This window comes from Saccoglossus kowalevskii, chromosome 16 (assembly GCF_978046115.1).
Source record: "Saccoglossus kowalevskii chromosome 16, keSacKowa6.1, whole genome shotgun sequence".
NCBI lineage: Eukaryota > Metazoa > Hemichordata > Enteropneusta > Harrimaniidae > Saccoglossus > Saccoglossus kowalevskii.
The window spans coordinates 19,608,089-19,752,267 of NC_140656.1; the positions used below are offsets into that span (position 1 = coordinate 19,608,089).

General features: G+C 35.0%; 4 protein-coding genes and 1 long non-coding RNA gene across 5 annotated transcripts; 3 read left to right on the plus strand and 2 right to left on the minus strand.

Moving 5' to 3' along the window:
• Positions 1–1,295: 1,295 nt before the first annotated feature.
• Positions 1,296–11,630, minus strand: LOC100375030 (ubiquitin recognition factor in ER-associated degradation protein 1-like). The gene is made up of 12 exons (XM_006817998.3): positions 11,501–11,630; positions 10,583–10,697; positions 9,900–9,932; positions 9,434–9,555; positions 8,968–9,098; positions 8,358–8,430; positions 7,743–7,811; positions 7,103–7,174; positions 6,437–6,481; positions 3,632–3,720; positions 2,565–2,643; positions 1,296–2,011 (listed from the first exon to the last, which is right to left on the minus strand). The coding sequence occupies exons 1-12, from the start codon at positions 11,501–11,503 to the stop codon at positions 1,925–1,927; spliced, it is 918 nt and encodes a 305-aa protein (XP_006818061.1). The 5' UTR covers positions 11,504–11,630; the 3' UTR covers positions 1,296–1,924.
• A 215-nt stretch (positions 11,631–11,845) lies between these two features.
• LOC100374877 (cell division control protein 45 homolog) lies at positions 11,846–36,175 on the plus strand. The gene is made up of 18 exons (XM_002735955.3): positions 11,846–12,087; positions 18,276–18,428; positions 20,957–21,094; positions 22,259–22,333; positions 23,166–23,243; positions 23,483–23,590; positions 25,940–26,004; positions 26,486–26,536; positions 27,099–27,218; positions 28,441–28,512; positions 30,187–30,345; positions 31,051–31,105; positions 31,524–31,574; positions 31,926–31,981; positions 32,257–32,479; positions 33,046–33,167; positions 34,350–34,426; positions 34,960–36,175. The coding sequence occupies exons 1-18, from the start codon at positions 12,037–12,039 to the stop codon at positions 35,022–35,024; spliced, it is 1,719 nt and encodes a 572-aa protein (XP_002736001.2). The 5' UTR covers positions 11,846–12,036; the 3' UTR covers positions 35,025–36,175.
• Positions 36,176–38,452: 2,277 nt separating this feature from the next.
• On the plus strand, positions 38,453–108,569 carry LOC102805469 (MLX-interacting protein-like). The gene is made up of 19 exons (XM_085490927.1): positions 38,453–38,862; positions 68,329–68,435; positions 69,499–69,572; positions 82,577–82,633; positions 90,063–90,197; positions 90,313–90,508; positions 91,548–91,643; positions 93,242–93,417; positions 94,117–95,221; positions 95,341–95,507; positions 97,743–97,902; positions 98,994–99,079; positions 99,215–99,241; positions 100,396–100,458; positions 101,072–101,159; positions 101,948–102,047; positions 103,001–103,124; positions 103,824–103,953; positions 104,719–108,569. The coding sequence occupies exons 1-19, from the start codon at positions 38,453–38,455 to the stop codon at positions 104,829–104,831; spliced, it is 3,414 nt and encodes a 1,137-aa protein (XP_085347053.1). The 3' UTR covers positions 104,832–108,569.
• Positions 108,570–114,625: 6,056 nt separating this feature from the next.
• Positions 114,626–120,207, minus strand: LOC144354649 (uncharacterized). The gene is made up of 2 exons (XR_013420983.1): positions 120,076–120,207; positions 114,626–114,850 (listed from the first exon to the last, which is right to left on the minus strand). It is a non-coding gene; the product is annotated as an uncharacterized LOC144354649 (long non-coding RNA).
• A 4,200-nt stretch (positions 120,208–124,407) lies between these two features.
• LOC144354660 (substance-P receptor-like) lies at positions 124,408–139,270 on the plus strand. Its single transcript, XM_078010316.2, has 3 exons — positions 124,408–124,755; positions 128,313–128,714; positions 139,040–139,270. The coding sequence occupies exons 1-3, from the start codon at positions 124,408–124,410 to the stop codon at positions 139,268–139,270; spliced, it is 981 nt and encodes a 326-aa protein (XP_077866442.1).
• The last annotated feature ends 4,909 nt before the right edge of the window (positions 139,271–144,179 follow it).

Consider the following 144,179-nt stretch of genomic DNA (forward strand, 5'->3'; position numbering starts at 1 on the left):
TCAAAGTTGCTCATTATATATTCAAAAACTATTTGAGGTAAACACTAAGACATTCAGTTACTTGTAACTCCCCTGATTCTTGGTCGATTCTTAAAATTCTTACACAGCTGCAAAGGTCAAAATGTCCAGAACGCATCTCCCGTTTTTTTTAAATATATCCGGATCCGTTTTACGAAGAAATACGCAATTTCCGAAGGAGCGCGAAGTGTGCAGAATATTCAGTGCTCGGTAAACTTCGACGGTGTCTATGCCAATGCTTCAGAGCGCGGCACGCATAGCATATACAATTAAGCCGATTAACACCTTAAACAATAGGCGTTGCGAGTCTGTTGTATTACTAGTCCGAGATTATACATTACTTTGCTATTTTGTTCTTGCCATTCACCCTATACAAACTTGTCCCTTGGCTTAGTTTTCAAAACAGGAATCTTTTTGTCTCTGAAAACTCCTTGAAGCCATGCCGAAATAGAAGATTACAATTAACAATAACAATCAAATCATTTGAAGATAAAGATAAGTAGAAATTTGAACCAACTGCTGTTCTGTGACGTATCTGACATACCTGGTATTTTGTAAACCTATTACACATGAATATTACACATGACGAGTTACTGTTGCAATGCAACTTTAATTCATTCCTAATGGTGACCATTTTGTGGTATTGTTCCATATTCTGAGATACTCATTTAAAATCTTGATATCAAAGACTTTGTATTTATTTTTTTGTTGGAATGTTGTGATTGCAACAAAATTAACTCAAAACTCGCATGTGACTCAAAGTTGTTTATAATAGTTGTTTATAATAGGGGCAATACACCTTTCCTATCTAGTGACAAAGCACTTCCATGATGTAAATGAGACACAAAGTTCATTTAAACACTGATATCGTTTTGGTCTGTTGTCGTCCTAAATTCTAGATGACTGACGACATGACCAAACACATTTGTTGAATTGATTGACATTGCCTCAACCTAATATATTTTGACGTCTCAAGGGGGGGATGTCACCAGAGAGTGTCATGAAGAGTAAGGCAATCTCAATTCAATGGGTGTCACAACTATCAGTCATTATAGAGTAGGAGGGGAAACATGTCATTCATTGTTCACAAAATTAGAATTATGCAAATTAGTGGCATGCTATATTTAGCATCCAATCAACATGACAGTCACCCGTGGACTGTAGAGTCTAAATATTAACAGACATAGAAGACAACCGTGAAGAGTCAGGTATCCAGGCACTGAACATCATCTCAGAGCAAAGAAAATATTTCACAACAAAAATACCAACAAAAACAATTCAGGTAAAATATTGTCTCTTTAATTGTATTTTTCCTTAACTTTTTGTCCAGGTTACAATTATCAAATACAGAAATAATTTAATCAATTCACAATTTGAGAGCTAGCTGGACCAACAAATGATGGATTCATAAAGTGTACATACTCAAAATGCTGGTGACATATAAAAATATGCAAACACACTAAATAAGTTCTGAGCCGTGATGGGTGGGATATCTATCATACTGCAGTGAAAGGCAATGATCCAGAGCAATCCAATACAAAGAAAACAAATGAAGTGAAACCACAACTATTTATTGCATATTCTCATTCTCTTTCAGTCATCACACAGCCCACATTCAAATTTGTGTGTAAACAATGTACAAATGTATTTTACATGTTGCATGGGACTCACATTGAACATAAGATGACTGTAGAGCTGTCACTGTCACATTAGTGAAACTGCTATAAATACGGTCTTGAAGCAATAAATCATCTAGCTGCATGGTATTCATATGAAATTATCACAGTTTAGTTGATATATTTACTAACAGGATTTCTGAGTCTGTTTAGAAACGATAAATTCATGTGATACAATGATACCCAGTAATCAATAAATAAATATATAAAATATATTGGATGTTTCTGGTTTATTTTTGTAATCCCTTGTGTCCTTTTCGCCTCAGTGGCTGACCCGCTCCAGAAAAGGCCTCAAACTGAGGTTCTGAGTTTTCTCCCTGCAAAAACAATGAATGCACAAATAATATTTGATTAAAAAGCTGTATTATTAAAGCTGTATAGACCAAAATGACCAAAGATTTCCACAGATTAATTCATGTACAAGACGTTTTTATTTGAATCCCATATCTGATAAACTCAATCAAGCATCAAAATTCAGTGCAGCAATTGCTATTAGAATTGGTCAGCAATGCACAGCCCCCATCATTTTGTAATTTTTGAACAGTCTTTAAGTGTTTACCGGTAGTCCCTACCCCTTACAAATTTAAAAAGAACTGTTAGAATTTAATTGAACTATTTTTGAGTGAACTTCAAACAAAAATGTTCTGTACTTTTTAGCTTAGTTGCTTTTAGTACACACCCAAATTCAAAACAGCGTGATTGGATTTTAGGTTGCCCAGATAAAGATAAAAAACGAGTGGAAAATGCATTAGGATCTGAGGCAGATAATAACTAACAAATGTGCATATATTAGAGCTATTGAACAAAATATAACAGACAATACAACTTAAAAGAAAGCATGAAAATACAAGTAAATTATAAATCACTTACTTCTTGTGTTTTATCAACTGGTTTTGGTGCTCTTATAAAAGTGATTTTGCCTTTTTTATATTCATAATTAGGAATACCTCTGAAAGAAAAAATATTTTTGTAATTTCTTATGTTATTAATAATAGCAATGTGTGGACAATGACGTTACAAGATTTTTATTTATTATCGATAATCTAAAATTTAAATAAAAATATGGTAATCCCATTTGCATATGTCTACAAAGTATGTACAATGGCAAAACATTGATTATATGGGAACACAGCATAGACAAGAATGATGCCAAACTGCCAGAATGCCAAATTTACAGTTTTCTCACAACAACTTTATACAGGTCAATAGACTATGGGATGTCCAATAGGCTTTGATAAGTAAAATTACTATTAATATATATAATAATAGCACACATATTTATATAGCACCCAAATTGTTATCAATGACACATTCGAGGGCGATGTACTGAGGCAACCTTGTTTGCCATCTCAACTTACAGGGAGTATACAACCCTGGTTGCTACATGCAGGCCCACATGGGTTAGGTTTACATTATTCTTGGGTAGAGAAAAGCAGTATGAGTAAAGTACCTTGCCAAAGATACAGCACCATGACACAGCTATTCTTACTCAAACTTACAACCTTGTGATTGCCAGTTCCTTTAAATTCTGCTAACTGAATAGAAACTCACTTATCTTAAAGGGGCACCTTCCAGTTAAGATTAATTTTACAACAAATTTACTTTCTGGATTAAAATAACAATGGATAACAAAAGATAGATTAACATTGTAAACAACATAAACAATAGTGTCCCATGATTCTTTGGTGCAATCCAAGGGATTGAGCGGTTCCCCTTTAATAGACTATATTGTTATATATAGGCAACATACATTTTTGAAGTATGTGTATGTGTTTTAAAGTAAACATCAAATCCTGTTGTGCCAAAATTTATGCACGTTTTTTTTATTATTTATGAAGGATCACCGGCTTGTGAGATATGAATTGAGCAGATTTGAATAATGATAGAAAATATTAACTGTGTAGTTGATGTAATTAATAGACTTAAACACAATATACCTAGTATAAGTTGACTGAAGTATGTTTGATGATTTTGTTTCTGTTCTTTTTTTCTTACCATCCAATCGATGACCAGAGCCTTGAAATGCCTGTGATAAATAGGAAGACAACATTATCAACGAGAAACTTTTTTTTTTATGTTGTACATTTTGATTGGCAGTTTGTGACAATTGTCTGAAAATAGTAGATTGTTTGAATTTGAATGAACTGCAGCAAATATTCTACTAAACGTTCATGATTCACTAAGATGACATTCCTGAGCACAGATTGAAGTACAAATCCCTAGTGAGTTGGGAAGATGCTCGACAAGCGTGACTAAAAATCATTTGAAATTTATTATATTCTCCAATAAGATCAGTAAAATACATGGCGATTTGCTGCAAGTTATTGGCTTAAGGATGCTGTACACCTTTTTTTGCTTTGAAACACAAAATTCTACTTTTTTGTATTTTTCAATGCTGGACTACAAGGAGCAAACACTCAGTAGGAAAAAAAGTGAATTGAATGTTTTTATAGGGTGTAAAAATCAATTTTTGTTAATTAAAAACAAAAGCACATGTCATTGTTTTGAAAGCTATGTTTTAATTAATCAGCCAAAGACATAATAGACAGATAATTTGCATAATAGTCACCACCCATAGCAAATATAAACAGTCTCTTGCATTCAGTACAAGCTCAGACTAGTAATACCATAGACCTTAGAAAACAAGGTCTATGGTAATACGAGTACATTTTTGTATTAGTAGTCCGAGGTACAAGTTACACGCACTCCATTTACGATCGTCCACAAATTTAATTTCGTTGAAATTCTCGCTCTTCAAGCAGTCGACTATGAAACCGTCTTGGGGTCGACTATGACAGTGACGAAAGAAAACGAATGCAAGGAAATTTTGAGAAGAACGTCGACAGTATGTAAAGCGATTATTATAAAAATTTAATCATGGAAGGTACCTTCCACAATTTAATTGATCAGACCATGGAGGTTTAAGCAGAAGGTAGAAAATTTGAGCACATGGCAGACTTAGTTTTCGTGACCAAATTACGTGTCATGGACTCCGACCACAATGAGTCAGAAGTGAAACACTTGGGCCCGGACTTGGCTACACCATGGCTACACGTAAAGCCCGAGACAAGCAGCTGTAAAAGCGTGTGTGTGAGCATCCTTGTTTTACCTGTTTTATTTTTCTTTATCTTCACATTCTCAATAAATAATTTGACGGATCCAATGAAGTTAGATTTGTTATACATGATATAGAAAGTGAACTGAATGTTAGATACCGGCAGTAGTCCCCGCCAGCAGTTGTTCCGGTACTATGTATTACGCATTGAAGATGGAAAAGAATCATCACACTAATTTTGTCAACAGTTTTGGGAACTAAAAAATGGAAAACACGATTTATAGCGAACAGGTTATTTTACAAATCAACAAAATAATAACGGAGCAAACAAACTGAAAATTCACCGCCCGATCGACAGACAACTTTAAACCTAAGCGATCGCATCTCCCGATTCAGTTCAGCACTCGCTGTGACTTCTATCCCCCTCATTGCCACTCAAATCAGATAATACAGATCTTCGTCGAGACATCTCGCAAAACAAAAATCTTGGAAAGAAAACTACATGTAGTTGACTCTGGTGGTGCGTTCAGCCACGGTTATTAGTTCAGCAGCTGAGCAAGAGAATGACCTTCCATGGAGGGCAATGTATGGTAATGAGTCTTCCAGAAAAGAAGTGTCTCCTCCCACAACGTATTAATGAATATGTAAATCATGACGTCATTTTGGCGCGGCTTTGTCACGCCGTGAAACAGTGTTTCCTATTGGATTCGGGAGCATAATTTCGTACTTTATAACCAATTGCGACCATGCATATCCACACATCTGCGTGATTATGACAGACAGATACCATGACTATTCGTTATGAGTTTGTTTTGATCCATGGGACAATCGGATTTTGAGTTAGCCGACGATACGTTGCTGCTAAGTTGTTTTTGCCGTTTTCTCGGTGAAACAAAACAGCGATTCACGGCAACTGCAGGCCTTTGATCTCGAGTTTTAGTGGACGCATTATACTAATTTTTCGCACAGACACTCTTCGATATGTTCCCTCTCAAGCCGCGCTGGGATTTTTCTATTTTCCTATTTGTTTCGAAATTACGTTCTAATTTCTGAATACCGGAAAGAACCAGATCGCATTGTTTTTTCAAGATAGCTAAATTATTATTTATTCTCCAACTATCATGTCGATATATATCTCAATTAACGCGGAATGGTGGTGAGCGTCGTCTGAAAAACTGTTTTGTTGCCAATGTTCCACTAAATTTGTTTATTCATTGGTTCATTGTGGGAACAAGGTTGACATGCAAATTTGTCACAGAAGGTAAACATAGAAACATGTCTATCTGTAATGCGTGAATCAGATTGGCTGTCATGGTCATAAGGTATAAAAATAGCGTTTTTTTTCAATAATTGCACATATTGTATACTAGTCTATTAAAATATTAATTACTTTATTTGTTTTGCATGTGGTTATGTAAATGACAGAAATATTTGTATTTTAATGATCCAGTATACACTGGATGAAACTGTTAGTTTACATGTATTTCCATTGGAAATATGCTTCAAATAAAGCAAATACAGTAATTATGATTATTGTCACACCTCTGTATTTACATAATCACTACTCAGGAAGTAAATATAGTAATGTGAACACTGGTGGCCATGTGACACTGTATTTGCATATATATATGCCAGCAACAAACATTAAATACCAGCATCACTTTTGATACAGGTAGTTTGTACTTACCACAAATCTATCCACAGCTAAGTCAGCTGAATCTATAGACATATCCTGGTAAAGAAAAAACACTAATGCTATTAATACGCAATCAAGCAGTTTAGTTAAATTATCTGGAATTATATAGACATTATTAAAGACACCACATCCAGATTCTGGGCCAACATGTAGTCACATGATGAACTATTCTCAATGGGATATCATTTTGGGAATAGTTCAGTAGACTACATGCAAAGGAATGGTACTCTTCTGAAAAGTGTCAAACACGGAAGCATAACCGGAATACAAATTACAGAAACAAATATTTTTGTTATTATAAATTGAAAATGTTGTCGACTGCTAATTTAAGATTACATTCTAAATAGTGTGTCAGCAGACCTTTGTATACAATCTAGATGTATTGACATTATTTCAATGTGTGAATAAGTCAGAACTGCAGACAAATTCTGCATATGCTCTGCAAACAAACAATGGAATCAGTTATTCTATTAGTACAACATCCAGAGCAATCTCATTGACTAAATCTCAGTGCTTTTCACTGTAATTGTATGCTAAATCAAAAGACATTGACTTTCAAAAAATACAAACAGACACAACAATGCATGATATATCATAGAAAACTGTAATGTTCAATAACAAATGTTGTTTATTAATTTAAATTTATTTGAACATTACCTCTGACTCCAGTGGTTGATGAGGTAATTGTCTTTCTGGTTCTTTATATCCGACTGGTGCATCAAACTCCACCTTAAAATAAAATAAAATCATTATTCTATTTATTTATTTTTTATTTGTTTATTGATTTTATTAACAAGTAATGATATCTAGGTTTAAGGCTTTCAAACAAATGTAATAATGTAGTAAGCAAGAACAGACACGCAATATGACTAAAAATATATATATGAATTATAGCGTGAAAAACACTATACAAATTTAGAAAGACACTTGTATACTATTTAGCATATGTACGTATCATTCTACCAATTTTTGAATTTACTAGTGTGTATCTTTCAGTTCTATGATTATTTTATAATTTTTTAGATTAGTGTTACCTTTTAATTTTTTGTGTGTGTTTTGTTGCTTTGGTTGTTAGGTGATGAAATAAATAAATACATAGATGGGACACCCTACAAGTCGGCGGGACACCTTGCTGAATTTTAAAGGGCAGAGGTGGTTGCTCAGCGCGTGTCTGAATTTCAAGTAAACAAATAATGTATTAATTATACACACAATAAGTACGTATATGGTCCTATATAAAACAGGATGCGGCACATGGACCATCACCTTTTAAAGGGTAATAGTGGAGGATACTTACGCTCATGTCACACTCAATAATAGAGACGGCTTTCCCAGGCTTGGTTTCCATAACCAATAACTCATAGTCCTGTCATAATAAAATCATACAAAAGAATAAATTTCATCGTGCAGCAAATGTTAAAATTTTGTGTAAACAATTTCTCTTACATGGGACCCATAGAAAACATGTCATGACGATCGCGTAAATAAAACTTCCATTTATATTAATAAACCCAACGTATAAACAACATTAATCCTGCTGCCACAGTGTCTTCATTACTATTTTATGATGAGAACAATCAAGACTAGAATACTTTATTTTCGCTGAAGGGATGATTTTTTTCCTATATTTCACATTCAACTCATCAAAAATCAGTGAAAATAAATTCTATACAAAACACCCAAAATGCCTTTTCAGAGAAAATTAATTCCAGCTAAAATAAAGTATTTCACAGTATACTAAATTTATTAGAATACTGCTGTGCAGCACTGTCAATCATTCCAACTTGAATTGCATTTCCCTGAATAGAATTCACTAACACCTTCCCTTCTTCTGCTACTCAGTTTATACTATTCAAAAACAATGTGAACAATACATAATAAAGCACTGAAGCTGCATTACTGGTATACACACCTTTTTGTTATACTTAATAGCAACAATATCACCTGTGGTTAGACAGGCAAAACTACGCAAGGCATTTTCCAATCTGTAGGTGTGTATTAATGAAAACAACAAGCAGCAATCAACAATACAAAAATAATATTATCACTCGAGCAAATCCATACAGTTTTGCATGATATATTGTCTAACATGATATTTCCCTAAAGAGACATGAGATGAATTTTTCATGAAGATTTTAATCAACAGGGCCAACGTTGTTTTTTCACCACATGGCATATATTTTGGTGGTCGACCCAAAATTGTCCATGTGTCTCTAGGTGCTGTTTGCATATACGTAGTAAGAACGTTAAAACATTTTCCCCTATGAGTACCACAAAGGTCATAACACGGATTAGGAATAATGAAACAATTGCCAAAAACAACCTGCTCTCTGGAAATATCTACCAGAATAGGAAATATCAGTACATAACAATCTCAGGTTGCCATAGTGATACTAAAATGAATACATTTGGAGGTTTCGTTAATTTCTTTTCACACATTTCAGGTTTTGCTGTTTATAACTGCAATATACATGTAATGAAATCTAAGCAATGTGACATTAGCAATATTCTGAAGAGGATACACAGCTTTGGGATTGGTTATATCTAAAAAGTCTGATGCTTGTGGTTGAAATTTGGAATACGTTGCAACAGGTAGACTAGCACTTTCAACTTGAACTAATCCACCTTCTTCCAATAATAAATTACGCATCAACTGAAAAAAACAAATCGCAAAAGTATTATTTCCTGCACATCAGTAAAAGTATTGTTGGAACATTCCCTTCATAAAAAATTACCCATAACATAAATATGTTCCTAAAGATTCAAATAGTACCATCATAATTCAAAATAGAAAAACTAATATATATGCAGAGAATTATTCATTTCAGATGCAACCACACTAGCTTGCAATACAACGAATTATACAAATTTGAAATGGGGTAAAGTTACCATAGTGCTTCAGTTTTTAGCAGTAAAAATGAGAGGAAAAAGAAACTGTGCTACTAGGAAGAAGAAAAAAATGTCTGAATTATTCAATCTGTTTCTTACCCAGTATGGAAGATAGATTTTGCCTTCATCCGCAACAAATTCTAAAACACCACTGTGAGTCATTCTGTCTGTTTTCTTATTGGTTAGTTTAAACAACATTGGATAGACAATATTAAGCCTGGCTGTAATGTAATATGTAATTGTTAGAGAAGTGTTATCATAATTATAAGTACAAACACAACCTCAATACAACTGTCTAAACATTCAATGCAACATTTACACTATGTTAAGATCATTGATATTCTTCTTACGGGAGTGTACATGCCCATAATTGGGCTGTAGTATTTTTCCTTCAGGCTTTTTTGTCGAGATACAAAAAGTATACAGCAGTGTTTATTGAAATCCACTCAAACTTTGGTTATCACTGAATTATGACACAGTGTAGCAGCCATCTGTAAATCTGTCAATGGTCTGCATGTAATAAATAAATAAGTAAATAAATAAGTAAATAAATAAATAAACTTACACAGTTGATCCAATGCTGATGGTGGCATAATTACTGTTGACAAAAATACACCGGACACATGAATATTCATATTCATATAAATATAAATACATAAATATAAATTGCGTTTGGACAATGCCCCTCTTACTCGTATTCAGCTCACCCTTTAAGCCGATATGATGGGTCACAGATGCACAGAGGTTTTCTGTGATGCAACTAGTTGTGCTAATTCACTGGCACAATATTATCATGTTGCTATAGTTACAGAATTCGTAACTTGATAAAATGAAATATTTGTAAAAAGAATAGAAATCAAGGACCACAACATTTAAAAATTTTTCTTGAAAACATTTCTCTCAAGCAGTCCACAAACTGACTCCATTTTGACTCAGGATCTCTACAAAATCAGTCCTGTTAGAAGGCACACTGCTCATGTTTGAATCTACATATGTAATAACCAGAAAAGATCAGTGTTTCACTTCCAGACCTTTTAAGTACAGCATTTTTAGCATGCTTAGGCACATATCTATAATATTTTGTTGTAGTTTTGTTGACCTAACGGGATATGAGCACAAGAGAAACATTGATGGTGACCAGAGAGAAAATCATTGACACATCAACAGTGATAGTCATCACGAGAAAACTACAATGTGCCAAACGGGGAGCCACATCATCTGCATGAAACCAGACCAGAGTACACTTACTTTTTCCTCCTTTTTCTACATCTTGTCTTTCATTACCAGGTAACATGGACACTGAATAACAACGATACTGGGTTTTAAATGGACGCCCAACATTCTCAAACATATTAAAACCAAACTGTGAATAAAAAATACATTACAACAATGTATTTATCACCATTTATTGTCAGTTACAGGAAAATAATGAAAGTAAACAACACCTCATAGAACAGAATATCTCCACATGTCAGTGTGTTACATTTGTTAAGTTAGAGAGGTTTAATTAAAATAATATTCCTTCACGTTTTAGGATAACACTAAAAGCATGATCACTTGATGGCTGAAAAATTCAAATAAACAGTTCCTTTTGTGTTCCCTCCCATAACACCAAAATTAACCCAACCCCTACCCACCAGCGCTCCTCAATTTAATCGTATATATAACCCTCTTAAGGAAACGTATAGTAATCTAGAGGGGGCATATACATTTATTTTGTGGCTTAGAATGAGAGTTAGTGTTAGGCTTAGGGGTGGGGTACAAAAGGAACCTTTTCCAATACTTAACTGGTAAATTATTTGGATTTTCAGCCATAACATCAACTGTGAGTAAAATCAGGTTATTTGTAGTGTGTTCTCCAGTTTTAGAATTTGTAAACACAGTGTTGATTTATTAAAGACAATGACCACAATTAAGTGGATTGTCGTTCTGAAATATGCTGATAGTGATACAAATTGTCACTGGTTCTGGAAACATTCATGTTACTATGTACACATGTACATGTACACCCTGTGCAGAGATACAGTCTGTACAGATTCTACAGACGTCCAGCTGATCCGACAACGTCCACAGGAACTAAGCGTGTGTCCAATGCACACGATTTGTACGTATCACATTTACTGATTATGCGAAGTGTAGTTAAATATTACTGTCAATGCGACTTACCATTTTGTTCAGTAGATGTGAATTCTGCGAATAAAAACACAAGAAACCGTGACTTCGCACAGTGCTGGTACGGATACGGAAGTCGTCTAGGACCCCCTATGCTCACGGTTAAATGGCGTGTTTTTGTTTTCAATTTTCAGTATTTGAGGGTATTAGTCAATATTCTTCTCTTTATTGAATTTTTTATTTCTGAAATAAAACGAAAATATAACTGAAATGGTTAATATAATAATATACTGCGAGTGTAGAATGATAAAAATAAGTTTGATTGGCTACAGACAGGAAGCCAAATTGGCAGTGAAATATATCACTGGAGAAATACACTTACCCAACAAACGAATGCTTTCACTGCGATTCTATAACACATTATTTGATTGGTCCAAGACACTAATTCTCAGAATTTTGCCCAATCGCCGATCGTTTCGCAAAATAGCAAGGAACAGAAATAAGCGACCCGCCAAAGACAAACTTGTTTTCCTGAGATTTACTGTGTTTGTGAATATATATAGTTCTAGTTAGTACTCTGACAAGTCATAATGTTTATAACGGATTTCAAAAAAGAATTTTATGATGTCGTTCTACATCAGGTAAGAAAAATGTGTAGTATGCAGTTATTTATCAATATCACTGAGTTTAAAACCGAATACGGAAATTTATACTAGTAATGAGTGGATTTCTAAATATTAGGGATGAACCATTAGAAATTCTGGGAGGGGAGATCTGTTGGTGGTAGTGGGGGTGGGGCTGTGGTAAAATGTTGAGCACACTACTTTTTCTCTTTACTTTTGAGCTAGATTCTTATCAAAACAATATTGCTGTAACTTGTCCGGGCACAGATCTAGAAGCAGTACCTACACACGAATTGGTGACGTCATAAAATACATGACCTTCAATCGGGGTCGTTTCCTCGGTATATACGAATTGGTATATACAAATTACAATAAAGATACTTAAGACATTACACATAAGGTAAAACAAATCACGTGACAATATAATGATAATAACGGTAATAAATCCTAGCTTAACAGTTGAACAGAACGCTCATACAGTCAGTCGGGTGACGCCGAGGGTCACGAACTGTGTTGCAAAATGGCCGTGTGGTTGAAACTGGGTCATGGCGTTACGGGTGAGGAAGACATCATTAAACACTCAAAATCACAATAAAACGGGGAACTGGTTGCATATTACGGCGTAGCCAACATGGGAAATAAAAAAACGCCCAATACAAACGACATGGGTTTGAATCACACTAGATACACACTCACCAGAACCGAAGCAATCAGAAACCAGCAATCGTTTTGGCTTTTCCGTTCAACTCATCGGAACACTGGAGTAGTTAGAAAAATGAACACCACTTAACGACCAATGTCGTGGCGTGGTACACAAGCGTGCCATCAAAATAAAACAAAATTAGCTTGAAAAGACAGTGGGTTCGAGTCCCGCTCAGAGCTACCGTAAAAACGTAAATCAAATAAACTGAAATCTCTCAAATCGTAAACAAGTAAACAAAGAACGTCGCAAAAAAATAATAAACCTCACAAAACTCCACCATACAAAACTGAATGAATAAATAATAAAATAACTAACGTCTTAAACTGGACGACGCGCAATTTGTTCAACAGTTTCCAGATTGTGACAAGAGATAAACAAGACCCAAGTCAAGGTAAGTTTTGTTAAAGTGTCGATGGCGTTCCCTATATTACGAAAACAATTCAGGCAACAGACGAATATCTTCTGTGGTGTTGTGGAATTTATACCGTGTCTGCGGAATTGTTGATTGAGGGTTCGAAGCCAGCAGTTAACATTTTGTTAGAAAGTTTCACAATTAAATCAAATATCCAATGATACCAGTATATTTATTTCATTATTTTAACAACTTGCAATGGTGGAAGTTGGTCAAACACGAGTTCTTACACCTAAATAAGTATCAAATATTTGTCGACACATTTATTCTCTCAACCTTGTAGAGGTGGAAATTAATTAAACAACAGGTATTTACTCACAAATATAATGGTCAATATTTGTCCATACATTCATTCTGTCAATTTAAGAACTTGTAATTGTTGGAATTAATCAAATGAGAGTTGTCTACACCAAAATAAGTTTCAAATACTTGTCCACACATTTATTCTCTCAATTTAACAACTTGTAATGGTGTAAAATAATTAAACGAGAGTTGTCTACACCAAAATAAGTCTAAAATATTTGTCCGCACATTTATTCTCTCAATTTAACAACTTGTAATGGTGTAAAATAATTAAACAAGAGCTGTCTACACCAAAATAAGTCTAAAATATTTGTCCGCACATTTATTCTCTCAATTTAACAACTTGTAATGGTGTAAAATAATTAAACGAGAGCTGTAGACACCAAAATAAGTCTAAAATATTTGTCCATACATTTATTGATTAATAATTCTCTCACGTTAACAACTTGTAATGGTGTAAAATAATTAAACGAGAGTTGTCTACACCAAAATAAGTCTAAAATATTTGTCCGCACATTTATTCTCTCAATTTAACAACTTGTAATGGTGTAAAATAATTAAACGATAGCTGTCTACACCAAAATAAGTCTAAAATATTTGTCCGTACATTTATTCTCTCAATTTAACAACTTGTAATTGTGGGAATTAATCAAACGAGAGCTGTCTACACCAAAATAAGTCTAAAATATTTGTCCGCACACTTATTCTCTCAATTTAACAACTTGTAATGGTGTAAAATAATTAAACGAGAGCTGTCTACACCAAAATAAGTCTAAAATATTTGTCCATACATTTATTCTCTCAATTTAACAACTTGGAATTGTGTAAAATAATTAAACGAGAGCTGTCTACACCAAAATAAGTCTAAAATATTTGTCCGCACATTTATTCTTTCAATTTAACAACCTGTAATTGTGGGAATTAATCAAACGTGAGTTGTTTACATCAAACTAAGTATTTAATATTTGTTGAGACATTTATTGTCACAATTTAACCACTTGTTAATAGTGGAAATTACTTAAATGCGACTTGTTTAATCAGTTGACATCAATGCAACTTACTGTAAATGGGGTAATTATTCACTGGGTTTTAATTTAGCTTATTTCGCTGACTGGAAAATGCGCTAAATTAAAACACAGTGAATATGTACAATTTAGCATAGAACACATTATCTAAATGACGAAACCGTGAATTTAAAACCCACTTAATATGCCTGAAATGGTAAATCAGTGAAAATTAAACCCAATGAAAATTAGTCATTTTACAGTACCCGCAGACAGTGCACAACAGAGTATCATTATTGAGCAATTATAAACAGGAACGTGTCTTGGTATTAGGGTTAGGGTCGGGTCAGGTATGGGCAACGGAATTATTAACAGGAACGTGTCTTGACATTCGGGTTAGGGTCGGGTCAGGTATGGGCAACGCAAATGGCAAACACCCAATTGGCAAGATGTACACTAACGGGTTATGGCATGCATATAGTTTACACAAGTAAAAACACAAAATTGGCAATTTTTTTGGACAATTGTAACTCAATAATAGAAATATGTTGTATTTCTATATATATACACACTATATAGTCTTATCAAATGCAAACACATCCAGTTAATCCATTGTGGTCGTGTGGGTCAGTTCTTTACATAGTGATCAGGAGGACCTGGGTTCAATTCCCTTGCCTGCCCATCTTTTTCTCGCAAACACCATTTGGCAATAAAGCTAAATATGACAACAAATTATTTAATTTGCATGACTACCCACATAGCTCAGTTGATTTGTACTATGTCAGCAATGTGAGCGATCGCTGGTTCGAATCCAGTATGTTTAGTTAGATTTTTGAATGCTAGTGAAGACAGTGCTCCTATGAGTAGGACTTAAATCCAAACTCCTGTGTGAAGTCACTCGTGGTACAGTGGACAAGACAGTGCGCTGGGAACTCAAAGATCGCAAGTTCGAATCACGGATTGGACACTCCTACAAAAGACATGAAAGACGTTAAAAACATAAACAGCGGTTTCAAAAACTCAAGTCAGGAAAACAGAACACAAGAATACTACCCCACATGGAAGCCAGTCGAAGTCGTTGAAGAACGAACACAGTCGAAGAACGAACTCTGTTGACAGCTGTAGGTCACGTGCAACAACAGACACGAGGAGCATGGCTGCTCTCCAAATGGGTCCCTTCTTTTGTATTGACCCCCTAAGGATTGCTAATCCCCCTTTCTAACTCTTCCCCCCAAAATAATATATCGCCCCTTTTAAAATGTATTGAGCCACAAATTAATGAATATTCATGAGCACAGAAACTGCTACGTCATGAATAAATTAGCATAATTTTAAAAAATTTGCATAAAGTGTAGGTACTCCTTCTGGAGCTCTGCCCTTGTCCGTAGTTTACCTCTTGGCTCATCAAATGCCTGTTTTTTAAAATATACAAATGTACTTCAGGACTTAGCCTTCTCGGAAGCATCAGCATGAAGTGGGGGCATTTCGCCCAATTACCACTTCGCCCGAACGGTTTCGCCCAATTATCTGTTCGCCCGATTGCCATTTCGCCCGATTGCCATTGCCAGTGGATGCTTACTAATTGGGTGAAGGGGAGTCTAACAACTTTGAAAGTACCATCGATGTACCATCGCCGTTCTCTTGTCAAAAATCCCAATCGCTGCTGAGTGACAAAGATGATATGCCGTTTGTTCGAATTTCTTTTGACAATGTCTTTAACTATTAAATCCTATAACAGTAATGTCGTTGGCAGAAATAATTTCCATTGACGGAACCTTTGTACGACCTCTGGTGTTTGGAACTTGGAACACTATGTTTACCTAAAGCCAACCTCGGCGTTTATCGACTTGACTAATAAAACTCGCGAATCACCGTCGATGTTTTAATAAAATACTGTTACAATAGTTTCATTGTTGTGTACGGTAGAAATAATTTTAATTCGCGCATTTTATATACCAGTGTAATAATTGCATCGGTTAACAGCTAACGACTAAATAAATAGGGGAACATGTAAAAAAAATGTTAATGTACTATGCTAAGTTTCGGGCATATTTCAAAGTAATCATGGTGTAATTGCGTCGATTAACAACTTGTATAACAGGGAAATAGTGTAAACTTACCACACAGTCAGTTGTAAAAGTAAATGTGGAAATACTGTGCGAAGTTGCAAGGTTTTTTCTCTAAAAGAACCAAGTAGCAATGACAATGAATGTACTATTGATATTCGTCGTGCCACAAGCGTGTTCATGCTCTCTGTTAGAGGCTCACTTTCAATTATAAAACCTGTTTTATTATTCAGATAAAATAACTTGGGTTTTCATTCGTACAGTCAATGGCCTCATCGTCATAATTCAAAGTACCAAATGTTGCTTATTATTGAATATTGGTAATTCCCAGTTACATTTAACATTAACCATTTCTCTGACTGTAAAAAAAGAGGAAATAATATATTATTGGTACTATATAAATTGTATTTAAAACTTCAAAAATACGGTAACGACGTCGTGATTTGCGAGTTTTATTAGATTGATAAACGCCGAGGTTGGCTTTAGGTACGGTACTACTTAGTGTTCCAAGTTCCCAACACCGGAGGGCGTACAAAGGTTCCGTCAATGGTCAATCTTTGCATAAAATGCGCGGATTGAAATTATTCTGCCAACGACACCACTGTGAAAGTATTTTATTCAAACACCGATGGTGAAACAAGTGAAAAATCTGTGTATGACGGCCAATGCATACCTGTCCCATTGCCTGTCGGCCACCCCTCTATTGTGAATGGGGATGACTACCCGCAATGGTGGACATCAGTTGCAGTGTTTGCATCGGCAAGAAAACCTTGACTAAAATGCGATCATATGCTGGATTTTATGCATTTTACCAGATGTACATTTTGAATCGAAACCCCCAGTAGGCCTACTGTGTAACATCGGTAAATCGGGCGAAAAGGAAAACTGGCAAACCGGTAATTGGGCGAACTGGTAATCAGGCGAAGGAGTTCGGGCGAAGTGGATTTCGGGCGAAGTGACTGTACCCCCATCAGCATAATCGATAGCAATGGATGATTATTCGTCCACTGCGGGATCCCATGAAAAGCATGGATGGAATGTCTGCAGCAAAAACTGAGTGATTTGATTTTGTACTTGAATTTCTCCTTTTATAGCTCATTGTTGAAATGTTGATATTTCAGATCAATACCTCAAAGCATTAGTACAATGTAATATAATAAACCATGCAGAAAAGTGAAATTATTACCAGCCATTTAACGACAATAAACTCTCCTCTCACCTCTTACATCACAACAACTGATATATTGGTTAAAGTGTCCAGAATGTGCATAGTTTCACCAATCTCACATATCTTGTCTTTTACATCATTAACATACTCAATGTGTACATAGAGGTGAGATGAAAGTTGTTGCCATGCTAGTTTGTGAGTACTCAGTATTGAGCTCAATCACATTATATGTTTGAATTTGAATGAAAAGCTGATGGCCCTTATTTACAAATATTCACTGTGTGTTTAGTCACCAAGTTAGGTTTCTGCCACACAATATTACGGGAAATGTAGGACTGATGTTTATAAAGAGACTTAGAAATGATCAGCGACATTTACACCTGTATATAACTAATCAGCACAAGAAACATTGGCGCTGGAATAATCATATTTCTCTAGGTAGCCAGTATGTTAGTCAGTCAAAGGCAAAATTCACCTGACTGAAGTCAATAATTACCATTGGGAAATGCATCTTGTATTAATAGTCAAATTTGTCTGTTTCATTTTTCAGCGTGTACTTGTCCTGGTGGCACTAGATGTAGATGCAATCTGTGCGTGTCGTATATTGCAGAATATGTTCCAATGTGACCATGTACAGTATACGTTAGTACCAGTGTCCGGTAGACAAGATCTAGAGAAAGCTTATTTAGAGCACTCAGAACAGGTAAACAGATGGTTCTGGCATAAGGTGGCCTTGAATTGTTGTAGTGAATTCCCCCAATCATTTGATTCCAGACAATTGACACATACTACATTTGCCTGCATTTTAATTGTTGTAGTGAATTCCCCCAATCATTTGATTCCAGACAATTGACACATACTACATTTGTCTGCATTTTCAATTATCCATCCAATAAAGCTTTAATGTTTAACCATTTGAATAACGAGCAGCCTCTCGACTGAGATAGCTCTGCTGTTAGCAATGCACATTTCAATTAAAAAACTGAAGATATCATTAGAAAATGAATCTGAGAGGTCTACCCGAGGTACCTAGATGTATATTTTCAAAGCAATCAGACTTGCGGTTTTTAACAAGAAGTCGAAAATATCACTTTTTCCCAAAAATACTCATCAAAGTTTTAAATAGAATTAAATATATCCTCATGAAATGAACAAATCAGAAAGAGGTCTACCTGTAGTACCTAAAAGTATAATATCAAAGCAATCAGACTTGTGGTTTCCACAAAAAGTCAAAAATATCACTTTTTCCCAAAAATGACAAACATATTCATCAAAATCAGAGAATTAAAGATATTATCATGAAATGAACAAATCTGGGAAAGGTCTACCTATATGTATAATATCGCAGCAATCAGACTTGTGGTTTTTAACAAGAAGTCAAAAATATCACTTTTTTATCAAAAATGACAAATGAATGAATGAACAAATCTAAGAGAGGGCTGCCAAAGATACACATACAGCAAGTATCAAAGCAATAAGAATTGTAGTTTTCGAGAAGTCAAAAAAGTATAAATTTGACACGGACGGCAAACAACGACGGTCACCGGACGCTGACAGACAATCACTCATATGATAAGCTTCGCTCAACAAACTTGACAATAATACTACATTAGACTGTATTTATTGTAGTCGCCCCACAACAAATGTGGTTGATGGACAATCTCTAATTTTGACCCCTGTGCTGTACATTCAAGTTACCACAATGATGACCACACCAATTGTTTTGAAATTGTATAACAAGAACACACTAATAATTTCTCAAAATTTTGCAGCTTAACATGTAAAAATTAACTACATTGAGTTTTTCATGAATTATTTTGAAAGAAATTAAAACTAAGCTGATGGATAAAAATGTCTGTATAACCATTAACACTGTTCCAAGTATTGTGACCTTATGGTGCACTTTCACATATTTCTTGAGATCGTGTGCAGCCTCTCCACAAAATATTCACATGACAAATCTGGCTGCTGAATAGATCATGAGTTTTACATTAAATATTCCTCTTTGTTTCTGGAGCAATTGATGATGCAGTATTGCAAAACTAAAAACAATGAGGACAATGTCTAGAAATTTACCAGTAAATTATGAAACCAATTTCCCAAACAGTATGAACATTTAAAATAATATTTTCTTTCAAAGTTATATTACTATGATTGTAAGTATCAATACACAATATGATAATTTTGTGTAAAGCTTGTTCTGTATGCAGTGTATTATCCAACTTTCTATATGTACTGTAAAATCTGTATTAGAAGCCGCAGCTTCTATTAAAATGGTACAATACAATGCAATGGAAGGGATGCGATTATAATAGAGCATCTACACATATGAGAAATGATGAATGTTTGGTTTTCAATTGTACAAAAAGATTGGGTGCGACTTCTATTAGGGATGAGGCTTCTAATTCAGATTTTACGGGTAGTACAATTTTACTGCATTTAAAACAACCAAGGTTTTTTGGCTCAACGGACCATAGGTCCGTCTATCTATCTGTCTGTCTGTCTGTGCACGACTTCTTCTCAAAAACCGCCTAACCTTTCGACTCGATTTTTGGTGTGTCGATGCCTTGATGAGTGTAGATGGTAATTCGTTCATGAGAAGTCGATCTGCCAAAAATTATGCAAATTAGCCTCCCAAAACTCTACTGTGGCGGTCTATAGTGAGAGCGCCATCTATAATATGGTGTTGGAATAACTTTGTTTATGAATAAGACCAATTTCGGACCATCGACCTCAAAATAATTGATGAAATAGTTTCGGGACCCATTGACAGTAGGAAGGTAGAAACTTAAGGCGAAAATAATTAAAAAAAAACGGCTGTTAAGACCCGACCTGATTTCAGTTCAGACTATTTTGAAATGGTCATTTTTGGTCAAAAATTCTATTTTCGAATTCTTCTTCAAAACTGGTAGCCTGAATGCTTTGATACTTGGTGTGTATGTACCTTGTGTTGACATCTACTAGATTTGATCATCCCATGGCCATATATTTAATTCTCTAATTTTGGCAAATATTTTTGTAATTTTTGGTTAAAAATGGAATTTCAACTAACCACTGTTTCCAATCCTTTGGGGTTAGGTATACATGTGTTTATTATTCCATTCACAACTTTGTGTAGTTGTTTCGTTTAAAAGTACAAATTTAAACGAAAAGTTGTGGCATATACAGCACTAATCTTTTGTACAATAGCCGTTGAGCAACAGGCCATTGGCCTATTTTTATCTTTTTCAGATTGAATATGTAGTTTTGATAAATTGTGGAGCTAATATTGATATCTTGGATACCTTACAACCAGAAGAAAATGTACAGTTTTATATATGTGATAGTCATAGGCCAATTGATCTTGTTAACATTTATAATGAAACTCAGGTAGGTGAAAACATGTAATTGCTGGTAGCGTGGTGAAATTAATGCAACACTATGGCGGAGCAGCACATGTCTGAATTGTCTTTGAGGGGTTGTGGATAATTAGGCATACATTTTTCATGCTGTACTAAAGTACGTCAACATGATCTAATGCCAAAAATATCCTGATACAAAACAATTTTTCGATTGTTATATATTATGTAAAATCTGTATTAGAAGCCGCGGCTTCTATTAAAATGGTACAATGCAACAGAGGCAATGCAGCTTCTATTAGAACATCTACACATATGAGAATGATGATTTTTGGTTCTCAATTAATCAAAAAGAATGGGTGGGACTTCTATTAGGGATGCGGCTTTTAATACAGTTTTTACGGTATATCTCAACCTATCTGATCGGAATATATATGCAATTGAAAGAATAGTCCTGTTATTTAGAACTCTATTGAACATGATGTGGCTTGGCATCAAGCGGCTTTAGTTAAGATTCATACTGGGAAAAGTGCAGTACTGTTTGAACACTTGCTAGAAGTATAAATTTATATGACTGGAGAGTATGTTATTATAGTGCTTTTTAACTCTGGAGACTTAACAGTGTTTTAAAAGGTAAATTTCATTGCACAGACATTAGTGGTCTAATATTTGTTTTAAGCTGAAGTTCGAAAAATGTTTGTACACATTACATGCCATGCTGAATGCTGCCAATAATGTGAGGAGTTAATTTGTGTGTCAAAGTGTTCCCATACTGGTTTTTGTTAAGTTGATGAAATAATAATCATTGCCAAAATGAAACATAAGATTAAATATATTGGATGTACCGGTATATGCTGTGTTGATGTTGCCATGGTGCTGTCTCCTTGCATACTTGAAAGATGTTATTGTAATGGAACCTTGTGTTACATTTACATGGCTGCAATATATAATCAGGGGTTGCATGAATGTCAAACATTGTGGACCCACCTTTGAAGAATTGTATGGGACCCATAAAACAATATGGGGACCCAGTGCCTATTCATTTTTCCCCAAAAAAATGTGCACACAGAGGGAATCGTAAGTCGGAAAAAATTCCACATTCAAAAACTATGCTTCTCAGATGCACATTTTTGCGTTAACACAACCCCTGCAATACTGACAATACTGGCATGTACCCCGGTACTTTTTGTTTTAGATAAAATTACTGATGAAGAAAGAAGATGACTTTTCAAATATTCCAGATTATGAAAAGGTTTTTCGTGACGAAGAGGTAAAATTCATTTTCGTATATATATTTTTGACTGTCAACTTTAATTAGAACAAATTCATTGATGTTAATTGACACAATAACTAAAAAACTAATAAGGACAATGTCATTGACATTGACTTGATACACAATAACTTCACTCTAATAAAAGCGATTTCAGCTGTGAAACCTATTTAATCTTCAACATCTCATCTGAAATGATGAATTGTGAATTGTATAGATATTACTGTACTTCCCCAATCATAAGCCCGGGGGCCTCCACATGTAAAATCTGTCAAAGTAATTGATGGGCTTATACTCAAAGACCACCTCAGAAAACGTTTTCAATGAAGAAACAAACATGTTCATTTTTCCTAAAAATTGGTGATTAGCAATTTTTGAAAAATAAACTGAATGTGGAGAACATATTTAACCACTTTTCACGGTCGCCAACATGTCGCATTGAAGAATAGTTTACTCGTTCACACCACATTTACGATAGTCTCAATGGACATGATTATTTAGAAAAGTAAAATGATGTTCAATGGCCATGTTTCATGAACTAAACTAACATCAAAATTTTTTATGCAATAAAACACTCTTTTTACATGCATATTTTAATAAATGTCGTTGATGCCCGGGAAAAACACCCTGGGCTTATAATCGGGGATGCCCTCAACTTGTTAAATGTCTAAAAATAGAGGGGTGGGCCTTTACTTGGGAAGGGGCTTATGATTGGGGAAGTATGGTATAGTAGAAAATGGTAGATAAATTGTTATCTCTGAAACATATTACACCAGATGTGAGTATGATTATAGACCAGTAGCTGATATGAATAACTTACTTTCTTGTGCAGTCTGATGATGAAGACAGGGATTCTGGGAATGAAAGTGATGGATCAGCACCCTCTGGTAAAAGACGTAGACTGGATGAGGTAAGGTTCATTCAGCTCTCAATGTATTTATGGATATTAACAAATACTGTATTTATTCTATTTAACAGCACATGTCTTTATAGCTGCTAATGAAAATGTTAGGTAGTTGTATTGTCAGAATAAATCATATTCAATCAATTCAATCCCCTTTTTCGGATTCTGATAGAGCAAATATTCTTTCTGTTTGTAATATATGGTAATAATGTACCTGTCATTGTGATTATTGTATTTACACATAGGATGCACTGGAGCAACAAATAGAGAAACGTAGAAAACTTCGGATGTGGGAGGAAGAAAGACAAGATATACTATTTAGATATGAAGAATTTAGTTTTCATGGAACATCAGTAAGTAGTCATGTTGCTGAGTGTAATCAGGGATCTCGCCACGCTGGTCGAGGGTGGTTGGCCCCGACCGGCACTCAAAATTAGCGACCACCTCGGAAATGCTTCCGACCAGGACTATTGTCCGATTGTTATTATAATTATGTACCGACCGGCACGCATCCTGCCAGTCGTGGATTATAATTTGTAAACAATAGACCTAGTCGCACGATACGTAGCGGCTAGTCAATTTTGTGAAATTAGCACCTCTTTGTTTGTAAGTAAATACTTTCTGAGATAGATACAGTCTTTAGATTGAAAGCTAAAATTCTTTCAAAATCAATTTCACCTCGATATAACATGGTCAAAGCGGAGTTCAGGATCTGACAGTTTACGCTACGCAAGAATAAAATCAACGTGTTTATTGCGCGATTTAGTAAAATACATTTCAACTGTTATCATCGTGATTCATGCAAAAACTCTTTTTTCAAGACCTATTTTACCTTTTAAAAATTGCTAATCACCTCTTTCGATAACGATCATGCAGTTTTCAACTGAAATCGATGTCAACACATCGTGTTACGACATTGCTTTACTTCCGCAATGTAATTTTCCACCGGCATTACCATGCGGCATTCTGATTGGTTAATGGAAGTATTGACCCATCGGGTCAAAGGACACATGCCGGTCAACTAATACGTCACAAACATCATGGCTGTGTTTTTTACCGAAGCTTGATCAAAAATATCCACTCCCGATAAAACTAAGTCAATTTTTACTTTTATTTCATATCAAAAAAAAAAAAAAAAGTAACTTTTTTTGCTTGGCATCATGACTGAGTAAGAAAAATTATTGGTATAATCGGTGTATAACATTGCAAAGTAAGTTATGTCACGTCGTAACTTTGAAAGTTCAGAAGTTTTATTTGTTCGTTCATTACTGTGAATATATACGTTTTAGAAGTTGATGGTAAGAATAATAAATTACAACAATACTCCAAATAATTACATGGTCGATTTTACGTGGTCAAAGGAGAATGTATTTGGAGTAAATAAGATCGTGAACATAATCCTGGTTGAAACGTTTCAAATGCGTTTTATTTAACTTTTCACAAGAGACATTAATATTGCAACAATAGTTTATTTGTTTCTGTTTTTTAGTCTGCAGCATTTGCATTTCGAATATATTTAATTTTTAAATTCAAACTCTTCTAAATTGTGAAACATAATGTCTTAATTTGCACTGCGACCGAACTCATTACTATTCATATAGCTCATTAATATTCATGACCCACCGGCACTCGCGTTGGGCTGGCGAGATCCCTGGGTAATGTTTTAATATTCTTGTTGAATCTGTTGGCCACACTAGTATTAGTATGTATGTGTACTGTTCTTGATGGATGTTGCTATTCCAGGAAAACCAAAGCACACCCATGGCTCATTGAAGCCTACCAATGTCTTTATGCCCATTCCAGTCAATCACTGACTCACCCAAGCCCACAGCTGATTTGTCCCAGGCTCACTAAGGCCAACCACAGTGTCACTTAAGGTCCACCAATTGCTCACTCAACCCCACCTCTGGTTTGCACCTGCATGGCCCAGCACTGGCTCACCCAAGGTCCACCAATTGCTCACTCAACCCCATATCTGGCATGCACCTGCATGGTCCAGCACTGGCTCACCCAAGGTCCATCAATTGCTCACTCAACCCCATATCTGGTTTGCCCCTGGCCCAGCACTGGCTCACCCAGGATCCACCATATGCTTACTCAATCCCATCTCTGGTTTGCTCCTGGCCCAGCACTAGCTCACCCAAGGTCCATCAATTGCTCACTCAACCCCATCTCTGGTTTGCTCCTGGCCCAGCACTGGCTCACCCAAGGTCCACCAATTGCTCACTCAACCCTATCTCTGGTTTGCTCCTGGCCCAGCACTGGCTCACCCAAGGCTCACCAATTGCTCACTCAACCCCATCTCTAGTTTGCCCCTGGCCCAGCACTGGCTCACCAAAGGTCCACCAATTGCTCGCTCAACCCCACCTCTGGTTTGCTCCTGGCCCAGCACTGGCTCACCCAAGGTCCACCAATTGTTCACTGAACCCCATCTCTGGTTTGCCCCTGGCCCAGCACTGGCTCACCCAAGATACACCATTTGCTCACTCAACCCCATCTCTGGTTTGCTCATGAATACATGAATAACATGCATGTCCAATTAGCACAGGACTCAACTGGCTGAATAACATTAGTACATAATTCTTGTAGGCTACTGGAAAGCCTTTCTGACAATCTCAAAGGATATCCACATTTAGGTACACGTAATATCTGGCAATACAAACATATTGAATTTATAGCTGAAAATGCTTTTTTCTTTTCAGTCTGCATTGGTGTTATTTGAAGAGTTATCATGGAAAATGTCAAAAGACACCAGTGAGCTTCTTTGGTATGTACACAAATTGTATTCTCTTTGGAATTATGAGGGCACTCATTCGGGGGAAAATATTTGTGAGATATCTTGGTTTAATTGGAAGTATGCAGTGAACATTTAAAAGCACCAAGGCAGTCAGATAGTGCATTTAGGCAATTTCCTTCATGGCCTCCATGAATAACTCAAGCTCTCAATTGTTCTTTGTCTCTGGTTTGATAGGTAAACTTGATTTTCATATCATTACTCAGTAAAATAAGATGAGTAAGAGTCATGCATATCATTTAAATTGATAAATTCCCTGAACACATGAAAAAAAGAATATCAAATGGTTGACTAAATTGACATGATTTATTTTGAAATTAACAACACAGGGATTTGAGTTAAAATGTGATTGGTGCAAATGGTATTTATTTATCAAGTTGTACTGACATCAGTTTTGACCAATGTGTATTTGTGTTTTAATTCACTTTCACTGACAACTCTTTCTATTATCCAGGCTGGCTATTGTAGGGCTCTCAAGTCAGATTGTCATTGGTAAAATTGAAAGGTTTGTCATTTTTAATTCTCCAGAATGTTTGGGATAGAACTTATTGTACAATGTCTGAGGATTTATAATAATTATTGCTGTTTTCATAACTATATTAAACATTATTCAAAATCATTTTTGCCAGTGATAAAAAAAAAACTATATTTTGGCTTATATTTGTAAGAACTGTACATTTCTTATATATGGCAAATGTTACGCTTCAAACTAGTCACATAACCAAGGCCTATTTTTAAGAATTGTTTGTTCCATAATAAAGCAGTATATTACTTACAAGTACTGTAAAATGACTAATTTTCACTGGGTTTAAATTTCACTTTAGCATTTCAGGTATATTCAGTGAGTTTTAATTTTATAGATAATGTGTTCTATGCTCAATTTTACATATTCACTGGATTTTAATTTAGCGCATTTTCCACTCAGCGAATAAACAAAATTAAAACCCAGTGAATAATTAACCCTTTTACAGTAATAGTAACAACAGTCTATGCAAGTCTCACTGGTCTATACAATTGGAGGCATATTTAACACAAATAGGTGTAATGCATACTTGTTTAATTTACAGAGATAAATATGTGAGTGATGTTGATGAGTTGAATCGTCATGTATCCCGTCATAATCATCCTTTGAATGACCAAGATATGGCTGTATCTGTTGACTGTCTCAGAATTGCATTCAACAGGGAGTATCCTTTACCTTTACAATGTATATGCATCCGTAGATTAGTTCATACTTGAAGTCCGAAAATGGGGACTTATAATTTGGTCTGCGTCCGTCCGGAGTCATATCTCAGAATCCTTTGGACCGACTCTGTTCATTCTTTGCATGTGCCAAGTACTTTATGTGGGACATATGCACATGCAGTGGTTTAGCGATTCGATTCAAAATGGCCGACTGGCAGCCGTCTTGTTTTTTGAAAATGTTGTATTTTGGACATGCTTTGTCAGTTGTCATTCAAATTTGGTACATAGGTTATACATGTTAGAATACATGTTCCCGACTGTCAGTGAGTTCGTCCGTTTGTCCGTCCGTCCGTCTGTCCGTCCGTGTGTCAGTCCGTGTGTCAGTCCGTCCAGAATCATATTTCAGAATTTCTTTGCATGTTCCTAGTACTTTATGTGGGACATATGCACATGTAGTGGTTTAGCGATGCCAGCCATCTTGTTTTTTGAAAATGTCGTATTTTTTACATGTTTTCATTGAAATTTTTTCGCAATTGGATCAAAGATGACCGACTCGCAGGCATCTTGTTTTGTTTTTTATGTGTGGTATCTTGGACATGCTTTGTCAGTTGTCATTCAAATTTGGCACATACTTTATACATGTTAGGATACATGTCCAGGACAATTTATTTCAAAATCGGATCAAGGATGGTCGATTGACAGCCATCTGACTTTTTGACCTTACTATTATATTTCCAAGATTTGTGTACCATTTTCATTTGTATTTGGAACATACATCATACATGTCAGTTTGTTTCATAATCAGATCAAAGATGGCTAAATAACGGCTGTTTTTATTTTTGGCCATATTACTATATCTCTGTCATAAATGTCATCGTTTCATTGTATTATTAATTTTATTTCTACCATTTATTCAAACGTTCACAGTGCCGATTGATATTTGTGTGCATGATATGGAAAATTGTTACTTGACCCACTGACCTGGTTTCACAAAATGTTAATTTGTGTTGTGTTCCACCATCAGTGGTGATTTTATTTACAGAGCACATGGAGAGAGTTTGAGTTTGAAAATCTAAATTTATTCTTGAGAAAGCTGGTCAACTTGTTTCTTCATAATGACTTTATTTTTTCCTGTATTGTATGGTTGTTTTGCCTTTTTTCAGATTTTGTTTCACCCATTATTGTAGCATTTTCAAGTAGTCATTCCTTAATATGAATGTTTAGATTACGTCTTTCACTCTACAGACACTGGTCTATATTTGATAGTTTATTTCATTCTGTATATACAGCATGTAGGTAAGTACTACCACCTTTCTTTGTTACTCAAAGTATATCTGTACTGAGGATTGTGTTACAAAAACAAGCCCACATTGTGAATAAGAACTTGAATTGTGAACTATAATATATTGTATCACAGGTGAAATTTATTCATATAATCTGTGTCATGCAACACATATCAATTACCAGTAATAGTTTTGTCTTGGAGTTCATTCAAAGTGGCCAGCTGACAGCCATTTTTTGTGTCAATGATCTATCAGATATGATTAAGGTAGCGAGACTATTATTTGCATACTTGTTTTCATCTTCTAATTGTGACTGAATGACTACAAATAGACCTGGGAAAGTATATATTTTTAGAATTGCCAGACTTCAAGCTTTTCACAAGTGTATTTTGCATGCCCGTATCTGCATTCTACGACGCGTTACTCAATCAAAGGTGAAAAATTACTTTTTCTGTAAAAAAAATAATTACGCATTTATGCTGGCGGTAAGAAGTATTTTTTTCACCTTTCCTAGTTGTTCAATAGTCTGGTAAATTGAATGTGTCTGGTCAGTTTTATTCAAGCAACGCGTTTTAAAAAATAGTGTGCTGAATTTCAATTACTGTTTTAGTCGCATTGCCCCCAACTCAAACCACAACTCGTTGGTAAATAATCGATGAAATAGTTTGTCTGGACACATTCAAGTTCCTCTCATTGTCACCTTAAAGCTGTGAAAATTTGGTGTTAATCCGACGACAATAAGTATACGTTATTTTTTGTTAAAGACCTTGTATTTTGAAAAACATAAACTCCTAGAAAACGTCCATGAAGTCACAGCAAAGATTTTCAAGCTTGTTTATCGGCACAATCAATTTGTTTTCCCATCAAGGTCTGTTTTAACATGTGTAGGGACATCCAAATGTGTAAGGCTATTGGAAACCAAAAAAATAAAGGAATGGGATAGCTATATTTGGATAAATTCGGCATATGAAAACACCAAAATCAATGATTTTTTTCAGTGGCTGTGTGACCTTGTGTCTGACACATTCATATGCAAATGACTAATCTGTGAAACAAACAGGGGCGGAGACAAACCACTCAAATGTTTGGAAACACTCATTGTGTGTCAGATAGCTACTGATAACACATCCTAAGATTGCTTTGTCTTGAGTTTATCTTTGAAACTTATAGGCACACAGATTAAACCTGTGTTGTTGATTTTGGAAAACACTACTGAGGCTGCCTTGCTTTCCTTCAGAAAATCTACATTTTAACCAACTTACATGACATTCTATGTTATGTTGACTTTATCATATGAAAGTTTATAGTGCATTTCATCAATTAATAAATAAATGTGAAAATCGTAATTTTCAACACAAATAATAGTCTCGCTACCTTAAACGAAAAAATACTAATATTTACATTTGGGTGTTGGAATTGTTTATGCACATGCTTGGACTGATTTTATATTAAAAATGTCATTTATTTCATATTTCACAATAAAATTGAAAAATGCCCTGACTATCAACAGAGAATTTTGGGGCTGCTGTCTTAAGACAATATTGCTATTACCGGTAATGTGGTTTGGTATGGTAACCATAGGGATACCTCTGCCATTTAAATACATGGCTACTAATAAAGTAAATATGCTATTTGGCCTGTATATACATGTATATAACGTATGACATTTCTTTACATTCTGTTTTAGTTTTAAAGTATGGACAATGAAAGGTAAAAAGAAGTTACATGAATTTTTAGCAGACATGGGTCTTCCTTTGGTTGAAAGTAAACAGAAATACACATCGATGGATATGGCACTCAGAGAGAACCTTACAGACTGGATTAATAAATCAGCTGAGAAGTATGGGTGAGTAAGGACAGTTTGTTTAAAGGTAGATTCATATGACACCATATGATGCATACTGCTTGGCAATTTTGTTAGATCTGGAATGTGAGTACCAGGGGTAACTGAAATATTGAAGTAAGGTGTGACAACAATTAGAAAGTTATTAGATAGAATACCGGCCAACAAGACTGTCGCAAGCAACTTTCTTTTTACCTATGTGTTAGATACTGATAGAGGACACCCTTCCACTTATACATGTGGTTGCAGTAATTCTTGACATATTTTCAAACACAGGTTAAACAGAAATGAGTTTTGTGTTCACAATATTTCGAAAATATAACAAATTTGATTGTGTGTGTAGTGATAAAAATATCAGTAAGGCCCAGAAACAGATATTCTTATTTCTGATAAAAACACAATTTGAATTGTAATTTTGAGTTGAAAATGCCCGAACAATATTTTTCCTCAGACTAATACATTTTTTTATATTTCTAGTTCTTGTATATATGATTATTTTAAACCGCATTTTAGAAGTGACAACATGGAGTCTCGATGACTTTCGCAAGATTGTTGTCTTCATGAAATCCCTAACAATCCGGAAATTGCAGAAATTGTTACCAGTGAAATTTAAAAGGTTTACAGTATATTTTCAATGAGAAGTGAATCCATATATGATATATATCTGGATATTAAAATCTATTAATAATATGAATTTTTTATTTCAAGATTGGATGACATGTTCCACCCATCATTTCAAGCACAGTATGGATTTAAAAATAAGGTAATGCTACCACCATTACATGTCTTTACTTTCAATTTCATTCATGGTTTGGAATAAGAATATCAGGGGTATGGTGCAGAGAAGAGTGCCTGCATTGCTTCACAAAGATTGTTCAAAAAAGTTAGATTTTGTAAACCTGTGATGAGAAAATTCATATACATAATCGGAAATGCCCGTAATAGAAATATTGCAGCCCAACATTTGCCTTTCTAATGTTAAAGAAGTTGATGTCAGTAGCTCTTACAATACATAAGTATTGATTTGAGTCATCCACACATTACTTTGACTTATTCACTATATAGTGTGTGCAGTTTTATTTACCGGTACTTGTATTATTTCCTGTGTTAGCTGCATCTATGAATTTACACTGCATATACATTGATATATTTATTGGTGTTATCCTATTATCATTTTATAGTTTTGTGCCACTGATTTTGTTTATGCAGTTGGAGCTGTTCTGGAATCTGCGGTAAGTCTTCATTTGCATTGGTCTCTAGTAATAACACAAATCAGAACAAATACATTTGATACAATGAAACAAATTTGACACTAGCAACCAATACATATATTTTGTCGATTCTAGATTCCTTTATAAAAATACTGTATTTGTTTTATTAGAAGAGCACATGTACCGGTACTTGTAAATACTTGTAAAGTATGTCTATGGTAAAAAATGACATATTGCAGTGAATTTTCATATAATGAATGCAATTTTTGAAATTTTTTTCTATTTGAAAAGCCCCTCTAATAGGACAAATACAGAATATTTACAAATAACACTGGTTAACTTGTTAAATTATTTTATTCTTTTTCTTTGCAGGATAAAAATAAATCTGATGAGCAAAAGTTTTTGCAAGCATTTGATTGCCTAAAAAGGTAATCCACGGTATATTAAAATGAGTATTGCTAGCATTCAAAGTTTTCAATCCAGAACTGCAATAAATAATTTGGTCTTTAACAAAGAAACTATAAAAATCAAAATACATAGAATTTTGTACTGACTTTTTAGCTGAATAAATTTTGGCCTTCAGAGTTTATCAGAAAGTCAATGTCAGATTATTAGTGTTATTCTCACAGACTGAAATGTTTGTGAAATGCATTAATTCATCAGTAATATATCCAAGTCTATTTTATTTTTTTTTATCTCTTAGGAGTAATTTGGATTTATTAGAGATTGGTTTAGACACTGCTAAAAAGCAAATGACTGCAATATTGGAACAAGTGAGGACATTACTTGATATGAATCAGGTTATCTGCGCTGGACCATTTCTGTATGCGTATGTACAAAGTGGTAGTCCAGATGTTCAGTTCTTCTCTAGACCCATATGTCTTATATTATTAGCCAGGTTCACACTAGAAGCTTACATCAATGTAGTAAGTACGGTTATATACTTGAGAACACTGTATCAATTTGGAAAATAATTGCACTTGATGTGTACAATTGTGAACTACTGTAAAATGATTAATTTTCACTGGGATTAAATTTCGCTGATTTACCATTTCAGGCATATTCAGTGGGTTTTAAATTCACGGTTTTATCATTTAGATAATGTGTTCTATGCTAAATTTTACATATTCACTGGGTTTTAATTTAGTGCATTTTCCAGTCAGCGAAATGAGCAAAATTAAAACCCAGTGAATAATTAACCCTTTTACAGTATTTTTCTTTGATTTGTTTTGACGGACAATAATGCACATCGTGTTTTCAATCCAATTTATGCTTTTTTAATTTTATAAGCATGCCTTGTTTTGGGATGCAGTTCATAGTACAAGGGTCATACAAATTCAAATCTGTTGTGAGTGAGTGAGTGGCAAATGGTATGGGAAATACAATAAAATATATTGTAATGGCTATTGACCTATAATGAAATTTCTTGTTGTAAACATTTGCATAATCACGATTACTAATGTCTACAAAATTGTTTTTTTTTGTTTCACAGTCAAAGAGCAAGAGAGCCAAGACATTGCCACTTGTTATGAGTGCCCCTATGGATTTAGAAAGAGGAACATCAATTGTAGTTGGTATACCACCAAAAAGGGAGCAAGAAATACTGACAAAGAAGTAAGTGACACCAATTACAGGTATTCAGCCTTGGTTGAAATCTCACTGAACATATAAATTTTGATGTGTCTGCAACCATTTTTCATAGATGACAATGCATTGTGTTTACAGATTCATATTATTTTTGTTATTGTTGATTCAATCCAGACTGATGGCCATTTTTGTTGTCCAATCCTAATGCTTGATGTCTGCCTTCAAATGTTTCTTACATGACTGAATATTGAGTTATACAAATTCACATTATACAGTCAACCACTACCACATTTTTTCAGATTTGTCTAAAATGTCAAAATCACTTTAAACTTGGCAGGACTATGCTCTTTTCAGTTAATTGGTGTAAAGACCCATAGTTTACTAGTTAAAATGCATATGGCATCTCTATTGCATAGTCCTGGATTCTATTGAGATGGCACTGGTAATCTACTGTATAACATAGCCAAGATTCTGCTAATTTGTACATTGATCAAAATTTGCTAAAATGTCATGTAGCTTTTTCAAGATATTTGTGATTGTTGGCTCCATCTGGTCTTGTGATTTTGTTAGCTCCATCTGGTCTTGTGATTTTGTTAGCTCCATCTGGTCTTGTGATTTTGTTGGCTCCATCTGGTCTTGTGATTTTGTTAGCTCCATCTGGTCTTGTTATTTTGTTGGCCCCATCTGGTCTTGTGATTTTGTTAGCTCCATCTGGTCTTGCGATTTTATTGGCTCCATCTGGTCTTGTGATTTTGTTAGCTCTGCTAAATATATATAAACTTTATTGCCATACTAGGACACCAGCCCATCACAATCTCAAGTATACATTTCTTGAAAACAATAATAATACATAAATACATAAATTAACTGTAATATAAAATACTGCCATCAAGAGGTTAACCTTAACTTAAAAACTTGATACAGGAATTTGACACATTACAAAGTGTAATGGGTACCTCAGTTGTTATTAATTTTATGAAGGTGTGGTGTCCCTGGTCATGTAATGACCAACGTGATAATAGCTCGTCTATGTATGCCTGGTATATGGGAGGTTCGAAAATTAGGTGTAATTCATCTTCAATTATTCCGCTATTGCATAATACGCATTTCCTTTCAAAACGATTTGCTACTAACAACTCGTGTACATAGTAATATGCAATTCCAGTCTGTTGGTTTCACAATTTATACTGATTTGTCTTTCTCTCATAGTTTCTTTGGTAGAGCATTTGAACAGGCCAGTGAGAAAACTAATTGCAGAACATTGCTGGATAATTTTGACTCCTCAAGTAAGTACATTCTGTGAATACCATATTTGCTTTATTGCAAGCTCATCACATAAAAACACACATAAACCAACATTTATTGTATACTGGATTATTAAACTATGACTAATTACAACCATAGACACACCTCTTGTCATTCACATAAGCGCATGATGCTCTAAGAATATCTAGAAAATTTGGTATTTCCACCATAGACAGACCTTAATCAATGTAATTGGTTCAATAATATGCCCAATTTTAAAAAGAAACTGTCCAGCCCTCAAAGCTCAATATATTTCCTAGTGGCCATTGGCAACCAGGTTCAAAGTGTTGGTCATCACAATTTGTTATGTTTTACAAATACATAATTAACTACAGAAAACAACAAATATGAAACATTCCAGATGTCTATTAAACAAAGATGCCTTGGATCAAATCACTTGAAATGTTCTCCCTCTGCTATCTTGATTGGCAAGTTGTGACAGAAACATGCAGTTGCAGACTTTCCAATCATTTAACATACAAAAACTGAATTTATTTATTTTTATTTTCTTCAGTTATAGAAATAAAGACAGAAGACAGAAGTAAATTCTTTGATGCATTGATATCACTTTTATCATAAATTTCTCTAACATTATCAATATTATAGCATGTGCTTCATATACCATCCTAGCAACAACCATCGTTAAGGACAGAAATCATTATATCAGATTTATAGAGATAGAGACAAACTAAATGCCCCGTTTTTATATTCTTATCTATTTATTCTGTACAAAAGCTTTTTGATCTCGTTGATGTAGTGAACTTAAATGTGCTATTTAGATATAGACAGAGTTTTTCATACTTATATGACCTTCGTTCCGAAAAAGATTTTTAAAAAAATGCGTCTTAAATGTATATAAATGTGTCTTAAGGTATTGCACCATCTACAACTGTTTTATTATTACCGGTATTATTATAATAAATTCAATCTAATATTTACTGCATAAATAACAAATTTCTGTCCCCATATGCTATATATACCTTAAAACTTTTAAGTAGCAATCTAAAACTGAAACGCAAGTTGTATGTACTACAATCAGAACTTTTGATCCAACAAATTGTTTTATTTGTCTTTATCCCATGATATTACAATTAGAATATTTTCTTTGATTATTCATATTTTTGAGGTTTTTATTTCCATAACTATAAGACATGTTTTCTGAGCAGATGTGTCTGTATACATCGTTTTGAAAGTTCAGCTTTATTTAAAATTAATTTCAAAATTATGCTTTTAACTGAATTATGGTAAAGGCCGATTTACATAATCTGCTGCTCAATTTATCTTGATCATATCGAAAACAAAATCTATGTTTGAAGTTTTTTAAAAAATGAATAAAAGCTGATTGTGGTTCAATCTTTGTATGGACTTCTCAAAGTTCAGATTGTAGTTTGACAAACTTGTGTATCATTTGTTCATGAATCTATATTTTGCATACTTTTCATATTTCAAGTGAATTGTTTTGTCATGTTAACACATTTCCGTTGTTCGTTTTTGTATTCTCTTGACAGTTTTCCATGCCCTACCTGTGCATCAAACATCTTCATAGATATGCCCATTGAATGACCATGAATTTTAATTTTTTGTTGAAATCACTGCATAATAATTACCTAATTTGCATAATCAGTAGTATTGATCTGTAATATATTATTTCTGTCAAAGCTCAATAACTGTAAATTGTATCTGTAGAATATTTACTGTTTTTAAATACAAAATAAAATCAAAAAATTTAACATTTTTGTGGAATTATTTTTTTGTTACATTTGAGGAAAGTATCATGTGAATAATACATTACATCAAATCTATAACGTATATTCAGGCAGCAAATTCGCAAACTTGTCTAGTTATTCATTTATGTCTTTGGTTTTAAATAGGCTGTTTGTCTACTAGACTGATCAATGCTGACTAGTGCTGACAATTATTATAATTCATGAGTAATATGCACTCTGAAAACCCCATCAGTATTGATCAAGTAATAGATAACATCATTTTTTCAATTATTCAAAACTGTTGACAGTGGCTATGATTTCTTACTCTACCCCCACAGCCCTTTGCTAGAGAACAAGATGGTGGACTCCATAAAAGAGTAATATGTTGAATATCCGAGTCTAAAGAATGAAAAGTGATATAAAAATATAAATTTCATTATTCTACATTTGTGGAGTTCTAGGATCATATTGTTGTTTTCCTAGACGTTTCGGATTCTAATTAAACACGTCCTATTTTAAACAATTCTAATTTCGCACTAGCACTAGTAATCCACTTGTTAGTGCTAGCTTTTGTTTTGATAGTTTTAACTCGTAATGGCGCATGCGCATTACAAATCCTAGAAAACGTCTTGTATAACGAGTCATATGTTGTGCCTGTGTGGGTGGTTATCTCCCATGATTCTTTGAGCAAATCTTGTCTAAAACAATTACGTTAACCGAACGCCAAAGTTTAAGTACGTCCGATTTTTATGAATCTGACCAGACGTCCAATTTTGTGGTGTACACGATTTGATTCGCAGATTACGGTAATCGGATTATGAACCCCGGCCGTTCACCATACACACTGGCTTTTCAATGGTCGGACCGATAGAGTACAATAAATGCAATTTACCTGAGTCCGCCGACGAGGGCGCAGTAATAACTCGTGGCTTGCAGATTTCAGCATTATTTTTTAAATTTTTTTTTTTTATCAAGTTATTGAAAAAAAAGCCTAACCGCTACTTTTACTGTATTTCTACATGTGAAATTCAAAAAAAAAATACATGATATTAAAGTGTGATTTATATGTCTAACATTATGTCAGATTATCTGCATGTTATTTATGTCGGGCACGTGACCATAGCGAAGGAAGGCCTTGAGCTGAAGTGCAAATTTACCACAGCAGTGGCGGATCCAGCAAAATGTATTGGGGGGGGGGGGGTCCAAGCTACGCTTAAGATATACGGACCGTAAATCGCAGAGAAGCTATGCGTAATCCAGATGATACGAATCGTCATGCGTTTGGGGGGGGGGCATGCGCCCCCCCCCCACACCTCTGGATCCGCCACTGTACCACAGGCCGTCTATTCTGATTAGACTGACTACGTCGGAACTTTTTTCTGAAATAAATGCTTTTTAATTTAGTTGTTTTTACCTTTTTAGTGTGGCAACGAAATCTATCATAACCAGGAAACAAATATGCTATAGTGGTCAGGTATTATTCAAATAAAACATAAAAGTCAACAGGTCTATCCGTCTGTGGAGGTTACAGATATGTAATTTATTTTACTTATTTTTATATATGTGCCATATTTTCCATGTAACAACGCAATCTTATAATAGTATACAAACGTTATAATAACGTTAGATTCGTCTACCTACATCGGATGGGTCACAGTGAGAATGTTGGAAATATGGGGCACTGTACAGAAGCTGTGGAAAAATGGAATACAATCTAAAGTGAGAAAAGCTATTTTTTCAGTTTCCTGGTATTCTGGTTTTCCGTCACGGAATAAAATAAGCGTTATTGTGACAGACGCGCCATCCTGCGGTCACTGTTACCTGGGACTCGTGGTAGAGAATAAGACTTACATGCCCAGTCTGAATTCGTCGGGGAGGGCGCAATAACCATAGCTGACCATGTTAGACAAGCAATAGACTTGATTTGTCCGGGTCGTTTACTGAGTGATACCATATTCACCTGAAGGCTGAAAAGTCAAATATCTAGATCACTAATCATTTTTTTATTATTTCCTAATCCCAACTGTATGTTAGACTTGCTCGTTTAGTTGGTGATCTAGTTGTTAGCGCCATCTACGGCAACTTCCAAACAAATGCATCGCCACCGAAATTAAGAATTATTATCGATTGTACAATATATTTACCAATTGACGTGTTCAATGTGTACAGAGTTAGGGCACAGTTTGTTCTATTCTTTGGGATTCAACAAACATTTGTGTATGATATAAACACAAATTTAGTGCAGTCCTGGTGAGCTCCGACTTATGCTATATCCGCGAAGCCAGTCTTTACTGGGTCATTATGTATGCAAATGAGAACATCGCTTCTCATATCAAATATGGCGGCTATGCAGGCTGCAATGAGTTCTCGTGTTATGTTCTTGAATGTGTGGATAAACTACCCGTAGGAAGTGAGAAATATATAGATTACATGGACCAGAACTATTTCATGTTTTCCTTTGACGACGTAACGATGGCAGGCTCACCAAAATGTGACGAACCAGAGCCAGAAACGCGTCGCAAATCGGAAACTATTCACTCGGGTCATTTTATGGTCAGCGACGTGCATGATAAAGGCTACGATTTCAGTAAAGCTACCACAAACACTTTTAAGGACTATAACTTTGTGGCACAGAAAGCTGCTGCTTCGAACGTATCACAGATCGATGCATCGCTTAGTAGATTGTTTGAATGTTTGACCATTGCATTTAGGTGAGTGACGTTTGGTAAAATGGTGTCGCAGTCATATTTTGGGTGATCGCGTGTGGAGAATAGTTAGTCTGAGTGTGTATTTGTTTATAAATATAATGTATGGAAATTGTGCAGCATAATGACATAGTTTAATTTATAATGAGGTTGTTTGTCGCAGTCATGGAACATACGACAAGAAACCTGTTTAAAAGTCTATATTACTGTGAAGGATTCTGGGACTCGCCTGCTTCCATGCGATGATGCAATCTGCCAGTGCATATTTGGTGCGGGTTTACACGTTGTTGCACGTTTCACACATGCATAACAGACTCCAAATAGTATGTTTATTGAAAATTGCTGTAAGTGAACTCTGAAGTGCTTTTATTATTTTTTAATGAATTTTAATTTCCATCTCCTGTTTTGATTTGACAGTAATTTCTGGAAGTCATCTGGGGTTCTGTAATCTTTTTAGCCCCCCCCCCCATGCACCCTTAGCCTGAAACATAACCTGAACACTTAACTCTGACCCTCTAATGTATGTGTTATTGTTCATACTCATTCAGATAACTACATATATATGTGTCTGGAAGAGGGCCTATACTATTTATTATGTATTATAATTAAAATGGGTATTTTTATGTCATTTGACATATACTAATTCAGTCCAGTTTGTGGTTGTAAAAAAAGGTGAATTCTTATTGATGCTATTGTAACCATGACTACTGGTGACTATTTCTTTTGAAGGTTTATCAAGGGAAGGGGTTTACTGGACGTAAATATTCAAATCAACAGTTTTGCATTCAGTAACCCTCTACTAAATATCGACATGACATCAAAAATGGGCGTGAACGGAGGAAAATGAAATACCTTCGGTTCATTTTGCTACCTGTTTTCAAGTTAGTAGTATGCCCGAGCAGAATGATAATGAAGTAAGCTCTTCAGTCAGCTAAAAAGAATTGTTTGTAGCACTCAAAATTCAACTTTTGTAAAACTATGGAAGTTACATCATCATGGTTGTTATCAACACATACTGGAATTGAGTGGAAATGCTGTGATTGGCAAAGAACTTCATTGCATTGTCATTCGCATGAAATTAACAGGTTTGTCAGTGAAAAGGGTGTGAAATTTACAATTACATTCATGTGTTAAAAATAGAAAAATCGTCTTATGACAAAAAAGTCATCAAATATGATGTTGTTTACATTTCTATTTTTCTCTTAAGATTTTAAAACTGCCAGTGCAATGTTTTATGATTTTTATGATCACACTTCCACAATATGAAACATATTATTATCACTACAAATCCCCTCTTATTAACACATCCATGTGTGTGAACTGTGTATGCAAAAGAATAATTAGCTCAAAACAAAAGTTGGATTAAAAACAGTTTTTCTTTTCTTCTTTTTTTTTACTGTAGCTCGGTGGTTCAGTTATTCTCAGACAATAAAGGGGTCTCTGTTCATCTGACCATAATAAAGAGTCAGATCTGGAATCTTATTTTAATGATCAGGACCCAGGGTTCAAGGTTTTACCCAGTATCGGTATGTTGGGCAGTGGTAAAAACTGGTAGAAAAACAAAATATCTATGTAGCTATGCTACTTTGGATTCACTTAATCATTTTGACTAGTTATTTCAATTTGTTAGTAGTTTTTGGAAACAATTCCTTTATGGTACCATTTTATATTTTGTGTTTAACCGAGTCCTGTACTTGCTTTGGAGAAAGTGAGATACAATTTTTGTTTTCGGAGTAGTTATCTTGGGCCAGTCTTTGAATTACCAATCAACAGTCTCATGGCATTCAATACTTTAGATTTTGTGGGGTCATGACACCATGGCCTGAGAGGCCTATCATCAGGTCAAGTGAGGTCAAAGTAGTTACAAAATATGCATTGTCACCAGCCTCTTGGTATGCTCTCCTGCCAGAGATTGCTGATATAATTACACATCAAAAATAGAATGTGTTTATGTATTGGTTTGTTTTTCTAGTGGGTGTTTTTGCCTAGTATTTTTTGTAAAATTCTTGTACAAAAGGATCACTACTGTGTGTGTTTATTCTATCATCAGTTTTAACTAACTTTACTTAATTGATTAATTTATTTAAGTAAATGACTCAACATCTGTACACAAATTGAAGACTAAGCTGATTTGATTAATATACTGAAACTAGTAAGGTAACCTCTTTTAAAGAGAATGGAGACTACTGATCTGTTGCTATGAAAAACTCGGTAAACACTGACCAGGGTGTGGAAGTGAACTTTACACAGATGGCATACTTGACAGTCAGTTGCCCACATGCTTCGTTGTCTGCAGAGAATAAATTACATATTAGTGGAATATTGCACCAATAAATTGTTGTTATGTATCATATCCATTCGTTGTCTGTTTGGTGTGGGTGGTAGGCCATGTTTTTAATTACAAGTAATGATTTTTCCAAGCCAATAGATATCCCTGATAAATTTTCAAAAATGCCTAGATGATTGAATTCTTGAAGTCCTTAAGATTTTTCAAAAATTGATAAAACGATTAATTTAGACCTTGATACATCATCCCAGGTTTACAAAAGATCGAAATTGTCGTTGCAAACAATGCGTGTTTATCTAACGTCTATTGTCAGTATTATTGTCAGTCAAGACTTCGTCGGAGAAACATGGTCATACAGTCCGGGTATACAGTACTCATTTCGCCCAACCTTCCGCTTTTACATCGACCGCTTATCGCTTAATTTCTGACCATGCGGTCTTGTCCGACTGGAAATTGTCCGCATTTTAATCGCGTTTTTTTTGCTCGCTCGCTCACCGACGGCTCGCCCAAACACTGATCACTGGCACATGAGTGGTCGAAATGGTGGTTTTGATAGTAAAGTGTGAACATACAACTAGTATTCACTATTATTAAATTCTGAGCGACACTTCAAATCTAATAGTTGTATCGTGAAAGCAACTGAACTGTGACCTCGCAAAAGAACCACACCCACATTTTCAATCTTTTTTAGAGCGGAAGTTGCCAAAAAATGTCATTTCAAGGTAAGAAATGGCTAGTTGTAGTTGCATCGTTGATATTTCGGGGTTTGCACGGTCGAAAACAAAGCGGAAATTGTCTGGTCAAATTCAACAAGCGGTCGCAAAAGTGAGAGAAAAAGGTGATTGGAAAGCGTAAGCGAGCGAGCGAGAGGTTGTGCGATATAAGTAATGTAACTTTGCGCAACTTTCTTTTCAATCTTTTTATTTTCCAAGTCAGTATTCTATTTTGCTAATACCATTTTTACTAACGCAATGACGAAGAAAAGAAAGCGTTGACAGACGAGGCAAAGAAAAATCTGCCATTCAGTGCCGCAATCTGAAACAGCAATTTTTTTTCAAACATCGGCCATTTTGTTTCACCATGAAAACCGTTTTATTAGATCTCTTATCAGAGACACTTGAAGGATTAGCTTGTTTGTAAACTGTCGGCGTGTACAGTAATGTTTGTCAGAGGATTATCCCTCGTTGTTCGTTTGCATAACAATGGAAACCCGAACGTTCCTGGAGTACGGACTCAAATGCCAGCAGTTTTCTCCATTTTTCACGCTTGAGCTTGAAATTATTCATCTTTATGAGTTCTATGATATCAGAGGTTAAATGTTTGGCCATTTTTAGTGTATATTTATAATAATGCAGCAAATCTACAGTGTTTTATTATTCAAAACTGTTTTTCGCGTTTTTCTCGAGTTGAAGTTTTGACTGAGTACACTCATTTGGACCGCCGCCAAATCAAGTGCGTTCGAACTAGGACATTCAAACTCGCAGTTATCGTTCAAAAGATAATGATGGTGCGAAATATTTCTGGGTTTTTAAAGAAAATGGTTTGTCTCAGAATAATAGTCCGTTAAAGGTGCCAAGTATGAAATAATTTGGGGACAAAAAAACAAACCTGCATTGAAATCGGAATAATAGGTATTTTGATTATTGGAGACGCATTTCAATGGACTTGATTACGGACAATGCATGACGTAAATTTCACCAGGAAATTCTGCTGTGTGCTCTCGCAATCGCGCACTTAGTCATTTTTACAAGGTTCGCCGTTTTTGATGTCACGTGATAATTATGTAAACAATGACTGTCCAGTTTGTGCGAACTTGTACCTCTATACTTTTGAAATATATAAGCTAAATTACTGTTCTGAACGAGACAACAGACAGAGAATGTTTTATTTGAAAACTTAACAAAACCCTTCTCGCTACCTTAATGGTTGTCTGAAAAGTTTGGTTTCAAACAAACATTGAAATGAGAAGTTGTACATGCATATAAACATAGTCATCATCCATAGCAGCTGAATCAACCATAGGTACCCGTACTGTAAAATCTGTATTAGAAGCCGCATTTCTAATATCAGTCGCAGCCATTCTTTTTTAGCAATTGAGTACCAAACATTCACAATTTCTCATATGTGTAGATGCTCTAATTGAAGCCGCATCCCTTCTGTTTGGTGTGGGTGGTAGACCATGTTTTTAATTACAAAGGAGCCTTGTCAGAAATGTTTGCTCAAGCTTTGTAATCTTCAATTCAATACCCAATTTGAATATTCTTGTCAAGCGCATTGTTTTGCACCCTGGGTAGGAATTGAACTGAAAATCTACATCATGGGTCTGCTGTAACAACCACTACTGTGATCAATTTTAACAATCTTATATGTATTAGCATATCTATCTACAAATCAAGTCAATGGAACCACTTTATTGGCATTGTAATTCAAGAAAGTTGTCACAGCAGTAAATAAACGATCTGTACATGATCTGTGCCCAGTCTGACTCAATTTGTCACAAACTTCTTAATTACCATAACTGTACTGTACTGTACTGTACTGTACTGTACTTGCCTGGTAGACTATAGTTATCACCATTGGGGAGCTGTGAAAATAATCGATTTCATATTTGCCAACTGACAGCCTTCAATCAAATCTCCTGCCCAGTCAGTTGAAATACATGCTTTCTTTCAGAATTTACATATATCAAATTATCCGGAAACAAATGTACAATGTATGTATTGAATTATTATTAATTTCAGTTAAAAACTGCAAGGTGTAAGTCAGATATATACATGCAATGGGTACACAATGTTGGTATTATAATATTACTGGCGTCAGGAACTGCTTTTACCTAGGTCAAACCGATAATTGGTATTCATACTAGCCGAGTTTTACCGACCTAGTTTCCCAGGAAGGTGACAGAAATGTCAAATGCTGTATTATTCATTAAAGAAATGAGCTGCCTGCCTATTGGGTCATCTCCTGTGTATTGATGGTTTAACTTAAAGTCCTATTTTAATAACAGGGTTCTTATCGTCATTGCATGTGTATGGAAGTCGCCTACACACCCACAATTGTAATGCATTTATTTTTAAAAACACAATTTATCAGGAATCACTTTGTTTTATTTCCAACACTGTGTCTGATATTATTATAACTAATGTTTTGCTGGAAACGCATCAATGTTGCATTACCATTATGTTATCATTGCATTACCATGGTAAAACAGTAGAATTTCTTAAAATTTGTGATACCTGAGGTATGTAGAATTCCATACTGTGAAGGCATTAATTTTGACAAGTCTGTCATTTCACCTTTTTAGCTCCGTTGTCGACTTTGTCGAGCGGAGCTTATCATATGAGTGATTGTCCGTCGTTGTTCGTGTCAATGTTTTACTTTTTCATTTTCTTCTTGAAAACTACAAGCCTGAATGCTTTGATACTTGGTGTATATATGTACTTTGGGTAGACCTTTCTCAGATTTGTTCATTTTGTAATGATATCTTCAATTCTCTAATTTTGCTTAATATTTTTGTCATTTTTGGTAAAAAGTGATATTTTCGACTTCTTGTTAAAAACCGCAAGTCCAATTGCTTTGATATCACATATATAGGTACTACATGTGGACCACTTACAGATTTGTTCATTTCATGATGATATCTTCAATTCTCTAATTTTGCCTAATATTTTTGTCATTTTTGGTAAAAAGTGATATTTTCGACTTCTTGTTGAAAACCGCAAGTCCGATTGTTTTTATATTACATATATAGGTACTACATGTGGACCTCTTTCAGATTTGATAATTCAGTTTTAGGGTCCATAATGTTGGGAAAATTCTTTGAAAGTCTTTGGATTTTTTGAGGTCTGGAAAGTCTTTGAGTTGTCTTTTTATTACAGGAAAAATAAAAAAAATCTTTGAAAAGTCTTCAAATTTCGTCATAGTTATTAATTCATTTTCAAAAGGCTTGTTTTCTCCAGGGAACTACGTTATCCTCAGAACTTTGATGAGCTTTGGTGATGATGTTGGCCTGACTTATGGGTCAAAATGTCTTGGGGGGGGGGGGGGGGGAAATGTATGGTCTGGAAAAGTCTTGGAAATCATTTGGCTCTTGGTGCTAAAGACCCTGAGTTTGATATGTACTGTGGTCATATTCTGTGTGTGCATCAGTCAAACACATTTCTAACTAAAAGTGACACGGAATGCTGCGGACACGCAGATGAATTTAACTGTGAACACATAAATGAGTGAAATAATTTGAAAACTAAAAAAAAAAAAGGCAAAACACGCATAGACTACAAAGCTGGCTGATTGCTAGCGAGTACTACCGTAGCTTTAAGCAAGGTGAATCTTAAGTAATGTTTGGACTGTGCTGTACTTAATACACACTAAGTGAATATGCAAGAAAACGGCCAGTTCTTCCACAAACTCACTAGCATAAATGTGTCTGGAAGTGTTTGTTTGTTCTTCATTTCTTATCAGATCTTCTTTAAGTCACACCACTGTTATCTTGTACATCCTTGTTTCCTTGTATGTTGTTATTAGAAAGTTATGTAAGAAATATAAGAGTCTATGTGACCAATTGTTGCAACATGTGTTGGTGGTATGGAATGTAACTGCTTAATTTGTGAACTGAAGATCCACTCCATGTGTTCATGATATCCATACAAAGGTTGTGGTGCATGACATGCCTTATACACATGTATATGCACATCTGTCATGAAACCCCCTAGGTCGGTCGCTGTCAAGCTGGTTCTTTGTTCCCAGAGGTTGTGTATGCCAGTACTGAAATTCATTCATATACATGTGTTATATTCAGATCTTGTCTTAAAGCGAGGGAGTCGTCAGCTGCGCATGCATCAGATGGCTATAGCGTGTCATTGTTTATAAACAAGCGTCTACCCATGAGGCTTTGCATTTTTAGTGTGTGTTGTTATCATCGCTTGGGACTCAATTCCTGCGCATGCACAGGTGACACCCTCTCACTTTAAGATAACTACATTTATATATAGTAAACTTATAGCTGTTTGAGTATGAATGTATTATGTGTAACACTTGGTGAATTTGTTTTACTCGTACAGATGATATCAAAGCATTTGTGTTATGAAGGTGATGTAATGATTTCAGTAGATTGAATGCTAGTGTATTGCCATATAAAACCCATTGCTTTTTAGTTAGGACAGCGTTATAACCAGAAGAAGTTGCTGTCTAAAATATATATTGAATTGCAAGGTAATAATTTTTTAGTTTGTAGCCATAAATTTGTGTATTATTATTTTTTGATTATTTATAGTTATTTTGTAATAACTGGAATTTAGCCAATCAAATTGTGTGCTATTGTGATACTGTGGAATACTTTATTTTTGCTGGAATTTATTTTCACTGATTTTTTATGAGTTTAATATGAAATATAGGAAAAAAAGTATAATCCCTGGATTTTATTTTCACGGAATCATCCCTTCAGCGAAAATAGCGAAAATAAATTCCAAGCTAAAATAAATTATTCTACTGTAAATGGTTGGCTAGAAGCCTGGTCAGTAGACATACTCCCAGGGCAAGTACATGTACAGACATCTCTGCACATCATGTGCTATTCTGCCAGGGGTTTGGGCTAGAGTCGTTTGTATTCATTAATAAGTTGGGTTCATTCATTCTTGTCTCACTTTGATTTTATCCTACAATAAATAGAATTATACTTCATGACAATAAAAAAACATTTGACATTCCTGTTTTGGTTTATTAATACAAAATATACATGTATACAATGAAGTATTTCTTAAACAAAGACAAAATACATATTTGTCAGTTCTCTGCTTCGGTATTTAATTATCTTGTTGCTGGGAAAGGATTGACCTGCTTTCTTATTAGTCCAAGAAAAGTGTTCCGCTTGGAATGTGTCTGAACCCCTCATTTAATTGCAAGAATGTAGGAATGTACCAAGAAAATAGTTTTTCTGGAGTAAATTGTAGTGTATTTTTTTGATTGTATCTCTATTGTCATCGTCTCTGTTTCCCCAATATCTGTTTCCCCAATATAGAGCACATTAACAATCGCAACCAGTAACCCAGGCACCATATTCAAATACGTTCTCCATTGGCATTATAAATCATCACTGTATTCTAGGTTTCTAACTGAAATATCAATGTCTAGTTTGTAAAAATACATCATTGGTTGTTTATACTCATCTACTGGTACCATGTTATTAGTAGTTTGAATCACTGTCTTTAGCAGCGGAAACATTCCTCCGCGTTTGTACAGTGCAGTCAATCTGAAAAGTCACATTCATACATACATACAGTGTGTATATTATGCTGTTTGTAACCCAGATCAAGGCATTGCCAATTAACCGTTGACAACATATCCACATTGACAGACTTCTCTGGTGTAGAGTTTATAACACAAATGTTTTCCCTGATTAATTTACATAACAATGAAATATGTTAATCACCTCTATTCTTTTTATTGTTATGTAAGTTGCTTTATGTTTTTTTTCTGAAATTATATAGCAGAGTGAATCCTGTAGCATATGTATAAACATTCTTCAAGTGATTTAGTTGGTTATTACACAATGTAAGTAAAAGTAAAATGTCCCCCCCCCCCCCCCAAGCACTTTATTTAGGCACAGTGATTTTGCTATGCTTTGCTGCACAAATACCATGCTTAAAGAAATCAAGAGGTTATTGATACATTGTATGTTAATTAGTTCTATTTTAGCAAAATGAATATGCAACAGGGACGAATACAGGGGTGGGGGGGGGTGGGGGGGGGGGCTCAATTGGTTTGTACACTGAAAGAAGTTTGAAAAATTTTGGATTCACATTAATGATTATGAAAATTTATTGTTCCAGTCGTAGCTGCATATATTTTGCTTTCTGTCGCCATATGACAGAATCCCAGTCTTAATGTGAAAACATTTACCTTGTTAACCTGACTGGTCCTGTTTTAATGAACACCCATGAAATTAAAACCTTGTTAAAATTCATGAATTCTTATGCTTTTAAATGTAATAGATTTTTATCTTATTGCCAATATATACTTAGTATGACATTATATACACATGTACAAATAGTTATGTCTGAGGTGTTCTTTAGGTCTCCCTGACTTACAAGGTATAGCAATTAATACTGAATCTATGATAATATATATTCTATAGTACTAGTATCTGAGTTTGTTCTCAATTTCATTATAACTGCTGTTACAGGTAATATTTTAAGTGCTCAAAATTGTTATCTTCATTGCTGTTGACAAGGTTGATTGAAGCTATTTATATTACTGATTGTCGGTCGTCATCCAGCCAGCATTTAAATTTACATTTTTAACTTTTTCTTAGAAATACTAGCCACTAATGTGTAATGTACTAATGAATTGGTGTCGGATTTGTTCATTTTGTGACGATACTTTCAGTTCTCTAATTTAAGTCATTTTTGGTAAAAATGCTATTTTTGATTTTTTGATTGCCTTGATATTTTGTTTGAATGATTGATTTGATTCATTTCTTTATCAGGTTAATTCAGTTAGTGTTGATAACTTCAATTTTCTCTTTTTAGTGAATATTCCTGTTATCTTGCAAATCGGTAGACTGATTGATTTGATGTTTCTTTCCCATCATGCATCTGAAACAGTGACAGTACAGCTCGAGTGTAAATTTACTCGCAAGCTAAATTTAGGCTGTATTTCTCTTAAATTTTATATGTGAATCATTATCACAGTGTACATTTATTTTTGGTGATATTTCTGATTACTAATATGAGACATATGTAGCCTGATTACTTTGTAAGTATTTAGATAAATTACTGTAGAATACTTTATTTCGCTTGAAATTTATTTTTGCTGAAGGGATGATTCCGTGAAAATAAAATCCAGCGAATATACTTTTTTTCCTATATTTCACATTCAACTCATCAAAAATCAGTGAAAATAAATTCCATACAAAACGCCCGAAATGCCTTTTCAGCGAAAATTAATTCCAGCGAAAATAAAGTATTCTACAGTATAGATTTAAATGAATGCTAAGCTTGCTTTGAGCCAGCTTAGAACTACTGTAAAGGGATTAATTATTCACTGGGTTTTAATTTTGCTTATTTTGCTGACTTGAAAATTAAAACCCAGTGAATATGTCAAATTTAGCATAGAACACATTATCTAAATGATAAAACCATAAATTTAAAACCCACTGAATATGCCTGAAATGGTAAATCAGCGAAATTTAAACCCAGTGAAAATTAGTCATTTTACAGTAGCTAAATGTTGAGTTATGCTCAGAGTGTGCATATATGTCAGCTGACAGTCTGCTTGTTGGCTTAAAAAAAAATGCATATTTATAATGTACGGGTATATGTGTACTGTGAAAAAAGACGTATTTTCTGGGTTTAATTTTAGCAGGTTAGATGTTGCAAGGATTGTTACTGGTTTTTAAATTCAGTGCTTCATGGAGAAAATACTGTAAATCGTGTTTTTTTGCTAGCATATTTTTATTAATTTAAATATTATTTTTACTAGTTCAAGATAATCTCACAATGATGTTGTTGGCACTTGAGCAAAATTAGGATTCTGTTAATTTGTGCATTGTGCCAAATATGCCAAAATGACATGTAACTACTCAACGTGTTTTACAGATATACAATCTGTTATATTCCTCACTTTGCATATTCATTAGGTTTTAATTAGCTGCTAGCAAAATATGTGAAAATAAAACGCAACAATTAATTATACTATAAAGAGTTTTTGAATATTCCTGTAAATTTATTTTTGTGAGGGAACATTTGTAAAAATCAATTGTAAAAATCATTTGCAATGAAAATTTGCCAAATATGTTTCAAGCTTTCATTCTATTGAAAATGTTTTAACTTGATTTCAGATTTTAGTTTTGATTTTTACTTGGACTAAAAAAATATGAAAGCCTGTCATACAACGTTCTGGTACGTTTGTCACAAACAAAATGTCTGTGTGTCTTTTTTCATTACTAAATATAAGCTGTGCTGAGTCTGTGTTGTCTGCTGCTGCTTTTTTCTTATTTTAAGCCTTTCTTTCAAGACATCCATGATGTGAATATGGCTTATCTGTTCATAAAGGATAAAACCGTTTTTCAAAAAAATTGTGAATGGATGAAAATGCTACATGTACAGACACAGCTGAGGCTGGTGTGCTTAGCTATGTAACTCTTGTGACAAGTTAGCAATGATATACATGTATACTCAGAATGTCATCTACCCACCTTTCCTTGTTTTATTTGTCAGATTCATTTTAAAATGACCGACTAATGGCCATTTTGTTTGAATGAATCCAGTTCTACATGTAGTGCCATATCTCTGCAATGCTTTGACTGATTATGATCAAATTTTATATTCATTATACATCATGACATAGATGTATTGGTTTGACTATTTTCACTTCTAACAATTTTTGCGAATTTGTTGAGAATTTGAACTTGTTTATGAAAACAAAAATTCATGTTCACCTCTGCAAAATTTCAAGATTTTCAGTGACCTGCGAAATTTACAAAAATTTGTCACATGACATTTGAGCGATTCAGAGTTTTCAACTCATCACAAGATCTTTACATTTTCACAAATTGTTCATATATCATTAAAAAAATCAGCGTAAAAACCAATTCAGCCAATTGTGTTCTTTTTCTGTGCCCTTTAAAAAGTCTGTTGACTAAAAATAAAGCTCCCTTGACAAGAATTTATTGGCTTGTCATTAAATTGTTACGATAATTAATCAAAATTATGTTTAAATTTTGACTGGTTGAATTTTCAGAGTAAACAAAATCAGTGATTGCAAAAAAATAAGGTGACATACATGTACATGGTACATAATCTATTGTGCATTGAAAAACAACAACAGTCTAGTAGTCATACTGATTCTACCGTAATGTTCAGTGTTACAATATAATGCTTTTTTTCTAAATCATGAAATTTAAAAAAAATTTGTTTATCACAAAAACTGATTTACAGTATTTTTTTTTTTGTGGAACTCTTGTTTACAACATTGATATTTACAGATTTACATAATTACCCTCTCTCTTTGTGCCTGATATGCAAGACTATTTTTGAGGTTAATCCTAGAGTGGAGGTATAAATAGTTCTACTACCACTAATTTTACTGAATTCTGTGTGTGAATGTTTTAGTTGTAGATTAATACTTAATTTGTATGCAAAACACAAAACTATGACAATGAAGTTCACAGATTTGCATTTTCTCAATTATTGGATTATTCTTGATCTTTTTTTGAGAGCTGATCATTAGTAAATCTTCACTATGTACCAGTACTGTAAAATCTGGATAGCAAGCTGCATCCATTTTCGAATCGAAAACCAAAATTTCACTGTTTATCGAATGTGCTCTAATAGAAGCAGCATCTCCTCTAAATAACAAGTTACATGTATGTCTTTAAAAGGTAAATAAAGTAAGGTTTACACAAGAAAAATGAATACTGTAAAATACTTTATTTTAGCTTGAATAAATTTTCGCTAAAGACATTTTGGGTGTTTTGTATGAAATTTATTTTCGCTGATTTTTGACGAGTTAAATGTAAAATATAGGAAAAAAGGTATATTCACTGGATTTTATTTTCACTGAATCATTCCTTCAGCAAAATTAGCGAAAATTAATTCCAAGGAAAAATAAAGTATTTTACAGTAAAGCTATATAATGACATGTTTGAATTTGGTATGAACAATGTATTACAGGCGTTATGTATGTTGCATGGGACCCATATGGAGCATGATGCATCATAATCACCACACCGTTTAATATACAGTGCATAGTCAGATGTCTTTAAGAGTTAAAGTGTAATATTGTGGTTTTCCAACTGTATGTGATCTTTTTATTGTTAAAGACACATGCCTGTAGGTATAACTTTATTCAGATCTCAAATCAGATATTAGTCTCTATGGAAACTACATGCTTGCAGACACTGATTTGTAATGACTTGGAGTGAACAGATGACATTCTCCAATACTATTGTAATAATATCGATAGCAGCCTAGCGGAAATTAATAAAAAAAAGGTTTTGTGACTGATAATTCCCATTTTTGATTGCATACATGTACAGTTATCAGTATATTACCTGCCGTTGTTTTTGTACATTATCACCTACGAGTGTATCTGAGTATTGACATTTTTCCAGAATCTGTGTCATTAGATACAACTTTCCATAAGCCAAAATATTCTATTTCTATTATCAATATTGTCAATTCCTCTTTATTCTTTTTATCCAAACAATGCTAATATAATTGGTAATTCATAAAAGTGATCTAATGCATTTATACTCAAGTCAATGCAAAGCTACTTTCAAGATAGAGCCTGATTGGCTATTCAACCCTAACACCTAACAGCCGGACCAATCAGAGAGCAGCTTGTTTGTCAAAGCAAAGCTACTTACAAGATTGGGCCTGATTGGCTCTCAACCATAACACCTTACAGCCAGACCAATCAGAGAGCAGCTTGTTTGTCAAAACAAAGCCACTTACAAGATTGGCCTGATTGGCTCTCCAACCATAACATCTTACAGCCAGACCAATCAGAGAGCAGCTTGTTTGTCAAAGCAAAGCTACTTACAAGATTGGGCCTGATTGGCTATCCAACCCTAACACCTCACAGCCAGACCAATCAGAGAGCAGCTTGTTTGTCAAAGCAAAGCCATTTACAAGATTGTGCCTGATTGGCTATCCAACCCTAACAACTACCAGTCAGATCAATCAGAAAGCAGCTTTTTTGTTGACATGTTTCGATGTGCTAGAGCCATTGTTTGATCATAATCAAACTTTATAACTTCAATACATGAAAAGTAAGCAGGAATAAACACTTACGTTTTCCCTTCCTTGGAGAGGGAAATACTTACTATCTCATATATACATACTTCCTCACTCTCATGTACAAAAGGGTTAATATTCACTGGGTTTAAATTTTGCTTATTTTGCTGACTGAAAATGCGCTAAATTAAAACCCAGTGAATATGTAAAATTGAGCATAGAACACATTATCTAACTAATAAACCGTGAATTTAAAACCCACTGAATATCCCCAAAATGCTAAATCAGTGAAATTTAAATCCAGTGAAAATTATTCATTTTACAGTAATTTGTTTTATTTTCTGAATAATTCAAAATGGCTGACTCAGTTTTGTTTACTATTTAATGGAGACTTTGTCATGTCATGACTTGTTTCACTTAACTCAGTCTCTGTTTGCATGCAGTCGATCACTACAGCTGGGTTTGTCAACACTTGGGTTAATGTTTTCAAAATATTGTGATCAATTCAGTGTGAATATATCTTTCTCACAAATGACAAATGACGTTGACAACGTATGTCAGTTTCAATGCCAAAACATGCCATATTGTATGCTGCGTTGCATTGTAAATAAACAGACTTCCATGACATTGAACTCATACCCCTTTGGAAGTTATTCAGCTGAAGGTAGAATGCAAATTGAAGGCTTGTAGTAGCCTGCTTTTTTCATGTACATGCAGTGAACGATATGTGTTCTGTATTTATTAGTAGTACTTGGACTTAGATATATGACAGAGATCTGTGGTCATACAAGTCATTAATAAATCATAAAATAAATGTGTGAATAGTGTGCACTTCTATTGCACATGGTTGTAATTATTATTAGGGGGCCAAATATATAAGACACCTTGTGAAATTAACATAATAAGTTAGAATAATTTGAGTTTTTTAAACAATCGTTACATAGACCACAATGCAACAGGGTAACCTAGCAACAAAGATGATCCTTGTTTGGTTCTCCACATCACACCTAGACGCTAAAATATATAGAAGCATGGTATTGTGGGTAATTACATAGTATGGACATGTTTAGAACTAATGATTTTGTTGTATGGAATAAAACAGACTTAACGTCACATTAGGGGAGAGTAGGAAATCAAACGGGCGGTGCACCGCGGTCATTACCGCGGTGGTGGTGGGTGCTCGCCGGTCGACCGCATTTTATGCAAATTTATGCATAGATTCCATGACGCCGGCTGACCGCAGTCGTCCGCGGTGGGCTCGCACAGCAATTCACACTTATTGTCAAGACCATTAATGAACACAAAGAACTGGGAAATTGAAAGAATCACAAAGTTCTAATGAAAAATTAAACCAATTTAGCTGAGCCAAAAGCTAGAAAACTAGTCTATAATAGTTGACATTATTTTATTTGCCTGAGCCTTGGAATAAAATCACAAAACGATCCAGAAAGACGTAGAGATCAACATAATATAACATATGATCGCATTATTTTGTGAATATATATCATGCATGGTCTCAGAAAATGTTTAGAAAGATTAATGTTTCGCGTCGACCAAATATAATCACGCATAAGTATAAATTGAAAGTGTTTGAATACATTGGTGAGAGGTCGAATTTACGTGAACAAGAACATGCACTAAGAAGGAAAAGCAAGCCAAAGTCGAAACAGGGTGTATCATGTACTTGGTACAACATGTGCTGAGACAATTGAGTGATCGTCGACATCATTTTGGGGCACAATTGAACTTCAAGTACGTTGCGAAACTTGCTAAGCGGCGATGCTGACATCAAGTGTGTGATGACCGAAGTTTGAACCCCAAGTCGCGCACTGAACTGGTGCGTTACCTTAGCAACCCTTTTCTTTCTTGGTCCGCACGTTGATTTCGTAAAATTGTTATTATATCTGGCGGTACTGTAATAACACAACCTGTATCCAACTCTGTATTGAATATTTCAACATCGTTTACTTAGTGTGCTGCTTTTCTAATAACGCAAATATGTTTACAGTATTGCACGGGCTCTAAATATTTCAACTTTGCAATGTATTGCTTTTTAGCTCCGCTGTCGACTTTGTCGAGCGGAGCTTATCATATGAGTGATTGTTCGTCGTCGTCCGTCGTCGTCGTCCGTCGTCCGTCGTCCGTGTCAATGTTTTACTTTTTCGACTTCTTCTTGAAAACTACAAGCCTAAATGCTTTGATACTTGGTGTATATGTACCTTGGGTAGACCTCTCTTAGGTTTGTTCATTTCATGTTGATATCTTTAATTCTCTAATTTTGGTGAATATTTTTGTCATTTTTGGTAAAAACTATATTTTCGACTTCTTGTTAAAAACCGCAAGTGCAATTGCTTTGATATTACATCTATAGGTACTACATGTGGACCTCTCTCAGATTTGTTAATTTTGTAATGATATCTTTAATTCTTTAATTTTGGTGAATATTTTTGTCATTTTTGGTAAAAACTGATATTTTCGACTTCTTGTTAAAAACCGCAAGTGCAATTGCTTTGATATTACATATATAGGTACTACATGTGGACCTCTCTCAGATTTGTTCATTTTGTAATGATATCTTTAATTCTCTAATTTTGGTGAATATTTTTGTCATTTTTGGTAAAAACTGATATTTTCGACTTCTTGTTAAAAACCGCAAGTGCAATTGCTTTGATATTACATATATAGGTACTACATGTGGACCTCTCTCAGATTTGTTCATTTTGTAATGATATCTTTAATTCTCTAATTTTGGTGAATATTTTTGTCATTTTTTGGTGAAAAGTGATATTTTCGACTTCTTGTTAAAAACTGCAAGTGCAAATGCTTTGATATTACATATATAGGTACTACATGTGGACCTCACTCAGATTTGTTCATTTTGTAATGATATCTTTAATTCTCTAATTAATTTATTTTGGTGAATATTTTTGTAATTTTTGGTAAAAAGTGATATTTTCGACTTCTTGTTAAAAACTGTAAGTCCGATTGCTTTGATACTATTCATATTGTTCATTTTCTAATGATGTCTTCACTTCTTTAATTGAAATGTGCATTGCTAACAGCGGAGCTATCTCAGCCGATAGGCTGCTTGTATAATAATTACGCAAACTAAGTTATTTTTATTATTGTTGGGACACTAACCCGGGCTATTAAAGTGAATATGTAATATTAACCATACAATAACGTACAATATCATGCGTAATGTTAACTTTTTCTATAATAAACTTGTAACGCACTTCGATCGCATTATTCATGTACATTTCGACTAAACTCTAACCAAATAACCACGTGTTTGAATTACGTGCGGCAATGGGCAATGACCTCAATGAGTTCACGCACCAACATTTAAATTCGGGCCACCCAGTTTGACGCAAAACGATACAGTTACTTAACATTTGTTCAAAAAATCGATAAACTCTCACAAATACCATGAACGCGAAGAGTTAACTGAAAGGCAACGTTGTTTTTGACCCCCCAAAAAACACATCAATACAAGATTATGTGTGCAAGGTTAGATTTATAGAACGTACATGACCGCTTAACTCTGTTTTTTTTTTTAATAATCATGTCGCACGTGAAACACAGGAGACATTTTAGTTCGTCCATTTCTTGTTCATCGATCTTGAACTTTTTGTCTGGAATGCGATACTGGCAAAGAATAAACATTAATGATACCCACCGTTGTCAAATCAAATAGAGGCTCGAATCAGGAAGGCTCGGCTATTTAAAACTTCGTAAATAACATTCTTTTCATGTGGTAGACTTTATTCAAGTGTAACAAACGTAAGTGAAATGTATGGACGAGTCATAATACTCGTACCTTCGAAAGTTACGACTTTTACTTATGGAATTGGTGATAAATACATGCATAAAATACAACATTGTTTCACGCAGCAACAATTCGTATACAGCATTGGACTTATGGATTTTTATATTTATAAAATATGTGGGCTGATAATATTACCATATGCTTAGTATTTCCATGCCAACAATGCTCGTAACCTACTCGATTTAAAAACAGCTATTTGAAACAAAGACTCATGGAATTACAAAGGAAACTGTTAAGTACGTATTTCACACCTTTCCTACGACCAGGGTTGCAACTGGTACCGGTGGCTACCGCGGTAGAGACTCCTAATTATAAGCAGTCCGCGGCTCTCCCCGGTGTCCTGCGTAGAGCCGCGGTGAACCTCTCGTTTGATTTCCTACTCTCCCCTTACCAAGATACAACATGAATTCACAGCTTTTGGTAATTTATATGTGCCCAGGCCTTAGTGGGATGGTACATGTAGTAAAACCAGTATCTATGTATATATTAGTAGTATAAAATGGCCTTTAGTGCCATAGCTGGTCAGTCATCTTCATGTTGAAGTGCATGTGCTACTAATAGAGCAAATACAGTACGTGAGCTAAAATATTTTTTAAAATACATGTACCAGTGTATTTAATTCTAATCTTGAATGTTAGTAGTCAGGTATTTTTCATATAATCTCTGTACATTTTACTGGTGGTCTTGTACTTCGGTGTTCAATACTTCAAGGCACAATATCAGTATACAATTCTGTACTTGTCACACAGTGTTTTATGTGTAAGTAAACAAAGACTCTCTGTTTGGCTACCTGACCATAACCTCACAGTACAAGTCATGGATTATTGTTGTAACTTGATATACTGTGCTGTGTTGTTGACTGAGCACAGTGGCAATAAATAGGGTATACATAAACACTGTCCCATCATAACTTTTAGGAATACATTCACCGCGTTAGGACAATTCTCTGCTACCGGTACATCTAATTTGGGATTGATAATTTTTGTGTTCCTTTGAAGTGTTAAATGTCTTCAAAAAATCTCAGTACATTGCCGACTGAAAGCCTTCACCGATAACTGATATGAATGATATATAATAGCCTCATTCGATGATGTGTTAACCCAAAGACTAGTTATTGGTTAACCCAACTTGGCACTTGTAAGGAGGGGACCTCTTGGAAAGGTCTGAAAAATTAGAAATCTCAGCGGTTGAAAATCCTCGACTTTGGAAGCAACTGTGCTAAATTGTTGCCTGGAAATTAATTTAACATGTATAATGTGTGTGCTTTTTAATGCATTTTTATTTTCAAATTGTAACTGTTTTATAATGAATTTTCTGATTTAATGAACACATGACAAACCCAATGTATTGTGTGCTTTATTATAGTGAACATTTCACTAAAACAAACTACCGCTAATTGTACGTCTCTGAAAAAGTTTGCTATAACACTCATAACTGTTACTCTATGTGAGTTTATTTTAAAATAACTCACAAAATGTCAATAAATATATTTATGAGCTGAGGCCCGTAGAAATACTGAATTCAGCGCAAGATCGTTTATGAGACGTTTATATGTACATGTATATATTGTTTATAATCATTTGTAACAGTAAATAATCATCTCTTCAGTATGTGAAAAGAGGACTTTGAGAGAGCGAGGTCGTGAGTTCGCCAGAAGTGCTGCTAGGTGCAGACGTTACTCATACAACACTCATACAACACATATTTGAGCAGTAAATTTGTGCATACTTGTTTATTTGTCAATTATTCCCTATATTGACTGTGAGGTCAATGTGTTTATTTTTAAAATGTGGATTAGTAGGCTTAGTGCAATACCTGAATGACTTCTAAGATCATGTATCCAGAGGGTATTGTTATTACAGCAGTAATTTAGATCTCATATGCAAATGGTGCGAAATGTCATTGACTTGTTTTCTTGTTTTTTTTCCCAAGAGTAGCAGTAATATAATGGTTTTATAGGTTAGGGGAGCAGTGAACGCAATAACAAAAGAAAAAGGAACAAAAAACAATCTCACTCTCAACAAGATCTCTGAAGTCATTTGTGTGTAAGGCTTGTTCTTTTTTCGTAAAAATGAAAAATTCTTATTGATAAATTTGTTGTCCTAGAAAGTACCAGGATGTGTGACCTTCAGGGTCATATGCAAATGCCTCTTAGTATTATATAAATAATATGGATTTGATGAAAAGCCAAGAATGTTTTTAAATCAACAATGGTAGCCACTCATTATACCTGCATAATTTATTGCCAATGCTTTCTCAAAAATAGCACTATGACCCCTCTCCCTCCCTCAATTTATGATTATCATGTGTTTGTACTATCTGGGTACTGAATGCATGTATTGTTTTTTTTCAAATCATTTATCAGTTGCAGATTTGCTTCCAAAGAAGTGTACAACATCAACCAAAAGTTGCATTCATTGTATATTGGATCATTACAGTATCACTTATTCTGACTTTTCATTTACTTTTCATAAGTGCATGCATGCACTACGATTAGAGTAAATTTGGGTACTGTATTTAAAATTATGTTTAGGTTTTTAAAGCGAAGGAGTCACCACCTGCACGTGCGGGAGACTGCCATACTGTGTCTTTGTTTACGAACAAGCGTCTACCCATGATCATTTTTAGCTCTGCTGTCGACTTTGTCGAGCGGAGCTTATCATATGAGTGATTGTCCGTCGTCGTCTGTCGTCCGTGTCAATGTTTTACTTTTTTGACTTCTTCTTGAAAACTACAAGCCTGAATGCTTTGATACTTGGTGTATATGTACCTTGGGTAGACCTCTCTCAGATTTGTTTATTTTCATGATCATATCTTCAATTCTCTAATTTTGGTGAATATTTTTGTCATTTTTGGTAAAAAGTGATATTTTTGACTTCTTGTTAAAAACCGCAAGTCCAATTGCTTTGATATTACATATATAGGTACTACATGTGGACCTCTCTCAGATTTGTTCATTTTGTAATGATATCTTTAATTCTCTAATTTTGGTGAATATTTTTGTCATTTTTGGTAAAAAGTGATATTTTCGACTTCTTGTTGAAAACCGCAAGTCCAATTGCTTTGACATTACATATATAGGTACTACATGTGGACCTCTCTCAGATTTGTTCATTTTGTAATGATATCTTTAATTCTCTAATTTTGGTGAATATTTTTGTAATCTTTGGTAAAAAGTGATATTTTCGACTTCTTGTTGAAAACCGCAAGTCCAATTGCTTTGATATTACATATATAGGTACTACATGTGGACCACTCTCAAATTTGTTCATTTTGTAATGATATCGTTAATTCTCTAATTTTGGTGAATATTTTTGTCATTTTTGGTAAAAAGTGATATTTTCGACCTCTTGTTAAAAACGACAAGTCCAATTGCTTTGATATTATTACATATATAGGTACTACATGTGGTCCTCTCTCAGATTTGTTCATTTTGTAATGATATCTTTAATTATCTACAGTAATTTTGGTGAATATTTTTGTCATTTTTGGTAAAAAGTGATATTTTCTTCTTGTTAAAAATCACAATCATTTATGGTGAAAAATGATTTTTAGCTCTGCTGTCGACTTTGTCGAGCGGAGCTTATCATATGAGTGATTGTCTGTCGTCGTCGTCCGTGTCAATGTTTTATTTTTTCAACTTTTTCTCGAAAACTACCAGCCTGAATGCTTTGATACTTGGTGTATATGTACCTTGGGTTGACCTCTCTCAGATTTGTTCATTTCCTGATGATATCTTCAATTCTCTAATTTTGGTGAATATTTTTGTCATTTTTAGTAAAAAGTGATATTTTCGACTTCTTGTTGAAAACCGCAAGTGCAATTGCTTTGATATTACATATATAGGTACTACATGTGGACCTCTCTCAGATTTGTTCATTTTGTAATGATATCTTTAATTCTCTAATTTTGGTGAATATTTTTGTCATTTTTGGTGAAAAGTGATATTTTCGACTTCTTGTTGAAAACCACAAGTCTAATTGCTTTGATATTACATATATAAGTACTACATGTCGACCTCTCTCAGATTTGTTCATTTTGTAATGATATCTTCAATTCTCTAATTTTGGTGAATATTTTTGTAATTTTTGGTAAAAAGTGATATTTTCGACTTCTTGTTGAAAACCGCAAGTCCAATTGCTTTGACATTACATATATAGGTACTACATGTGGACCTCTCTCAGATTTGTTCATTTTGTAATGATATCTTTAATTCTCTAATTTTGGTGAATATTTTTGTAATCTTTGGTAAAAAGTGATATTTTCGACTTCTTGTTGAAAACCGCAAGTCCAATTGCTTTGATATTACATATATAGGTACTACATGTGGACCTCTCTCAGATTTGTTCATTTTGTAATGATATCTTTAATTCTCTAATTTCGGTGAATATTTTTGTAATTTTTGGTAAAAAGTGATATTTTCGACTTCTTGTTGAAAACCGCAAGTCCAATTGCTTTGATATTACATATATAGGTACTACATGTGGACCTCTCTCAGATTTGTTCATTTCATAATGATATCTTTAATTCTCTAATTTTGATGAATATTTTTGTAATTTTTGGTAAAAAGTGATATTTTCGGCTTCTTGTTGAAAACCGCAAGTCCAATTGCTTTGATATATTATACATATAGGTACTACATGTGGACCTCTCTCAGATTTGTTCATTTTCTAATGATATCTTCTGTTCTTTAATTGCCATGTGCATTGCTAACAGCGGAGCTATCTCAGCCGACAGGCTGCTTGTTTTGAATTTTTGTTGAAAACAGCAAGTCCCATTGTATTGACACTATGCATAGTGTTCATTTTCTAATGATATCTTCTGTTCTATAATTGAAATGTGCATTGCAAACAGCGGAGCTATCTCAGCCGAGAGGCTGCTTGTTATTTTGAGCATGCATTATTTTCATCGGTTAGGACTCCTGCATGTGTGTAGTTGATGACCCCATCGTTAGAGAGGCTGAAATATGTATTTGGTTGAGGTAGAGGTGAGCCTACAAAAATTCCACCTGTATGTACAATATGTAACATCAGTGGTACATTACTTGGGGTTTGCAACGCACATACTAGTAGTACTGTATGGTGACATCATGCCAAGATCCCATTCAAGTCTCATCTCATAGATAGCGAGACTGATGCTACTACCTTCTGACATGACACATAAGCATGTAACATGTATTGCCACATTCGTAGTGAAAAAATGTAATACATCGAAAATATAGTTATCGTAATCCGTCATATCGTGAGCAGCTACCTGGTCATCCCAGTATACTAGTTACGCGCATTCGCATTTTCCTGAGTTGGAACTCTTATGCGAGAACGAGATTGAAACGGGATTTTGGTATAATGTCACCGTAGTTCCAAACCCCAAGTAATGTACCTCTGGTAACATACATGTAGTATTAAAATGCTGAGTACTGAAATATGTATATATAGCGCAAGGTGAAACCTGTAAACTGTAATCCTGTTCGAAATGGGTCCTAGGTGTGCGTTTGTTGACTGTGTCATTTTAAAATACGATCACTGGGAATGTTCCCTATTGCATATTTTGCGAGTACAAGGTCACTGTAACTTCCCTATTGTAAGAACCTATTGAACTTCTTTCAAAATGTATATCGTGAAATTCACTGAAAATACTTTTAATGTTTTTAGGGGAGTTGCTGTTAAATTTATGCCACTGTAATTATGCAGACTGAATGAAATGAGTTGTCTAATTTGTGAATATCAGTCTTAGTACATCACTGTCTGAATGCCTCCATGGGTAGCCAGAATGAATAGGGAGAATGGCTTCAGCAGCTGATTTGTAAAATAGTAGACCACTTCAATTCAGTTCTCCTAACTTTCCAGTAGTCTACCATGAAGTATCACATTCTCTGCTGAATCCAGACAATGTATTATAAAGGCATTGTTTCCAACACCTAGTAGGGAACCAACATTTGAAATTAGAGGGGATAAGAGTGTAACAAATCCCCCCCCCCCCCCAAATCTGTACATTTTTGCCAACAATAGTTCTTGCCACCCCAAGCATGCAGTACATTTTGTTGTCTTGGTGTCCTGCTTGTAATGTTTTTGCGACCCCCCAGCCACCCCCATGATTTGAAATGGTTGACCCCCTTCCTTGTTGACTTTATGGTGAAAATGGATATTTTATTTCCTCTACTGGTACAAGTGGTATTGAAACACTTGAAAACTATATCCTACTACCTATGTGTTATACAATGTACATTCAGTATATGCAGTTAGTGGCATTTAATTTAGCAAATAAATATCAATTTTTTTGTCTGAGCAATAAGAACTGTAAAACTTATATTAGAATCCACTGCATCTTAAAATGATACAGTGCAACATAAGCAGCTTCTATTAGAGCATCTACGCATATGAGATGTTTTGGTTCTCAATTGTTCAAAAAGAATATGTGCGGCTTCTATTAGAGATGTGACGAATAATACAGATTTTACCGTACCTGTACATCAATACCTAGATCGTGCTTTAGATTGTAATTTGTTTTAAATATGTGTTCTAGTAGTTAGTGTAACCATTTTAGTGTTTCAATGAAAAACTAAAAAAAATACCTAGGTAATACAATTGTGTTAAACATCAAAAGAAACAGAATGTTGTTCTGTGTAAAGTACCTTAGTGCATCATATTCTATCACGTAAGCATGCAAGTCTCCAGCCCTCCACATTACACTTTTTAGTCCCCGTTCGGACGAAGTCCGAAAACGGGGACTTATGTTTTGACGTCTGTGCTTGCGTGCGTCTGTGCGTGCGTCCGGACCTGTATCTTAGAAATGCCTGGACCAATCACAATCAAACTTCACACATACATCATACATGATATCATACATATGCACGTCAATTTGTTTCACGTTCTGATTCAAGATGGCCGAATGGTGGCCATTTTTGTGCTAAAAATCATCAAAATCAAGCATTTCCCGGCTGTTTACATATGGATTTTGTTCAAACCTTGTATATACGTTGGACATTATAGGACCTTGATAAACATCATTTTGTTTTACGATCTGATTCAAGACTGCCGAATGGCGGCCATTTTTGTGCTAAAAAATCATAAAAATCAAGCATTTCTCGGCTGTTTACAGATGGTTTTTGTTCAAACTTGATATATACATTAGACATTATGGGACCTTGATGCAAATAATTTTGTTTTTCAGATAACATTCAAAATGGCTGACTGGCGGCCTAATGGTGGCTATTTTTGTGCTAAAAAAATTGTTTTATTTTTTAGATTGGATTCTGAATGGCTGACTAGTGGCCATTTTGTTTTAATGAATGGGCTTCTAGAGCCATATCTCTGACATGCTTTGACTGACTATGTTCAAATTTCATATATTCATTATACATATATTCATAATGGCAGATTTTGTTTTAATTAATGCTGTTCTAGAGCAATATCTCTCAATACTCATTTGTCAGATACAAATGTCAATCATTTAAATGTTAAACAATCATCATATTCCTGACATGTTTATATTCCAGCTATATTACTATAAACAAAACTTTATATCTTAAATTTGATAACTAACGGGGACTGTGCCATGCATGGCTTGTTCTAATGGATTTTGTAACCATGTTTTTGAAAACATGCTAAATGAGTTCACGACCTACTAGTTTCGGTACGATACTACTGTTCAATTTTTTTTTTAAATAATAGAAATGTTTGTGAATACAGTCAGTACTGTTATATAGTTGACCTTGTATCTTTTGAAGTACATATTTCCCACTGACCTATGTAACCACAATAGCCACATTGTAATAAATGTTTTCCTGACAACTCATTGTATACTCTGTAAATCCACTTATTAAAAACCTTGTGATCTGCTGTGTGACAATACTTTGTCAGTGTATGTCACCGTGGATTGTTATTCACTATTCTAATAAAGCGTGTAACTGCCTGACCTTTTTCTACAATATATGTATCATTTCAGCGTATTCAATAAATGGGTAATCTCTGAATGGAGTATGTCAAATGGCACTTTGGCTAAATCAACAGAAGAAGTGTACTGTAGAATACTTTATTTTCGCTTGGAATTTATTTTCGCTATTTTCGCTGGAGGGATGATTCCGTGAAAATAAAATTCGGCGAATATACTTTTTCCCCGTATATTTCACATTAAACTCATCAAAAATCAGTGAAAATAAGTTCCATACAAAACGCCCAAAAAGCCTTTTCAGCGAAAATTTATTCCAGCGAAAATAAATTATTCCACAGTATGTAATTCAAGGAATGATGAAAGCTTGTTTATTGAGGCATTGATACCCATGCTTTGAAACAATCCTGCTTTTAACCCTTCAAACAACAAAACTGACTTTGTCACATATTATAAAATAAACCTGCATTATGTTTTTTTCATAGTTTTTCTATAACTTTGATTAAAACTTCAAGGTTATCAGAATATATGTCTATCTGGTTCAAAATAAACAAAGAAATTATATGAAAATAAAAAAAAAATGTGAAAAACTGTGCACCAACATTATGGGGGGGGGGGGGGTTGACGGCTTTTAATGGTAAAAATTGGTTGATTTTTTTTTGCTCAATAATGCTTGTACTGGGTATTTCATTTTCTAGTTTAAATATAGCAAATATAGGTTCAAATATCAAAGTGCTACACAACACATAAAATAAAATTGTCTTACTTCCTGTCTTTGTTATTGCAAAAGCTTTTTTGTCTTAATTTATTTTCCAGGTTATCTATGGAGTTATTTTAATGAAAAACAAGAGAGAAATCCAAACAGCACATAAAAACAAAAAGTAATGACAAATTATTTCCCATGGTTTCTTCAATACTAGGGAGTAACTCTTAAACTGATGAGCCCCTCATTTTCAAGAACACCTTTTATGATATTCGTTTTCTATTTCATGTTAAAATATCCTTTTTATTGCGTATATGACATGATACATTGATGCAAACATTGTTTCATCAACAAATAAGCATAGCAAGAAGAATTAAAATTGATTCCTTCATGTGCATGAGCATGTATTCTTGGCATTAGGCAAATTCTAGTGTACAATTGACATGCCATATATTTGTATTAGGTACGTCGTTATTTGAACCATTGACAATGTCATATTTGGTACGTCGTTATTTGAACCATTGACAATGTCATATTTGGTATGTCGTTATTTAAACCATTGACATTGTCATATTTGGTATGTCACTGTTTGAACCATTGACATTTATAATTATCTGACCCGAGTCAATCAAATTAGCAAATGTTTTTCTGAACTAATTACTGTATCACTTCTTGTATCAACACCTTAAGTGGCATTGCATCGGTATGTCTGTGTGGCTAGGGGGTACTAGTTCCAGCTCATCTTGAAGTTTTTTGACATTGCAGTGTTTAAGGCTTAATTATCAATTTTTAGTTTTTGCTTATTTTGCTGGTAGCTAAATAACACATTTCTAGCTGAAAGCCTCCACAGACATCAGGCAATGTGTTAAAACCTAGTAAATACCCAAGGTTAACAATATAATGTATTGTTTTTTTTACTAAGCAGTGAATTTAAAAAAAATTCTGCAACACCAAATCTGCTAAATTTAAATCAGTGTATATATTCCTCATTTACGGTATATTACTTTGATGCAAATCACCTTGTGTAAGCACAATTTGGGAAGGTTGTATCTTCATAAGAAGCACATTCCACCACATACTATGTGTATACATGGAATTTATTTTTATAATGCATTCCTAATCATGAAAGAACTTTTTATTGTCATTGGAAAATTGTTTTATTTATAGATGAGTTCAATATTTTGTCTAGTTTCATTCTGAGTAACCAAATTCATTGTTCCACAGGAAATATCAAATCCCATAAAACTGTTTACTTTTCTTTTGATGAAAGAATGTGCAAAATATGTAAAAAAAAAAACACAGAAGACAAAATATATTTCACAATAATACATTGTCAGTTATATGTATATTCAAATGAAAGACAGAAACGTTATGAACAACTCAAGAACAATAATTTCTCAACTCAGAACTACATAGACAAATGATTTAAACATGACAGAGCCATTGTTGACAGATACACAATGCTTTTACTAAAAGACAAACACTAACTCAACTCACCATAATGCCATAAGTTACAGTGTGCCGTAATATGGAATGATTACGTGCGTAAGCGTCCTCTAATAATAAAAACAAATTTGGCTGCCACGAGGGTTTGACCAGACTCCACACAAAGAAGTTTGCTGATTCTGTTCTAAACATTTTGGATTTTGGCATTCCCATGATGTATAATAATAAGGCTATTACAAGGATACCTTAAAGTATGCACTCCGTTGTGCGTCGGCTGATACTGCCGCTGTACTGTCTTCGTGCATACTTTGAGGTATCCTCGTAATAACCTCATATTATTATTACATGTATATACTGAATAATGAATTTGTCTTCTTACACTTGTCTTTATACAAACAAATAAATAAACAAAATTATTGATGCTTGTGTATCACTGTTGTGCAAAATGGAATAATTTGTTCAGGCAGCTTCATTAGGATTCACAACGATCACCACTGCACAACAATAAAGTGTTGTTATGGTTGAAAAACATTGCCATTCACATACATGTAGTTCACATTGACCTGTTTCATGTGCATGGTGGCTATCAAAGGTTACATGTATGTCAGTTCTATTTTTAGTAAAACTGCTGATGACTTCCTGAAATAGCAAGAATTGCATGTACAAATGTACCAGTGCCTCCTATTGATGATACAGATGACATGAACTATATAGGAATGTTTCATGACTCGTATTTCAAATCACAAATGTAATGAAATATTAGTCATCAGCTATTTAAGGGTAGTTTATTCTGCTTTGAATGGAGGAGATTTTTTACTATTTTATAGTGAGTGAAAGTAAATGCAAATATTTTTTTTTGAGTTTACCCCTTAATACATACCACTATGTGTGAATAAGTGTGTATGGCATTTCCACTGAGATCTCATGAACAGATTGCAATCATCTATGAATATGTATACCGGTATATATACATGTACGGGATATACCCCGTAAGTGTTCATGATATTAGACAGTTAAGAAAAAAAATTGCCATCCATAACAGATCAGTCTGGTGTTTGTATGTTTCTGTTGATAAACTAAATAAATGACAGAGGTGTGTCTATGATCAAAATAAGTCGTATTTTAATGATCTAGCACACAGTGCTATTTATGCTTTAGTGTGTCTATGATAAAAATGAATAATATTTTAATAATATAATGCAAATTTTTGGTTATATGGATTTGTAGAACAAATATATATTCAGTACTACTGGTACCAAGTTTATGCACAATTTCATGCACCCATGGGTTACTATATACTAGTATTATCATATAGGACTGTATATACATGTAGTGTATATTTGCTCTCTCTTAGAAGCATATCTTCAATATAAGCGCATATAAACCAACAATCACATTGGTTGTATTATTTTGACCATAGCAATACCTCTGTGACTTGTGTAAGTGTCTGCGCTACTACCGGTATATGGTATTAGGAAATAATTTTGATTCCTGAATAACAACTATTTGCTGTATACATCTCAGTGTTGATTCTCACTCTTTTTTTTTTTCTGATTAACAAAATTACTATCCTTCTTTGTTGCAGCGGTAAAGTGGTGTCACCAAAATGGAAGACATTCAAGGGAATGAAATTGTCCATGAAAGACAAGATACGGTTAAATAATGCAATATGGAGAGCGTGGCACATACAGTGTAAGTACATCAAAATTGGCACCAGGATTTGCATTTTTACAACTGTTACTTTACCTGTAGTGTCCTTGGGGTACTTGATTTCTAGGCCAAAACAACTTTTTGACAAATTGATATTAGAAGAAATTCCTGAACTGAAAAAAAATTGTGGGAATCTTGACCACTGATTTTTAAAACCTGACTACCTGAGTGTCTAGGATTTGTCACAAATGGAAACCAATCCTCAAAATTGTGTAATATTTAGAGAATGGTTATATTGGTGTTAGTGCCATCTCTTGGTGTCAGATGATCTATTGTGAGGTGTGTCAGCTCTTAAATTTAATGTTAGTAATCTCTGGGCATTGAAAGAATGTTGTGTAGGTTCTCTAGATTCTTTTGTTGTCGGCTAGGGCTTTGGAAACCAGGGGAGGGGGCTATGAGAGTGTTGACACAATAGACCATTTTCCGTTCACTGCGAGAATCACGCGTTATGCATGAAATCGAACGTAAAAACAGGACAAACAAAGGTCATAGCGTCATAGTCGCGTCAAACATCGCGTGGGATTCGACAAACGCGAAAGTATTTCGGGGACATTTCCATGCTTAATAATGTGCTTTCCAATTGATGATGATATACAATTTCGATTAAGTAAGGGTATTCCTCTGTCGAAGATCGGCCGGTCAATGTAAGCTGCGAAATAAAGAAATTCTAGTTCAAAATCAAATCGTTCGATTTTTGCGGCAGACGTTCAACGCGCGTCTTTCATGCATCTCGCGAGATCTCGCAATTGTACGGAAAATCACCTATTGTTCTTTCATTTGGAGTTTGTTGGTAATTCTAAGAAATTCAATGACAATCTCTGAACAATCTTGGAGTCTTTACAAACACATACTGTGTGTGTAAGTTGAAATTGGCTGATTTGTGTAGATTAGGGAAGGATGTGAATCTGAAGAAGTTTTGTTCAGGAATCTACATGTAAGAAATAGGTCGCATTATATATATTGTTATATTTACATTATCCTGATTTAATCAGACTAGGCAGCAATTATAAGTTATAATTTCATTCCAAATGTATATCTGTTTCAGTCAAGCAAAACAAGAACCCTATAGTGTGCCAGTTTGCTACCCCACATACAGACCATGTGCACGCCTCACCACAGGTAAGCTAGTTTTCTTACAATACTTCGTGTTAAACCTTACCATCCATTACATTGCAGTCCCACTATAAACTCTCCAATCTCCAATTAGTTGTTACAAAGTGTCTAACTAGTATTAGAGGTAGAAAATGACGTCGCCAGGCCGTGTACATGGAATGTGAAGCAATGTAAAAATAACACAACACAAACTCAGTATCTCGTAGTAGTAGCTCCAGAATATGTTCTCTTTGAAATCTTTTCAAGAAAGGAAATTATTATTATTTTGCAAGTGACAATCTAGAGTTTGCTGAATAATACAAGAGTATTGCAAGGATACCACAAAGTTATACATAAAGACTGTACAATGAAAGTAACAACGGATACATAGTGAAAATCAACTTTATCTTGTACTGTATGCATACTTTAGAGTATTCTTGTAATAACCTTATTATTATACATCGTCCCGATCTGTTTCATATATGAAGCCCTGAACTGAGAAAGATAAATGAAACATTCTTGCTATAAACTTTGTTTTTGTTTGTCATCTTGTATTATATAATCATTCCTTATTTTGGAATTTGCGCTTTCTAATACGGTAGGTTGTAGATACGTTGTGCTAGACACCATAACTTATGGCAATACAGACACAGAAATATAATAATAATATGTGTAAAAACATAATCAATCTATCATATGAAACAGATTAAATTTTTTGCTGAACACAGATTCTAAAGTTTGACTAATATTAGATCAGAAAAAGAGGTTACACTTTTTCTCCTACCATACAAGCTGCAAACCCTTTCTATATACTTGCATCAAATGGTGTCTTCACCTCAAACAATAGATGTTTTCATTTCCATGATAGAGAAACTGTAGATGGTGCTCTCATACTGCATTTCATCATAACTGAGTCCTGTCACGTGTTATAACCAGTATGCAGCTTATGTAATGTCGCAAGAGCTTTGTTCAAGCAATAAACGCTCTTCCTTGGGATTCACCACAAATCACTGAAAACTACAGCAAAGTAACATCTTTCTTGTCTGTGCATTTTGCTTGTAATCAAATTAGACCTATATCCAAACATTGGTCAACATTTTATGGTTACGAAATTCTGCATGTTCTCTGTGTGCATTCAATCCTTTGGTGGGTGTGGGTATTAAACATTCACAATCTCATTTTTTTCTCACTGCCTTACAAATCTGCAATGGTATAAGATGATGAATTAACGTGAATAAATGTGAATACTTTGGTGTGGGGCTGGTCAGATGAGGTTAACTCTTTGAAAGGATATTTTATTTTTTAGTTCAAATATACATGATTGATCAGAAATACTAGCGTGTTTCTTGGCTTTTCAAGCATGGCTACTTTGAACAAAAAATACAATACCCAATGTGATCATTTTTCTGGAGAAAACATTTATATTAATATACTTCTTGCTTCAGGCTCTACCTCATTCTATGACAAATAACATAATAAGTTGGTATGGATAATAGAAAACGTGTTTACAGCAAAGTAAACTCTTTCTTAGGATTTCACCCACCCTCTCCTCACACAAAAGTTTGCAACCATGAGCAAACTATACAGTGCCATTTTTATGCACAGTAATCAAAATCATCTTTGGCTTTTCTACTAAATAAAGATATTACGTTTGCTCGTGTGCATGGTTTAATTATCCATGCTTGGACTGACTGCTATGTAATGAAAGCATTTTATGAGGCCTGTGATTGGCTTAACAGAGTGCGCATTCTTATGAGTATATCTATGGATTACTGATACTTTCCAAGTGAATTGAACCCTGTTCTGGGTGACTGGCTGACTGTGACCAGTAAGTACCCTTATACCAATGTATTCATGATGTATGAATATTTAATGAAGTGAGTCACTTTGGTTGTGATGAACTGCACACACTGTCATATGGTCTTCGTCAACTTTGTTTAAGTAGCTGAAGTATCATAAACTTTTTGTATACCTGCCAACCTTTTTTCACAAGATTTTTCTATCATCTTGGTAATTCTTTTACCAAATGAATGCAATTCCCTTTTTTTTCTTAAAGATCTTGTTCAGTTTATGTTGTTTTAAAATTGTGTGGGTTTATTTTTTGAAAGGTGATTATTGTTGCTTTTCAGTTGATGTACTGTCTGGAATATCAGACTTCACACTTCGTATAAGCAGTAGCTTTTATTGCAAACTCACAGAGATTGCTGCAAGTGCTCATGGGTAATTTCAATGCCAAAACTCTGCCACCATCCACAATGTAAAACGTATGCTTACGTTTCCCTCAGTCTTGTTTTCTTCTAAAACAACAACTTACTGTATACCTCTGTAAGCATTGGTATTATTGGTAATGACATGTTTCTTAGTAAAGCAGGGGAGTCATCAACTGTACATGCAGCAGACGTCAATAGCGTGTTGCTGTTTACAAGCAAGCGTCTACCCATGAGCCTTTGCGTTTTTGCATGTGCTGTTATCAACGCTTAGGACTTAATTCCTGTGCATGAACAGGTAACAACACCTCTGCTTCAAGGTAGTATGATCTTTGGAGTAGTAACCTGAGTATCAGGTTATGAATAGTTGTTGTTACCAGATAACAATCAATGATACTATTGTTAATTTCCTCAGTCTATACTATAAATTTAACTGATTATGCATTTTAATGGTGACAGCTGTCTAATTTTTATGGCAGGTCATGGCTGCACACGAGTCTTTAAATCAGCTGTCCCTTTAACATATCAATAAATGCGTCAGGAATGTTCCCTGTCTAAAATATGACTGTTGTTTGTCTAATTGTTGTAACTAGCATTATGGTTGTTTCATTATTGCTTGTCTTTAGCTGCCAGATATCCTGAGATCAAGTGTTAAGTATGTTATCTGATCCACTAAAGTTATTTTACAGACGTGGCTGTTTTTGCCTGAAATAAATAAGTAGATGTAATTGACCATGAATAACTGAAACATGTCTAGAGCAAGTACCAGTTATTGCTGCAATTGACATTTATCCCCTCGCCCAATAAACGAAAAATGCGTGGCAACCATATTTGATGTAAACTTGAATTATATTTGATTAGGGACATGCTGCAATAGGACAATAGTTCAATATAATGCGTATTGTCATATTATAATGTTCGTTAAGCTGCCTTTTTTTAAAAGTATGTAGTGGATGGATATGTTGTAGTTTCAGCATATCATACCCTACCTACATGTATAATGTGTGGATGGTGTACAAAATTAACATCACAGTGCACAGTAATTAAAAATCATCTTTTACCCTCACCGTAACGAAGAGATTACATTTACCATGCACATGTTTAATTTATCCATGCCCCCTAAGTCTGTTTGAGGTCAGGAATGTAGAGTTAGATTATGTTATTGTTAAGCAGGTTTGATTTGACATCTGTGTCTTTAAATAGGTTGGTGACAAAAGCAAATTTCTTTGCCATATAATTCAGTTGTATTCATAGCATTATAACACCTACATTGTATTATCGACATGTCTGAATGCATAAATGTAAATAAGTATGGCAGTTTAATTTATTTTTAATTAGAGACAATTTTTCTTGCAGTAGACGCTTGATAGCGTGTGTGGACTACCCAATTTCATGACCAAAACTTTAAAAATACCTTGGTCTAATTGCAATTGTATTGAAGTATTGAAGGTCGATCATTAAAGCATTCAAGTGAGGCATTGAGAGCATTCGCTTCTATATTGAATTTCGAGCCCTGAGATTATGTTTTCAAGTAATGATATAAGAGAAAGCATACAATATTTTGATCTCATTGACATACATTTGGAGTCATGGATTAAATGTATTTAAACCTATCATACTGTTGTATTACTGTCAGGTCAGAATGTTGTATGTTGACAGGTGAATATGACCTAATTTGGTCAGAGGTGAATTCGTTGTCGAAAGGTAAATATAGGCCTGATTAATGTGTTATCTTCTTATCTGAAAGGTCAATGTAAATAAACAATTTAAGTCATTTTTATATCAGAATTGTGTTGGTGAAGTATAATAATCAAATTATAGCCCAAGATTGGTTTCACTTTGGCACTAACATAAGGGAAACAGTTGGAAGTATAATAAGATGGTTAAAGACAACACTAATGGGTGGGGCGTTTTGCAGGTTGACTATGAATAATAATACAATTTTACACAACTCTGTCAGGCATATTGACCCTATCCTTGTCCCATCCATGCCAACTCTCTACCAACTATCTTAACCCTATCCCTGCCTTGTTAACTCCCACCCTATCACAGATGTGTTAACCCTCTCCCAGCCATGTGTTAACCCTCTCCCAGCTGTGTGTTAACCCTCTCCCAGCTATGTGTTAACCCTCTCCCAGCCGTGTGTTAACCCTCTCCCAGCTATGTGTTAACCCTCTCCCAGCCGTGTGTTAACCCTCTCCCAGCCGTGTGGTAACCCTCTCCCAGCCATGTGTTAACCCTCTCCCAGCCATGTGTTAACCCTCTCCCAGCCATGTGTTAACCCTATCCCAGCCATGTGTTAACCCTATCCCAGCCATGTGTTAACCCTATCCCAGCCATGTGTTAACCCTATCCCAGCCATGTGTTAACCCTATCCCAGCCATGTGTTAACCCTATCCCAGCCATGTGTTAACCCTTTCCCAGCCATGTGTTAACCCTCTCCCAGCCATGTGGTAACCCTCTCCCAGCCTGTGGTAACCCTCTCCCAGCCATGTGTTAACCCTCTCCCACCCTGTGTTAACCCTCTCCCACCCTGTGTTAACCCTCTCCCACCCTGTGGTAATCCTCTCCCAGCTGTGTGTTAACCCTCTCCCAGCCATGTGTTAACCCTCTCCCAGCCATGTGTTAACCCTCTCCCAGCCGTATGTTAATCTTCTCCCAGTCGTGTGGTAACCGTCACCCAGCCTGTGGTCACCCTCTCCCAGCCTGTGGTAATCCTCTCCCAGTTGTGTGGTAACCCTCTCCCAGTCCTGTGGTAACCCTTTCCCAGCCTGTGGTAACCCTCTCCCAGTCTGTGGTAACCCACTCCCAGCAGTGTGTTAACCCTCTCCCAGCCTGTGGTAACCCTCTCCCAGCCTGTGGTAACATTCTTCCAGCCTGTGGTAAACCTCTCCCAGCCTGTGGTAACCCTCTCCCAGCCTGTGGTAACCCTCTCCCAACCTGTGGTAATCCTCTTTCAGCTGTGTGTTAACCCTCTCCCAGCCGTGTGTTAAACCTGGCTGTGTTAAACCTTTTCCAGTTTTGTCTCTAGTCACAACCCTGTTATTTCCATGTTAAGCCATGACAATCTTACCTACATGTATGCATTGTGTTTTTGTCAATTGGGATTGAGGTAGACTTTGTTAAAATAAAAAAAAAACTCAGTGTTCACATTACTCCAGTGAAATGAGTCATTCCAGGAAGCCAATATTGCAATATCCCTTGACACACATCAGCTTTAGATTGTTTTTTGTTTTATTGTTTATAATTCATGGTGTGATGAGAGTGTTAAATCTTTTTAGTAGTGTGTGATCTAAGTGAAATTAGATTTCTGTGCTGCACTCACACATTGATCTCAAGTCAATCTCTAATTAGTTTTTAAAGGTCAGTTGTGAAGATTAAAAGCAAATGCACTTCAATGTTGTCACATTGAAGGGGAGGTAGTTGATAGAGTTTCCGTGTTTAATCTGTCTGTCTGTCTGTTTGCATGTCTATGTGTGTGATTGTGTGTGTGTGTGTGGGGGGGGTATGCCCGTGTTCTTCCACCACTATCCTTGCATCAGATTTCAAACAAAGTGCATGGTACGTTGGTTCTTTGATACACCTGATTTTTTCCTGATTAAATATAAATTGAAAAGGAACTGCTAATTTATTCCACTTCCACTTCTCCATCACTTCTTTTACAACATTTATTATTGTTGTAAAGGTAAAACATTTGTGCATTTTTTTACTATAATTTCAATGAAATTCACATGTACCTTGACTGTAACCTAGTCAACCGTAAACTCTGCTTAAAGGGGCAACTAATGGAAACATGCTTGTTTTTTTGCTATACTTCGTATTAATAGATGATTAATATTTAATGTTATGCAAAATAAAGAATAAAGTTTGTGTATCATAATTTATTGCTGAATATAATTAAGGCCCTATTTTATTGAATTTCAATTTTTATAAAAAATCAAAATAAAAAATCATGCTTTTCATAACAATTTTAAAATTACAAATCAAGTGCATGTGAAGTATCAGATTACTCACAACTTTTTATTTCCGATTTTCCTGCAAAAATGTTGTGAATATGAAATTGTAAAAATTTTTAGCCATACATTTACACTTTACATTCAAGTCATTGATTAGTCATATTATGATTAACTGCTATGTTTACTGGTACTTGTAGTTTCCTCTACTTTTAACCATTGTTATAACTTCCTTTACATTGAATACAAAGCTATTTCGGGCTTCAATGGCCTTACAACTCTGCTGTGATCTCTAACACAGATGTGTATTTATTTTAAATATATGTTTATTCATTTTATTTTTGTTAAAGTTATATTCTCAATTTGCAAATGTGTGAAACATTATTCCCAGAACAACAAAATATGTAAAAATGTTTTAAATTTGTTTTTTTGATTAATATTAAAAGTAGTTTTGTGTCTGACCTTTCCGCATTTTTTAACACGGCTGAGAGAAGGTTAACGCATGACAAACATGCTTACACTGTGAAAACATTTTTAGTTCTCGTTCGGACGTAGTCCGAAAACAGGGACTTGTGGTTTGCCCTGTGTGCGTCCGTGTGTCCGTGATCACCTGTATCTCAAACATGCATGGACCGATTAAGTTCAAACTTCACTCATACATCACACATTATATGAGACATATGCACATGCATTTTTTTCATGATCAACGATAGCCGAATAGCGGCCATTTTAAGGCCGAAAATGCATCAAAATCGTACATTTTCACCATTCCGGACCCGGATCTCAGTTATGCATGGACAGATTTTGTTCAAATTTGGTACATACATTAAACATAATAGGACCTTGATGCACGTCATTTTTATTTGGAGCGGGTTTGAAATGGTCGACTGGCGGCCATTTTGTTTTAAAGAATTCAGTTCTGGATCCGTATCTGAGACATGCCTGGATTGATTGAGTTCAAACTTCACACACACACGGTACATCATGTCACAAATATGTATGTGCATTTGTTTCATGATCTCATTAAGGATAGCCAAATGGCGGCCGCTTTAAGGCCGAAAATGCATTGAAATCGCACATTTTCACCATTCCGGACCCGAATCTCAGTTATGCATAAATGGATTTTGTTCAAATTTGGTACATACATTAAACATAATAGGACCTTGATGCACGTCATTTTTTTTTTTCGCATCAAGTTCGAAATGGCGGCCAATTTGTTTTAAAGAATTCAGTTCTGGATCCGTATCTGAGACATGTCTGGATTGATCAAGTTCAAACTTCACACACACATGGTACATCATGTCACAAATGGATATGTGCATTTGTTTCATGATCCGCTTAACAATAGCTGAATGATGGCCATTTTAAGGCCGTAAATGCATCAAAATCACATGTTTTCACAATTCCGGAACTGGATCTCAGTCATGCATGGATGGATTTTGTTCAGATTTAGTACAATGTGTTGTACATATGCAGGTGCATTTCGGATCAGACCACTGAAAGTGGTCTGAGATTTCGGTCATGATCTGCTTTGAATGTATACAATGTATGTCACTCAAATATGAACGGAACGGGACGTGTCATTGACAATGACTTGTGTTGTTTTATGTCGAACGGAGCTTATTGAATGAGTGATTGTCCCTTGTTGCTGTCCATGTCAACTTTTTACATTTTCAACTTCTTCTTGAAAACTACAATTTTTATTGCTTTGATACTTGGTGTATACAATGTATGCACCTTTGGCAGACCTCTCTTAGATTTGTTCATTTCAAGATGATATCTTAAATTCTCTAATTTTGATGAATATTTTTGTTATTTTTGGTAAAAAGTGATATTTTCGACTTCTCATTAAAAAAACGCAAATCAGATTGCTTTGATATTATACATATAGGTACTACAGGTAGACTTCTCTCAGATTTATTTTATTTTTTTAATGATAACTTCAGTTCATTGCTAACAGCGGAGGTATCTCAGCTGAGAGGTTGCTTGTTTTCCTTTCCGATTCACTGTGGGATGAATGGATACAACATACTTTGTTATTATGTACGCATATTTACTCCACTTACATGTATATTCAAGCAAAGAACATCTTGCAATTACAGGAATATTAACACATCGCTTTCTGGCGCTGTCTTGGCTGTTCATGGAGGCTTGTAATTCCCGCTTGAACACTAGAGTACTAGTAATTTGAAATCAAAGTAGGGAATCAAATCTATGCTCTACAGAGATGAAAACAAGAGTATGGTACACATCCATATATGGCTAGATTGTAGATGCCAATGACTTGACGCATGGATCCGGGAACAGCCACTGTATGCAATTGGCTATTTCGGCTTACCATAGCTCATTTTGATTGTATTGTAAAACAAGAAAGCTGTTGTTAAATTTGGTGTCTAGTTTAGTAAGATAGAAAGCATTTTCAGTTTTCAAATAACCACAATAGAAACAAGCCAGCGACTGCTGAAGAATTAAACACATTCCCACCATGTCACGCATTGTAATATGCAATGACAATCCTGGTTTCCCGAGGATCTGGATCAGTGTGTTTTGTTGAGACTGGTGCTCTCACTACTGTCACATCATTGACATAGATATAACGAACTTAAAAAAACATTTTTTATAGTTACAGTAGTTGTAATTTGGTAAAACAAACTTGGCATTTTGTAAACAAAGTCTAAAATGGTTGCCAAAACATTTTAGTTAGAGTTCTTAAGCCCTCACTCAAGATCTCCACAAAATCATTCCTTTTAGAGGACACACTGGTTCAGACTATTGCGATCTATTATAATCTATAGATATTTTTTGTCGCAAATTTGATGTGACTTGCATCATGATCAGTATATTTTTTTAAGTCTTAGATACATCAAAATGCTTTAGAGTCCTTGTATAAGAATACTAAAAGCAGCGACAGAGCCCCAATGCACCAGTAGGACTTCAGTATTAATTTACTGCTCTGAACAGTCAGTCTACTTGTTTTGTCCGCTGGATGACCCTGAATGGATTGGCAGTTGTTTTGATATACTGTTTAATAGAATAATGTACAGTACTAGTCTTTGGCCTTCTAGTACCTACAAAGATATGGATTTAATGTATAGTCATTATATTCAATTTTGTACATATCTTGTGTGAACTCGCAAACTCGAATGAATTTTTTTAATTCACAAAAATGAATATTTTCACAAAATATACTATCTTGGTTTTAATATTATGTCGGAATAGTTAGTTTTAAAAAATGGTTTTGTTTTTATTAGAATACAAAATTGTAGGAAAATTACGAATATCGATAGTCTAATTTTTTTTTAATTGAAGATTCTAAAAAATGCTTTTGGAAAAGCAACAAAAATTTACTAATTTTGTTATCAGTGCATGTTCCAGTGAAACAGCCTAGAAATGTATAGAAATCTTTCATCAATGTATGAAGAAAAAAAGACAACAAAAATAGTCAAATAAGAGTGTATATGGATCAAGGGCATTCAACAATTTTAAATTTTATAAAAGGCAACCATTAGCAAAGTAAAGCAAACAAGGTTTCTGTTAAACAAATTTAATTTCTTAGAAATATTTTGACATTTTTCAACTTTTCGTCTAGAATAAAAAAATTATAAGAATTATAAGTATTAGAAAGGTCAGAATTATACAGAGTTTTTGATATCTTCCACAGCACAGGGAATTAATATATAAATTCTGTGGTATTATAGAATGAATAAATCTGGCTGGTCATCTGATGACATTCGTAGTAATTAGCATGGTGAAAATAATGCCATATCAGTTACCATTCTTGAGAGTAAACAAACTAGTTTCTGATTTGATTTGAAATCATTACTTGCAACTAAATATTATGGATAGTTTTGTTTTAAACCCCTGGTGATATTCCAGCAGATATTTAAAATAAAATTTGTTGAATTTCTGGAGAATATTATTATTGTATAAGTTATGCGAAGAATACGGATTACGTGCATGTTGTTTGTGTTCTGTTCCACATATTCAATGACAGTTGCTTTGATTCAAGATGACCGCTATATAACCCCTATGTATTATAAAGTAATAGTATCTACAGTCTATGTAGTTATTTATTATAGAGTACGAGACACCCGTCTACTGTTGCATCTTCAGTACAAGTAGGTTCTAACTGTTTGTTGCCACTTGTTGCTTCTCAGTAGTGGTTATCGTTATTAACCAACCAGGTTCTGACTGATTTGTTGCTGCCTAGTACCTTCCCACCAGGTAGATAAGCTAGACTACATGTTTATTGTTTTTGTGTTTAAATATTATTTCCTTGGATTGTAATTTGATGATGAATAAAGGGAAACCATCAGTACACCAATGTGTGTATATGGTAGGGCTGTAACCTGAAAAACTGTGAACTGTTGGAACGCCAAATTATTTTCCTGCTAGAAATGGGGTCAATTTGTAAACATTTTCTGTAAATTTGACAGAATTCAATTTTAATATTGGACCAGACAGACAGAATGTGACATTGATTCTGGTTTTTCATCAAAGAAGTTCAAATTTTCTTTTATATTTTCTGTGGAAAAAATCGAACAACCAATGGAACTACCAGTATTTTGTGGATGGTGCCCAAAGTTGACATTGGCGCTTAAAGTGTTGAAGAAGTACACGGTAACGATTCTGACTGTTTTGTTGTTTTGAGCATACTTGCCTGGGTTAAATTTGTTGTTGCCACCAAAATCTATTCAAATGATACATTTCTTTGGTTTTAACTTATCATATTTTACAACAATAGCTATAGTCATACAATGTAGCTATCACACTAATATAACAGCCATACTGTATAGATAATTTAATAACTGACCAGTAATTAGGTGGTTCTCCACAATATGCAGCTTTGACCTTGATGTGTTGTATCACTGTTATAAATTTCACCAGGAGGGAGAGATTTGTACATTGACCTTGAACTTTTATTTATTTATTTATTTATTTATTTATTTATTTATTGTAGTCTTTACTACATTTTGTTTGATAAAATGAATTATTATTAAATTCTGCCAGAATTAATGTCATTCTAAATATGGTTATTTTTTGATTAACCTTACCATACTGACTATAATTTTGTGAATAATCATAGAAATATTAATAAAATTCATAAAACAACCAAGAAAATCTGATAAATATCTGTATGGGTTGTTATTTTGGTTTTATTGTTCATGACAGAGCAGATAATTGTATGTCACCACTGTCTATTCTTCAACATCTGTCTGTCCACATGTGTATTTTAGATAAATAACAATATACATGTATTAATAGAATGGGAGTTTTCTTAGTTCATATGTGGGTATCTGATTTAAATTGAAAACCCCTTGCCTTCTGATTTGTGTATCAGTTTTAATTAAAGTTTTAATTATTTTCAACATTTCTCAAATCTATAAATCTCAAATCTGCTTCTGGTAGTTTCAAAATGAAATATCTGACTTGTCATTGGTTGCAGTGTGCTTCATTTTACCTAGGAGTTGCTTGGTAAATGTTTTAGAGAAATTAAGCTCTGGATGAGAATTAACAATTTATAAAAAAAAATAAAAGTGATTCACAAAAATCTTAGCCACAGCAGCAATATTGTGCATTTTTACCCACATAAAGGGATCAATAAATAATCCTATAATTTCTAATAAACATTGATCTTCCTCTGTATATGTATGCCTGGGGGACAGTAAAAACCTAACCAAAAATGTTAATGTTATTGTAAATTCTGCATTTAGCATTCAAACTTCCTAAACAGATGAAAAATAATAAAAAAACACAACTTGATTTGTGTGCACTTTAATGAAATCATCTTTGACCCCTGGCCCTGTTAATATATTGCTTGCTGGAACCCACCATGGATATATGTGGATAAACAGTATCAGCAGACATATTAAAGCAGTATTAACTATCCTTGATCCGTTATAATAGATGTAAATCTGGCCACATTTATGCATGCATAATAATGTATAGAAATTAACCTGATAAATAATTCTTTAAAACTATTTGCAATGCTGTTGGTGCATGATTGACATATTTTCTGTTGCAGACAATGCCATGTTCTCTCCAACAGATGCACACTTTTATGGTTATGAATGTTTCATGATTTCTAACTGACTAGTTATTAGAAAACATGTTTATTTCTCATGTATAAAACTGACAATTCTGATGGCAGCATCATGGCTTTTATGGTCATCTGCTTGGTCTAGTAAAATGCATGGTATGTAAATAGGGTTGTGTTAAAAGTATGCAATGTCTCAAATTCACATATATATACTGTATTGTAAGGACTGCTTGCTGGCTGGCTGGTTAGTTAAGTACATGCATTCTTGGCAAGTTCAGCTGGGTGCTAGAAATTTGCTTTGCTTTGCTTTGCTTTGGTTTTGGTCAGTATTGATCGATATGGTCATGGTGTACATACAATAAGCTTTGCTGTAATGTATGCGTATGCAAAATATATAAAGCTGATACATAAACAGTACTTGAAATTTGCATTTTACAGTCAGTTAATATTGGTGCATTTATACCTTCCTTCTTGAGTGGGATATCTAATGTAGTATCCATTTATTTGGAATTATATCAGAGACAAAATCAATTTTCTGAACTTAAATTCCCTTGTTATGATTTGACAATTTTGTATATCTTACCCAAGCACTGGTAGAATATTGAATCTCTGAGTTGTGTAAGAATGTAGAGAAATAACACAATTCAAATCACTCTCTTGGAACTTAGTATTGGTGCATAAAAAATATACCGAATTCTGATGTAAATTGGTTCTGTGAACAGACGGGAGGATTTACAGCAGAGTCCGGTAATAGTACGGTGACGCAAAAGGCAAATTTGAAACAAGACTTCTGCACTGACTTTTCAATCTTTCTGTATCTCTTGTATTCAGTGTACATGTCTTGAATTAGTGGCACAAAGTGGATCACTAGGCAGCGAAGCAAAGCAAGTATGAAATATCTTCATATTTTTTCCCTTCAATTTATTCAATGTATAGGGCTTGAACTTCGGTATTCACCCAATTTCAAGACCAACATTTTTAAATATGCCTTACACTCATTGATACTTCCAAAAATGAAATATTCAATAAGAAGGCATTAGTTTTCATGGCCTGAATTTCGAGCCCTGAATATAATTCCATATAATGTTAATTAATTTTAATTATTGTGTCATTAAAGTTTTATGATGCAACTCAATGCTCTTTTTTTATTGCTTTTGAAGACAATTTACATAAGTGCAGCATAGTCACTTGTGTGTGTTATTGTTAGATATGTATGGTTGCAGTCAAGTGGAAAATATTTGCTGGGTTTAGTTTGAGCAGATTTGATGCATCAGAAATATTCACTCAGTTTTATATTCACTGGTATGTTTAAATAATACTTTAGAAGACTTCTATGGTTTGTGAAAAATGCAATATATTTATTTCATATGCACTGCGCTTTAAATAAGTACCTCATTTGGCTTTCAGCAAAGTAAGCAAAAATAAAAACAAGCCAATAATTACAGTATTGTAAATTTAATCTCGCAGTATTGTGATTGGGAGTGGGTGTGTATATGTATATGTATGCGTATGCGTATGTATATGTGTATACATGTATGTTTCCGTACATTGTATGTATATCTGTATGCGTATGTGTATACATGTATGTTTGCGTACATTGTATGTATATGTGTATATATGTATGTATATGTGTATATATGTATGTATGTGTGTGTATGTATGCATATGCGTATGTATGTGTGTGTATGTATGCATATGCGTATGTATGTGTGTGTATGTATGCATATGCGTATGTATGTGTGTGTATGTATGCATATGCGTATGTATGTGTGTGTATGTATGCATATGCGTATGTATGTGTGTGTATGTATGCATATGCGTATGTATGTGTGTGTATGTATGCATATGCGTATGTATGTGTGTGTATGTATGCATATGCGTATGTATGTGTGTATGTATGCATATGCGTATGTATGTGTGTGTATGTATGCATATGCGTATGTATGTGTGTGTATGTATGCATATGCGTATGTATATGTGTGTATGTATGCATATGCGTATGTGTGTGTATGTATGCATATGCGTATGTATGTGTGTGTATGTATGCATATGCGTATGTATATGTGTGTATGTATGCATATGCGTATGTATGCGTGTGTGTATGTATGCATATGCGTATGTATATGTGTGTATGTATGCATATGCGTATGTATGCGTGTGTGTATGTATGCATATGCGTATGTATATGTGTGTATGTATGCATATGCATATGTATGCGTGTGTGTATGTATGCATATGCGTATGTATGTGTGTGTATGTATGCATATGCGTATGTATATGTGTGTATGTATGCATATGCGTATGTATATGTGTGTATGTATGCATATGCGTATGTATGTGTGTGTATGTATGCATATGCGTATGTATGTGTGTGTATGTATGCATATGCGTATGTATGTGTGTGTATGTATGCATATGCGTATGTATGTGTGTGTATGTATGCATATGCGTATGTATGTGTGTGTATGTATGCATATGCGTATGTATGTGTGTGTATGTATGCATATGCGTATGTATGTGTGTGTATGTATGCATATGCGTATGTATGTGTGTGTATGTATGCATATGCGTATGTATGTGTGTGTATGTATGCATATGCGTATGTATATGTGTGTATGTATGCATATGCGTATGTATGTGTGTATGTATGCATATGCGTATGTATATGTGTGTATGTATGCATATGCGTATGTATATGTGTGTATGTATGCATATTCGTATGTATGCGTGTGTGTATGTATGCATATGCGTATGTATATGTGTGTATGTATGCATATGCGTATGTATGCGTGTGTGTATGTATGCATATGCGTTTGTATGCGTGTGTGTATGTATGCATATGCGTATGTATGTGTGTGTATGTATGCATATGCGTATGTATATGTGTGTATGTATGCATATGCGTATGTATGTGTGTATGTGTACCGTAAAAACTCCAATTGGTGTTAGAAATGTGACGTGTTTTTAGAGTCAAAATTAAGGTGCATTTTCGGACGGTCGAATTTTTCAGAATAGAAATCAGCAAATGAAAAAATGGGGATGATAGACAGTGTGCTTCGTTAGTTTTTAAAAAAAATGTAATGTCCGTCAATTGACGTAAACTTCCCCATGTTTCACGGTAAAAACAAAGATGTGGCCGAGTTGTAGGCTAAACAACTCAAAACAAAGTCATCAATCAGTGAGTATTATGACAAGGAAAACAAAACATCAAGACGCGGAGAAGAGGTCAGCACAAAATTAGGTCAAAAGACAAAGCTGTTTCGCACTACCTAGGAAAACTTGCGAATGTTTGAAGTACAGGTACCCATTGGACAAAAGATACATGAAAGTTTAGCAAACTATCTCCCCGACCCAGTGCAATGTATCCGGTTAGAATCAAAGCTCAAGTGTCCCTTATTTGAGGGACCAGATTCTGCCGTAAATTCGCCCTTCGATTAAAAAATAAAATGGGATTTAAGAAAATAAAATGGAACTTTTAAGGTGTATTTTGGCGTCATTTTTTTGTTTGACATTTCAATCAATCCTGTCGGCTAAAATAGAATCTAAGTTTTACCGTAGTCATTGACGTCTATTCAAGAGTACATGTGTAGGATTTTTATCATGACTAGCGTGAGCGGGTAAGCTTCCTTTCGAGAATGAGCTGTTATCACTGTGAACAATTAAATTATTCTTCAGATGCCCAGTTTATTTTTTAAAAACTAATTTTTTTATTTAAAAAAAATCATGCCGTTTTTGCATCAAAATCCAAGCCAAAAGATCGTACTACAACATCAATCTCTTCCGCATTGCGTTCAATAACATTAACATATTTAAATAAGCTATGGTAATTTGAACACGTTGGCATCATTCAGCTTTTTGATTGGTTAATTAGCGATTTGACCTATTTGACCTAAGAGAACATGGCGGATATCCTACAGCATCAAACGTTTATACGAGACCGGAATTATTCGCTTACGATGAAACTAAGTTGACTTTTATTTGTATTTCATAACAATTCAACAAATTTATTTTGTGTACATTATTATAATCACTACTGAGTAATAATCAACAATTCAGAAACGCAGCATGCCGAGATTTTTGTGTTCGTTTTTATTTGAAACTTCGTTTATTTAGAATATATTTTCGTTACCAATAAAATAAAAATCTCTCAGTCAATCAGAAACCCGGATTCATGCCTTCGGGGAAGGTCCCGTTTGAACGCTCACATCGTTTGTTTTTTTCGTTTGGGGGAAAACTAAAACTGGTTGCAATTTTCGAATAAGAATGAGTCGGCAATTTTTAGTGGAGTCGAAAATTTGGAGGTAAATAAAACACCGAAACCCGGCAAATAAATAGGCGTTCGAATTTTTAGAGGGGTCGAAATTTTAAAGTTTTTACAGTATATGTATGCATATGTATATGTATGCGCATGTATGTGTATATGTATGTGCATGTGCATGTATGTGTATATGTATGCGTATGTATATGTGTATATATTTATGCGTATGTATGTGCATGTATGTGTATATGTATGCGTATGTATATGTGTATATGTATGCGTATGTATATGTATGTGCATGTATGTGTATATGTATGCATATGTATATGTGTATATGTATGCATATGTATATGTGTATATGTATGCGTATGTATATGTATGTATGCGTGTGTGTATATGTATGTGTATATGTATGCGTATGTATATGTGTATATCTATGTGTATGTGTATGCGTATGTATGTGTATATGTATGCGTATGTATATGTGTATGTGTACAATGTATATGTAAACTACATGTACAGTAGGAGTCAACTACCATGTGATGCTTAACTTGAATGACCTGGGAAATAGATCTGCCTGAGTCAGTGTGATGTTATGCTGATATTGTATTTGAGTTGAAGCATATACCTAAGGCAAACAAGCTGCTCTCTGATTGGTCTGACTGTTAGGGTTGGGTAGCCAATAAGGTACAACTGTTTTGCAATATTTGTTGGCTCTATGGCTGTTTTGGCCTTTTTATGGTCAAGTCAATGTAAATGTACATGGGGCTGACAGGATAAGGGTTAAACAAATGTCACTGGTATTTTGGCTAAATTATTTGTTGAAAATCAAACATTTTTACCCCTATGCTTCTGGTTTTGTAACTATGGGACAAAACAAATTGAACTGTCTATTGTGCAGTGTGTGTGTGTGTGTGTGTGTGTGTGTGTGCGCGCGTGCGTGCCTGCCTGTCTGCGTGCATGCATGCATGCGTGCGTGCGTGTGTGTAGACTGATTCTAAATAAAGCTGAAATAATTTATCTTTTATATTAGAGAATGTAATTCTTAGAGAGTAAATGGGTTATGTGTAGTTTATGTGTGCATATAGCTACAGAGGTCAAAGTTCAGAGGTTAACATTGAATTTGTCTTAATGTTGAGGTCTTTTTGCTTAGTCGTATCCTCAAGCCTAAATAACATTATCTCAACCACTACCACAGAGGGCGCAATTCATGTATATGTTAATCTTTTCCTGCTATCTTTATTCAATAAAATGTCTCGGCTATTATTCATTCCTTTATTGTTTTTTTAACATGCAATTTATATTTATATTAATAGAACTAAAGTACATTTACATGTAAATGGATTTATTACAAGTGCATTATCGCCACTCTGAGTGCATATGTAAACTTCAATCTTATATCAGCTGCTGTAGAAACCTACCGACCAAACACTGCTGTCTGTTGTGTATCATGTTTTGACTGATCTATGTGACGGCAAGTGCCTTAAATAGAACATAATTGTATATATTTGATACATGTATAGTTTTTCCAGCCCCTGGCTGATTCAGTATAATAATTAGCAGTATTATTATGTGTGAACAGATGTTGTTAGTTTAATCCTAATGTCTTTTTTTTAACCTTAGGGATAATTTTTGTTTTTTTTATACACAAATGTAACAGTTATGGCACAGGGTTTAGTGGAATTTTGTATGTTGAATGTGTCATTGCCATGGACTTTTGGTGGTCAGTTGGTTAATAGATGGTATGGGAAACCTAGAGACCTCGGCATATCTAATACAGACTGTATAGAAACCATCTGTTGCAGATATTGTGATATAATGCACCAACATGGTCAATTCTTACATATGTTTAATGAAGAATATAAATAGAGGATAGGATGGTCAGGAATTAGAGTTGGACTAGTTGGGAAATGAATGTGCCTGTTCCACCAATTGATTCCTAACAAGATAAATTACATATTGTTTGAAATTAAAGCTTTCATTTTTCTATCTTCATCTTTAAGTCCCAGTCTCCCCCCCCCCCCCCCCCCCGCCCCGTCCATCTGCCAGTCCATCCATCCAGAGTCGTGTCTCAGAACCACTGATTTTTGCATATGCCTAGTATTTTATGTGGGAACTATCAACTATGCACATGCAGTGGTTTAGTGATTGGTCCAAGATTCCTGACTGGTAGCCATTTTGTTTTTGTTGTAGTATCTTAGACATGCTTTGTCAGTTTTTATTCAAATTATTTTATTTACACTCGGATCAAAGATAGTCGCCGTAATGATTTTTGGCCATACTAATTTATCTCCAGAACTTACAAACCATTTTCATTCATAAATATATCTGGCATATACATCATACATGTTCTACCATATTTTTTCCACTAATGTAGCATTTTCACTTATATTTAGCATTTCTGCCATAAATGGATACATGTTCGTTTTGTGCTTTGATTAAAGATGGTCTACTGTCGATAATCTTTCTTTTTGGTCTACTGCTTTATCTTTGATATCTCATATTTTTTTTTATATATCATAATACACACACATGTTTTTTTTGTATGAATATCTTCTAAATGCATATTGAATGTTAATCATCAAAACATTAAACTAATAAAAAATGTACATGGATAGGATAGGATAGGATAACATGTAGTGATGATTCTGGTTGCAAATGAATTCATGAATATTAGCTCTTACATGTACATGTACAACAGATTATGACTATTTATTATTTTTTTTTTATTTAATATAATTTCTTGCCATAAAAACATTGAAGAGTGTCATTGTGTGACACCTTAATGAATAAGCTGGCACATGATACTAGAAATATGCATTTTACTTGAGCTTGGAAACAACAGTTACATAAATATGAGAAATAACAAATAGAAATATAATGTTTGGACCATATATTAAATTGCAAATTAAGAAGTGATTTAATAAATCTGATTTTTGTTCATATTAGATATGTCTAGACTATTATTCACTTTCAATTACTGAGCATACACTACAATTTCATTCAGAAACAATTCACCTAATCACATTTTAGGATATATATGCCCATCCATTCATTTCACATTTTGATTCAAGATGGCTGAATGATGGCCATTTCAATGCTCTAAATTCATCAAATTATTCTGCATACACATCAAATGTTTTGTTTTGTTTTTCTCAAAATTAATTCATTTGATGGTGATGTCTCTGTTTTATTTTTGTGTGCTGTCTGAGTGCATACTTTGAGGTATCCACGTAATAACCTTATTATTATACATCTATTCCTTCCAAGGATACATCATGGGAATGCCGAAATCCAAAACGTTTAGAACAGAATCAGCGAACTTCTTTGTGCGGAGTCAAGTCAAACCCTGGTGGCAGCCATGTTTGTTTTTATTATTAGAGGATGCTTCCGCGTCTAATTATTCCATATTTAGAATTTGCATTTCCTAATATGGTAGGATGAAATTACCCCGTAAAATACCGCAAAATTACGGCTTGCTGTAACTTATGGCATTACAGTGACAGATGTATAATAATACATGTTATTGACAGACATGTAATATTTGTGAGTACTTTAAGAAGAAATGTAGACAGTAACATCATTGGAAATTTTCACACAAAACTCCACATTTGCTTGCTACATTGTGTTTGATGTGTGTCCCATGTGATTAAAACAAACGAAAATAAGTTCTGATTAGTTACACACACACACACACACAATTTTTTGAAAGCATTTAAATGATCTTAACCAAGATGAGAGTTATAACGAAATGCCCATTTTACTGGATATTTATATCGCCATGGTTACAGACAGATGCATTAATTATGTAGCATCCTAAATAGACGTAATTTGCTCATATCACATGGTTGCCAATCCTAAGTATTTGCATTTCAAACCTCGGTTTCTCAGTGGTGGAATTTATTTGCAGAGAATCTGTGTATTGTATTGTCTGAAAGGACCCAAAAATGAGACTTGGGGATGAATTTAATGGCAATAGCTGCCACTCAATAAAAGCAAATTCTGTTCAGTTTGAGTACTCTATGCTTTTGACACTTTTTTTACCTGTGTTATTTGCAGGCTGTGGTGATAGAGGGCAAATACTGGAAGAGAACTCTAGAAACTGTGGTACAGGAATACAAACGATGGAGAGTGTATTACAAAGAAAGGAACGATCTCGACTGTATAGACGAAGATCTCCAGGAATTGAAAAATGTACGTGTTCATATTTGAGTGTGTTATTAGTGCCAAAAGAGTGATCTTTGATTGTTTTCTACATAACTCTTCTTCCAAAACCGACGCTAGATTACACATTATTGTATTTTTTTAGCATGAAGAATTCTTAGAAAGACTAAAAGAATCAGAGAACAGCTCTCGTTTATTCTATCCCATTCCCACAACAAGCACAGTACAACCCGTGCCATCACCTATGCTGGTGGAAGAACAAGATCTACTCAATGAATTTACAGATACTTTATTCTCAAGTCTTAACCAACCTTTTGCATTTCCCAATCCAAGGGAAATTGGTAAGTCACAGTTCATTTACAGTCCTTCTATAGGCTCAAGTCAAAACAAACCAAATTCCTGCTAAGACAGTTTTGCATATCATTAAATCTTTGAGCGCCAGTAACGATTCTGTCAACATTCTTAAATTTATATCCATAAACTAGTTTTAAGTTGTAGCACCGTCATTCAATTTCTGTGTGAGAATGGATTGTTCATTTCTAGCTCGCAGAATTTATTCACCACGTTTCCCCTGGTTTTGAGGTCAGTGTTCAGATGAGCTATTGTTTAATTTTTTCTTTTTGCACACAAGCGCGCAAGTTTTATTAATATAACTGCAGAATGCAGAACTTATCTATAGTTTTCATAGCTAAGCAAAAATGTTGATGGTGCCAATGTAAAATTATGTCTGTTTAGTCACGAATCTTGAAAAGTATCGGTACACAAAAATTGCAAAATGTTGCTTCAAAATTGTGGCAGAAAAAATGGATGATGCTTAAGAGTTAACACTGCTTGGAATATGCAACAGTCTTTAGAAATGGAACATGGTGAGTGTTTGATGATGAAGATTTTTAAAATTAAAAAAATGCATGGGAGTCCACGATGACACAACTTCTATGCACCGATTCTGAGCCTTGAATACGTGATCAAAGTGATTCACATCTCAAACAATTTATATTTTGAGACCAATCTGTTGCGGGCTGAGTTACGTATTTGTATTTCTTTGTGCTCTGTGCTTGCTGCTGTGGAACACTGGTCAAAGACCTTAGTAGTGAAGACAGTTAAGAAATCTAACTTGGAGGTAATCTTGTACACTGTCTCAACAACTAGTTTTTGGCCTTTGTTATCACCAATGATGGTTGCAAAGCGATGAAAATGCCCTTGAGAATAGAGAAAACCTCTTGATATTGTCTTGTGTGTACTTTGCATTATCCCATAATAACATCATAGTATTCTGAGAGTGTGCAATTTTGATATCCATGCAAATGTATGTGGACGACTCCTCTTTTGATGTGTATCTGAATTTCTCTTCTGTTAATCACAAACTCTGTTCCATGGTAGCACACGCTGGTAATGCTGACATGATTCAACCTGGATTAGTTCAACTACAACCTAATTTAGATGAAGAGTATATGGACACTTTTGAACCATTACAAGGTATGTGGTGTTTTCATGAATTATTCTTCTTAGGAATGGACCATTATAAACTCTGGGTTGGTGTAGCAGAATTAAAAAAAAAATTTGCACAAATTTGCACAAATAAAAAAATCTTTCTGGGGTCAATAATTGAAAAAAAAATGTTCTACATGACTATTTCCTAGGAACAAAATACTGTAGAATACTTTATTTTCGCTTGGAATTTATTTTCGCTATTTTCGCTGAAGGGATGATTCCGTGAAAATAAAATCCAGTGAATATACTTTTTTTCCTATATTTCCCATTAAACTCATAAAAAATCAGTGAAAATAAATTCCATACAAAACCCTCAAAAAGCCTTTTCAGCGAAAATTAATTCCAGCGAAAATAAAGTATTCCACAGTATGTCACACAGAGAAAATAACAGTGAATTTATTATTAAATCAAAATTAACACAAATTTTAGTGAAGGAAAAATATTTTGCATAGTTTTTCTGCTATTACTTCAGAGTTTCTAATGGTCAAAATCTAAAATCTGTTGTAACGTAGCGATGATATCATGGTATACAGTGCCGGAGTAATAGGTTTGGTATTTATCTCTTTGGTCTGAGTGTATAGTAAACAGTTAATGTCAAGTACTAGATCTTCAGTTTATCAATCATGAAAAATTCAGCATCTACTTAGAAGTTAAACATGAGTACAGTTGACTACAGTACTCAAATGGAGTTTAGAGTCACAATTCACTTACAAACCCACTGTGAATGGTCACTGAGTGATGGCGTGTGATTCTTGCTTTGTGTTCAAAGTTTTTAAACTGATGTAAGTTTCAAGTAATAGTTACCATGGTGCTGATACTTTCCTTGCAGTTGGGTTTACACTGGCATTACATTTTTTAATAGTTAGCCTACCGATATTTTCATAGCATGAGAATATCTGAAAAATAATGACGCCATATTGTATTCGTGATTGAACTGTGAGGGTGCTATTTGCTATACCGCTTTACCTGTGAGGGCGCTTTTTCCAAACACTTAGCTGCATGTAATTTCAGCAAATTTGACTCAATGCATGAATTAACATAATCTTAATTTAGATAATTATCTCATTGTAAGAATTTACTCTGTTCAATTAACTATATCTTAAATTAGTGAAATTACACAAAATGTAGCATTTATTTTCTATGATCTAAACCTTTAGCAATGGAAAACCATTTTCCTGAACCTTCAAGCCCGAAGAATATGCACCAATTATCGATTATATTTAATTTGCCCCACATTCCAAATTACCACAGAAGTTTGGAACAAGGAGAAATCTTTGTGAATCTGGGCATCATTTGAAACGTGATTAAAAAATACAAATTAAATTTGAAACATCAAATAAAGAATTTAAACAGTCTGACACCATGAGAATTGTTTAAAAATTCATGAAATGTTTTTTCTCAATTTGTATATATTCACACCACCATATGTGGCATATAATAGCTCCCAAAATACGAATAAACCAAATATTATCTCAGTTTCCTACATCAATATGCATGTTTGCTGTCCACAACAATGCCAAGCGTACATGCAACTATTAGATACTCTACTCTACTAATGTCATTGTTATGTATTATTTTCATAGATTTTTTGGAAAAAATTCAAAATAGCGCGAGCAATGCACCACCTGGAATGTTTGTATTCATGGGGAACAATTACGGTTATAATGGTGTCAATTTGTTACAAGATAACCTATTACAACCACAACAACAACAGCAGCAGCAGCAACAACAACAAATACAACTGCAATCTCAACAACAGGTAAGAGAATTGCAAGCATAGCATATTTTGTAGGTCTTGCCCTAGGATAGATGATCAGTTTATGTTAAATATATATTCAAATATGACACACTATTTGCCAGGATTAACAAGTGCATTCATAGCTGATATTTCTCCAGATTAAGTGAAGATTTTTGTTATCGACTTCCTCTCGGAAAGTCTACCAGACCAAGTGCTCTGATATTTGCTATATATACATCTTTGAAATTTGAAACATGTTGATGACAATTACAATCATCATATAGTAAAATACTTAATTTTTTTGCTGGAATTTATTTTCGCTCATAAGAATTTGGGGGTTTTTGGTATGGAGTTTATTTTCACTGATTTTTGATGACTTGAATGTGAAATATAGGAACAATGGTGTATTCGCTGGATTTTATTTTCACAGAATCATCTCTTCAGCGAAAATAGATTACAAATGGAAATTAGTATTTTACAGTATAACCTGCCATGGTTGTGATATGGCAGGAACTTTTAGTGAGATAACCATATGCATGGCTTATCACCTGAACCTAATCTCTCATTTTAAACAAAATGATCAATTTTGTTGATGGGATGACTATCACCAGAGCTATTTCGAAGTGTCGCTTGTTAAAATGCTTGAGACGAGATGAGTTGAGTTTGAAATCACTGTTTATTTATATTTGCTAATAATAAACATATCTTGTGGATTTATAGATCGCTGGAGGCAGTGGCAATATGGGATTCCAAAGCCAGTTCACCAATTTACCTGGTTCCCTTGATGACGCTATAAATAGTCTAGCCTCAGAATCGTCTGGCAGCGTGCAACAACAGCAATCACTATCACTACCTTGTTCTCCTGTCTCAACAAGTGCGCCACAGCAGTTTGTGTCTGGTATATCTATACCAAGTACAGTTACGTCTAGTAGTATGATGTCACAGTCTGCAATGGCTTCAAGTCCACCATGTAACCTAGCAGCTGCACTTGCTATGAATCTTCCCCTTAATCCACTCGCTGCTCAGATTGCACAGGCGATACAATTATCACAGCCGACAACCACGTCCAACATTCAAGCCAAGCCTGTGACTTTCAGAACTGTAGCAACACAACCATCTAGCCTGTTATCTCAAACTCCTCCCGTACAAACCAGCAAAATGTCTTCGTTTCTACCTGCAAATTTAAACTTTACTTCACAACCACCTCTGCAACAAGTGTCAACTGGTAGCTTTACATTGCCTCAGCAGCAGTTACCACAAGAAGTGCAGACATCACCGGGCTTGACATATAGTACAATTGATCAGACACAGAGTCAGATGCTCAGTCTATTTCAGCCAACTCTTATAAACGTTTCAGCTGATCAGAATCAGACTTTTACACAAACTCAGACTCAGCAACCCTTGTTTTCCCCTTCTGATAAGAAACCCACAACGAAGGATCTCCTTGCCCAGAGTAGGACACCATCTACAGCAGCTGCAAGTCTTACATTTCCTTCATCAACAATTTCACAGCCGTCGCAGATATTACAAGAACTTAATCAATTGAATCAATCCGCTCCAGCAATGTTGCAACCAATTGTTGCCACGGCTACTAGCAGCGTGCCCCCGACGACCACAGCGACAGTGACAAGGACACGACAAGGAAGTGGAGGATCAAGTCAGTCAAGCCCTAAAAATAAAATTAGTCCTATGAGACCTAAACAGCCGATAAATATTGCACCCGCACCTCCACCGTCAATAAGTACAGCTGTCAGTACCCCGAATACAGTGAACACCTCATCACAGGCATCCAACAACACGTTTTTAGCACAGCTCCTTACAACAGGTACACATGTCATATTCTTATAGTAAAAGTTAATAGAATTTGTCTGTTAATTTTTGTGTGTGCTATTCGTTATTTTGAGACTAATATTTCTTGCTGGGTTTGATGTTTTATAATCACAGGTAACTATCCTGGGCGTAATATGACCGTACATCAAACGTCAAGCTCTCAGGCACTGATATTACAACCAATCAAAACAGAGTTCTCTTCAATGCCCACTGCATGTGCTCTGGTTTCATCAACAAGTATACCAATACCCACAACACAACCAAATTTTGTCTTGGCTTCGGTAAGTATACATTACAGAACAAAAAATACTCACTGTGGGGAACCTGACAACAAAAGTTGTTCCCCGCCCTGGGGATTTTGAACGGTAGCAATCCCTCCTGTAGGTGAATTTGACAGCACCCGTTACAAAATGTACTGTATACTGCACTTTTGGTTTTTGACATGGGTCCGTAATATTTTGATATGGCTGTATGAAAAAGTTCTTCTGTTCTACCCATACCCCCCACTCCACTCTCACCCCTGGTAGTAAACATTGATACATGTAAGTGTAATTTTACTAATATGGAACTGAGCTTAGTTGCCAGTCTGTTAGATCAGTTTTTATGGAAGCATATTTTTCATGATGGAGGTAGTTAGGTTTCTTTGTGCAGAGAATAAAGTAACACTGAGAAGTGTCATTGAGGCTAGCACACTTGTCTATTTATGTATGTTTATCCTTAGTCACATTGCTGCTGACATTGACCAGATGTACATTTCTGAAGATTCTGATTGATATGTGCTTTACAGATACATTAATTTTTTGGTTGTAAATATGCACAGTAACTGACAGATGACCTTGTGACCTTATACAATAGATACTAATTAGGCCAGACTTTTATTATCCCTTGTTTCGCAAACCCGCCGAATGAACAGGAGCCGAAAATGAAATAAAATATAAAATTTATAAAATATAAATTTTATTTCAGCGTAATTGCTCGCGAGTTCAACAAATTGCTAAAAAAAATTATTTTTATCTTCATTTTTTTTCCGCCCGCCGCCTCACAAATCCAAGTTGCATTTTCATAGGAGTATCATGATCAAAGTACCGATTTCTCGCGCAGAAATATACTTTACGGCGCCGTGGTTTGTGGTGACACGCCGTGTAACTCTGTCGTCAAAAACCGAGAAATCCCTCAATAATGCTGAAAATTGTGCTCCAATTGGCAACATTGCCAACCAGGTTATAAATGGAATAAAATTTTATTTCATTTCTTCTCTCCGATCAATGATCTCACTCACAATTCTTTGAGAATCCCACAAATCTTATGGAAAAAAAGAATTAATTTTACTTTTTTTTCGTCCTCCTCAAAATTACTTACTTATAAAAACTCGAGAAACAAGGAATAAAAAAAGTCTGGCCTTATGGTGCATATCTCTGGTACTACAGTAGCTTTAATATGCATGCAAATTTACCTAAAATTTAATCAAATCTGGATTCTCTTCTGTCAATTATTTTACATTATATGATGACCAAAGTACAGTCACCTACTCTTTTATCTATACAACCATATTAGGTGAAGCAATTTTAATATTTAATTCCAATGGAATTATTAAAGTTTTGATTAAACTTTAGCAATTCAATTACATTTTCTTAAAATTCATCTCATTCATCAATTCAAGTTTTGGGGTTTAGTGGTACATTAGTCTAAAGTAAGCAAACAACCAGTGCCAAGATTAGTAAATATTAGAATTGAGTTTTATATGGACCACTATATTTTATCTGCCAAATTTGGTTTTATCTTTTTACAAATTTTCCCACAATTGTTGTTGATTTTAGACATAATGAATTCTTCTTCTACATGTCTTCATCAACATTTTTGAAAAAAAAAGTAGAGAAAGTGATGCAGCATTATTTTGGGGAAAAAGTTTACTTCAAAAAGTAAAATATGTGAATGTTTTTAATATTGTGTGGTGGTTTCATTTGGCAGTTTATAATGTTTTTAAAATTATTCTCATACCCATTCAGTGAGAGCAAATCACTATGGTCAGTTTCAGCAATTAAATATGCAAATTTTACACCTGTATGTCAACATTACAATGTATTTTTGTGACAATGAGAGCAAATAGCTATTGATGTTCAAGACATCTGTCCATGAATGGCATTCCATTTTACTACATTTGATTGTTTTAACATGTATTCTTTCCCAAAATTCATGTTTCTTTGGTGAACTTGAAACATATTTCCTACTTCTGTGAGTGATTTGGCTTTACTGTTCAGTGTGTACTTTGTCAACACTCACCACATAAATTTGCATAATTTTTTTTCTTTATTTATTTGACAAATTTAATTATAATTTGTTGCAAATAGAAGTTGATTCCAAAGTTAGAAGGTTGTAGAAAAATGCATACAAATTTGCAATATGTTAAGGCTTTTAAAATTTGTATGTTTTATTTATTTAATCCATTGTGAGTGATCGAAGTATTAGATTACTGTATTATTTAACAAATCTAACACAGTTCTGTGTATTGTTTGTAGGCTAGTGGCAGTCAGTTGAGTGACCTTCCTTCTGGTAGTCTGCTGGTTTCAACTGAAATACCTACCAAGGCTTCAAGTGCAGTGAATGTTAAATTGAGTTCAAGTACTACATCACAGCCAGAAGTTGTTACCACGTCAACGCCCTCTACAGCAGTCAAAGGTATTATAACATCTCATATAGTGCATGTCCTCATTTAACCAGTGTAGAGACTAATAAATGAGTTGATGTTCATTTGTTTACCTTTTGTGACATCCATCCTTCTTATCTGTACAATGCTATATCTTGGATATACTTTGATCAGTATGACTCAAATTTAGTTCTACATGGTACATTTAAAACCTTCTAATATATGTCTCAGATATGTGTTTACCAATCTGAATCCATCCTGTCAGACAGACCAATGATTGAATACTTTACAATATTATTGACCAATGAGTGAATACATTAAAATATTATCGACCAATGAGTGAATACTTTACAATATTATTGACCAATGAGTGAATACTTTATAATATTATCGACCAATGAGTGAATAGTTGACAATATTATCGACCAATGAGTGAATACTTTACAATATTATCGACCAATGATTGAATACTTTGCAATATTACTGACCAATGAGTGAATACTTTGCAATATTATCGACCAATGAGTGAATACTTTGCAATATTATCGACCAATGAGTGAATACTTTGCAATATTATCGACCAATGAGTGAATACTTTGCAATATTATCGACCAATGAGTGAATACTTTGCAATATTCTCGACCAATGAGTGAATACTTTGCAATATTATCAACCAATGAGTGAATACTTTGCAATATTATCGACCAATGAGTGAATACTTTGCAATATTATCGACCAATGAGTGAATACTTTACAATATTCTCATAAATAACTTCATTGTTATACATCATTCTATTCCAATTGCTTGCTAAGGTGGTGAAAATTGTGAGCACTTTCTTTTGGAGATGGTGATATGATAGCCACTGGAGGGCACCAATTCTCGTAGATCCCCAAGAAAAAGCTTCTCCAAATCATGATAGTGTTGGCAGCAACTGATAACAAAATAAATAGTTTTTCTATTTCGCTTTTTGATTTCTGAATTCGATTTTGCTATCAGCTGGATGTTTTGGTCTTATTTCACAGATCGAGGGCATACTTGTGGTGGCTAACATAGCAACCAAGTGTTCACACAACTGACATTTGATTTACAGTCAAATTGTAATTGACAATGACTTGTTTGTAGTTTCAGATTCTGCGTCGTCTTATCTTATCTCGTCTAAATCAATGATTACTGATATGCCGAAGTCAATACCAATGGACACTCCAGAGGTAAATATCCATCTGATAATTGATGTCAGTTTATGTTGTTGTTTTTTGAGCTTCTTGAATTTCTAATCTTGTCATCATTTCATGTCAGTTCTGAAAATATTCTAATTGATATTATTTATGATGATTGCATTACAGGAGAAGTTTTCACTAGCAGATGAGGAGGTGAGATGGGTTTGTGCTAAGGGGTGGTTCTTCAGAAATTCGGGGGGGGGGGGGTCTGCTTTCTTTCATTTGTTTGTTTGTTTGTTCTTGAAGATGCAAAAAATCATGAGAAAGCTAATTCTGCTAGAATAATTTTGTCTAAAGAAAGAATCTTTCAGCTAGAAAAATACTTAAAAAATTAATTATTCAAAAATTGCTCAAAACTAGTGAAAATGTCTATGTTGCTCAGTTGCTGTTTCTATACTCTACCACTGAGTATCTAATGGATGGACTGATTTAGTGGAATACACTGTGGTATTTTTAGCTGAGATCTAATTAAATATTGACCACTGCATGTGGTGATGTTCCACAATGACATCGTAACTGCACAAGAATGGTGACTCTTTGCAGCAATATTAAGACTCTACAGACCCCCTAGCACACTGAAAGTAAATGTTAACTAAAGCTCATCTAAATCACTGCAAAGTTTTACATTGTAAATAAGTGTGTTGGAGGCAGGACCTGTTCGCCCAATTGAGTCTGATAAGTATGATATAATGGAACAAGGCATAAAACTACTTCCAAAATTATGACAGAATCATCTTGTGAAAAGAAATCAGTATGACAAACCTATTGCCTCCAGGCAACCAAAGCAATCTGTCTCAAGACAGATTTTATAACTTTATATATGAATCCAATTGCCATTGTCAACAAACGTTACGAATATGGAATTAATCCAAAATTATCACTGAGCAAAAGAATCTCCAGTCTTCTGTGAACCAGTTCCCAAACAATCTCAAATATTATTTTGTGGTCGATTTGCATTAAAATATGTTATCATGAGTTTAACATTGACAGCACTTCTTTGTGCAACTTCAAAAATGGTGAAAGCCAAAGCATGTATTGTGATGACATGCATGTGAAGGAGCAATGATTTTATAAAGTATAGAAAGCTTGAAATGTTGTGAGTCTTCAACCTCCCCTCAATTAATTACACATTCAATCTAGTGACCTTGAGACACATTGTCTGATTTTACTGCAATTTGAGGGTTACAAGTATTAAGAAGCCATTTTGCAGTATTATGGTGATAGCAACTTACTTGATTAGTATATGATATATTCTATAACAATACCCATGTTGCAAGTATACAATATAATCTTTATTTCATGACCAGCCTAATGACTCAAAGAAGGCAAATCATCAAAATGCTGAACAGAAAAGAAGGGTCAATATCAAGGTATCTATTTTAATTTTATTACTTGACCTTGGTGCATATTATTCACAGTACCGGTAGTGATTTTTAACGCAAAATATCACTAACTGATGTTTTATACTAGACATCACAATATTCACAATAAATCTGTCTCATTAGTCGCGAAGTGCCCAAACAGTACGTGGACAAAACAGTGGTGGTACAGTTTTTATCACCGCGATACAAGAATTTTAGTTTTGATAACAATTATTCGCAAAATACAATAAAATTACTTGTTATATTAAATTAATGTTTATTTTGAAAAATACCGTTAAGAAGTGAAAAATTATTGTAAATTGTTGAAAATATTGGCAACTATAACTGTAAATACACATGTACTGATATCTGTAGACATCACACTTAATTAGCATAAATAGGCGTATGATTTACAGATCTTTCTGTTTTGACACCGTGAATTGTTACTCGAAAACAAAATAATGACGTCACTCGTAATCCCATGAAAATCTTCTCAAAATTCTTCTCAATCATGATTTTTGTCATAACTTGAAATTATGCATTGACTCCATAGTTTCAGTTAATCCATTTCATATATTCTTCTCAAGCTACAATCATGTAGAATTTGTTTGTTTCTTTTCAGGCTGGATTTGATACTTTACAAACAATCATACCTGCTTTGGTTCAAAATCCCAATCAGAAAATTAGCAAGGCAGCAATGTTACAGAAAGGTAAGTAAACTGGTGTTGTGTCAACTCTTGGTATGAACTGTATGCAACATTTATATAATATTAGGCCAGCCTTTTTTTATTCCTTGTTTCTCGAGTTTTTATAAGGCACATTTTTTGAGGAGGGTGGAAAAAAAATAAAATTAATTCTTTTTTTCCATTATATTTGTGTGATTCTCAAAGAAATGTAAGTGAGATCATTGATCGGAGAGAAGAAATGAAATAAAATTTTATTCCATGTATAACCTTGTTTCTCATCTGCACGAGACTTCGGTACTTTGATCGTGATACTCCCACAAAAATGCAACTTGGATTTGTTATGCGGCGGGCGGAAAAAAAATGAAGATAAAAACAATTTTTCTTAGTAATTTTTTGCACTTACGATTCGGCGGGCGCAAGAAATTACGCTGAAATAAAATTTTATTTTTATTTCATTTTTGGCGGGTTCGCGAAACAAGGGATAATAAAAGTCTGGCCTTAACAGCACTTGTTTTCAACTTTACAAAAAAGTTTTTAGCTAAATCAATGTAACCCTATGTATGAAAGGGAAATTTGCTAAATGTCATGTGTAATATAGTAAAAACAAAGTGATTTTAGTATGCCCATGTGAGGGCGCTCTAATAATTGTATATTTTGTTCAGATATCACAACTTTGCTTGGCAATCTCATCTGTTTACCATAAAAACAAATCTGAAAGAGATAAAATCAGTTACTTTTTCAAACTTTAGAATGTCTTTTAGTTCTGAAACTCACCAGCTATTTCCATAATGCACCATTTTATTACCTTTCAGCTGTTGACTATACTAATAAATTGAAACACGAAAGAACCCAGAGACAGAATGAAGCTGCTCTGTTGAGAAGGGAAATAGATTCTCTGAATGCAGCTATCAAGTAAGTACGAATCGGCATGTTGGTTTGATCTGGACCATTGTAACCAATTCATATTGGCAAGAGTGCTCAGACTTCAAGCTGAACTGTCTCAGTTTTACAATACTACTGAAAGCTGAAGCTCCCTAGGTTGGCAGCTCCTTAAAACAGCTATTATAATTAGATTAGCAGCACTCTCCACTGATGAGGTTTGTAAACCAATTAGTCAGAATGTTAAAGGTGTTTTGTACTGGAGGTGTTTGAGGTTATAAACGGAAAGCATGGTACTTGGTAGCTGACAAAACAGATGTGTGAATGAGGTCTTGTGTTCCAATTGTATACTATACAACAAATAATGCACCTGAGGAGTTTTCTCATGAACTTCACAGTGATTGTAATCTGAGAACAGACTGCTCAAGGTAGAGTGAACCAAGTGAGTATTGGTCACCAAATCCGGGAGGAGAATAACACACTGGAGAGGAGCACTTGTAGCCAAGGTGTTCATTGCTCAACTGCTAGGCCTGGAACTGAGTCTAAATACTCACAATATGTTCCATACAATGTATCAATATCATTATGCAAATAACTAAACTAAATGTCATAGCCTCAAATCATTACAGTGATATTAACATTTTTGGCAAAAATATTTTTGATTATTTATTTGTACCTTGTTTCCCTGTTTTGTTGATTATACACCTGCAACCACAATAAACATTGCTCACAGTTGTGTAATACTTATTCTGTTAGATACTTCCCCGGGGGTAAGCTAGTTTATAGAAGACCTTGCTTCTGCCAATCAGATGGCTAGATTCAGAGTGACGATGCTATAATCAAAATGAAATGCAGCCTCTACTTACGTCCCATATTAATATTCAAATTTTTGAGTCAAATTCAAAATTTCAACTGGTATATTTTAACCTAATGTCAACTGTGCAATATATCACAAACATGATATATTTTTATCACTTTTATTACAGTGAAACTCAAGCTAAGTTGCCGGCCACGGGTGTTCCAGTTACTAAGCAACGCTTTGATCAAATGAGAGACATGTTTGATGACTACGTAAGGACAAGGACTGGACAAAATTGGAAATTCTGGATTGTATCCTTTTTTTTTGGTGATGAATAGTAATTAACATATGGGAGATGAGGAATATGGGAACTAGTTTTGACATGTGATAGGAATGTCTTGTCATACATTTGTTGGTTATATCTCTTCAATTGTCTGGTATGCAGTGATATTGGTTAGATGGACAGTGAACTGGCGATCTCTGAACCCCTGAAGAGTGTCCTGACCCAATATTGGGATAGGGTGCGAAAATGCAGGGAAAATTATGTTCATACATAATTCAAGTTGAGTTATGGCTGCCATTGGTTGTGTTTTATTTTAGGCAATGAATTGATATTTTCATTGTAATGCACATGCATCTCCCGCCAGTCATCAGGTTCAAGGTTCAAACAGAATTGAAACGTTCCACAGGTTGTACTTGTTCATATTTAAATTCTGACAATTCTGGTGTAAATTTATATTCTTCATTCAACTGCTCACACAACTTGTTTGTGACAATGCATACAACTTGTCTCCTGGTACTGCTTTATCAAATCAAAGTACAGCATAAATGTAAAGAGTCAAAACTTGTTAAAGTACACATGTATAAGTTTATACTGTGTAATTGGAAAGGCATTCTGGGATAGGAGATGATCAATGTGTTATTGTCGCACAGAGTATATGGAAAAAATAGATATTTCAAAATGTGGATGCATAATCTATGGTTTACTATTCTTAACATGCTGTTCACAGTTCAGTATTATAATTCGGCCATTGTTTGAGTCGTATAATGGTATGGTATCTACAGCCAGTATTGATGAGCTATGTCGGACAGTCCTTGCATGGTCTGAACAACACTGTGCTCTCACTGCTTTAAGGCCATGTAAGTAGCTTGAAATATAACTCTGGTAAAGGTAATGATGGAGATTTAAAGCAGAAGGGTTTATCACACATGTGTGAATTGAGTTCTAAACGATGATAATGCAAAAGCTCATGGGAAAACGACACTCTATGGCCGTCTGTTGCATGCACAGGTGATGACTTCAAACCTTCACATTTGTCAGTCTGTCAATAAATAAAATAATGTTTTGAGAGATTTCTATATTCTAAGTTATGAACACCTATACAGAGTTAAGTATTCATAAAATAAGGGTTTGTAACTATCAATGTATGGTGATACATGTATGAGATATCTTGTAAATTCCATATACATATTGAATGTATTTCAACCAATGACATCACAATGCAGTGGACACTTAGAAAGTTTAAATGCGTAAACAGAAGTGAGCGACATTATCACCACATTGAAAAATGCAAACACACATACTGGTAACCCCAACTACAGTGATTCTTCCACGGAATCACTCATTTGCATTAATATTTCTCGAAATAAATGTTTGTGGTGCGATTGTGTAATCATCGCACACTTTGCCTGTCTCTTCTTCAAGTCTGGTGAGATTTTGATCACATCATACTACCTGCATACATTCTTAAATAAATTCTTGTTGCAAGTAAATAATTTTCAAATTGCTTCTATCCGCATCAACGAAATTCTTGTAACTAAGAGACACCAGTGATGTATTCACTGGTTGTCATCCTCAGATGTTTTAATGGATGAAAATGACGCATATACATATTTTGTTCACAGCTGTTCTACCATCATTAACTCAACTAAGTACAACCACATCAATCTTATCCGACCCGTCATTGGTGCCAGAACAAGCAGCACAGGCAGTGAAAAAACAGCCTGGTAACCAGTAATTGGTTTTGTTATTGTTGCCAAGGAATCAGAAGTGGATAGGAATCTCTGGTATGCTAATTGATGATTATAGATGATACCATTGATGCCATTTTAAGATAATTGTCAAATCTCTTTATAACGAATGAAGAAAACAATGCAATTTATTTTCTACATGTTTAGTTTATCATTATTATGTACAATGTTGAAATGTAAGCACTGTGGTGTCGACTGTGACTGACGTCAGCTGATGATGCAGTGCTACAATTGATGTTATCTTCGTCATCTTCCACAGTGATAAGATTGTTAGAATGTAACTTACTTCCAATTTATAGATTATTCAATATTTTTGCGTCACAGATTTTGTAAGGAATGTTGAGTAAAGAATGATTTTTTTTTTTTCTAAAAGTGAGCAGTCATCTTAGATGCTTTGTGTATTCCGTCATATCAACAGCAAGAGATTCTATGCTTGTCAATTTCACTATATTATTATTTTGTCTTGCATGGAACATTTACACTTATATGACCCTTTAATTGCCAGGCAATATTGAATGTTCTGTGAGCATCATTGAATTGAGTGCCTCTTTATCTTACATATCTTTTAAGCCTTCAGTTAAAGTAAGAGACACTTCAATGGCAGATTATGCCTTATTTGTTAATTTCAATTCATTAGATGTAATTTGCTTTTGTACAGTTTAAATACATTTATTTCCCTTTTTGCCTAGGCATCAGCTGTATCACCTTTGACCTGTTAGCCATACCTCTGACCTATGCAGCTATGTTGAAATTGTAACGCCATCTTTTGCAGCCATGTTTTAATTATGATACCGCTGACTGCCAGTCATGTTAAAATTGACACCTGACTTGGTAGCCTTGTTGAAATTCAAAGTACTCTGATATAGTTGAGTCATTTTTTGGATCGTTACATTGGTTATCTACATTGAACACTGATTATGTATAACAGTATGTAGCCCCGGTAGTACATTTTTATAGTTATGTTCTGGCAGGAAGAGTAACCAAAGTTAATATCTATTTGTAAACTTTTTACATTGTACAATACCAAGTAGCCAAGTCTTGGAAATGATGAAGTATATTGCATCTGAGATTTATGTCAACAGTTATTTTATTTCGAGATATTTTTTGTTCACTTATATTGTTTTTTATTATTTGATATTTTTTGAGAAGCAATAGTTGATTGGATGTGTTTGATTTGGTCACACCCAATGTATATGTTACGTAACCTTGATAGCAATGATTGTTCTATAACCTGTGACTGTCACATGATAGGGTGAATATGACCTAATTCCATATCAATAACCAGCAGTGTATTTGACATGAGAGCTCGGACCTAACTGGGTGGGGAAGGACTGGATGTCATTTGGTGAGATTGACTAAGAAGACATAATGTTATGCCTTTAATATGTATAATATAGTGTCGTATGATTTATTACATCAAATATTTTGTTTATCAATATTTAAATCCTTAATAACAAATACAGATGTCTGCGAGAGGACGATTAGCGTTCCTGTCTAGACATAATGCACAATTTGTTCTTTTATTCGAAACTGTCAATCTATTAATATGACAAAATTGCATGTATGACTGTTTTATATAAATAAATGTAAGTGTTATATAATTTACTTGTGCACATTTGCATATAGCAGTATCTTGGAGAAGATCATATTGAACATATTATGTACAACCTACAACGCAATAGTGTATTAAAATACTGCAATTTAAATACATATTTAATTCCATTAAAAGGTTTATACATATACTCTTTGGGGGTGATGCAATTTCTTTGCATAAAATGCATAGATGTATTTGAAAAATTGATTTTGGTCAGTAATTGTTTTTTTCAAATATTTTATTAGTCTCGAAAAACTGGTTTTATTAATTTGGATTATAGTCATTTCTAAGTCATTTCTGTATGGAAACGTGCATATGTAAAAGCTTTTTAATTGGCTCAAACATGGCTGCCATGTATATTGTCAACATAGATATTAAATGCATGTTCACAACCATTTCAGGTGACTGTGCAAATATGAAAACAACATATATTGAGTTGTAGATGCCCACAGTTTGCAAATTGGTTAAAGCGGGAGAGTCGTCACCTGCGCATGTGTAGGAATTGAGTACCAAGCAACAATAACACGCTAAAAAATGCAAAGGCTCATGGGTAGACACTTGTTTGTAAAGAATGACATGCTATGGCCATCTGATGCATGCTTAGGTGACGACTCCCCCGCTTTAAATAAGGCCAGCTTTGGATTATTTTGTTTTATTGTTCATACTGGTTTATCTGCAGTTACCAGCTCTATTCAAAATGATAGTACAGAATGAGTTTATTTTTTGCATCACGTATTGTTTTGTGATCCCGTCCAGAATCACTGACCGGTGGCCATGTTTCTCGTACGAATTCTATACAAATATATGAACATATCTGCAACTGTTTTACTGAGCTCACCAGGCTGATTTTATTCATGCTTAGTATGATGTGAATACATTTTGAGGTGAAGATGCAAATTTACTTTTCTTTGTTATGTCCATGTAGCTGCTTGCAACTGTTTCTCTGAGCTGTGTTAATTTTATCATAACTTTGGATGATGACCATGTGTTTTCCTGATTTAATTTGGAATCCAACATTGCCACATTGTATTTATTATTTTTCCATAATTATTGGTAATTGATTAGACATAAGTTTGCACATATTTCCAAAAACCTTTTCTTTTAGCTTTATCCTGGTGACTGTTATCGTATATAATTTTAAATTCCAATTAGCCGGAATTTTTTTTATAGGTTATTTATATTGGTATGCTTTGATACAAACTGCATTTCTAAAGGATGTTATGAGTGGGTATTTGGCTTCATTACTATATAATCAATCTTAAATTTTATAATCAGTAGATATGTTTTGAATGTCATTCTTAGCATAGCCTGTCTCACCATCAGTACCAATAGTGTTAAATGTGTAATTTTTTTTGCAATGTTTCAGTTACTCGATCGATTGATTAAAGTAAAATTTGAACATTATGTTTTAGTTATGAGCAATGCTCTTATGAGCTGAATATATCTTGATATTTTAAGAAAATTAGCAATGGCAGCCCTTGTATAATATGCTACATATGTGAGCTGACCTCACTGTAACAAGTCCTGTGTATTGCTGGAATTCAGAACATTGACACCATGCATGCATTTTATTCTTTGAGTTTCTATGTTCACTGCAGTGGTGCTTTATTTTTTTGAGACCTTCCAAGAATTCATTTTATTACATATAGATGCCTACTTACACTACAAGTAAATGTACTTGAAACTGTAACCTAACGTAACACTAGCCATACCTTTTGAATAATGATTTTCAATCCCAGTCTGTACATATTGATGAGGTCTTGCTCCTTCCATTTGCCTGTGCTGACCACTCTTACTATTGCTTATATTTATAAACAAGACATTTATGTGAATGTCATGCATGACATTGTATCAATTAAACTGTTTTGTTGGGAACGTTTTGTAATTTTGCTAGTTGCGCTCTGTTGACATGACTACCTGTAAATAGACCTTGTGTCATTCAGTAATTATCCGTAAATGTGATAATTTTGTTTCTTTTCAGACTGCCAATCATTGATATTATTCTTTGAATGATTTGACATAGAATGTAGAAATGATCAACTGAGACTATTGATTATAGACAATGAACAAGTCATCCTTTGTAAAGACATTTCTAAATTCATTTATTGAAATCTGTGATCAAGAAACTAAACTGTTGTTGTCATTTATTGTGTGCTGAGTGAGACTAGCCATGGTGTGCAGGAATTGATATTGTGGAAGGCTCATCGTGGTTGTGTGCTGCTGATTGTACTAGCCATGGTGTAGCTGGGGTTGGTGTTGTGGAAGGCTCACCATAATTGTGTGCTGATTGTACTAGCCATGGTGTAGCTGGGGTTGGGGTTTCAGAAGGATATTTCTGGTTGTGTGCTGATGATGTGACTAGCCATGATGTAACAGGAGCAGTCGTTGTGGAAGGGTCATTCTAGTTGTGTGGAGAGTGTGACTAGCCATGGTGTGGCAGGGGCGGGTGTTGTGGAAGGGTCACTCAGGTTGTATGCCGAGTGAGACTAGCCATGGTGTGAAAGCGGTTGAAGTTTTGGCAGGCTCATTCTGGTTGTGTGCTGGTGATGCAACAAGCCATGGTTTGGTTGGTGTTGTGGAAGACTTATTTTGACTAGCCATGGTGTGGCAGGGGTGGGTGTTGTGGAAGGCTAATTCTGGTTGTGTGCTTAGTGAGAGTGTGACTAGCCGTGGCAGAGATGGGCGTTGCTGAAGGCTAATTCTGGTTGTATGCTTGGTGAAAGTGTGACTATCCATGCAAGGGATTGGTGGTGTTGAGGGCTTATTCTGGTTGTACGCTTAGTGAGAGTGTGACGAGCCGTGGCAGGGATGGGTGTTGTTGAGGGCTAATTCTGATTGTATGCTTGGTGAAAGTGTGACTATCCATGCAAGGGATTGGTGGTGTTGAGGGCTTATTCTGGTTGTACGCTTAGTGAGAGTGTGACGAGCCGTGGCAGGGATGGCTGTTGCTGAAGGCTAATTCTGGTTGTATGCTTGGTGAAAGTGCGACTATCCATGGAAGGGATTGATGGTGTTGAGGGCTTATTCTGGTTGTGTGCTTAGTGAGAGTGTGACGAGCCGTGGCAGGGATGGGTGTTGTTGAAGGCTAATTCTGGTTGTATGCTTGGTGAAAGTGTGACTATCCATGGAAGGGATTGATGGTGTTGAGGGCTTATTCTGGTTGTGTGTTTAGTGAGAGTGTGACGAGCCGTGGCAGGGATGGGTGTTGTTGAAGGCTAATTCTGGTTGTATGCTTGGTGAAAGTGCGACTATCCATGGAAGGGATTGATGGTGTTGAGGGCTTATTCTGGTTGTGTGCTTAGTGAGAGTGTGACGAGCCGTGGCAGGGATGGGTGTTGTTGAAGGCTAATTCTGGTTGTATGCTTGGTGAAAGTGTGACTATCCATGCAAGGAATTGGTGGTGTTGAGGGCTTATTCTGGTTGTGTGCTTAGTGAGAGTGTGACGAGCCGTGGCAGGGATGGGTGTTGTTGAAGGCTAATTCTGGTTGTATGCTTGGTGAAAGTGTGACTATCCATGGAAGGGATTGATGGTGTTGAGGGCTTATTCTGGTTGTGTGTTTAGTGAGAGTGTGACGAGCCGTGGCAGGGATGGGTGTTGTTGAAGGCTAATTCTGGTTGTATGCTTGGTGAAAGTGCGACTATCCATGGAAGGGATTGATGGTGTTGAGGGCTTATTCTGGTTGTGTGCTTAGTGAGAGTGTGACGAGCCGTGGCAGGGATGGGTGTTGTTGAAGGCTAATTCTGGTTGTATGCTTGGTGAAAGTGTGACTATCCATGCAAGGAATTGGTGGTGTTGAGGGCTTATTCTGGTTGTGTGCTTAGTGAGAGTGTGACGAGCCGTGGCAGGGATGGGTGTTGTTGAAGGCTAATTCTGGTTGTATGCTTGGTGAAAGTGTGACTATCCATGGAAGGGATTGATGGTGTTGAGGGCTTATTCTGGTTGTGTGTTTAGTGAGAGTGTGACGAGCCGTGGCAGGGATGGGTGTTGTTGAAGGCTAATTCTGGTTGTATGCTTGGTGAAAGTGCGACTATCCATGGAAGGGATTGATGGTGTTGAGGGCTTATTCTGGTTGTGTGCTTAGTGAGAGTGTGACGAGCCGTGGCAGGGATGGGTGTTGTTGAAGGCTAATTCTGGTTGTATGCTTGGTGAAAGTGTGACTATCCATGCAAGGAATTGGTGGTGTTGAGGGCTTATTCTGGTTGTGTGCTTAGTGAGAGTGTGACGAGCCGTGGCAGGGATGGGTGTTGTTGAAGGCTAATTCTGGTTGTATGCTTGGTGAAAGTGACTATCCATGCAAGGAATTGGTGGTGTTGAGGGCTTATTCTGGTTGTACGCTTAGTGAGAGTGACGAGCCGTGGCAGGGATGGCTGTTGCTGAAGGCTAATTCTGGTTGTATGCTTGGTGAAAGTGTGACTAGCCGTGGAAGGGATTGATGGTCTTGAGGGCTTATTCTTGTATGCTTGGTGAAAGTGCGACTATCCATGCAAGGAGGTGGTGGTGGTGGTGGTGGTGGTGTTGAAAGCTTATTCTGGTTGTATGCTTAGTGAATGTGCGACTAGCTGTGGCAGGGATGGGTGTTGAAGGCTAATTCTAGTTGTATGCTTGGTGAATGTGTGACTATCATGCAAGGGATTGATGGTCTTGAGGGCTTATTGTATGTTTGGTGAAAATGTGACTATCCATGCAAGGAATTGGTGGCGTCGAGGGCTTATTCTGGTTGTATGCTTAGTAGTAGTTGGACTAGCCATGGGAGGGAAGGGCGTTGTTGAAGGCTCACACTGACTATATACAGATTGCCTGCTGTGGGGGTGGATGCTGATGAATACCCACTTAGGTCGTGAGTTTTTAAAGGTTACTTAGATCGCATTAGCCATCATAAGCTTGAGAATAAGATTCAGCACCGACATCCTTTTTCTCTGGATGTATACCATTCATGTTTATTTGTACATTCACACAACACCACTGCAAATAACTAGTTGCTGAAGCCATGAAAGTTGTTTCAACTAGAGCAGGGCGAATTTGCTTCAAAGGGAGAACAGTTGATTGGCAGTGAAGTTTTAGATAGGTTAGAGAAATTGTTTACAAGAGCATGAAAATGATTTGAAAAAATGGAATGAATTTGTTTGAAGTCCAGAAAATTGGCATCGCATTTGGTTTGGAATTTCATAGAGCTGTATTAAAATGAATGTTGCCTGGAATGTATTCCAAAATCGAATGGAGAAGGTAAAAATCATGAAGCGATGTGCCAACCTCTCATTCAGTTTTACTAGAAGAGCACAAATTATCTGAGAAATCACAATATTTACTACATCAACACAGTCTTCAGTGAAGAAAAATTTGACATGCCTATGATGTGAATGGGTGCTGTTCAAACCATAGGTATTGTTTTGATCAGTAGTCCGTCAATGGAGATTTTATATTTGAAGAAAGTTACCATATTGTAGATAACAAACTACTAAAGAACTAAACTAGTTGATTCGAACTACATTGATTACACCTATATACATCTTGACATATCAAGAAATCTGTCAGTCGAGATCGCGCTTTATAGAAATGGTGTATTGAGGTGGTGGATAACTTGCTGACACGATAGTTGACGTGGAAAATTGTCATCAGTAAAGTGAATTTGTTGTATGGTGAGAACGCCGTCTGCAGAGAGGTTGCATTCAGTGGCTGCTAATCTGTCTGAAAGCTTGAAAGTTGACTGGCAGTTAGAAAAAGAGGTGTTTCCGAAGCCGAGAATATAATTGTTTGCATTTGATGGATAGCAAGAAGTCTGGTGCGAGAGTGTTATTTAGTAAGCAGTATAATGCAATGCTCGATCACATGCATAATTGTACCAGGTGTAGAGGGTGGCGCTTCTTTGAATATGAAGCAACGTTATTTTAAGCATGTTGAAATATATATGGGATTTTTTTCGTTGGTAGAAACATTAGATTACGATTTATTCTGAAATACAAACTATGCATGCAATGAATTAATACACACGTTTCACACAATGGAAAACATAAAGCAGGGGGCATGTCTTAAACGTTTAATATATTTTTTCATAAATCAAAATGGTAGAATTTAAATTGACCAATCAAGAAACATCACGAGTTATCAATGACTAGTTCGGCTTTCTTGTGCATTATTGGCGTAGACAATGCGAGTCAATCATTAAACAATGAATTTGAATGAAAGAGCTGACGGTAATAAATTGTAAATACAGATGAACATTGCAACTTGAAAAATGCATTATTCAAAATCATCTCGCATCACATGTAGACTGGCTACCTACTACGTCACCATACTGCCCACATCGGTGTACTGCTATTTAATCTAGGTTCAAATCAACTTAGTTACGATTGATTTGCGGGGGGGGGGGTATGGCAATATCTGTCCACGCAGAAACAGCTTTCTGCATTTCACTGTATTGTTAATATTAAGATTCAACTTAAGTTAAAACATTTCAGAATTGTATTTTTTTTTTTGCCCGAATGCTTTGAAACTGGTCCAATAAATGACGAGCGTGATTCCAATATTCCATTGAACCTAAAACAATGTGAATGTACCAAAGTTGCTTAGAATAGCAAAACAAAACGACTGTGACCATATGCTTTTGAAAAACTAAAACTACGAGTATGATATCAGAGGCACTATCAGGGGGTAAATTTCGTCTATCTAGTCTGCTTGAGGTACCGGACCGGGAAAGTCACTTAAGCTTTACAGTCAAATAGACGCACAACGAAATATGTTTCAATAGCTAGTCTAATAGCCACATCGAGAACGCCTCAAGGCAACTGCCTCGTCGGACTGACCGAGACTCGCCTCGTGGAGCTCTCTCTGGGACCAAGGACTCAGTTTATTACGTATCAAAACTTAACCGATCACAAAGAAGTTTAAAGACTAAGGCGTGGCCTTCACACATTCAACTTTCACATAGGCAATCACACTAAGTACTGGACACGTCATCTTTTGATTCATCGTCCACTTCATTAATAACTGCAAATGCCAAACTGTCAGAAATAGTAGTCCGGATGGCGACGATTATATCGTAATTAGTTCCAAATCACTAAATGATGACAGATATAACCCAGCCATTCACTAGTAACCAGCTAACAAAGTCGGTCAACAGATACGCGAAAACTAATTCATGACAGCACCTTCGTGTGGAACCTTGCCTCCGAAAGCAGTTGGGACCAGTACAAGACGAACGACACGGATATGAACCTGGCAACACGTATTCAGCATGCCAGACGTGCGACATAGATCCAATACATCCTAGTCAGTTGAAAATCAACTATGCCATTAATTGCCCAGTACCAATCCAAATACAGAGAAGATACACATTTGACAAATAATCCCATAACTTAATACGTATGAATGTACGTGTATACAACATGGATATTGTGTTGGGTATCCCACTTCCTCGAAGGTCCAAGAAGTTGTAAGTGAACGAGGCCGAAACATCCAAAACAGTTTTTAGTAGTAGTACCGAAAGCAGGTTTGTACATGTACAACAAGTGATAATTATTTGCAACAACAATTTATTTAGCTGAATGTTAACATATGTCATGTCAAATTAAAGTGATGTACAGTAAATGCAAGTAGGCCATTATTGTAATTAAGAATTGGAGAAAGTGCTTGCAAAAAATTGTTAGTCATGTGCATTTAAAGAAAATTACTTTTAAATATGGGACGTATATAGAGTGTATTTGCTATTCTTGACTGAGTTACCATAATTAAATAGAAACGAATTCATTGATATCACCGCGAAAGCGTGTAATTAAAATAAACTCATCCATGCGAAGAACCCTTAGGGACCGACTACTCATTTGTGTGTGTATTTGCTCATGTGAAAAAAAAAATTGCTGTTCAAATAAATGTACTCTTAGGCACATGATTCATGAAATGGAAATTTATCTTTGAGAAAACTTTGCAGCCTCGATAAATTGGTCTCTAAAAAACAATTTGATTATGTTGAATGCATTGTCTACTCATTTGAAACAAATATTCCAGTGCTGAAGTAAGTTAATACATTTTTCTAAAAAGGCATTTTGAATAGAAGCTAAAGCTAAATATGTCATGTTGATATAATCAGTAAAACATTACCTTGAATCATTCATATAGATAGAGAGATGTATAGAGAGATGTATAGAGAGATGTATAGAGAGATGTATAGAGAGATGTATAGAGAGAATCAATTTTCTATGCTATTGCAAAACAGCATTTATTATTAACCTGGTTACCCAGCTTCAAAAAGCTTTATCAAATTCCTGTGAGGAAAATAGTGGGACAAAATAATCATTAATTCCATTTATTGCGATCCTTTTCATACTCAATCCTCGAATCTGCATATATGCACTACATCTATTCCATTTCATTCATTTTTCTATCATCTTGTCCACTCCGATCGTTTCTCTTACAATCTGAAAAGTATAATATCAAAATCCAGTGAGTAATGTTTCATTAATCATCATTATTGTTTCAAGCAATGTGATATTTGAATCAGAAATATGCTATGTAAAATATCATTGTTGTTATAAAGTATAGTACGACTTGCTGACAAATACAGAGACATTCTACAAGAGAAGGCCATAACTAATGCTATGTCATACAGAACCGACAGGATTCAAAAGCGTTTGCTGGATCATTTTGGGTCATCTATCCAGATAGTGCATCAGAACGGGAAGGCCAGCTTAGTATGCTCATCTACAATAACTAATGGAAATGTTACAAGATGTTAATGAATCAGAACTGAACACAGTCTGACTCGCTAGAGTGTGGCGACAACTGCAGAAAATGTTGTGATGATTCATGGTAATTTCTATGCAGTAGCAAAGCACTTACAAAAAGATGCAGCAAGCAGAAGCAAATTTTAATGAGCCTACTGAACCTGTGGGAGACTTTGAAATTTCATATGAAATGGCATCATAATGTATCCCTAATGATTTTTACAATCATCGAGCGTGATTAATAACCAGTGTTGATGCAGTGATCAATGATGATGGCAGGTTGTCTCTTCCAGAAGCACAACACAACAAAGTCCTAAATGTGGCTCAAGAGATAATGGCTCAGATTAACAAACATGTTGGACAAGCATTACATATACTGAAACAAACTGGCAGTAAAAATCTAGTGAAAATTCTTAATAAATTCGGTCATACTATTAGTTATGATACCCAAATGTACATATCAACAAAAGCTGCCCAAGTAGATCTACAGAGACATTCAATGATGGAGTAATCATACCATCAGAGATGGTGTCAGACAGATTCATACAATGTGCATTTGACAATCTGGATTTCCACGAGAACACAAAGGATGGTTCTACACTATGCAACCACCCATATCATATACCAGCATCAGGAAGCCCTGTACCATTGATAAAAGGCAGGCGCAAAGCTGTGTCAAAACAGGAAATGTTCACACTACCAGCTAGCCACGTAGGGCTGAAGGATAGAAGACAAGCAAGATCACTTATTGATGTGCCTTTAACAACAACGACCAGCTAGAAACATGATAGAAGATAATTACTTCATATAGGCAATTGTGCAAATGCTCACTACTAGAGAAGGTTATAATATTGATGCCCTTATACTCTCGTGGAACGAATTCTACGAGTCTCTAAACGAAACAAATTACCCTTCTACTATCATTGGTTATGGCCCACCGTTCCCACAGTCACCAACCAACCCTGCTGTTGTTCAAGCTTCATTGGACTAATTCATATCCCTCACAAACAAACTAGGACAGGAAGAGACAGTTGACCAATCCATTTATGACATTGTGAATGGTGAGTATGTTGCATGTATTGGTGTCACAAAGCTGATAAAGAAGTTTGATTTGAAAAGTGTTAGCCTACCTAAAAAAATATTTTATAGGAATAACGCATAAATATCCAGTGAAATATGCTGATTTGGTGGCCAGACTTGGTTTTCTCATAGCTGAAAACTCCATGGGCAGCATTGGATTTTATATGAAAAACAGTGGAATGGAAGACATTAGCTGACAGTGGTGTATTTCAACGGCAGTGTTCTCCACAAATAAAATTGAAAGAGGGGAGCTAATTTGCATATAATTAGCATATTTAATTTGCATATAATTCGCATACTAATCAAACATTTCAAAGGAAATTCTTAGCACTTTTGTATTTACATCAATTAAATACTGTGTACAAGTACTATATTAATGTTCTTGAATTATTTTGATGAATAAGTTAAACCACTTGATGTGTAAAAAAAATATAAACTTTGACAAATGAAGAATATCAATTTTATTCTTTGTAAAAGTGTAATTGAGCAAGTTGTGAAATTCTAGCCTTTCATTTATTTCTTTTAAATTTCTTTCAAATATTTCCATAGGTTTTATAAATGCACTGAGATATTGTAATAGTTGAAAACCCCAAGTAATAAGAAGAAACATATTTTCACATAACAAAATTACCATTTAAAATAAAAGAAAAAATCGAATCTGATGACTGTAAATAAATGAATCATGATGTTGATTGCATTGTGGGTACTGAGGACAGAGGTCAAATCAGATACCGTGACATCCATGTTGTTTCAGTGTTTACCGTACGTTTTGTTTTGGTGATTTATTTGACGATTCTTTTTACTTTTCGCCAATAAAAGGCAAGTAACAAGCAATTGGACCAATAAATTGTTGCTGGTTCTCCTGTTCTTAAGTATCTTAGCTAATTCAGGAATGATGAGAAAACTTGTTTTGACTATCCCATTGCGTGATTAACCATAGACCCTCCAGTAGAGGACCCTCCAGTAGAGGACCCTCCAGTAGAGGGTCTATGGATTAACGCAATGCTTGTGACAATCACTTCACGCACGCATCCATTCATTGTTTTTTGTTTATTTACTCAGCCAGTTTTTCCCCAGACATCAAATCAATTGTCCTAGTTGTCACCTATGCCACTATCTGTCTCTTAGTTCTTTGTTTTATCGTCTGTCAATTAATAAGAGGTCTCTCAATAACGTCGTCGGGACATCTTCCGGGACTGTGAAACAGCCTGTCACCGAAAACAAAGGAGGGTGCTGAAGATAAATAGATGGGCACTACAAATTGAAGACGAGGGGCGCAAATAAATTAAAGAGGGGCGTTTCGCCCCTCTTAAACCCCTCGTGGAGAACACTGAATACTCAACAATACAATGTATTTGATCGGGGCGGGAAATGTGAATGCAGGGCGCTTGTTGACCGATGCAGGGCGCACGACTTCCTATGCAGGGCGCACGACTTCCTATGCAGGGCGCTGCGCCCTGCTAAAACCCCTCGTGGAGAACACTGAACGGGGTACTGTGAATAAAGTAATTGGTGGGAAGGATTATTACAAAATGGTGAGATGTCACTAATGAGTGAGGCAATTATTAGATTACTGTGGAATGCATTTGAACACTGGTTGGAATCAAAGGGGCACAATGGAGTTCAGTGATAATTTGATTGCTTTTTGTCGTGCCATAGACGATAACAATTCTGAGACAGCTAGGTACCACTTTGCAGAAGTAATGAATAAATTTACATCCATGTTTCCTCTATGGGACAGTTTCACTAACGGCAAGGTACTGGTTAATGTATATTGATATGGTACTGATATTAAAACGTTACATTTATGCAGAGAGAGTTGGACAGTGGCAAGAACACATAAAAGAAGTGCATAATATATTACCTTATATTGTCTTGCCGACATACCAAGTATATGACATGTTTGCCACTTTATCTAAAGGATATGATGGCTCTTCCAGCAAAACACCCCAGTGTATATATGATAACTTTATGAAAGGTCATTTTACTATACATCGCATATGTGATAAATATAATGGTGTATGGACTGATATGGCCCTTCAGCAAACCTACAATAAAGATGGGAAATGTCTATGTCAAAGGTATATCACAAACTCCAGCTGCCAGATATGTGAAGACAGTACCATTTTTAACAAAGTTGTCAGAAAGTGTAAAGATAATGGCAAACTTTGGTATCGAACAACCTAGTCATCACGGGGAGTCGCACAAACAAGCATTAAGGGATCATAAATTAGTAGAAAGGATCAAAACACTTATCACAGAACAAATGATAAATCCATTTGGTTGCATTAATCAAACTGCTTTACTGAACATGGTAACAAGTGAGAAAGCCTCTGCCAGTGATGTGACTGAGGCCGAAACTAAGGGCATTGAGGCTATGAAGAAAGTGGAAGAAAATGTTCCAGTAAGATTGATCCACTTCATTTGGTAACACTTGCTGCAAAACTGCCACCAAGACGTTCAAAGCATCAGAGTCTGGTAAAGGTTTATCAAGATGAAAGTACAGTCACGAGGGCACTTTGTTTCCTTCAGAGTGCAGATGATAAAACAGATTGCATTTTCTCATGAGTGGACAAACTACTCATCATTATTTGAGGTCAATGCAGGACTTGCAACAGAATATGCAATGCGCAAAGGTACCAAGTCTGATTTCCTATCTCCTCTTTGAAAAAGCTGGTTCTCAATTTCAAAATAGTTCACAACCAGAGTCACAATTGCCAACTTTATATCTTATTGATGCAATGGTTTTTGTCAACTGATTTCAGCACATTGGCGCAAAAACATTTGGTTCAAAAGATTCTACACATGAAACCTGACAATTGTGTTTGTATCAACATTGTTGGGGATAGGTATGATTTGATAATTCCACCTCTCTAAAGGGTGATGAAAGACAACGAAGAGGCCAGACAGGTGAAGTCTGCCCATCAAAGAATCTTGAAATAAATAGTTTATAGTATATTTTATGGTAAGGTCCAATAATGTACTGACATTATGATAATTATGTTTTAAAATAAAATTAAACGTGTTTTTGAGTATTATGAATTACAGGTTATTGGTTCAGTGCAATATTTACCAGTTTCAATACTAAAACATCACATCATCAAAGGCTTCTTAAAGGTGCTCACTGTAATGTTGTGCAAGAGTATCCTGATGTCCAACATTGCTTTTCTCATCCTCCAAATATCCAAGAACTTTAAGTACAAGCTCCCACAGGTATTGCAGTCTCTTACACCACCAACTAGAAACGCGTACTCTGGTTATACGATACATTTATTCCATATGGTCAATTGGAATGTTCATTTCAACAAGTATAATAAGTTTCAATACGGAATCAGAATAGGGTAGTAAATCTCCAAAATATGGTTCTAAAATATACAAAACGAAATGGGGAAACTATAAATATTTGAAGTAAATCAAACCAATTCTTATCATAAAATGTAAAGCAAATTTAAATATACATTTCCCATAATATGTGCAAAAATTCGTGGTACAACCAATAAATATACGGCAAATAAAATGTGCAACAATACTTAACAATGCAAACTGCGAAACATTTGTCAACCATTTTGACAAGCCAAAGCACACACTGCATACCATGTGCTCTATTAAACGTGCAGCCGACCACATGTACGCAATGTGTTTGGGCACAAAAATGGGTGGCAAATATTATAAATTACAAAACAACTGTCAAGAAATAAGTCTTAACGAATTCTAACATTTACAGACTTTCAATAATAACCAAAAGTAAGAGTGATAAAATCGGAGTTCATTCGAGTACTCAATATTTACTGCAAATAATTTCATGCTGATGAAGCCAACATTGATAAAACCTTCTTTACCTCGTTTAGTGGCACCTTCCCGGACTAGTGTACAAGTGTTAGCAAACCTAGCACAATTTACAGAAAACTCAACACCGCAAGACAATTCAGAGCAGGCACAGAGACACGTCTTCAGTCTTCAGAACCGCAAGCAGAACTAAAGACAATAGCCCGCCTGGCCCAGAGTTCACCACAAGTCAAACAGGTGAAACAAAGGAATCCAACTATGTAGTCAATAACCAATCAGAGGGGAAGGTTTGCACAACTTACAAAAAGTGTAATAATATTTTATATCAGATCGGGCAATTTTTCATAATTTTTTGTGTTGGTCCCTGACTATTAGTAAATATGATTATACTTGGTAAAAATACTGTATTTTTCTGCATAACGAAAGAATTTCGAAAACGGAAAGTCTTCATCGTAGTGTTTTACCTTCATGAACACAAATGTGTCTTATAAATGTACATTAACACTTTGGGAAACATTAATAGTTTGGTGTTTTGGGTTGAAATGTCGTTAGTGATTTTGCTTTCCGAAGTGTCTCAAATTGAACTCTTTTCGATAAAAATGTTTAAATCACAGCTATGCCAATATTTTCACTGGGAAATTAGCACAATATCTTCTAGACACCACCAACATTAAGCCACTTGTATGGCACCATTACATCGATGATTGCTTCTTCATTTGGCAACATATTCCAGCACAAATCGCTCAAATTCAAGAACACATGAATTCTACCAAGGGTATCACTATCGAGTTCACATTTCAGATATCAACCAATTCAGTTTCATTTCTCGATACCACTGTTACTTTAAAAGATGGTTTCCTCATAATAGACCTGTACACCAAACCCACCGATATTCACCAGTGCCTTTTAACCACATCAGGACATCCAAGTCATTGTTTTAAGTCCATAGCCTATAGCCAAGCACAGAACAGAAACAGAAAATACAACAGTCAACTCGTTGGACAATCTATAGCTACAGCCCCCCCCCCCCCCCAGAAAAAGACCGGAATTCACCCCTATGCAAACAATTCAAGACCACTAACACTCGTATATCTCCCGTTGTCACATATAATAGAGGTCTTCCAGATATCCATAAAATTCTTCAAAAAAAACTTGCCTATCCTGCACCAATCAGCTCGCTGCAAAGAGATTTTCCACTTACCTCCTATAATTGCTTTCAAACGGAACAAAAACATTCGAGACAACCTGGTTACTGCAAGATTTCAGCCACTACTCTTAAGGTAGCATGAGGGGGGAACTGAGGTTCCATGGGCTGTATGACTCTGGGCAGACTTCGCTTAACGTAGCAATTTGTCCCATGGATGTTTGCAATACCCAAAAACGATGTGTTGTATGATGAGGCTTTGACAAATCCACACTCAAATATTATTTTAGAAATGATCATCTAACTTTTCAGCACATATAATAAAAAACACCCTCTGTTTTTTTTAACTGATTTTCACTCGCGATAAATTTGCTCAGGTTTGGTCATTCTAGAACAATGATAAAATTGTTTACACGTATTTTTTTTCGAACTTTCGATTTGGAAGGAAACGTGGCGCCGTGATTGTACACCAAGAACAGGCTAGGCTGTTATTTAAGTGACCCTTTTAAAAAGTGGTGCTCGTCCACCACGTGTGCTTTTCATTATTTATTGTTGTTCTATGACACACGGATCCGGAAAACTATTTGGGATTTAGGTTAATATATCACTGGCCTATTTCCTGTCTAAAGTCAAAATGCTAATAACTGATACATTTAATTTGAATTAATTTAAGTTTTATTTCATGAAATTTAAGATATTGTTACTAGAAACGGTTTAATTGAACTGTAATTAAATTGCATTCGTATATAACGACTTCAATCTATTTTAGTTTAATTAATTAGTAAGTTAATTGCATTCTTCTTTAGGATTGTAATTAAGTAGAAGCAAACTGCATTTCCTCGTATTGCTAATTGCCTGATCGCAAAATCCATGATAGATTTTTCCAAAAAGTATTTCCTGCGTCTATACTTGTATGTCACACGGAAGTGTTGTTTTTTTTCTATTCCAGTTACACGTGGAAACGTTGGAAATACTCCAACATGCACTCACATTTCTAAATAATAAATACATTTGTTATTATTTTTTAACATTGAGTCAACATTCCAATAATCTATAAAAAAAAATATTCTTAGTTATTTTAGAGATAAACATAACAATTCGAATTTTCAAAACGAGATATATATCCTTATATCAAGAAAACCCATTCTGCACTATAAAGAATGGCTAGACCATGGTACTAAGTATGTCGGCGATTTGCTAATTCAGCGGGGCACTATTACAATACAGGTCGATATTCGACAGAAAGAAAACTAAAGTTTTTCCCCAGTACCGATCTAAAACTTTATTATCAGATATAGTTTTTTAAATAAAGACGGAATGTGGAACATAGAATAGGGAACAGAGAACGCGCTTTGGGTGTCCCGGCGAGTTCAGTACGCTAGTAAAGCGCGGTAGTCGTCGCGCTGCGCATGTGCGAGATATATGGGACTCATATAAACAAAGATGGCGACTTTGACTGTCACGCAGATCAACAAGTCCGAACTGAGACGTTTCCAAACTTTAATTATAAGTAATTTTCATGTTATTGGAAGGTATCGAAGGAGTCACCGGTGGTAATCAGTGCAAGTCGCGCCCAGGTAAAACCTCATACTTGTGATCAAAATACTGTATTCGATATCGGGTTTCATGTGGCGTGTAATTTGAGAGAAGTGAGGTGAACATTCAACCCACGTATGTAAATTTTTCTCAAAGGTCAAATCTCGCGTGTGTTTTTTTCTTATCGACAATTTAATCTAACTACTACCTTTAAAATAAAATTGAGGTGAGTTACTGCAACATTTAAACATTGTAGTTTGGGTTTACAAACAGCGCCCTGTGTGATCGCGGCACCTGTATAATCTGGTTTGTCTGTAAAACGCGAAAAATACCTGTGTAAGCGACCAACAATTTAGAAACTACTGCGCCACCAACGGCAGCCCCCCGTTCTATGCGTCCAACGTTGAATAGTATCACAGAACACGTAAACTGGTTCATCGGCTATTCACGTGTGCGAAAATATTGCACAATATCATAAAACTTTTAACCTAATTATATCTGGTAGCAAAATGTATTCCCGTTTCTGTATGACGAATACTTATTGATAAACTGAAATTTGTATCCCACTTCTTCTAGAAAAGCAAAAATAGACAGAGTTTTTATCGATCACAGAATTCATAGTAGGCATACATTCACAGAAAAATAAGCATGTTTTGTATCTGGATTTAAAATTATAATTTCAACGTAGATGGCCTCCATGAGAAAGTAGTAATTCCTATTAACGGCGCCCAATAAATACACCATACGCACATTTCAATGACTTCACTAGACGAAATGCAATACAGAAATAAATATATTTTGCGAACGTACATCGTACATCACACCACAGCCGTAAGCATACATATCTTTCGCATAGCAATCGGATAAATGTCATGAATATAATTACCGAAGTGTCCCGAACATGCGGGTAACTATTTGTTTTATTATACCAAATGAAATAACCACTACACTTTATTCAATAACGGCGTCATACTAACACTATTATTTATTGTAGAACACTTGTTATATTTATTGTAAAAATGTTGACTTGTCAATGTCGGTACATGTGTAATTAGGCTGAAAATTGCTTGTTTTATCTGATTAGTTTGTGCATAGAAATAGGGTACCGTCGGTTTTACCACAAGTAGTTGAAATATAACGTGTTGTCGTATAATCGACAGAGCTCCGCTTGAATGAAAAAAAGCGGCGCATTTCCCTCGTAAGAGATTGATTCTAAAATTATAAATTTAAATTTGACTAAATATGAATTTGGCTTATCAGAAAATCCATCAGCAGAGAGAAACGAAGTTGTAGATGACGTCGGATGATGTAATCAACCTGTAGCGTATGCGCAGTAAAAACACTCAAATTACACGAGTCGTGAATTCTATAACTTCACCCGCGGTCATTAAACAGTTTTAATGAATCCCATGTGACCGCATTTCCACCAATCACTATTACAATATTAGGCATGGCTTGTAATAAATTGTGTTCATAGCCGCCCATGCATTGCTACCAAACCCCGATAAAATTTAGTCGGACTCCCCTCTACTCATAATACAAGCGACCTTCCACGACCGCACTACATCTAGTCGTCTTTACATTTTAGTTGCATTGGACTTCGTTGAATGATAACGGCATCTTTCCGCCTGTATAGTTAGAAGCTGCTCGGCTTTACTTTTGACTCTGCAACAAATTATTTAGTCGCCGAGTCTGCTGCTTCAAAATGTATAATAATATCAATCTCTATAACAATTTAACATCGAATGATTATTTATGGCAGTATAGCTATTATGACTACCAAGACTTGGCGATGTCAGAGGATTGGCAAACAGTATTAACAACCGCTTTCACAATCACAGTAGTGTTATCAATCACCGGAAACGCTCTAGTCATTGTGGTTCTTCTTTTTGGCAAATCCGTAAGCGGCGATTTGGACATTTTTATCGTCAACTTGGCTGTGGCTGATTTAACGATGGCTGTATTTTCAATGCCGTTTACATTCACGACACTGATGTACGGGCACTGGATATTTGGTGGAGCAATGTGTCCCACAATGCTGTTCGTTCAACAGGTAATTAATTCATGAATTATCCAACGCCACAATTGGGTTTACCACGAGGTATTTCGAATGGTGTGCCCAACTTCGGTGGCGGTTTATTCCTATTTTATTATACCAACTTCATTTTAAATGTCATGCGATTTGCACCCGCATTCCGGCGTTTTTTTTTCAGTGTATTTTCTTGTTAGCGACAACAAGCAGACACTGCCCATTACCGCACGCCAGATTACGTTTTGAGAATCAACACGACTTTCTTGTTCACTGCGGACGTCGAACGTAGGTATAGCACGTACGCGTCCCGGGTACACGTATTGTTTCCCCACACGGTACACAATAATTTATCACCGGTAACACCAGAGCAGTGCGAATTTTTTACGACTACTTGGCGCAGTCATCAATGGCGGTTACAATGCGTGTAAAGACATAATATTTAGATTGTTTACCGATAATGTTTATAATAGTGCAACAATGTTTTTGTTTATATAAAAGCGTTCGAACTCAACTGTTATTGGCGCCTACATTAACTGAAGCCACCATAGTAAACCTGGAAAGAAAAGAGAATATTGTTTTGGTAAACCATGGTTCTATCTTAGTGAACGACATCAGTGACCCGGGCAATCATTCGAGACACGAACTTTTGGTAAAAATCACGACCCGGGTGATTCATCAAAACCTCGCCCCTTGAAACATTCTTTATTTCGTAGTATAGTAACACATGACTGTCGTTACCTGCTTCACGTATGGCGACAGTTTTAAAATTGAAAATGCAAACATTGTTACAATATTGTGCACACGCAGTGCTTATGGGTCATAATATTATTATTTTTATTCACTATTTATTACCATTAATAACTACTCGGGTCGTCGTTTCGCTTCAACTGGGTGTTACCGGCAGTATCAACAACCTGTGTATTTGGACGTATATTATCTCGTAAAAGTATACACACACATATATATATATATAATAGTTTGTATTATGTATCGTATTCATACAAGGCTTTCCAACATCGACAGCTTGCAGTCTTCGCCCAATGAAGTGTTACCATGCCATGCGTGGTAATATGACAGAATTTTATTTCAATTGGCAACCTGCATAACAGATTATCAATAAAACCGACCTACATGTGAGAAACTAGATGTTTTCTTTTTGATTCCGTACGTCTGCAGTGTGAGCGTAGCCTGTCAAACAAGTTAAGTTCGCACAATTACCACTGCCTTCAGTTTCTTAACGGTTACAGCCGTTTGCGTAACTCATAATCCAAAATGTTATTTGTTGAACTTAAAAAATATGTTTTTGAGAAGAGTTCGCAGGTGAATCATAGCTTTATTTTGAAAATTAAATGTACGACATTAAAGGTACAAATCAAATGTCATGTTTTTATTATACTTTGTTGAAAGAATGCAAAGCATTGAATCAAAATGTGTCGAGTAACAAAATTTTTTTACCGATTACAACAAACTGCTTAATGCGTTGTATATACAAGACGAAGGACCACCAAGAATTGTTACTACACAGAACGGCAATGGCGGGACCAGCAACATGTTCGAATTTTGGTTGCAGATATTGTCAAGATGCCGGACATTCTTAGTGACAACGTTCATCGTGTTCAAACCAGAGTAAACTGTGAATCAGGAGTAACTAAACCGTGTTTATTAAAACGAACAAAATCGAGAAAATTTACATGCAATTATGAATTCTGCATACAAGGTTTAAAACAGGACATTATATATTAATGACATGAATTATTTTCCGCCTTAAACTAATCGCCTCACTGCTTTTTATTGTTTTTTTCCTCATGGTTCTTGTTTCTTTTCAAATTGAACTCTAAATGTGAAAAACGAAGATTTAATTTAATGGCATTCCTCAACCTAAGTAAGCGGGACATTTTTTATTTTACTACACAACTATTGATAGATTATTTTAAATATAGCAAAGTCAGTCAAATCATTCTGCCAATTCGCTTGTTTAATATCCAGGGTTCACAACTTATTTACGACTACTCAATTCAGTCTTGCAGTAAATTATATAGTGTAGGATGACACCAGTATTTCATATTTTCAGATCATGAAACACTATAAATTATGTGACACCCGAGTCAATATCAAACACACATAACAATACACATTGTATCTTATACGGTAACCCTATCTTGTAATAGGCGTTTGCACAAGTTCTTGCAATGTAATACAGCTTCACATTCTTTGTCCAGTGCGTTCTTATTTCATGTTAACAAAAATGTAATTTATACGTGCTGCTTACGTCGTATGGAGCCTCTGTTAAATACGAGGCGGCGCGATGACTGCTCTAAATCGCCAGTATTGTTGGTAAAATATTGTTTAAACATTTGGAACAGAAGCTTACATTAAGAAGTCGAACTTCATCCATCATTCCCTCTTTAGTAATCATACGTATGTGCTAAACGCCAGATGGTCAACATTGCTGCATGCGCATTAGCTACAGTAATAATAAATAGATAATTGAAACCACTTAGTTTTTATAACACATGAATAAAAGCGTCACTGCCCCGAGGTAATAACAATGGATAATATCTATATATACATTCGTATGTTGTTGTAATATGATATTGACATATTAATTCTTTACTTCGACAAGTTGCTGAAATGCAACCATATGTAATAGCAATGTATCTGTTTTAGGAAAGCTCATGTGTTGTTATCTATGTAGGCATTTAATATCATTAAAATTGTACCACTACTCATCACCCGGCATCGACTCAGATCGTAAACAAAGATGTGGATAATCAGTTATTTTGTAAAAATGGACTTTCTACAGATATTCAAATAAACCACAGATTTCTGGAAATGTATTACATGTTTAGTAATTTGCAATTATTATTGTATTGCACAGTCGCTACGCTGTTGGTTGGTTGGTTGTCATAGTAAGAATGTTCATTTACATATTATGTTGATTGTCACTCATAAAGGTGAGTGATACGATACGATGTGTGGTCATATTGAACCATACACATATTGGTGATTAAAACCCCAGGAAATGAATAATATATATCCCTGTATGTTACTACTAGCAAGCCTTCCCAAGTGGGATGAATGGTATAATGACACCGCGCATGGTGCATAGATTAAACTAATCTTTAGATATTCATGGAACGAGTGTGAACAACTGAGCTTTATTTTGTGCTTAAGGTAGCAACAGGGGAATTCCCGTCATTTAGTTAAAATGATCTGAGCAAATCAAAACATATTTATAGCAAAGTATATATGTTATAAAAGCTGGAATATTCAGGAATTTGATAATTCATATTTTGCAATGATTGTTTACATAGGGGTCATATGACTAGGGATTAACTGGGCCCTGTCAAAATAACAAATCAAAAAGATTTAACCATTTGATTGGGGATTTTCAGAATAATTTCGCTATGAAAGGTTCTTATAAAGTGTCGATGAACGTTTGTATGTGATTATTTTTCTAATAATTATCATAAATACTAATTATTTCTTTAAAAATTGGTTACAATCATAAATTCGTTAAACAATGCCCAATACATCAGACCTAAGGCGTAATTTTCATTATCGTGTCTCTTTTCTAGGTTTCGGTTTGTGTCAGCATTTACACGCTCACGGCGATTGGTATAGACAGGTATTTCGCCGTCATGTATCCTTTGAAGATACGATGGACAAAGAATAGAAACCGACTGGTCATACTGGCTGTGTGGATAGTGTCAGCTGTTCTAAGTATCGTTCCCCCCGTCGTTGGACATACTAAAGCCGAGTACTGGGATGGAGATACGATTTTCCTTTGCGCAGAATGGTGGCCAAATGAGACATCCTCTGCAGTATATGAGCTTTTCGTCATGTGTATTACATATTTCTTACCACTAGTGCTGTTAGCTTATACCTATATCAATATTGGCATTAAGCTTTGGGGGCGACGGATACCCGGCAATGCAGACCGCATTAGAGACCAGTCACAGGCAAGGTCTAAACGCAAGGTGTGTATTAATGAACATTAGTCATTGTGGTCATTACTGCCAAAAGCACACCTACTCGTTTCAAGGTGTGATTTCTACCACAAATAACTGCATTGATCTAATTTGCATACTGTTTGGGTTGGGTGTGATCATATTAATGATAACATGAAAGATGACTTCCGATGATAAGGAAGCTATTTTGAAATTGGGTTCTGAGGTTTTGAAAAGTAGGTTTTGAGGTTCTGAAAAGTTGGTTCTGAGTTCTGAAAAGTATACACTACCACCAGGGAATACCTGTGTCAAAAGTGTATTAGCTACGTTCATCTTTAATCACATTGCGTAATGCATGGTGACGTCATTCATGCCCAGGCTGCTTCTTTGGTGGCCCAACTTGAAATGTTATGATAGTAACAGCTGTTTATAACACGAAACACGCCAACAGTTTCATCGAAATATGCACATGAAATTGATTATAGGAGTGTCCACTATTATTATATTATTAATCACTCATTACAATGCTTACTCATAATAATCATATTTATTGATATCATGCAATTGGAATTTTCAATAAAAAATAGCAAATCATAACAAGTTTGCACTAAATGCTGATGGCGCAATAATACACCACTTTATAATGCTAGGACGTGTCAGTATACTTGGTATATAAAATAAGAAAATATGGGTCTACCAGTCATTTTTTGTTTATTTTAAAAAAATCGCCATTTTACGTAATTAATTTCATATTGATAAAGTTGATTTTGTCATCTCTATTGTAACCAAGTACCCCATTTATACATAGAACTTTTAGCCAAGTCTATTGCGTTTCAATTGCAGGTTAGTATGACAACTTACTTACGCAACGACTACTAACATATGCAATACATATTTGGGGCTGTCATAATTCAACGTCAAATGAAACGTTAGCTACGATGCATTGAATAACATCCATGGAAATATTGAAAGTTGAAAACAGCCTATAAAAACAAGCACACTGTTCTCCTATTGGTCTGATTGTTCAAGCCTGATTGGCTAACCAAGCCAACAACCATCTAGTAACTGACTCAACTGAAAACTGGCTGATTACAAATCTACAAAAACCAAGCGTGGTTTTTCAGAAATGGTCACACGACCAGGACAATCGGTGACATGACCAACAGTATTGTAATGAGCTAAATTAACTAAAGTGCTTAATTATGAGACATATAACATGAGATAATTACATCAATTAGATTTAACTTAATTATATATTATTCCCCAATATTTTTCTTCGTTCAGTTGACGAGAATACGAGTGACGTATCACGGACTTACTCTGGGACTTTGTTTTGACGAATATACCTGCTGAACGCGCTCTGATGTGTTTACAATCCAGGTCGCTTTCGGACAAGCGACTGATGAACTTTCTGTGTAAATAAATAACTTTATTGACATTATTCATTTTGAAAAGATGTAAAAGATCGTAAACGATGCTTTTAATAATAAGGGAGGCGACGGTCCACATTATGGGAAAAAACGAAATTACACACATTTACAAGGAAATTAATATAGCGAACACAATTATTGACACTGTTTATTTGACAAACAAACATACTATTTAACCAATCTGATTAAAATCCGATGTAGGTATGAGGCTCCATTTTTTTTATTATTATAACCCATTTATATTATATTTATTCGTATTTTAGTTTGAATAAGTCGATTTTCTTGTTTTTTCTAACGACAAGAAAAACCAAAAAAATCGACATATTCAAACTAAAATACGAATAAATATAATACACAGAGTTATACAAAAAAAAAATAATAAAAAAAAAAATTGAAGCCTCATACCTACAGATTGACTATTTAAATTGACTTACCCCTGGGATATTCTTTACGAAGACAGAAGAACTGAACACGGTTCCCATAGGCTTGGCTACGTCTGATCGTTCAATTTAACTGAGGTCAAGTAAAGCATTTTCTAACAAGACTGTCATGGATGACCGGCAACAAAGATGCTGCTTTTTGTGGTGTTATCGGTTAGAAATACGCACGCATTGAACTCACACAAATCTTCATTTTATATCACCCAAGTATATCTAAGTTTTATATATCTTGTTGCTCTAGATTTCACGAAGGCATGGGCGGTATTTACGGAAACTTATGAAACAGTTTATACAACATTTATCCAAGAAAATGCTCCCGCTTCATGCAAATCCATCGTTCATCACACGGATTTATTTACGATCCTGACCACATCTTGAATTTTGAAGAAGTTCAAATCCCCCCAAAAGCTCTGCAATAGACTTTACTGTCATGCTTTCTAATTGGTTTAGTTATTGTCAACCGTCATTTGAAATTTACGTAAATAAATTCATGTATTCATGAAATTCACAGATATAGCTATATAGCATTTGGTAATAGTCAACATTTGACCACATACTTTAATTGTTTAATACGTTTATGTTGTATGTTCTCTACTTGAGACAGCTACGCGCCTTCTATGAGACACACTGACATGTAAATTCATAGTGACGAGATAAATAATATTTTCACATTAACAAATAATAAAAAATATATTTTGAACAAAAATTTACTAAATGTTTTATGTCGAAAAACATCTTATTCGTGATATTCGCTACAGACAGCGATGCCCAATTCAAGTCGTGATTCTTCAAAATTAATAAATTGCTCGTGATGTATAAAATGTCATCCCTATAAAAAGAGAATAGAATATAAGCTTTTCTTAGAATTTCGTCATTCCCCTCAAGGAATTGTGGAGAAATTGTGTGATTTAATATCGCTACATAGAAAGACTTGAAATGTAAGATTTTGCTTACGATCACTCGTAATATATTGCACTTAGTTTTCGAAGTCAAATCCTGTAAATGTCGTGACAGTACGTCTTATAATTACACAGATCAGCCAGACTCTATGCACGTATGTAACTCGTTGGGGATTTTTTTTAAATTGTAAAACAAGTGAACATAGTACGTGATCTGTGAAATATATTAAGGTGGAAGCCGATTTGTATATCTTGGCAGTAAATTTGGTTAATCAAAAGAGCTTAGAAAGAGCTCCCGTGTGTCAAACGCAAATATTAAGCAGATAGCAGAATATGATGATTACTAAGTTCCAGCAAAATTTAAGATATACTTACTAAAACAGCAGATATGAATCAAGCAATTAGTTTTCATTAATATGAAAAAGCAATGCTCAATACTTGCATGCAATTAGAACTTCTTGAGATACTGTGACGTTACATGCACATATTCAATTCAAAGCGGGTTTATGATGTACAAACACCTATGAATGGAATCGATCCCCACACGGATAATATGCTAGACACTGGCTTGCATTAGATAATATTGCAAAACAATGCAATATCTATATCTATCACCAGATAATATGCTAAGACACTGGCCTTCACCAGCCATAAAGTTTGATATTCTAGACACTGGCTTGCTCCAGATAATATTGCAAAACAATGCAATATCTATATCTATCACCAGATAATATGCTTAGACACTGGCCTTCACCAGACATAAGGTTTGATATTCTAGACACTGGCTTGCATCAGATAATATTGCAAAACAATGCAATATCTATATCTATCACCAGATAATATGATTGGACACTGGCCTTCACCAGACATAAGGTTTGATATTCTAGAAATTGGTATACTCCAGATAATATTGCAAAACAATGCAATATCTATATCTATAACCAGATAATATGCTTAGTCAATGGCCTTCACCAGACATAAGGTTTGATATTCTAGACCCTGGCTTGCTCCAGATAATATGCTTAGACACTGGCCTTCACCAGACATAAGATTTGATATTCTAGACACTGGTTTGCTCCAGATAATATTGCAAAACAATGCAATATCTATATCTATAACCAGATAATGTGATTAGACACTGGCCTTCACCAGACATAAGATTTGATATTCCAGACACTGGCTTGCATCAGATAATATTGCAAAACAATGCAATATCTATATCTATAACCAGATAATATGCTTAGTCAATGGCCTTCACCAGACATAAGGTTTGATATTCTAGACCCTTGCTTGCTCCAGATAATATGCTTAGACACTGGCCTTCACCAGACATAAGATTTGATATTCTAGACACTGGCTTGCTCCAGATAATATTGCAAAACAATGCAATATCTATATCTATAACCAGATAATGTGATTAGACACTGGCCTTCACCAGACATAAGATTTGTTATTCTAGACACTGGCTTGCATCAGATAATATTGCAAAACAATGCAATATCTATATCTATCACCAGATAATATGCTTAGACACTGGCCTTCACCAGACATAAGATTTGATATTCTAGACACTGGCTTGCATCAGATAATATTGCAAAACAATGCAATATCTATATCTATAACCAGATAATGTAATTAGACACTGGCCTTCACCAGACACAAGGTTTGATATTCTAGTCACTGGCTTGCATTAGATAATATTGCAAAACAATGCAATATCTATATCTATAACCAGATAATATGATTAGACACTGGCCTTCACCAAACATAAGGTTTGATATTCTAGACACTGGTATACTCCAGATAATATTGCAAAACAATGCAATATCTATATCTATAACCAGATAATATGCTTAGACACTGGCCTTCACCAGACATAAGGTTTGATATTCTAGACACTGGCTTGCATTAGATAATATTGCAAAACAATGTAATATCTATATCTATCACAAGATAATATGATTAGACACTGGCCTTCACCAGACATAAGGTTTGATATTCTAGAAATTGGTATACTCCAGATAATATTGCAAAACAATGCAATATCTATATCTATACCTATAACCAGATAATATGCTTAGACACTGGCCTTCAACAGACATAATGTTTGATATTCTAGACACTGGCTTCCTCCAGATAATATTGCAAAACAATGCAATATCTATATCTATAACCAGATAATATGATTAGACACTGGCCTTCACCAAACATAAGGTTTGATATTCTAGACACTGGTATACTCCAGATAATATTGCAAAACAATGCAATATCTATATCTATAACCAGATAATGTGATTAGACACTGGCCTTCACCAGACATAAGATTTGATATTCTAGACACTGGCTTGCATCAGATAATATTGCAAAACAATGCAATATCTATATCTATAACCAGATAATATGATTAGACACTGGCCTTCACCAGACATAAGGTTTGATATTCTAGACCCTGGCTTGCTCCAGATAATATTGCAAAACAATGCAATATCTATATCTATAACCAGATAATATGATTAGACACTGGCCTTCACCAGACATAAGGTTTGATATTCTAGACACTGGTATACTCCAGATAATATTGCAAAACAATGCAATATCTATATCTATAACCAGATAATATGCTTAGACACTGGCCTTCACCAGACATAAGGTTTGATATTCTAGACACTGGCTTGCATCAGATAAGATTGCAAAACAATGCAATATATATATCTATAACCAGATAATATGCTTAGACACTGGCCTTCACCAGACATAAGGTTTGATATTCTAGACACTGGCTTGCGTTAGATAATATTGCAAAACAATGCAATATCTATATCTATAACCAGATAATATGCTTAGACACTGGCCTTCACCAAACATAAGGTTTGATATTCTAGACACTGGCTTGCGTTAGATAATATTGCAAAACAATGCAATATCTATATCTATAACCAGATAATATGCTTAGACACTGGCCTTCACCAGACATAAGGTTTGATATTCTAGACACAGGCTTGCGTTAGATAATATTGCAAAACAATGCAATATCTATATCTATAACCAGATAATATGCTTAGACACTGGCCTTCACCAAACATAAGGTTTGATATTCTAGACACTGGTATACTCCAGATAATATTGCAAAACAATGTAATATCTATATCTATAACCAGATAATATGATTAGACACTGGCCTTCACCAAACATAAGGTTTGATATTCTAGACACTGGTATACTCCAGATAATATTGCAAAACAATGTAATATCTATATCTATAACCAGATAATATGATTAGACACTGGCCTTCACCAAACATAAGGTTTGATATTCTAGACACTGGTATACTCCAGATAATATTGCAAAACAATGCAATATCTATATCTATATCTATCACCAGATAATATGCTTAGTCACTGGCCTTCACCAGACATAAGGTTTGATATTCTAGACACTGGCTTGCATCAGATAATATTGCAAAACAATGTAATATCTATATCTATCACCAGATAATATGATTGGACACTGGCCTTCACCAGACATAAGGTTTGATATTCTACAAATTGGTATACTCCAGATAATATTGCAAAACAATGCAATATCTATATCTATACCTATAACCAGATAATATGCTTAGACACTGGCCTTCAACAGACATAATGTTTGATATTCTAGACACTGGCTTCCTCCAGATAATATTGCAAAACAATGCAATATCTATATCTATAACCAGATAATATGATTAGACACTGGCCTTCACCAAACATAAGGTTTGATATTCTAGGCACTGGTATACTCCAGATAATATTGCAAAACAATGCAATATCTATATCTATAACTAGATAATGTGATTAGACACTGGCCTTCACCAGACATAAGGTTTGATATTCTAGACACTGGCTTGCATCAGATAATATTGCAAAACAATGCAATATCTATATCTATAACCAGATAATATGATTAGACACTGGCCTTCACCAAACATAAGGTTTGATATTCTAGACACTGGTATACTCCAGATAATATTGCAAAACAATGCAATATCTATATCTATAACCAGATAATATGATTAGACACTGGCCTTCACCAGACATAAGGTTTGATATTCTAGACACTGTCTTGCATCAGATAATATTGCAAAACAATGCAATATCTATATCTATCACCAGATAATATGCTAAGACACTGGCCTTCACCAGACATAAGGTTTGATGTCCTAGACACTGGCTTGCATTAGATAATATTGCAAAACAATGCAATATCTATATCTATCACCAGATAATATGCTAAGACACTGGCCTTCACCAGACATAAGGTTTGATATTCTAGACACTGGCTTGCATTAGATAATATTGCAAAACAATGCAATATCTATATCTATCACCAGATAATATGCTTAGACACTGGCCTTCACGAGACATAATGTTTGATATTCTAGACACTGGCTTGCATCAGATAATATTGCAAAACAATGCAATATCTATATCTATAACCAGATAATATGATTAGACACTGGCCTTCACCAGACATAAGGTTTGATATTCTAGACACTGGCTTGCATCAGATAATATTGCAAAACAATGCAATATCTATATCTATCACCAGATAATATGATTAGACACTGGCCTTCACCAGACATAAGGTTTGATATTCTAGACACTGGCTTGCATTAGATAATATTGCAAAACAATGCAATATCTATATCTATCACCAGATAATATGATTAGACACTGGCCTTCACCAAACATAAGGTTTGATATTCTAGACACTGGTATACTCCAGATAATATTGCAAAACAATGCAATATCTATATCTATCACCAGATAATATGATTAGACACTGGCCTTCACCAGACATAAGGTTTGATATTCTAGACACTGGCTTGCATCAGATAGTATTGCAAAACAATGCAATATCTATATCTATCACCAGATAATATGATTAGACACTGGCCTTCACCAGACATAAGGTTTGATATTCTAGACACTGGCTTGCATCAGATAATATTGCAAAACAATGCAATATCTATATCTATCACCAGATAATATGCTTAGACACTGGCCTTCACCAGACATAAGGTTTGATATTCTAGACACTGGCTTGCACCAGATAATATGCTTATAGTCACTGGCCTTCACCAGATATAAGGATTGGTATTTTAGACAGTGACTTGCACCAGCTATTATGATTTGATATTACAAATAGACATCATCCAAGTAATGTACAGTCTGCTCTTTCCGGGCTACAAATCTTGATAACAATAGACAAATCTTTTGATCAAAAACTAAAAGCAATATCTGACACTGTCCGCATGGTCCAACATTATAGCGAAATTCACTGAAAACATAGCAAAATGTGCAGTGAATTTGGGATGGGAAAATATCCGGCATTCGAAGTGTTAACAACCTGCATTAAAAACGAATGACTAAACTGGTTTATCAATCTAGTCATTCATACAAACCACGAGCAGATTTACTTAACATAACATGTCACTTTTAAAAACATTGGCATTTTCTGATTAACCACAGCTCTAAATATTATTAAATATTAAATATTAAAATTTTACCTATATAACTATGCTCATACTGTCAGAAAATTTAGGTGAACAATTTAGAAGATGATTTTAAAATTCGGAAAAATAAACTTAATCAGCATGTAGCTGTAAACAAACTTTTATCAAACGTTTAGAAGAATCTAAAGCTTCTTTCATACCAAGTTTCATTAACATTTATCAAAGTAGTTTTAAGATGTAACCGGAAGAACTGGATGTAACTACATGCTCGCACTGTGCTTCCTACACGGGAGGCAAAACGATCAGTGACATTTTAAATTCAAATCATTATATTTGTATGACAAACGTACATTTTATAGAAACGCACATGCGAGTCTGAGAAAGGGATGATTAGTCATTTTTTCAAGTGCCCGACAATCAAAATGAAATCAAAATAATTAAACCTATTGCTGCAGCTAGACAGATAGATATGGTCAGAGAATGAAATAGATTGAAGTGTTGTTAACGATTGTTTGGGGGTATTAATGAATGTAAAATCTATTATAACGCTGCTGCTGGCCAGTGCAATTCGTTGAATGAAATCCCAAATCTTCTCATGTATTTACAGTAACATCTTTGATTCCACAAGGTTCACACCCATTAATGTTTGGTTAGATTAAATGACATCATTATTTTCACTAATATGCCCTTGTAATTACAGGCACCAACAATTTCAGCTCGCACACCTGAAGCTGGTAAAGTTTATGACTAGCCTGTCGGCCAAAAAATACCAATTTTGTTGTACAATCGTTTGAAATTGGTTCATCAAATAAACACGCTATATGAGAGAAGATACTATTCTGGAACAACATCACGGCAACAGAAGATCACATTTCGTTCGTAACATTTGCATCAACTCGTCCGGAAAAACATTATCTTCTGTACCATAAATTTCATAACTATCAGCAATTACACATTAAGGTATACATACATACATACGTACATTTATACATTTTTATTTAAGCTAGTTGATAACATTACATATTTTGTATCCCAATAAAATGATTTTTGCTAAGCATGCTTTAAAGAGACAGACAGTGAGTTATCTTAGTAAACAGCATACCGCGATAGACTTTTTTTAGTTATAAGGGTATTTACAGTGTTTGTCGTTATCCTATTGAGTTGTAAGTTCTTTCAAAACTATTATTAAAATTGAAATTCGTCGTCATTACCCAATATGCCATGTCTGTGCTTGTCTTTCTCCTTCAACAATTTAAGTTCTTTTGGATTAAGATTTGAATAACAGTTTTGAATTGAAAACGAAAAATAAACTATTTTGCTTGTTGCTCTTATCGGGTCAATATATAGGCGGCGTCGTACTTCTTTCTAAGGTGTTAAATATTTTATTCTAAAATGTTTTGTCTCTAGTAGAATAAATATGCTCATAAATTGAAATGGCCTGTTGCTTATGGCTAATACGGTATGAAACATATGGTGCAGCTCGTAACATTTGTACACGTACACGAAATTATCTATTTGTTCAATCAATACCTGAGTTATAAAACACTTAATGCATGGTTCGAATAGCCTTCAATGAAAAATACGAGGTGAAAATAAATTACAGAGTTTACATATTATGTTCCTCAAAAAATAAAATTCATATGAATTATTTAAATTCAATCATCAATTTCCTGTATGACATTTCCTACTATGAAACATGTCCGGCGGTGTATCATATCACATACACAGATGGTATGTCCTACTGCAAGTCGTGAAAGATTCAATATGGACGAAAACATATATTTGTTAATTTTGTTGTTTGATGATATACTAGTATGTTAATGAATACATTGGACTAGTTATTATGATATACAAACCCTGTGTTTGTAGCACACATGTGAGTATTCGTTCGACGAAACAATGAAATTATTTAACATGCACAATCAATGTTCAAGCGTACTGTTTAGTTTTTATCTGAATAGTGTTACTGTGAGGGCATCATTTGTTAAGTGATGTTGGATTTGGTTTTGGTATGATGGTATTTCTATTTGTGTATTCAATGTCAAATTTAATACAATGTATTCATATAAATAACCAAATTATGTTTCTCCAGGTCATCAAGATGCTGCTCGTAGTTCTGATGATGTTTGCTCTTTGCTGGCTTCCCCTTCATGTCTTTAATATTGTACAACGTGTGAATCCTGAGATGTTGCAGCAGGACATGACAAGGGTTATCAATGCTGGTGTTTTATGGTTGGCGATGTCTAACAGTTTTGTAAACCCCGTCGTTTACAGCTTCATGAATGAGAATTTCAAGGTGCGTATACCAAAGCGTCAGATGTGACTGCGAAAATAATCCCGACTGGACGCATCTGCAGACGACCCCCTGCATTGGAGTGAAAACCGGAGCGGAATAACTCTGGTGATTTTGCTAATTAAAAGATGTTGTAAACGAATTGACAATGAATCAAAGTGCAGCTGTCTACGTCATATCTTATCTATGTTAATATACGTGACCTTTCACTTCTGAGGTCCGGGCGATTTTGAAAGACTACTTATATATATTGGACATTTAAATTGACTTGTTTTCAGTAAACATGGGTGGAGGTATCGCCGTTGCACTTAAAAAAGTTTAAGTATTCATGTATGCGATTGAATCGAATCAACCTTTAAAAAGTCACGTTTACTTTCACACACAAATCAAGAATATTCAATGACTCATACAAAAATAATATCAGTCAAATGCCCGCAGATGCGTCCAGTCGGGATTTCCTTAGCGGTCAGGTTAGTTTTCGCGATCACGCTAAAAAGACTAAAAACAATTAATTATTTCTTTTTGTAAAACACAAAAAAAGTCCCGACTTTACCAGTCTAGTACTAGTCCAAACTTTAAAATCGCGAGACTAAGTTAATGATTTGTGTTATTTTATACAAAAATAAATTGAATAAATTTTTCAACGGGAGGATCTGGACCTCAAGAAGCCCCCATTTAAATCCGCCACTGGGTAGAGTCATGTATTTGTCCCAGCGCTGAGAGCTACGATATTCAAGCTACAGGACTTTGGACAATTTCCCTAAGCGTTTACTTGCAATTTCGCCAGGCATTACATTGAGTGTTCCGTAGACGATGATCTTGATTGGAAAATCATAAGAAAGAACACGCACAGGAATGAGTGCATGTGTATGTGTCACCACTCAACTCTAAAGATGAGACTGTGAATGAAGCAGGCACTATTTGTAAACAGTTTGACACCCACAATGACAAGGAAGAAAATTTCGTTGATGTTATCGGCGTTCTTTTTAACGTAAGATGTTTTGAAATCAAATTTCCGATCCCATGTCTTTATTATTCTGCGCCGTGTACAAAAATAGAATATGTCATATACGTTTTTAAGCATGTCTTTCTTCACTGGTCGGAACAATGCATTCATTTAGACATAATTTAGATTCGATTCACAAACAGCACCTTTGTTTACCATACACTATCTGTATACATCTACCAGTAAGCAGCTAGGAGACATTTCAAAAACACCGACTAAGAGCTACAACAAATAGGAAACCAGCTAAAGGAAGCAGACAACTACAGGGACTGTAAATGTAAATGAATATGTCAGATTCCATGAACGCAATTTCTGACTGTCAAAGTGAGTTCCGTAAATGTCATGCTTCCAATAATATATTTGTTGCTATATTGCCTATTTGTTGAATTTTCACTGTTAGTATTAAAGTGTTAGTGAGTTCTTTCATTGAAGAATTCTGTGTTAGCTAATGGGTACACATGGGTACAAATGACATAAAACTCATACGCTTTGCCCTATTTTATCCCCTTCACAGGACAAGCATATAAAACAAGCATATACTATTTTGCAGATGATGGATCCCTCAGACAGACTAACAAGGACAAATCATCAATTAAATATTAAAGTTTGTCGCCGACACTCAATCAGTGACCAGATGTCACACTTTATTGTTTTCTTTGGATTCCCCTTTTTAATGATGCATTTGCATTTGTTTTGAATTATGCTGGCTTGGGCAATACGAATTGTGATATCCTGTTACACTAAAATCGCGCGCTTATTTAACTTCCGGCCTGACCCCTAATTTGCTGAAGGTGTCGTGTATAAGACTGATACGTGTTAGCTAATCAGTGGGGGCTGTGTCGATAATATAAAAAAATAGCATTACAAAAGACCAACACAAGCAGAGCTATTGACCCACAGGCAGCTTCGTACACGCTTCATTTACGTTAACAATCTTTAAGAGCATCTAACTTGCGAATACTCGCAGTTTCTAGACTCAAATAACCAGGATTTGTTAACATGACTGAATCTTAGAGGGTTTCCTGTTCAAACGACCCGTACAATTTGGAGAAACATTGGATATCATGACCGGGTGAAACAGAATCGTATTTGGCCTCAAGCACTGTGCAATCGTCTGACACAGAGACTGCACGTAGTACCGATCGATCTATAAGGATGTTTCTATAAAGCGTACAATATTATAATTACCAATTTACGCGTGGTGGCGGATTAGACTACGTGCTGGCAATCTTGCGATATATCGTGTTCATATGCGTTTATTTTCACTTAGCTATCTCGAGATTTTCTTTATTACCCGTCGTTATTATGCCTATTTTGAAACAGTATGGTATGGTACCCCAATGTCATTGTTCTACTCGATAAAATACAATGACAAACGGTGTCGTATATATTATCACTGTGACGATTCAGTCGATGCGCGCGGTGGAGCAGAAACCAATTTAATATTCATTTATTCGTTTGCTGCTATTATTGATACTTCTCTGGGTGTATATCTATACATTCTGTAGTTTGATATCGTCCCCAGGAAGCATTGCATGTAAGATACGTATATACTGACGCTTAATATTTCATGGCATATAGTGGCTTTTGAAATGAATGTTCCCTGAGGTACATTTGGTGGCTATTCGTTTTACTTGAATTCCATCAGCACAATAAACTTATAAAAGAAGTGACTGAAAATACACATTCTAATTGTAGTTTAATGTTCAACCCGGAAATTAAATTTGCTTCCAATTTCTCAATTTTCAATTTCGAAGCAGATATATTATAGAAAGTTCGTCCAGATCACAGGGAACCCGGTAGATACAATGTAAGCGCGGGAAAGGGAAACGGTGCGTTTTATGTTAATTATTCAGAATGTAGAAATAATGTCATTGGTACATACTCATACTGTAAAAATGAAATTATCTATTCTCAGACGGAGCTACGTCACATAACGTTCTACGCTACTAAGAACCGCACCGCTTTAATGTATCATAATTCACCATTATTTTCATCACCTCCAATAGGTCTATTTTCGTGATGAAAATCAAATGAACGAATGACCACCAGATGAACCTCGGGCGGTTATTAATATCAAACAAATAAATGTTTGTTTTGCTGTAATAAATGCCGTAACCAAATGTTGGTGTTTTTGAGAAGCTGTGCATCAATAGGAATTTGACATTATGCCCTAATCTCAAGTTCATTAATATATTATACAATAGAATAAACGAATGACCACCATACGCCACGTATTCTTACTATCTCCATATAGTGCTATGTTTTGTTATTTACAGCTTTGTCTCATTCACGCGCTTCATTCAAAATAAGATACAATACGTCAACCAGAGCTAACACATTAATAAACATCGCGGCGCCTATCAAATCATTTTTCAATTTCTGTATGCAGGGGATTTCTAAAGTCTAACGAAGTTCCGCAATGCAGTTGAGTTAAACAAGGCAGGAATTGATCTGACGAGAAAACTGTCATTTCTGATTTGTCCGACTGTAATGTGGATGAGTTAGGCAGCTAATCTCACACAATCTTTTCAAGCAGCATCGCATTTAAGCCGATTACACAGCGAATATATCACTCTGCCATATTAATTTTAACAGGTTTCTGCCGCATTTTTCACTCACAAATCTAAACTTGGTTCCTTTGCTGCCTTATTGAATAAAACATGGGAATTCATTGTTGTTTTCAAAATAATATATTCATCTATGCATACTAACAGGAGCGCGCCTCCCCTTCAGCCCGCAAAAAATAGGAGCGCATTCCCTTACCGAATTTTTGGACCCGCCAGTGACTAATACTAAATTAATTATAATTGTGGCGAGAAACTTAAAACATTATGTACTTTATGTTATGGTTAACCGAAAACTCAGAATAAGCACTCGTAATTTCGAGGTTGAAGATAAGCAATAAAGGTTTGTTAAATATCGACGTTTGTCATTTGCACGCTCTATATTTTGATAGCGATGATGAACCCCATACTGTGTCAAATTAAACTCGACTTCTCGTCCAATATGTCGTTTATTAATTGGTATAATGTACTTAATGATCAACTACACCAATAACGTTAATACATTATTATTATTATTATCTTTGTTAGAAGTTTTATCCCACGAGCTGCATCTACATTTATTTTACAGACTAACCTGAAAACTATGTGTGGGTGTTCCCGTAATTGTCGCAAAAAAGCAACTTTGGGAAGAAGGTGGAGACAAGCTGTATCGAGAAGACTATCTTCGACGACTACAACAATATTCTATTCAAGAACAAATACAGCCCAAAACCCGCCTTGTACAGAACAACTAAACGTAGAATCTGGCATCATTAGCACGAACAAAAATCGAAATAATGATATATAGTTTCTGGGTTGAAATTCTATAACGTGCATAGGTAAGAAATAAGAATCTGAATATAAGAACTTTGCCGTGTTCAGTTAAGTGTCATGAGCACAGACATCAGGGAATTTCTGTACTGAAAACAGTGACAAAACACTTTGAATTAGTATTATTATTAGTTCATTTTATCTAGAAGTCTGTGTTTTCTAATGGAACGTTTTGTACCCACCATATATACACGGAGTTCATTGCACGACACTAAGGTAATTTCGAAATTATATTGCTCCGCACTATAGCAAATTGAACAGGTTACAACTGCCATGATGAGTTTCCACATGTTATATAAATAAGTATAAATCAATCATAAAGCACATCCATGGGTAATCAAAAACGAGAGTCAGGTTATAGTGTTATTATTTTCTGTAAATTCAATGTCATGTATCCCCCATAAACGGAATAGTGCATTGCTTGGCGATTTGGGATTTTATTAATAGGTCTAACCTGATATGAGCTGGTAATGGCGATATGGAGTTTAATATAAGACATGAATAAGATATGAATTGGCGTCTTGGGTATATCTAATAGAACTGATTTATGTTGTCA

Bases quoted from the DNA above. Each gene is read 5' to 3' on its own strand.
- LOC100375030 (XM_006817998.3), bottom strand. The intron at 9,933-10,582 runs GTAAGTGTACTC...TTTTGTCAACAG, and splicing joins TGTAGAAAAAGGAGGAAAAA to TAATTATGCCACCATCAGCA. The intron at 6,482-7,102 runs GTAATGTTCAAA...TTTCTTTACCAG, and splicing joins ATCAACCACTGGAGTCAGAG to GATATGTCTATAGATTCAGC.
- LOC100374877 (XM_002735955.3), top strand. From the start codon at position 12,037: ATGTTTATAACGGATTTCAAAAAAGAATTTTATGATGTCGTTCTACAT. The intron at 26,005-26,485 runs GTATGTACACAA...TCTATTATCCAG, and splicing joins GACACCAGTGAGCTTCTTTG to GCTGGCTATTGTAGGGCTCT. The intron at 31,106-31,523 runs GTAATGCTACCA...ATCATTTTATAG, and splicing joins AGTATGGATTTAAAAATAAG to TTTTGTGCCACTGATTTTGT.
- LOC102805469 (XM_085490927.1), top strand. From the start codon at position 38,453: ATGTATGCAAATGAGAACATCGCTTCTCATATCAAATATGGCGGCTAT. The intron at 95,222-95,340 runs GTACACATGTCA...TTATAATCACAG, and splicing joins AGCACAGCTCCTTACAACAG to GTAACTATCCTGGGCGTAAT. The intron at 99,242-100,395 runs GTGAGATGGGTT...TTTCATGACCAG, and splicing joins TTTCACTAGCAGATGAGGAG to CCTAATGACTCAAAGAAGGC.
- LOC144354660 (XM_078010316.2), top strand. From the start codon at position 124,408: ATGTATAATAATATCAATCTCTATAACAATTTAACATCGAATGATTAT. The intron at 124,756-128,312 runs GTAATTAATTCA...TCTCTTTTCTAG, and splicing joins CAATGCTGTTCGTTCAACAG to GTTTCGGTTTGTGTCAGCAT. The intron at 128,715-139,039 runs GTGTGTATTAAT...ATGTTTCTCCAG, and splicing joins AGGCAAGGTCTAAACGCAAG to GTCATCAAGATGCTGCTCGT.